Source organism: Muntiacus reevesi, chromosome 19, assembly GCF_963930625.1.
Source record: "Muntiacus reevesi chromosome 19, mMunRee1.1, whole genome shotgun sequence".
Lineage (NCBI taxonomy): Eukaryota > Metazoa > Chordata > Mammalia > Artiodactyla > Cervidae > Muntiacus > Muntiacus reevesi.
In genome coordinates this window covers 37617772-37730282 of record NC_089267.1, presented here as the reverse complement: position 1 = coordinate 37730282, position 112511 = coordinate 37617772, and the positions used below count along the sequence as shown (strand labels likewise).

Below are 112511 nucleotides of genomic sequence, written 5' to 3'. Positions count from 1 at the left end.
GAATCAGGAATAATCTATGCACAGTATTAGGGACATAGTAAGCTCTCAGTAAATAGCAGCTCTTGATTCTGCCTGTTTGTTTTCTGCATTTTGTTTATCTTGTTTTTGTGGTGGCCCTGGCCTCCAGGGTGAGGGCCAGAGGTGCTGCCCAGCATCCTACAATGCACACAATGGCCCTCCTTCCTTCCCCCAACAAAGAATTATCCAATCCAAATGGAAATAACACTCAGGTTAAAAAACCCTGGCCCACACAATAAGCATAATAATTCTAGAGGCAGGGAAACCATAGCAACAGTCAGAATATTCATCACAAATTTCAAACTATCTATGAAGGGAATGAAGGACAATCTTAGAAAAAAGCACAAAATAAGTACAAATAATTATTGAACAGGCTGCCTAAGTAGGTGGGTGTGGGTGCGTGTGTTTGTGATTTATTTTGAGTTTGTCTTTATTTTTTTCTCAACAGTACATCCATTCTTATGCTTCAGATATATATAGATAGATAGATAGATAGATATAGTGTGATGAACTCGATATTCTGTACCACCAATCTGGAATAAATCGTAACTTAAGCTGTACAAAGGGAGCTTTCAGTAATGTTCTTAATCTTCAAGACCATGAATCAGGAACCTTGGTGTGAGCATGAATACATCTAAAACCTAATCATACTAGACATTTAGAATTAGTATACTTCATGTGTTTAGTCACTTCAGTCAGGTCTGACTCTTCATGACCCCATGGACAGTAGCCTGCCAGGCTCCTCTGTACATAGGATTCTCCAGGCAAGAATACTGGAGTGGGTAGCCTTTCCCTTCTCCAGGGAATCTTCCCAAGCCAGGGATCAAACCTGGATCTCCTGCATTGCAGGTGGGTTTCTTTACCAGATGAGTCACCAGGGAAGCAGTATAACTCATACCTTGGTGTAGAAGAAGGGTTAAAAGGTTTAAATAAAAAAGATCTACTATGTTTAATGTATAAAATTTTTATTAAAAATGAAAGGTAATCTATGATGTAATCCAAACAGGATTAGGACTAAAGTTAACTTTGTTTTGGAGGCTATACCATGCAAACTAACAAGATAAAACACTTTAGAGTTTTATGGACTTTTTGTACTTTTGAAACACCTAGGGACATTGAAAGCAACTAAACTGCTAACTTATTCAAGCTGGCCCTGTCACATCAATAACTTTTGTTAATGTCCTGTAAGTTTTAATTTAAAAATTTATATATTTTTTTCAGTTTAATGTAGGTTTATTGTTTGTTTTTTTATTAGTTGGAGGCTAATTATTTTACAATATTGTAGTGTATTGACATGAATCAGCCATGGAGCTACATGTATTCCCCATCCCGATCCCCCCTCCCACCTCCCTCTCCACCCGATTCCTCTGGGTCTTCCCAGTGCACCAGGTCCAAGCACTTGTCTCATGCATCCAACCTGGGCTGGTGATCTGTTTCACCCTAGATAATATACATGTTTTGATGCTGTTCTCTCGAGACATCCCACCCTCGCCTTCTCCCACAGAGTCCAAAAGTCTGTTCTGTACATCTGTGTCTCTTTTTCTGTTTTGCATATAGGGTTATCATTACCATCTTTCTAAATTCCATATATATGTGTTAGTATGCTGTAAAGGGAACCCTCTTACACTGTTGGCGGGAGTGCAAACTAGTACAGCCGCTATGGAGAACCATGTGGAGATTCCTTAAAAAACTGGAAATAGAACTGCCATATGACCCAGCAATACCACTTCTGGGCATACACACCAAGGAAACCAGATCTGAAAGAGACACGTGCACCCCAATGTTCATCGCAGCACTGTTTATAATAGCTAGGACATGGAAGCAACCTAGATGCCCATCAGCAGACGAATGGATAAGGAAGCTGTGGTACATATACATCATGGAATATTACTCAGCCGTTAAAAAGAATTCATTTGAATCAGTTCTAATGAGATGGATGAAGTAAACCAGAAAGATAAAGAACATTACAGCATACTAACACATTTATATTTTTAAAAAATCATCACTACTAATTCAGAAAGTCTTATTCCCTTTTGAAGTCAAGTTAGTAAGATGATATAACTCTATTGTATTTGGCTTCTCACCTGAGGAATATTTTCAAACCACTGCAAAAAGCAAAAAAGCAAACCCAGGGAATGTTTAGAGTAGAAGGAGGTAAAACAATGGGGATAAGGAATTAAGGTCTAGTAATAATCAGTACTCTATTTTCTCCCAAAATTTCTTAAACAAACAGTGTATGTATTACTGTTTTCTTGAGATATAGAAAATGCCAAAAGATGTATTTAATATATCAAAGGTAATAATTTGATTTATTTTTACACTATTTAATTATTTGAAATAGGATTTTAGAAAATCATTTATAGAAGTAAATGTCTAATTCTTGTAGACAGAAAAGATGGAGATCATTTAAACTATTGAGAATATGCATTCCCTGCTTACTTTTAAAAAATATATAAAATATATACAGTGTGTTTGATATTACCACACTGTATCTATCCCAGGAAAAAAAGAGAAACTGGCCCTTAGGCCACAGGCTTACAATGAATGCCAGTTGGCAGAAAGGAAAATCTCATTTAATCTTGGAGATAATGTATTAAAAAAATAATAATAATGACACCATAGGCAAGTCCATAGTTGAAAAATCAGGTTGGAAGACACTCAAATTCTGTTTTGAGTTTAGTTTCATGGGAACAGAGGGGATTTAAGGCTGAACATAAAAAGAATCCTGAGTTGAAGAACATAATAGTCTAGTCTTTCTTACTCAGTTATAGAATTTGGTGTGTCTGCATTCCCAGAAACTAGAATCAGTGGTTCTTATAAAGTCACAGCATGGCTTCAGCAAAGGTTGAGGAGGAATGATTGAAATCTACAAGGCTGTAAAGAATGTTATTGACACAGTGAACAAGAAAATCCTTGAGCAAGGTGAGTGAATAGCAAATGAAAGGCTATTTTAAACAGCAGGCTACATATTTAAGGATCTCATCAACCCAGGAAAAATAGAAATGTTATATAATTTCTTTTTCATGGTGGTGAACTCATGGTTTATAGATACATAATTAATTTTAGGGAAAACTGAGATAAATGGGGGATTATCTTCCAAGTTAAGGTGAGGAAGGACAAGCATTTCCACTCTGTTTGAGGCAAAAGGCATAGAGCTTGGGTTTGGGCAGATGGAGGTTGACTCCTGTGTCTGTCCCCTCAACATGTATTAACTGTTCCCCTACCATATGCCAAGCCACATGTACTACAAAGCTAATAACACAACTTCTGCCTCAAGCAAGTCACAGGCTAGTGGGAGCCTAGACAAGTAAACCAATAACTAGAATCATGGACATGTTTCTTGCTGCAAATATTTCCTTGAGTTCTTGATGAGATCCTGTGTCCTATTTCCATCTTGTATTCACCCAACCCAGAGTATAACAGCTACTCGCATTGAAAATATCTTTTTTCAGGAAAAGCTGAGGTTTAGATAAGTCCTTGTAACTATGAAAAAGCCTGAAATCCTGTAGTTCTAACTCTTTAAGGAGGCTGTACCAGAACCGCACAACACTGCTGTCACTGCCACTGACCTCAAACCCGGGCCAGTGGAGATGGATCTCAAAGATGAGCTGTCCAATTTGTTCGAGGACATCTTCCAGAATAAGATTTTCCAAAACTTTCCATTCTGCGCTTTCCAGATCCGCTTTGAGAACATCAATCTGTAACAAAATGATGAAATGAGATTAGCAGAGTCAGTAAACATTGTTAAAAATACCATTGCTATCAGGAGCATCACTATATAGCTGCTTCCCAAAAGAGCAGAAATTTTCAAATTTTAGAGTTAGAAGTCTTTTTCAAATGGCTACTTATGACATGATTTTCTAACCTCACTCCACACACAAATAATGAAATACCAGCCAGAAATCATGATGGACCCTCTTACTCTCTGCCCAGTGGGCATGGATGTCCAGGAAGGAAATGCTGGAGCATGTATATCTCCATGTCCGCAGTTTCTCCCCAGCAACCAATATGCTGCTTAGGGGAACTCAGTCCTGGAAGAATGGTGGCCTATAAGGAAGGACTGGCAGAGGGCCACTGCCTATAGGAACCACCTCAAAAACCTTGACAACTCCTTTTCCCCTACCAGTTTCACCAGGATTGAAAGCTAGGGGAAGAGATCTCAGCTCTCTGAATACTAGGCTTGAAAAAAAAAAAAGTATTAACAGTATTCTGTGACTTTTTAAAAAAGTATTTATGCCAGTATAGCATTCTAAGAAAAAATTAATAAAACCATTCCCAGTTCATTTACTGAACACAAGTTCACATTCCAGGTGAGATAGGATACAGGATGAAAAGTAGGATGGGAGAGAGTTTGCCATCAAGTTATGAGAAGGATCTCCTTTCTGCTGGCTTTGCACAAAATCCATTAGAATAACAGAATACCAGACACCTCCAGAAAGCAATGAAAGCTAATTACTTAGCGAATGCTTATATATCCTGGCACTATGCTAAGTGCTTCACCTTGCAATATTCATTTACTCCTCTCAACAATTCTGCATGGGTGTATCCCTATTTAAAGTTGAGGAAACCAGACTCAGAGAGTAACTCATCCTTGGTCACACAGTTGGAGAGACAGTGGTGAAACATGAACTGAGTCTGTTTATATGGCCCATGTTCTTAATCATGACATGATATTGAATTCCCATAAACCACAAAAGGGAAAGTGGTAAATCAGAGTTCCTAAAAGGCTTTTGGTTTGGGAAATAAGGTGCTATTGGAGAGGGAGTAAGGATCACTGAGTCCAAGTATTGTTATCAGCATCACCATTTTACGTTGGAAAGCAGAGCACTGTCCATCTTAAAGAATCACTTTCCCACATACATTATCTCAGCAAAATAGCCCTCTAGGTAGGCAAGGATTTGGTAAAAAGGACTTTTCTGCTGCCAAGAAATGGGGGAAGGGGTGTATAGGGGATAATTTGACCACACAGAAGAAGGCTAGCACATTCAGACACAAACTGGAATAATTAAGATGGAGGGAATCACTGCAAAGCCCATAGTTCCAAGAGGTGACAACAAAACCCTACACAGCTCTTCAGGAAGCTGCCAACTGAAGTTACCAAAGTCCTGCCCATGAAAGTGACTTTTCAGAAGGATAGACAAGAACCAAGACCAGCCCTGCCCCGGCCTTTCCTTTCTCTCACTGCGTGTCTATTTGACGAGCTTCTCATTTGCAGCTGAGACATGAGGCTGCCAGTGGTAAAATTCCTTATGTGATCTCAGAGTTGACTGGAGAAGTTAACATGGAGTTTAGATACAATTGCTCTAAGAAAATGATCTTTGCCCGGCATCCTGAGACCCGTCAGGAAAGGCTTTCACTCTCTTGCCTTGAACAGTACCTCCTGGTCCACAGGGAAACAGTGATGATAACAACCCCAAGACTATCAAGAGGCCTTAGAAAAGGCTAGACATCCATAAACCAGCTTTTTTTTTTTTTAATTCAATGGTTCTAAAATCAAAGAGAAAAAGTTTAAAAAAACAAAAACAATCTTCTTTTCTAAAAGGAACTGAGCAAAGGCAGGTTCCATGTGAACATACACAAGGCTGAAATAATTCTCATGACTTGGATACAACAGAGCTAATTCATTCTTTTTTTCATTTCTGCTGCCCTGGTGCATCCTTGGCTTTGTTTAATCTGTGAAGTTTTAAGCAGAATATTCCTGAATTGGGATAATTAAGCTGCTGAAAGAAATATTAAATCAAAACTTCACAAAATTTTCTAATTTATACAGAAAATCTCCAAAACTCAAAGCCAACATTTGTTGGGTCAATTCACACAGTGAAGAATTTCTTAGGTTTCTTTATAGATTCATTTTTCACCATGACTTTCTCTGAGTTTGAATATATTGAATGTGATCTATAAATCAAAGTATTAAAGTGGCAGGATAAAGTTAATCAGCCTAAAATTGACCTAAAAACTATACTGGTGAATTGACTTAAAAACTATACTGGTGAACTAACATATTTTTTCTAAACATAGTTTTTAAATAAGCTATCAACATACCTAACATATTCTTTCCAAACATATTTTTAAAATAAGCCATTAATCAAAAGTTATAAGCAACTGGGAAAAATAATTAGGTTAGTCATAGCAAATATATGCTTTCTTTAGAAATTCAATTTTCATTTACAAAAAGTATTTCAAATATGACCACACTCCCCCGCCCCCTTCTGAATCCAGTGACAGAATTCTCTACTTCAATCAGAATGATATAGGTTGATCTCAATCATGCAACCCAGGGGGAACACAGAACTGAGGAGGACATAGCTCTTTCCTATCTTCCAGCCTCAGAGCACAGATAGCCAAAAGCTGTGAATAAAACATGATCTTCTCTTCCAGTGTGCTTTTTCTATTTCTTGCCTTTTAGAATGTTCTATTACCACAACAATTTTGCAAGTGTGATTTCCATTCTTACTGCATAATGCACCCAATATTATTGTTATTATAAGGTGCTAAACATCTCTGAATAAGATATGTCACTTTTAACATTTTAATATCAGCTTTCAACAATTATGGCACTAAAAATCATGCAAATTATTATATCGGAATAATCAAGTGCCAATCCTAATACAGTTAGGTTAAATCAGGTTTCTTGGAAAAAACAACTAAATGTTGGCTCTCTGTAAACTCTGGAATAACCAAAGACATATTCTCAAAAAAAGTAGATGAAGCAGCCTACTTAGCATAACTTCAGAGGTCCTATCAAAATTACCTCCTTTTCTTTGTGCCAGAAATATATAATAAATCACCTTTAATAGAACTTTTTGAGGAAATGAGAATTTTAATTTTAACTGGATTAAGATGTGAGGCTATCTGACAGCTCCCTTTTCATGGGCACACGTTTATCCCATGTTCATCCACCTAGAACTGCAAAGATGAGAGGAAAGGGGGTTGGTGGTAAAATTCATTGGCAATGACTATTAGCTTGCTAGATCTGCTATAAAAAAGTGCCACAGATTGTGTGACTTCAACAACAGAAATTTACTCTCTCAGAGTTCTGTAGGCTAGACGTCCAAAATCAAAGTGAACCAACAGTGCTGGTTCCTCTGAGAGCTATAGAGGATGCTCTGTTTCATGGCCGTCTCATAACTTCTGGTGGTTTGCTGGAAATCTTTGGCATTCCTTGGCCTCTGCATGGCTCTGATCTGTCTTCACAATGTTATTCCTGTTTCTGTGTCCAAATTTCCCCTTTATAAAGACACCAAACATACTGAATTAGGGCCCCACCCTACACCATTATGACTTCACTTAAACTAATTAACGTCTGTCTTGACCCTGACCCTATTTCCAGTTAAGATCACATTCTGAGGAACTAGGAGTTTCTACCTCAGCATATGCATGTGGCGGGGGATGGGGGAGTGGGGGCTGTGCTACTGCTATAGAGCTTTGGCAAGGTAGTATGAGTTCAGGAGCCCATTTTCCGAGGCCAGTGCCTAGGGAAAGTGTCTTGTACCATAGATCTAAGCGCTAGCAACTATCTGAGGGAACTGTGGGTGTTATCCTGTCCGTCCCTACCCCAGCCAACACTGAAAGTTCCAATCTTGCTAAGTGTCAAAGCCAAAGCAGATCAATAAGCCTCCAAAGCCAACTAAAACCATCATCATAAAACCCCTATGCTTCAATCCCTGGGTCTTTCTCAGACACACAACGAGGCCCAGCAGGTGCAGCTTGTCTTTGATACCTTTCTGTTCCCTAACTCATTCCTTTCCCTCCTCTAGAACTCCTTCAAGTAGTCAACTTCCTCATGCTACACTCCCCACCTGAGTCTTTTCCCCTTCAAAAGGGCCCTCCAGCAGGGTAGGCAAATTTTGTCACTTGCTTGTAGACTAGCCAGAGGGCAAAAGTAGAAGCTGCAACATCTTTAAAGGCCACCAGCATCATTTCTGCTGCATTCTGTTGGCCAAAGCAAACCACAAGGCTAACTCAGATTCAAGGAGAGATGAAACAGATGCCCCTTCTGAGAAGAGGAGCAGCATACACAGAAAGGGTGAGATGGTCATTGTTCGTGGCCCTGTCTGCCTATACTTGACCTCAATCATCGAAAAAAATATTATTTTATATACAAATCCATGAATGAACTACAGTATTACCACAGAAGTGAACCTTAACTGGACACAAGCAATACTCCAGGAAAACTGAATAAAAAAGCATTTATTCATCAGAATATTATTAAGGAAAGGACATTAGGGAATTCCCTGGCAATCCAGTGGTTAGGACTCCATGCTTTCACTGCCAAAGGCCTGAGTTCAAATCCCTGATTCGGGAATTAGGATCCCACAAGCCACTCAGTGTGGCCCCTCCTTCCTCTAAAAAGGGCAGGTTAATTAAAACATGGCATTTTCTATTAGATCTGGCTTTCTTTGGAATTTGACAGAGAATCTGGGATATCCAATGGATTAAGGATGACTAATAAAGAAAATTCTGAAAAGAACAAGTATATGTATAAGTCCTAGATATTATATCAGTCTACTAGGGCTACTATAACAAAATACCACAGACTGAGTGGCTTAACATCAAAAATTTGTTTTCTCACAGTTCTGGAGGCTGAAAGTCCAGGATCAAAGTGTAAACAGATTTGATTTCTCCAGAAGCCCCTCTCCGTGGTTTGCTGATGGCTACTTCCTCACTGTCCTCACATGACAATGAGGACATGGTCCTTTCCTCTGTGTGAGCACTCCTTGTATCTCTTCCTTTTCTTACAAGAACACCAGCCCATTCTAACTTCAATTAACCTTATTTAGCTCCTTAAAGGCTCTGTCACCAAACACAGTCATATTGAGGGTGAACGCTTCAATTTGTGAACTTTGGTGGGGAAACAATTCAGTCCATAACAGATATAAAACAGGTACTTTTGCTGTACATGATTTAGAGGCAACCAGTATCTCTTCAAAAAGAGTTTTAAAATCCACCCCTGTTATTGCTAACACAGGCTAGCTGCTGGAGAAAACCAGCAGTTCTTCCTACATCGTTGTTGTTGTTCAATCACGAAGTCATGTCTGACCCTTTGCGACCCCATGGACTACAGCACGCAGGGCTTCCCTGTCCTTCACCATCTCCCAGAGGTTGCTCAGACTTGCCTATTGAGTTGGTGATGCCATCCAACCATCTCATCCTCTGTCAATCCCTTCTCCTCCTGCCCTCAATCTTTCCCAGCATCAGGGTCTTTTCCAATGAGGTGGTTCTTTGCATCACGTGGCCAAAGTATTGGAGCTTCAGCATCAGCATCAGTCCTTCCAATGAATATTCAGGGTTGATTTCCTTTAGGATTGACTGATTCATTCTCCTTATAGTCCAAGGGACTCTCAAGAGTCTTCTTCAGCACCAGAGTTCGAAAGTATCCGTTCTTCAGCGCTCAGCCTCCTTTATGGTCCAACTCTCACATCTATACATGACTACTGGAAAAACCATAGCTTTGACTATATGGACCTTTGTTGGCAAAGTGATGTCTCTGCTTTTTAAGACACTGTCTAGGTTTGTCTTCCTCCATAACTAACAGCTAACTCCAGTGCTGGGTGGTAAAAATGTGAGCCACCTCACGTTAATTGAAGGCCAGTCATAGACACTGTGGCAGAGTTTATTTTCCAAAGATGGTCTCACCATTAAATCCCATCTCACATTCTTTTCTACAATATGGCCTTGACCTTCCTCCCACCAACAGATGAAGTTGATATTCCCTTCCCAGAGATGGCTTCTTGGGGTTGGCAACCGGCACAGTCATACCAGGCCCCACACTTAGAAGGGCTCAACATTTGGTTTCTTGCTCTGATGTTGCCAACTTGAATTCTTTAATATGTTTTGAACAAGAGACCCTACACTTTGTACTCAGCCCCACAATTATGTATCCTGTTCTGTGATCCTGCCCTTGAATATTGATGGACTCATGACCAGTGACTACTAAAGTATGGTAGAAGTGACTCTAGGTGATGATATCCAAGCACAGGCTTTGTTCACTGATACTCTTTCTCTTAAAAATTTCAGCCACAAGGCAAAGTGTCCAAGTGCCCTGAGGCCATCATGCCATGAGTCCAAACTAGCCCTTGCAGAGAGACCACACAAAAGAGACTCTGAATCAATATGCAGAGAGTGATGCCTGGCCAACCCCTGTTGCTCCAACCATCATCCAACTGCAACCTGAAGAGAGACCCTGAGCCAGAACCACCTAGAAAAGCCCTCCCCAAACACTGACCTCCAGAAACTGGGAGAGATCAATGATCAATTACTGTTGTTTTAAAAAGCTTAAGTTTTGCGGGTGACTCATAATGTAGCAGGAGATAACTAGAACAGAGACCAAGTACCATTTATGCAAATCTTCTTTTGAAACATTAATTGGACAGTGTCAAATACTATATATTCCAAAGCTGTGACTTCTAGATTTTAAGGTATATTTAACAAAAAATATTTTCTTATTATAAAAAAAGGAACAACAATACGGGACTTCCCTAGTGGTACAGTGGATAGGAATCCACTTGCCAATGTAAGGGACACAGGTTTGATCCCTGGTCTGGGAAGATCCCTTGGAGAAGGGAATGGCCACCCACTCCAGTATTCTTGCCTGGAGAATTTCATGGACAGAGGAGCCTGGTGAGCGAGATACAGTCATGGGGTTGGAAAGAACTGGACACTACAGAGCAACTAAGACTTTCACTTATTCACCGGAAGATCCCACATGTCCTGGAGCAACTAAAGCCCATGCAGCACAACTAATGAACCTGCGCTCTAGAGCCCTCAGGCTGCATCTACTGAAGCCCGTGTGCCTAGAGCCTGTGCTTCACAAGGAAGAGTAGCCCCGCTCAACACAACTAGAGAAAGCCTGAGCACATCAACGAAGACCCAGCACAACCAAAACTAAATAAAATTTCTAAAAAGGTACAAAGTCATTATATAAAAATTAAAGCTACAGATAAGCAAAAAGAAAAGGAATTAAGATACCTGTGATCTAGAGTTTAAAAACAGTTAACTTGAACACCTGGTATATTTCTTGCTAAACATTTTTCTTTGCCTTCAACACACACACACACATACACACATGCACAAAACACAGCCTACATGGGCATAATTCAGATACACATGCTGTTTATAAAATTAGAATTATACTGTTTTAAATTTGCTTTTCAATGTAACAGACCATGAATATTTTTTCAGGCCAACACATTTTCAACTAAAATGTTCTCTCAAACAGTGTCCCTGGGAGCTTTCATAAGAATGTGATGCAGGTGAGCGAGGCCCCTGCAGGACTGAGGCAGATGTGGGGGAGGAATAGACCCTCCACTTGGTTCAACAGGAGCAGCTCCCCTTTTCTCTCTTTTATATGCTTGGAATCCTTTGCAAATTTGTGCCTGAGAAAGAGATATCCTGTTCAAGAAAAAAAATATTTTTGGAAGCCTCCGTCTATAACTTGTGTTTTTAACAACTTTTATATTGGTTTAATTCACTTAATCAAATCCCTCTTCTGATGGCCATTTAGGTTCTTTCCAATTGGATGATGTTGTCAACTGAGGTGTTCAACCAACTTGCAACTAAATATTTAAGCATGTTCAATTCTTTCCTTAAGAATAGGAACACTTCCTATTGTTCCTTCTCCCTTGGAGAAGGGAATGGCCACCCACTCCAAGAGAGAACTGGCAGGTTCAAAATATAGGCACAGTTTACACTTTTAATAATTATACTAACCAGTAGCCCCTTCCAGTCCCTGCTCTCGAGAAACTGAGGACAATCCAGATTGTGCTAAGACTGGGAATCTGTGCAGACAGACACACCACTAAAAGCTCCTCCACTGTTATTAGTTCAGTCATCACTGGCTTGTTCATATTATCCTAAAGCTACATGATACTCTGGAGCATTCCTAAACAAACCTATGCTTTTATGTCCCAGTGATTCACTAGAGTAGATAAAAAACTGCACGCCATTTAAAGAAGAGAAAACAAGCAAATCAATTTTAACTAAGTATATGTTAAACTGTCTTTATATAAATTTTTATTTAAAACATTTTAATAAAAATGCTTTATCTATTGCTCTGTGTGTGTGCGCGTGCTAAGTCACTTCAGTCATGTTTGCCTCTTTGCAACCCTGTGGACTGGAGCACACCAGGCTCCTCTGTCCATGGGGATTCTCTAGGCAAGAATACTGGAGTGGGTTGCCCTCCTCCAGGGGTTCTTCCCAACCCAGGGATTGAAATCGGGTCTCCTGCATGGGCAGGCAGGTTTTTTACCACTAGCACCACCTGGGAAGCCCCCTATTGTTCCATATTAAACCTTTAAAAGGAGATAGATTCTTTTTTCCATGCATAAAATGTGAGTTAAAGCTTCAAACTGAAAACCACAATGAGGTACCATTACACGCCAGTCAGGATGGCTGCTATCCAAAAGTCTACAAGCAATAAATGCTGGAGAGGGTGTGGAGAAAAGGGAACCCTCTTGCACTGTTGGTGGGAATGCAAACTAGTACAGCCACTATGGAAAACAGTGTGGAGATTTCTTAAAAAACTGGAAATAGAACTACCATATGACCCAGCAATACCACTTCTGGGCATACACACTAAGGAAACCAGATCTGAAAGAGACACGTGCACCCCAATGTTCATCGCAGCACTGTTTATAATAGCCAGGACATGGAAGCAACCTAGATGCCCATCAGCAGACGAATGGATAAGGAAGCTGTGGTACATATACACCATGGAATATTACTCAGCTGTTAAAAAGAATTCATTTGAATCAGTTCTAATGAGATGGATGAAACTGGAGCCCATTATACAGAGTGAGGTGAGCCACTTTATCTTTATAAAGAACATTACAGTATACTAACAGATATATACGGAATTTAGAAAGATGGTAACGATGGCCCTATATGCAGGGCAGAAGAAGAGACGCAGAAGTACAGAACAGACTTTTGAACTCTGTGGGAGAAGGTGAGGGTGGGATGTTTCGAAAGAACAGCATGTATATTATCTATGGTGAAACAGACCACCAGCCCAGGTGGGAGGCATGAGTCAAGTGCTCGGGCCTGTTGGGCTGGGAAGATCCAGAGGAATCGGGTGGAGAGGGAGGTGGGATGGGAGACCGGGATGGGGAATTCGTGTAACTCTATGGCTGATTCACATCAATGTATAACAAAACCCACTGAAAAATTTAAAAAAAAAAAAAAAAAAAGCTTCAAACTGGTTATTGTTGTTCAGTTATTCAGTCATGTCTGACTCTTTGTGACCCCATGGTGCAGCATTCCAGGCTTCCCTGTCCTTCACTATCTCCCAGAGTTTGCTCAAACTCATGTTCATTAAGTCAATGATGTCATCAAACCGTCCAATCAACCTCATCCTCTGTCACCCCCTTCTCCTCCTGCCCTCAATCTTTCCCAGCATCAGGGTCTTTTCCAATGAATCAGCTCTCTACATCATGTGGCCATAGTATGAGAGCTTCAGCTTCAGCAGCAGTCCTTCCTGTGAATATCAGGGTTGATTTCCTTTAGGACTGACTGGTTTGATCGCCAGCGACTCTCAAGAGTCTTCTCCAGCACCACAATTTGAAAGTATCAGTTTTTCAGTGTTCAGCCTTCTTTATGGTCCAACTCTCACATTCATACATGACTACTGGAAAAACCATAGCTTCGACTATATGGACCTTTGTCAGCAAAGTGATGTCTTTGCTTTTTAAGACACTGTCCAGGTTTGTCATAGCTTTTCTTCCAAGGAGCAACTGTCTTACCATCCTTTATAATTAACATTCTAATTAATCATTATATTAATCAAAATCCTTGGCTAAAAGCCAAAACTACATAACACCAATAAAATGTCAATATTAACCATACAGCTTATCAAACAACTAACATAGAACAAGGGACTTCTTTCATTTGTGCCACAATTGACCTACAAACATAGCTGCTTGCTTTCAACATGGGCAGTTTGGCTTTGAAGCCAGAATCATACACTGTGTATATGGCATTTACAGATATATCTCACACTTTGTAAAAGACAGATTCCTGAAAAAGAGTGTAGAAACTGAGTTTTGGAATTAGGCTCTATTTTTAAAATTATTATTTATTTAACTACTCATTGAGTTATTCATAAATATTTTTTAATTAATTTATCAGCAATTACCTATCACCCTAACAATAAATGCTACATTCATTCTCCATACTCACTGTGGTCTAGGTCAATATTCAATCATAATTTCAAAATTATTTTATCAATACAACTTCTTTTAGTTTAATTATGAAAAGTTGCTATTTAATGATTAAAGCAAAGCAAATCCAGGCTTTTAAATAACATCTTCTTAAAGCAAGATATACCTCTGCACCTACAAAATTAAAACCTGAACAAACATATTAGAAAGAGGATCCTGTTTTGTAGAAAAATAGAAGAAATTAATCTATCTTAAATGAACAAGAGGATTAAAAGTGTCTTTAAGAGCCTTAGACTTTAAACACACTAAATCAGGCCCAGTTATCTGGGCCTGGCATTCTGGCTGGCAGAAATGTGGCATTATAGGATATCTGCTACCACTAAGAAATGGGAGATAAGATTGCCCTGAATAGCATGGGAAATATGAAGGATCACTCTAAGCTAATGTAGGACCATTTCTGAACTAATAATAAAAGAAAATAATTTTATGTAGTAATCAGCTCACAGAACTGACCTCTACAGGGAGCAATACTCTGTAAATGAATTTTAAAGGAATTAAGGAAAACATTTATAAACAAAGACTTACTTTGTCAAATATCTAGCCTACTTCACAGGGGCTAACCTGAAGCTGCTGGGCGAGAAACTTCTGGGCTGGGAGAGGTCATATAACATGTAACACCAGAAATATAGGTCAGGGACAGAAATGGGTGAGCCAGTGACACATCAAGAAGTCAGCAGGGATTCATGTTGATGTTTGACAGAAAACAACAAAATTCTATAAAGCAATTATCCTTCAATTAAAAAATAAATTTAAAAAAAAGTCAGCAGGGCTACTGGTGACATGCAACAGAAAGGAACCAAGAAGCACAAAGTTAGGCAGGATCGAAGTAGCAAAAAGGGACCCGGCCCAGAACAGAGTCAGATAGCAACAAGGACAGCACCAGGCAACTGCTTGAATTTCCATCATCATAAAAAGTTCTATTGGACAGTGCTGTTCAGAGTATCACATGCATCAGATATACCAAGTGATATTTGGAGCATCACATGAATCAGCCGGGGGGCTTGTGAACACATAAGCTCTGATTCAGTGGATCTGGAGTGGGGCCTGAGTGTTTGCATTTTCATCAGGAGCCCAGCTGTGGTGATGTCATTGATTGAAGGATGACACTTTGAGAACCATCAGACAAACACTTTGAGAATCACTGGACTTAGCTGATGACATTGGTTGAGTTTTTATGGTTTTCAAAGGACTTGACCTCAGCTCAACTAAAATCATGTTATCTGGTCCCATCACTTCATGGCAAATAGATGAAGAAGCAATGGAAACAGTGAGAGACTTTATTTTCTTGGGCTCCAAAATCACTGGAGATGGTGACTGTAGCCAGGTAGTTAAAAGATCCTTGCTCCTTGGAAGAAAAACTATGACAAACCTGGATACCATATTAAAAAGCAGAGACATTACTTTGCCAAAAAAGGTCTGTCTCATCAAAGCTATGGTTTTTCTGGTAGTCATGTATGGATGTGAGAGTTGGGCTATAAAGAAAGCTGAGCGCCTAAGAACTGATGCTTTTGAATTATGGTGTTGAAGACTCTTGAGAGTCCCTTGGACTGCAAGGAGATCCAACCAGTCCATCCTAAAGGAAAATCAGTCCTGAATATTCATTGGAAGGACTGATGCTAAAGCTGAAGCTCCAATCCTTTGGACTCCTGAATGGAAGAACTGACTCATTGGAAAAGACCCTGATGCTGGGAGAGATTGAAGGCAGGAGGAGAAGGGGACAACAGAGGACAAGATGGTTGGATGGCATCACTGACTCGATGGACGTGAGTTTGAGCAAGCTCTGGGAGTTGGTGAAGGACAGGGAAGCCTGGCATGCTGCAGTCCCTGGGGTCACAAAGAGTCAGACACGACTGAATGACTGAGCTGAACTGACCTCAGCACAGGCTGGGTTCTCCCTCCTCTCATGAACAGATGCAGAAAGTACCTATGCACTGGTAATCTTTGGCCTGGAAAGGTATATGTTGTTTTCCCAATACCAGATTTTTTCTTAATTAGCACACAGTTAGGTCAGGGATTCCTAAACATATCATCAAGGTGTTGGTGAGGCTTGTAACTCCTTGAAACTGTGTACAAAAAAAAATGTGTGTTTATGCCCATGAGCACTTTTCTAAGAAAATTGTAGTTCCTGGGACCTTGTCTCAGGACCTTATCCTTATCAGTTGCCTTATCACATGAATCAGAGGAAAGCAACAGGACTCCTACTACAGGGCTTTCTTGAGATTAAAGGAGAAATGTACATAACTCACCATGCACAGCACCTAACACAGAGTATGTGCTCCTTTGGTGTTAGATATTAATCTGATCAATTCTTAGTGTAGTCCATAATCCCTTCACACCCCTCCACTTAGTTAACATTATCATGTTTAAACTAACATTGAAATGGGGCTTGTCTGTACCATAGCAACCAGGTTTGGGGAGGTGACTCAGGGGTAGAATTAAAATTTAGTACAGGAAATATACAGAGGTATTTCAAACATGATCATCAAGAATCATCTCTATACAGCACATTGGCAGGTAAAGTTGAAAATAGTTTCAACTACATTTCCATCTGACAATGGGCAAAATAGGTATAATTCTTATGTCCTAGACTGGACACTAAGCTGCATGAAGCCATTAACTTATATTTTATAATCTGTAGTTTGTATAATTTTAAAATATTTATTTATTTGGTTGCACTGGGTCTCAGTTGTGGCATTGAGATCTTTGTTGCAACTTGTAGGATCTTTAGCTGTGGAATGCAAACTCTTAGTTGTAGCAATGTGAGATCTAGTTCCCTGACTAGAGATCGAACCTGGGTCTCCTGTACTGGCAGCACAGAGTCTTAGCCACTGGACCACCAGGGAACTTATTTATTTTTGAACCTCCAGCTTCTAGTACACTACCAGGCATTATCAAAAATAGATGATAGGTGGATGGCTGAACAAATGAAAACATAGACAGGTGGATGAATGGGCGAATGGACAAATGGTTAAAGGGACCTCCAAGGATCCAGGTTCTGAAAGATTAGAGCCAGTAGGTATATGTGAACATCTGGTCCAACTTTCTTGTTTTCTAGACAAGGAAAACTGAAGCCTAATGATTTGTCCAAGATCATAAATTAATTCATCAGTGACAGATATTCTACATCTCAAACATCACTCTCTGCTCTGCGTCTTAGATACACCTACACATTATACATACAAACACACACACACACACACACACACACACCCATGAACATTCATCAAACATTAATACAGCTTTGAGACAAGTCTACAACTCTTAAGCTTTATTTTCCTTGAGACTTAAGGACTAGTGAAGCGTTTTATTTAATGACTGCTACAATATTTGAGAAAGAAGCATGATTCCTTTCTTCTCTCAATCTCTCTCTCTGCCAAGAATCACTTTGTACCAGAAGTACCGGGAAAAGCACAATCTGGTGTTTTCTAAATTTGCTTCTGATCAATACCAGCTCACCACTAAGAACATTAATACAAATTCATATTCTATAAAATGCTTTCCTCTTAGTAGAGAAAAATAGCAACATACACTATTGTTTAATCTAAAGGGAACTATAGCATGGCAGAGATATTACTTGCCCACATAACTATTCATTCTTCTTTCTCAATAACAGAACCGTGATCTCTAGTTGATCACATTGCTGCCCAGATAAAAGACTATATTTCCTCATCTCTCTTTTGGCTGTGTGGCCATGTGACTAAAATCTTACCAACGAGATAAAAGTGTCATGTAGGATTTCCAGTAAGTTCCCTTTAAGGAAAAGGCTATACTTAGTGTTTCCTCTATCCATTTGCCTGGAGTGAGTATGTGATGGCTGGAGCTGCAGCAGCAATACTGGACCATGAGGAGAAGGATTACACCCTAAGAAGAAAGAAGAACTGAATGAAGTTTGGATCCCTGAGGACTATGGAGTCTCTATAACAAGACTTGTACTAGCTACCTCTAGAGTTCTCTTATGTGAGAGGAAGACAATTTTCCTACTGGTTAAGCCAACATAATTTTTTTCACATGTAAATTAACCTAATTTTAAATACATTCAACCGATTATGGTATTCTTAGCTGCTGTTGCCCCTGTTGGAAATTTTATTTAGAGTTGAAGTCTTCTGTGAAGAAGTAGTTAGTGGCAGTGAAACAGCCTAGCAACCCATGCCTGTTAGAAGTTAATTTATTCATCACTTACTGAGTTAGTAAGCAATTTTCTAATTCTGGAATCGCCACTCTTCCTGTAGATCCCCTACATATTTCCTTCTTGTTTCCTCCTCCTACACTCCAAAACCATGGCAATTCCTCTCCTTCCAGAATTCTGATGACCACTACACTGCAATCTCCCTTCCTCTCTCAGCCCAGAAATTTACAGTGCATTAACAAAATGGATCTGAAAAATCACAACTGGTCAGTTCCTTTAGCCTTAAAAACTCTAGGCTTGAGTCATCATGTTAATGAAGTTGGTACTCTTCTTTATCTATTCTATACATGTGAAATTCTAGTATATGCATAAGAAGCCAGATACTGACTTATTTTGACCATTCAATGAGTTCTACACATCTGTATATTTTTACTGAAAGAACAGATGATTTTCCTTGAAGAAGGAAAGCAAAACTTAGTCAGGCCTCAAGTGGGACAAGAAGATAAAGATTTGATGCTTTTGAACTGTGGTGTTGGAGAAGACTCTTGAGAGTCCCTTGGACTGCAAGGAGATCCAACCAGTCCATCCTAAAGGAGATCAGTCCTGGGTGTTCATTGGAAGGACTGATACTGAAGCTGAAGCTCCAATGTTTTGGCCACCTGATATGAAGAACTGATTCATTGGAAAAGACCCTGATGCTGGGAAAGACTGAAGGCAGGAGGAGGAGGGGACAACAGAGGATGAGACGGTTGGATGGCATCACCGACTCAATAGACAGGAGTTTGAACAAACTTGAGGAGATGGTGAAGAACAGGGAAACCTGGCATGCTGCAGTCCATGGGCTTACAAAGAGTCAGACATGACTGAGCGACTGAACAACAAGTGGAACAAGAAAATAAAGATCTTTCATCTTATAATGCTCCCATAATAACATTCACTCTAGGCAATTTTAAGTTGAATGTGTCAAATCTTTCATTTGCAAAACAAATGTAACATAATTAGGGTATATCAGCTTTTATGAAGCTTGAAGCTTGTTTTATTTGAGGACCCTCTTTAAGAAAAAGAATATGAAATTGTAAATACAGAATTAGGTAAAAATCATTTCTGCTTATAATCAAGGTATATGTACAGGTCTCAACTCAAGCAAAAGAGAGGATTAAGTGATAACAAACTATAAATACATGTATAGCAAAAAGCCAGAAAATAAGGCAAAAAATGAAAAGGGTTTTTAAAAACCTACAAGAAAAAAATTCAAGTAGTATCAGTTTTGAACTTCCTGATAAATTTATGTAGCAATTGTAATAAGGGGAGAAAAAAACTTTATACATAGAAATATCAGTGCCAACCATCACATATGGAAATTACCCCTAAAATACCCAAAGAAATCTGCTAGATATTCAGATATAGATTGCATCTGAAGCTTCATCTTAGGGAAAATGTTAAGACAACAATGTAGAATAACCATTCATTGGTTCTCACTGGATATGATTTAAAAGTCCATAACATTTGCCTTAGATGTGCCATCCCTCAAAACCAGCTTTCTATCTTATACCTATTGGTAACAAAAAAGTAACAGCCAACTTTAATTAAGCACTTACTATGTGCCCACCCAAGCACAAACTAAGAACTTTTCATGCAATGCCCCCAACTCATCCCCCACACAAATGAAATAAGCATTTGATTATCTTCACATTACAGATGGGAAAACTAAGACGTAGGTAGGTCACACAATTTGTAAGGGGTAAAGCCGAAACTAAATCCAAGCAGTTTCCATAGAAATTTGAGTTCCAAGACTCAGAGAAGTTAAACCTAAGGCACACAGCTAGTAAGTGGTGGAATCAGGAATCTAACTGGGTCTCTCATCAAAAACAGGCATTCTTAACACCAAATACTTATACCCTCACAATAGAGGTTAAAGAAACCAAGCACTAAATATGATACTGTGGAGAGAGCTTGATTGACACTTCCCTTTGCAAAAATGACCTGGAAACAGGCAAGTTTGGCCTTGGAGTACGGAATGAAGCAGAGCAAGGACTAACAGAGTTCTGCCAAGAGAACACACCGGTCAGAGCCAACACCCTCTTCCAACAACACAAGAGAAGACTCTCCACATGGACATCATCAGATGGTCAACACCAAAATCAAATTGATTATATTCTTTGCAGCCAAAGATGGAGAAGCTATATACAGTCAGCAAAAACAAGACCAGGAGCTGACTGTGGCTCAGATCATGAACTCCTTATTGCAAAATTCAAGCTTAAGTTGAAGAAAGTAGGGCAAACTACTAGACCATTCAGGTATGACATAAATCAAATCCCTTACAATTATACAGTGGAAGTGACAAACAGATTAAAGGGATTAGATATGATAGAGTGCCTGAAGAACTATGAACGGAGTTTCATGACATTGTACATGAGGCAGTGATCAAGACCATCCCCAAGGAAAAGAAATGCAAAAAGACAAAATAGTTGTCTTACAAACTATTGGAGGAGGTCTTACAAATAGCTGAGAAAAGAAGAGAAGCTAAAGGAAAAAGAGAAAAGGAAATATATCCATCTGAATGCAGAGTTCCAAAGAATAGCAGGGAGAGATAAGAAAGCCCTCCTCAGTGATCAGTGCAAAGAAATAGAGAAAAACAATAGAATGGGAAAGACTAGAGATCTCTTCAAGAAAATTAGAGATACCAAGGGAACATTTCATGCAAAGATGGTCACAATAAATGACAGAAACAGTATGGACCTAACAGAAGCAGAGGATATTAAGAAGAGGTGACAAGAATAACAGAAGATCTATACAAAAAAGATCTTAATGACCCAGATAATCATGATGGTGTGATCACTCACCTAGAATAAGATACCCTGGACTATGAAGTCGATTGGGCTTTAGGAAGCATCACTACAAACAAAGCTAGTGGAGGTGATACAATTCCAGCCAAGCTATTTCAAATCCTAAGAGATGATGCTGTGAAAGTGCTGCACTCAATATGCCAGCAAATTTGGAAAACTCAGCAGTGGCCACAGGACTGGAAAAGGTCAGTTTTCATTCCAATCCCAAAGAATGTTCAAACTACTGCACAACTGCATTCATCTCACATGCTAGCAAAGTAATGCTCAAAATTCTCCAAGCCAGGCTTCAACAGTACTTGAACCGAGAACTTCCAGATATACAAGCTGGATTTAGAAAAGGTAGAGGAACCAGAGATCAAATTGCCAACATTCACTGGATCATTGAAAAAGCAAGAAAATTCCAGAAATACATCTACTTCAACTTCATTGACTATGCCAAAGCCTTTGACTGTGTGGATCACAACAAACTGGAGAATTGTTAAAGAGATGGGAATACCAGACCACCTTACCTGCCTCCTGAGAAATCTGTATGCAGGTCAAGAAGCAACAGTTAGAACCAGACATGGAACAACAGATTAGTTCTAAATAGGGAAAGCAGTACGTCAAGGCTCTATATTGTCACCCTGTTTATTTAGCTTATCTGCAGAGTACATAGTGCAAAACGCCAGACCGGATGAAGCACAAGCTGGAAACAAGATTGCTGGGAGAAATATAAATAACTCCAGATATCCAGATGACACCACCCTTATGAAAGAAAGCAAGGAAGAACTAAAGAGCCTCTTGATGAAAGTGAAAGAGGAGAGTGAAAAAGCTGACTTAAAACTCAACATTCAAAAAATGAAGATCATGGTATCTGGTCCCATCACTTAATGGCAAATACATGGGGAAACAATGGAAACAGTGATAGACTTTATTTTCTTGGGCTCCAAAATCACTGCAGATGGTGATTGCAGCCATGAAATTAAAACATGCTTGCTCCTTGGAAGAAAAGCTATGACCAACCTAGACAGCATATTTAAAAGCAGAGACATTACTCTGCCAACAAAGATCCATCTAGTCAAAGCTATGGTGTTTCCAGTAGTCATGTATGGATGTGAGAGTTGGACCACAAAGAAAGCTGAGCTTTTGAAAGAATTGATGCTTTTGAACTGTGGTGTTGGAGAAGACTCTTGAGAGTCCGTTGGACGGCAAGGAGATCCAACCAGTCAATCCTAAAGGAAATCAGTCCTGAATATTCATTGGAAGGACTGATGCTGAAGCTGAAGCTCCAATCCTTTGGATACCTGAATGGAAGAACTGACTCACTGGAAAAGACCTTGATGCCGGGAAAGAATGAAGGCAGGAGGAGAAGGAGACAAGAGAGGACAAGATGGTTTGATGGCATCACCGACTTAATGGACATGAGTTTGAGCAAGTTCTGGGAGTTGATGAAGGACAAGGAAGCCTGGCATGCTGCAGTCCCTGGGGTCACAAAGAGTCAGACACATCCGAGTGACTGAACTGAACTTGCCAAAATGACAGGCAGGAGGAAACCACATATGGAGTGCTTATTCATCTAATCTGTCTTTGTTGAGCTCCCAGCAGGTGCATGGCCCCCCTGCTGCCATTCTTGGGGGTGAAGTGAAAGTGTTAGTTGCTCAGTCACATCTGACTCTCTGTGACCCCATGGACCGTAGCCCACCAGGCTCCTCTGTCCATGGAATTCTCCAGGGAAGAATACTGGAGTGGGTAGCTATTTCCTTCTCTGGGGGATCTTCCCAATCCAGGGATCAAACCCAGGTCTCCTACAATGTAGGTAGATTCTTTACCATCTGAGCCACCAAAGACAGTAATTAGGCCTGCCTTTATCCAAAGCACCCACATTCTAGTAGTTGCAGCTTATTTTATCATTAGAACTAGTACCCTCTCCCCTTTGTTCCATGTATTTTTCTAAAATAGTAACAATGTCATCGTATTCATTTCATAAGTTTTGCAAGACCAAAAGGCATAACTTAGGGCTAGGGCATTTTCTTTGCCACTTCATGTTTTATAATGTTCTATACAATTTAATATAAATACATAATAAGAAGAAAACCACCATTTGCATCTGTGGAGGCTCAAACAACAGCCACTAGACTGCTGAAGAGGGATTTCCTCCCATTAACTCTTCCCCTCCACACCAAAGATGGGTTGTGAATTCCCTTTAATTCCTAATTTCAGGTTCAGGTCCAATCAAAAGGGGCAGGTCTACAGCCAATACCATGTCACATGTCAAATGGTCCAAAAAAAATTAAATTATTTGAACCCTAATATGCCAAGAAATAAATATATGATATTCCATTTACCTCAAGCCTCTCCATTGCCCAGGGGACAATAATTTGGGATGCTGTTTGTGTTTATAAAAATAAGACATGCAATTGCTAAAAATTGGGAAGTACAGAAAGATATAAAGAAAGAAAAATTGTTCAAAAACCCAATCAGAGGTGGAGTTAACTATGTACTTTTTGGTTATATTTCTGAGAAAAGAATTGAGATTAAACAGTACATATAATTCTGAAATCTGTTTCTAATGGGGAGTTTTTGTTTTTGTTTTGCTTTAAAAGACCATCTGCTTAATCCTGATGTACGGAGTCCCTTTTTTTCAGGCAAAGGTCACTTCAACAGCTTGATTGGAACATTCTAGAGACATCTGCAAACAGCCCAAACTTTTCTTAGGCGTAATTCAGTGGGCTGTCCTGAGACTTTTTGCGCCATAGAAGTGAAGATGCACCCATTCAGTTTACCCTCCACAGAGTTATGTGATGAGAGCTGACCTTTCTGGAAAAAAAAGAACTGTCATTATCTTTTTGTGCTAATATGAGTTTAGTAAGAAATTTGTATTTTTTCATGTTTTACAAAGTCTACTCATTACATCAGGCAATCTGAATTACACAAACAGGAAAGATTGCGAATTCAAAAGAAAGGAAGGGACGCAGCACATATAGAGGAGTGGAGGAGTCATTTAAACTTTTATCAAGATAAAAGTGTGTAAGAGCCTCACTTATTTGAGAAGGAGGAGGTGAAAGAAGAGGATGTGAAGGAGAAGGAGGGGAGAGAGGAGACTCAGCTTAATCCTCCAACTTCCATGTGCCTTATAGAGGACTTCTACTTGATATTTCTCCTTTCTAACAGCCCTAAAATCTTTTTTTATTTCTCAGTCACACAAGAAAAACAGTAGAATGGCTGTCCAGTAGTTAAAGTGAAAAGATGCCTTTAGTACTCTGCTATCAATAGACATGTGGGACATTTGACAGATGATCATCTTTGAAAATCACCCAAATCTATAATACACTTCCAACTGAATCAGAGATCAATACATATAATACATTTTTTTAAGCCTGTGTGTTGACCCAGCATAGAGACAATGGAAGTAATCATGAAAGTTTTATGGGTTGTCAATGAGGGACTTCATCGTCTTGCCTGAATTTCAGTGGTGGCTGTTTTTATACTTTTCAAAAACGAAGTTCCTAGGATTCTCTATCCTCTTATTCATCTTTTTTCAGCCATGAGGCAATGCAGTTTTATTGGAGCTGGAGGAGCTTTCCAGATGGCATTTTTTCAATAGAAACAAGAAAAGATGCCATTTACCTAACGTGTGTACACCACTTGTAGAGGTTGGAGGCTGGTCTGTTATTAACCTGTAACCATGAACAACTTCCCTAAAATGGATTTCAGAGAGTGGGTGGTTTCAGGCAGACATATTTCAGGCATCAAGGATAGATCTGAATCACGTTAAGAGAATGACAGTGTACTGGCTACTTCTCTGAATAATGTAGTAATAACATATAAACTTGCTGGAAAACCAAAACTCTTACAAAAACATTTTACTTAGCACGTTCAAATTCCTTCAGTTACTAGTGATCCTCATACCAGCGTTTTCCATAAATGCTTAAGTGGAGACAAATGTAGTCTAATTGTCTCGTTTCTCATAAGGGAGGAAGAGCAGTACCATCTTGGTTTTTTTGAAGTGCATCACCAAATTCAGTTGAGTTCCTTAGTGACTGGCTGTTTAATAAATTCATGCTGAAAACAGCTTCTTAAAGTCTTTAGTTAAGAGCATATATCCTTAATTTGTTGTTTTAAAAAATTGAGAATGATGATCTATTAACATATCATTTGTGAGCTTCTTGATCTATGTGCTAGAAATTGTCAACCAGATATTTTTGAAATTGAAAAAAAAATTTACAGGGAAGGATCAAGAAAAGAGAGACCATAGTTTATTGTAAAAAAAAAAATCTATATAGCTTATATATTTTTTGAAGTCAGTTCTCAGTTATCTATGGCGTAATTTTAAAACTCACATTCAAAAGCAGTTATAAGTACACACTTCATAGCTAAATATCAAATATTTATTTTGAGTTATCTATAATCTGGTTTAGTCAGATCCCTGGAGGAAAATAATAAACTGTTGATAATGCAAAACCAGCTTTCATTATTTCTGGGTAATGTGACTTATTTCTCTTTTCTTCATAGACAAAAACCTAGTTCAAATTTGTTTATAGCAAGCCCCAGAGCAACTTTAAAATGTTTTAGTAATGAATATTTCTTTTAAAATCAATTATTAAATAGAGTTTCAAAATGTTTTGTGCTGTAGCTTTATTTTAGTGCAGTGGGATTTGACTTTTTAAAAAAAATTTTTGTTTTATTAGAATGGTTGTTAAAAATGCAGCTGGGACAGAAATGTATAAAACAAAAAGTAAAAGTTCCTTATTCCTGCCCACATTTTAAGTTTTGGTAGAGACTGATAGATGTGATAGCTAAAATGCCAAGGCTGACTGATGTCACCGTCACCAACACTGGCTCTTATTAATCTTTTTAATACTTGCTTGCCTAATATTTCTGATTAATTATGGTTGCTCTCAAGAGATCACAGCCTTGAACTGTCCACCTTCCACAATGTTTCCAGAATTATCTGCCTAACTTAAAACCTAATTATTTAAGTCCCCTGTTTCAGGGTCTCTGCTGGCTCCCTACACCTACAAAATGACATCCAGCCTTCTTTATAGGGCTCACTAGGTCCCTCACCAGAGAAGGCAATGGCATCCCACTCCAGTACTGTTGCCTGGAAAATCCCACAGACGGAGGAGCCTGGTGGGCTACAGTCCATAGGGTCACTAGGAGTTGGACACGACTGAGCGACTGCACTTTCACTTTTCACTTTCATGCATTGGAGAAGGAAATGGCAGCCCACTCCAGTGTTCTTGCCTGGAGAATCCCAGGGACAGGGGAGCCTGGTGGGCTGCCGTCTATGGGGTCTCACAGACTCACACACGACTGAAGCGACTTAGCAGCAGCAACAGCAGGCCTCTCACAGCCTGGACCTAACTTCCTTTTTATGCCTCACATCTTCCTTCTCTCCACAGATCATCTTTTGTGCCAGCCATGCTGAATTTTTTACCTTTTTGCAGTTCACGATTCTCTTTCTCGAGTCTCCACCCTTGCATATATTATTTCCCCTCCCTCCTACCTCTGACAACTTCCCATTCAACTTCCAAGGGCCAGCTAAAATATCATCTCTTCTGTGATCTTGCATGTGTGCGTGCTAAGTTACTTCAGTTGTGTCTGACTCTATGACCCTATGGACTCGTCTGCCAGGTTCCTCTACTCATGGGATTCTCCAGGCAAGAGTACTGGAGTGGGTTGCCATGCCCTCCTCCAAGGGATCTTCCTGACCCAGGAAACAAACCTGAGTCTCTTGTGGCTCCTGCATTGCAGGCAGATTCTTTACTGCTGAGCTACCAGGGAAGCCCTGTATTCCACATACCTGGAGCTGATATCTCCCTGACTCCCCAACAAAAAGGAGCTTCTCTCTTCTGCTTCTCTTGCATTAGCACTTAGCACATTTCTAGATAATTTTTTGCACAAATGTTCATCTCCCCCTAGAGACAATGAAGGGCAAGAACCCTCATCATTGCTGGCCTTCATTGGTTCATTTCCTGATTTACAGGAAAGCTTCAAAAAGGGTTTAGTGAATACCTAAAAAGTGTTCAATAGTATCCAACAAAAGTAAACTACAACAACAAAAATCCAGGCTTTCTTTGTCTGCGGCAAGGAACACGAAATATTTCAGCGTGCTTAGCACAGAGCAAGCATTAACAACATATGGCTGCCTTGCACAAGGAAAGCATGCTAAGAAATTGCTGGTGGGCACATCTACAGCCTCAATCAAAATGACAAAGAAGGAAATCTATACCTAAGTATTTCTCCTTCCTGCCCTCCTCCTGCTTTCATCTCTCACCTCCTGTAACTTCACACCCACAGCATTCACTCTCAAATGCCCTCAGGCTGGATAAAGCTCTTTATTACAGAACATTCACCAAATCAGAAACAAAAATTTCCTATTTTTCCGTCTGGGCCAACTTCCACTCCCTCAGTCAAGAATTATGAGACACCTATTTGAGAAACAAATAAGATTATGTGATTTAAGAATTTGATGTTTGGACAAGAATAGGCTCAGTCTTACAGAGATGCCTTTTTAAAAGATTAGCTAATTAACTCAAGTGAATCTAACTAGCATAATGTACTGAGGAGAGATTTTTTATTGGAAGGCATTCCTGAAGTCCCTTGGACCTTCTGGGTCACTAGACCCCACCAGCCCCAAGACGGAAGAGATAATGTCAGCAACCAGACCTCCCATTTCTAAAAGGTTGCCCACACCAGGCTCATTTGCAGGGATTTCACAGTGTACCTTCCTATAAGGGTCAGTGCTCAGAAGATCACAATCGCTCAGTATATACACTTTTGGTATGGTGAAAAGCAATCATTAAAAAACAAACTGAATTAGGGCAAGAGAGCAAGGAGGAAAAGGGTTGAGAGAAGAGTGACAGATGAGAAAGGATGTCAACATTGGGAGACTCATATAGAAGATAAAAAGCCCAAATAGACAGCACTGAGCACTCACACAAAAAACCTACTGAAAAAATCAGAAATGCACCCATCTCAACATTAAAATGCTTTCTTCCTAAAAAAGCTGAGCGTCCTATAACATATTAGCTTAAAAAAAAAAAAAAGCCATAAAAGATTGCCTGAATCAGAAAACCCCAGAGCACTTTTCTTCCTGAAATTATGAAAGCCTGCTGAATGGCTGGAAATGACTCTGCTCTACCCTCACTTCTCATGGTACGAGTTTCCATCCTCCAATTTGATCTGATTTCCAGGGTGGCCATTCCTCTTATAGCCACACATGCTGAGATCAAAGGATAGACAGGCTGTTATATACAAGCCTAATGTTACAGAGAGAAGAGTTGGAAAGTGCTCAAACTTCATTATATAAAAAAAAAATTTCAAGGCATAAAAGCCATTTTCAGAGGAAGCCAAAACCCAAAATAGTAGCAACTTTAAACTTCATTTCACGAGCATGAGGGATGTTATACCCCTCCATGTGGTTGCCTAGGGAACAGGATTCATTTATTCTTTGCTATTCAATAATTTCTTGGAAATTGCTACCTTATATTATACCTATGATTTTCAAATCCACTCTAAATGGAAAATTCCCTCAAAAAGCCGATTTTAAGTTACAGTTCAGGAATCTTTGTCAGGAAAATGTTATAGAAAACCAAAGTTCCTATAATATATCTTGCTGTTCTGATACATTAACATTCTTCTACTTGGATAGGAGATTTTCTTATCCATAATATCTTACTCTTCATTTTGATTACTGAATGTGGAGTCTTCTGATAAATAAGTGAATTTGTCTTAATTAAATACACTTATCTGAGCATGTCAAATGACATAAACTGGAATAATCTAGTTTGAAATAAACCATTCAAAATTATTCTGACATTCCCCTAAGCATTAATAAAAGGATATCCTTAATAATAATAATGTGTGAGAAGCAAAAAGAACAATATTTGGTTTCCTATACATGATAAATGGTTCTTCAACTTTTGTCTCTCATAGACCCAACCATGAGAGAGAAAAGTGTGGGTACACTGCCATGGGAAAGCTTATTAAAAGTGCTATCCATGACATGAGCACATGTTTGTTTTATGTAAAAATCACACTTCTGGCCAAATCCCTGCCCCTCCACTGCCTGTGACTCTATGAGCCCTAAGTAATTATTTCACTGAGTGTGCTGGGTCCTTCATTTCTGGTTCCCTGCCTGTTAAACGAACAAAGGACATTCTGAGAGCAGAACCTCCAGGGGGTAGAATATTGCTTCTGTTTGTGTCCCTTGCTCATGCGTTTGGCCTCTCCACATAGCAATTTTTACAAGAAAACTAGATGAGGTTAAACTTTATCTCCTTACTCCTTACTTTCCTCTTTGAAATAGCTTGCATTAAAACCCATATTACGGCTTTCCTGGTATGGTAAAGAATCCACGGGCAATGCAGGAGGCCAGGATTTGATCCCTGGGTTGGGAAGATCCTCTGGAGAAGGGAGTGACTACCCACTCCAGTATTTTGGCCTGGAGAACCCCATGGACAGAGGAACTTGGTAGGCTACAGTCCATGGGGTTGCAGAGAATTGGACACAACTTAGCGACAAATACTTTCACTTTCACTACAAAACCTAGATTAGGTAAGAAACTGAGGCCAATGGCTAGAGGAGGGGGTGACTGTGATTCAGAAACTTCAATTTTCTATGCAATTTTAAGATCCTTATTGTCCTGTACCTAAAACCAGAGAGTTTGTACCTCAAACACAGACCTTCTAGGACAACCATATCTGAAATGATAGCCATTAGCTGAATAGCAAAGTCTCAATTAACCAGAATCTAACCACAGGAAAAAAATTCCTACCTGTCAGAAAGTACTGTCTTGGGCACAGTGGGATTTAAAAATATGCCAAAATAATTTTTTTTCTGCAGATCAATTTTAAAGGATTTGGTTGATAAGAGAATAAATTCATATAAGAAATCTTGCTTTTAAAAAACAAAAACAATTTCCACGGAGGGTCCTAAGATAAGTGCATACCCAGTTCTATCTTTTAAAACTATTGAATAATTTCAGTGCCACAAGAGTGAAGTTCAGAAGGATTTTAGAGAATTGTAAAATACCTCACTATGCTCCCTCAATTTTTATTATTAATACTATGGCTTTATTAATAACTGTCTCAGGCTCCTGTGGAATGCTGGATGGGGATGTTTGAACACTGAAGTGCTAAAGTGGGTCAAAAAAGTTAATCAACACAATTTTATCAATTTTAAACTTTAAATTAGTAATGTGCATTTGTTGTTTTATTTGAGAATTTCAATTCTGCTACAGAAAATGAGAAATCAAATGGCTTAGGTGAATTTGTAATATGTGCTAAGTACACGTAAGTAACTTATGAGACATTGTGTGTGCGTAATCACTCAATAGTGTCCAACTCTGTCACTCTATGGACTGTAGTCTGACAGGTTCCACTGTCCGTGGAATTTTCCAGGGAAGAATACTGGCGAGGGTTACCATTTCCTTCTCCAGGAGATCTTCCTGACCCAGGGATCATTAGGCATAAATAAAATATACAGATGTGTTGAACATAGGAAGGGATAGAAATGCTGAGTAAACACTAAAATTGTCACTAAACATTAAATATACATGAGGTATTAAAACTGCCACTAAACATTAAATATACATGAGGTATTAAAATTGTCACTAAACATATACATGATGAAAACTAGTCACTCAATATTTATGAAGTTGTAAATTGGTCACCCATTGGTTATACCCATTCTAGCTCCACAGATACTCTGCCAAATAAAATCCATAACTGCTCATAAACTGGCAAATCAAATCCAACAACATATAAAAAGAATTATAAGGACTTCCCTGGTGGTCCAGTGGTTGAGACTACATACCAGCAATGAACAGTGGAATTTAAAATTTAAGACACAATACCACTTATGTTAGCATCTCCCAAAATGAAATACTTAAATACAAATCCAACAAAATATGCACAAGATCTAAATGAGGAAAGCCATCAAACTCTGGTGAACAAAATACAGTAAGAACTAAATAAATGGAAAGATATTCCATGTTCTTGGCTTGGAAGACTCAACAGTTTCAAGATGTCAGTTCTTCCCTATTTGATCTACAGATTCAGTGTAATCCAACCAAAATCCCAGCAATTTATTTTGTCAATAAATTGATCCTCAAGTTTAAGTGGAGAAAAAAAAAAAAATCCAGAATCACCAATGCAGTATTGACTGAGAAGAACAAAGTTGGATGATGAATACTAACTGACTTTAAGACTTACTACAAAGCGATGGAGGGGGGGGTTGCTTCCCACGTGGCCCTAGTGGTAAAGAACCCACATGCACAATGGAATATTACTCAACCATTAAAAAGAATTCATTTGAATCAGTTCTAATGAGATGGATGAAACTGGAGCCCATTATAGAGAGTGAAGTAAGCCAGAAAGATAAAGACCAATACAGTATACTAATGCATATATATGGAATTTAGAAAGATGGTAATGATAATCTTATATGCAAAACAGAAAAAGAGACACAGATGCACAGAACAGACTTTAAGACTCTGTGGGAGAAGGCGAGGGTGGGATGTTCAGAGAGAACAGCACTGAAACAAGTATACTATCAAGGGTGAAACAGATCACCAGCCCAGGTTGGATGCATGAGACAAGTGCTCAGGGCTGGTGCACTGGGAAGACCCAGAGGGATCGGGTGGAGAGGGAGGTGGGAGGGGGGATCGGGATGGGGAACATATGTAAATCCATGGCTGATTCATGTCAATGTATGGCAAAAACCACTACAATATTGTAAAGGAATTAGCCTCCAACTAATAAAATAAATGGGAAAAAAAAAAAAAAAGAACCCACCTGCCAATGCAGAGAGACGTTAGAGACGCGAGTTTGATCCCTGGGTCAGGAAGATCCCCTAGAGGAGAGTATGGCAACCCACTCCAGTACTCTTGCCTAGACAATCCCATGAACAGAAGAGCCCGGTGGGCCTCAGTCCATACGTTTGCACAGAATTGGACATGACTGCAGTGACTTGGCACAGCACAGCACATAAAGCTATGATAATCAAGACAGTGTGGTACTGACAAAAGTACAAACAAATAGATAAATGAAACAGAATAACGCGTCTAGAAATAGACCCCCATAAATATAGTCAACTAATCTTTAACAATGGAGCAAAGGATAGCATTGAGGAAAAATAGTTTTTCCACAAAAGGTGTGAGAACAATTTGACATCTCCTGCAAAAAAAAAAAAAAAAAAAAAACCTGAATCTAGACCTTATACCCTTGGCAAAAATTAATTCAAAATGGATGACAGACCTAAATGTAAAATACAAAACTATGAAACTCCTAGGAGGTAACATACAAGAACATCTAGATAACCTTGAATGTAAGAATGACTTCTTAGATAAAACACCAGAGGCATGATTCATGAAAGAAGTAACTGATAAGCTGCACTTCATTAAAACTAAAAACTTCTGTCCTGTGAAAGAAAATGTCAAGAGAAGAGCGATGAGTGACAGACTGGGAAAAATATCTGCAAAGGACACATCCAAAAATAAAGAACTCTTTGAATTCAACAATAGGAAAACAAACAACCAGATTAAAAATGAGACAAAGACCATAATACATACCTCACCAAAGATTCTCACCAAGATTCTCATATGGCAAATGAGCATATGAAAATATATTCCCCATCATATGTCACTTATCAGGGAAATGCGAATTAAAACAACAATCAGATACCACTATGCACCTATTAGAATGACCAAAATTTGGAACACTTTTGACACCATTAAATGATGTCGAGGGTGTGGAGCAATAGGAATTCTCATTCAGTGCTAGTAGGAATATATAATGGTATAGTACAGCCTCTTTATTCTGGCCTGGAGAATTTCGTGGACTATAGTCCATGCGGTTGAAAAGAGTCAGGCACGACTGAATGACCTTCACTTTCACAGCCCCTTTAGAAGAGAGTTTGCAGTTTCATACAATATTAAACATATTCTTTTTATAAGATCCAAAAGAGTTGAAAACTTGTCTCCACACAAAAGCCAGCAGATGGATACTTTTAGCAGCTGCACTTAAAATTGCCAAAACTTGGAAGCAATCAAGATATCCTTCAACAGGTGAATAGATAAACTGTGATACATGCAGATGGTGGGATATTATTCAACAACAAAAATGTGAGTTATCAAGGCATGAAAAGACATGAAGGAAACTTAAGTGCATATTACCAAGTGAAAGAAGTCAATCTGAAAAGACTACATACTGTATGATTCCAACTGTGTGACATCTTGGAAAAGGCAACACTATGGAGGCAACAAAAAAATCAGGGATTGCCAGAAGTTAGGAATGAGAGGGCAATGGGAGAGATGAATAGATGGAAACAGAGGATTTTTAGGGTAGTGAAAATACTATGTACGATACCATAATAACGATACATGTCATTATGGGTTTGCCCAACACCAAGACTGAATTACAAACTATGGACCACTCTGGTGGGGGATGTGGATAATTTGGGAGGTTATGCATGTATGGAGGCAGGGAGCATATTGGAAATCTCTGTACTCTATCCCCAATTTTATTATGAACCTAAAACTGCCCTAAAAAAATAAAGTCAATAATGAAAGAGCAGATTACAAAATAGCATACACAGTGTAATGCCATTTTTTTTCTCATTCATTTTTATATGCTTCATTGGAGGATAATTGCTTTACAGTGTTGCTAGTTTCTGCCGTTCAACACTGTGAATCAGCCATGAGCATACATATATTTCCTCCTCCCTCCCACCCGACCCCCTCCCACCCCTCTGGGTCATCACAGAGCACCAGGTTGAGTTGAGTTCCCTGTATTGTTCAGCAACTTCCCACTAGCTCTCTCTTTTACACATGGTAAAATGTGTATTTCAATGTTACTCTCTCAATTTGCCCCACTCTCTCCTTCCCCTGCTGGGCCAGAGGTTCACTGACAGATGAATGGATAAAGAAGTTGTGGTGTATAGACAATGGAATATTACTCAGCCATAAAAAGGAATGACTCTGGGTCACTTGAACTGAGGTGGACAAACCTATAGCCTGTTATACAAAGTAAGACAGAAAGAGAAAATAAAATATCATATATTAACACAGATATACGGAATCTAGAAAAATGGTACTGATGAATATATTTTCAAGGCAGGAATAGAGATGCAGACATATAGTCTGATGCCAGGCTAATTTTATTAAAATACATATACAATAGGGAGAATAATATGAAAAAATGACTAATGTATATATCTTTGAGGTAAAATGAAAGATGATTTTAATTTTCATTCTTTTACTTTCTGTACTCTCTGTAATCTAGATTTTCTACAATGAACATATGTCATCTCCATAATTAAAAAACACTAAAATAAATGGTTTTTAGAAAAGCTTTGGAAATGAGACAGCATTTGAAAGATGAGTGAAAATTTGATTTTTTCAGATATAGAGAAATTATCAGTGAAAGGAATTGTGACTGAAGCTACATGGGATGAGGAAGTTTTGGTAACTTGGAAGGGAAATTGACTACTTATATTTGAGCACAGAGTATCCATAGAAAAGTGGTGGAAAATGAAGAAGTTGAAAACTGAATTGAGACCTTGCACATCAGATGAAGTGTTTATACTTAATGCAGTATTAAGTATTACCCTGTGTTCCTAGTACAGTAGAAGAACAGACAGAGGTGGGAAACAGAACCTCTTTTATTTAGTTAGAAGATTTAATTATTAAGAATATTCCTTTGAACTTAGTTCACCCAACAAGGTGTTATACTTGATATGTCTCCAAAAAGGAGTCAAAGTTACCTAACAGGGTTTGACAGAGAGAAAGGTCAATTCAGAGGAATCTAAATGTCAAAAGGCAAATATAGTTGCAAGTATTAAAGAGTTATTGTTATATAAAATACATTGGAAGACAATACTCACCACCCAAATTATTCCACAACAGTATACTCAATAGTTTGTGGGGCTTATACCCAAGAGTTGGACATGGGGAAAATGACTGAATTACAAGATTTGTACCAATAGGCATGAAGCAGGTGAACTATTTGAAATGCACACCAATTATATTTATTGTTATCACCATAGAAAGATCAGTCCCAAGGACACTGAAGGGGTGTCTGGACATCAGATTTACACTGCTGCTGTTCTAAACACTGCCAAAATCCAATCCAGAATATTGACTCTCTAACAATTTCTGGAGTAAATGTTTGGCTTATTGGAAATACCTTCAACATCACTAAGAAAGCACATGAGCAATCAGCTCAGTTCAGTCACTTAGTTCTATCCAACTCTTTGCGATCCCACGGACTACAGCACACCAGGCTTCCCTGTCCATCACTGACTCCTAGAGTTTGCTCAAACTCATGTCCATTGAGTCAGTGATGCCACCCAACCATCTCATCCTCTGTCATCCCCTTCTCCTCCTGCCTTCAATCTTTCCCAGCATCAGGGTCTTTTCCAATGAGTCAGTTCTTCGCATCAGGTGGCCAAAGTATTGGAGTTTCAGCTTCAGCATCAGTCCTTCCAATGAATATTCAGAACTGATTTCCTTTAGGATTGACTGGTTGGATCTCCTTGCAGTCCAAGGGACTCTCAAGAGTCTTCTCCAACACCACAGTTCAAAAGCATCCATTCTTGGGCACTCAGCTTTCTTCATAGTCCAACTCTCACATCCATACATGACTACTGGAAAAATCATAGCCTTGACAGACCTTTGTCAGCAAACTAATGTCTCTGCTTTTTAATATGCTGTCTAGGTTGATCATAGCTTTTCTTCCAAGGATCAGCGTCTTTTAATTTCATGGCTGCAGTCACCATCTGCAGTGATTTTGGAGTCCAAGAAAATAAAGTCTCTCACTGTTTCCACTGTTTCTCCATCTATTTGCCATGAAGAGATGGGACCAAATGTCATGATCTTAGCTTTTTGAATGTTGAGTTTTAAACCAACTTTTTCACTCTCCTCTTTTGCTTTCATCTCTTTAGTCATTCTTCTCTTTCTGAAAATAGGTGTCATGTCATTTACATATCTGATGACATGATGATGTGTATTTCTCCCAGCAATCTTGATTCCAACTTGTGCTTCATCCAGCCCAGCATTTCACATGATGTACTCTGCATATAAGTTAAATAAGCTGGGTGACAATATACAGCCTTGATGTACTCCTTTCCCAATTTGGAACCAGTCTGTTGTTTCATGTCCAGTTCTAACTGTTTCTTCTTGATGGGCATACAGATTTCTCAGGAGGCAGGTTAGGTGGTCTGGTATTCCCATCACTTGAAGAATTTTCCGCAGTTTGTTGCGATCCACCCAGTCAAAGGCTTTGGCATAGTCAATAAAGCAGAAATAGATGTTTTTTCTGGAACTCTCTTGCTTTTTCAATGACCCAACAGATGTTGGCAATTTAATCTTTGGTTCGTCTGCCTTTTCTAAATCCAGTTTGAACATCTGGAATTTCATGGTTCACGTACTGTTGAAGCCTGGCTTGGAGAACTTTGAGCATTACTTTGCTAGTGCATGAAATGAGTGCAATTGTGTGGTAGTTTGAACATTCTTTGACATTGCCTTTCTTTGGGATTGGAATGAAAACTTATCTTTCCCAGTCCTGTGGCCACTGCTGAGTTTTCCAAATTTGCTGGCATATTGAGTGCAGCACTTTCACAGCATCATCTTTTACAAATTGAAATAGCTCAACTGGAATTACATCACTTCCACTAGCTTTGTTCATAATGATATTTTCTAAGGCCTGCTTGACTTTGCATTCCAGGATGTCTGGCTCTAGGTGAGTGATCACACCACCATGGTTATCTGGGTCATTAAGACCTTTCTTGTATAGTTCTTTTGTGTATTCTTGCCACCTCTTAATATCTTCTGCTTCTGTTAGGTTCATACCATTCCTGTCCTTTATTGAGCCCATCTTTGCATGAAATGTTCCCTTGGTATTTCTAAGTTTCTTGAAGAGATCTCTAGTCTTTCCCATTCTATTGTTTTCCTCTATTTCTTTGCATTGGTCACTGAGGAAGGATTTCTCATCTCTCCTTGCTATTCTTTGGAACTCTGCATTCAAATGGGTATATCTTTCCTTTTCTCCTTTGACTTTAGCTTCTCTTCTTTTCTCACCTATTTGTAAGACCTCCTCAGACAACCATTTAGTCTTTTTGCATTTCTTTTTCTTGGGGATGGTCTTGATCACTGCCTCATGTATAATATCATGAACCTCTGTCCATAGTTCTTCAGGCACTCTATCAGATCTAATCCCTTGAATCTGTTTATCACTTCCACTGTATAATCATAAAGGATTTGATTTAGGTCATACCTGAATGGTCTAGTGGTTTTCCCTACTTTCTTCAATTTAAGTCTGAATTTGGCAATAAGGAACTCATTATCTGAGCCACAGTCAGCTCCCAGTCTTGTTTTTCCTGACTGTATAGAGCTTCTCCCTCTTTGGCTGCAAGGAATATAATCAATCTGATTTCAGTATTGATCATCTGGTGATATCCATGTGTAGAGTCTTCTCTTGTGTTGTTGGAAGAGGGTGTTTGCTATGACCAGTGAGTTCTCTTGGCAAAACTCTGCTAGCCTTTGCTCTGCTTCATTTTGTACTCCAAGGCCAAATTTGCCTGTTATTCCAGGTACCTTTTAAATTCCTACTTTTGCATTCCAGTCCCCTATGATGAAAAGGGCATCTTTTTGGGTGTTAGTTCTAGAAGGTCTTGTTGGTCTTCATAGAACCGTTAAACATTAACTTCTTCAGCATTACTGATTAGGGCTTAGACTTGGATTACCGTGATATTGAATGGTTTGCCTTGGAAACGAAAAGAGATCATTCTGTCTTTTTTGAGATTGCACCCGAGTACTGCATTTCGGACTCTTGTTGACTATGATGCCTACTAAGGCATTGCCTACTAATCCAATGCCATTTCTTCTAAGGGATTCTTGCCCACAGTCATAGATATAATGATCATCTGAGTTAAATTTGCCCATTCTAGTCCATTTTAATTCACTGATTCCTAAAATGTTGATGTTCACTCTTGCCATCTCCTGTTTGGCCACTTCCAATTTACTTTGATTCATGGACCTAACATTCCAGGTTCCTATGCAATATTGCTCTTTACAGCATCAGACTTTACTTCCATCATCAGTCACATCCACAGCTGGGGGTTGTTTCTGCTTTGGCTCTGTCTCTTCATTCTTTCTGGAGTTGTTTCTCCACTCTTCTCCAGTAGCATATTGGGCCCCTACCAACCTGGGGAGTTCATCTTTCAGTGTCATATCTTTTTGCCTTTTCATACTGTTCATGGGGTTCTCAAGACGAGAATAGTGAAGTGGTTTGCCATTCCCTTCTCCAATGGACCACGTTTTCTCAGAATTTTCCACCATAACCTGTCCATCTTGGGTGGCCCTACACGGCATGGCTCATAGTTTCATTGAGTTAGACAAGGCTGTGTGGTCCATGTGGTCAGTTTGATTAGTTTTCTGTGATGGGCTTTTCATTCTGTCTGCTCTCTGATGGAGAAGGATAAGAGGCTTATGGAAGCTTCCTGATGGGAGAGACTGACTGTGGGGAAAACTGGGTCTTGTTCTAATGGGTGGGGCCATGCTCAGTAAATCTTTAATCCAATTTTCTCTTGATCGCAGGGCTGTGTTCCCTCCCTGTTGAATATACCAAATGATCTATGTCATAATCCTCCCTTCTAAGTATTTGGGGGAAAAAAAGTATTTGAATATTGGCCTAAAATAGTTCAAATCAATTCAACCCAATAACTATTTAATAAACAGCTTCTAAAAAAGTGTTAGCTGCTCAGTCATGTCTGACTCTTTGCAACCCTATGGACTGTAGCCAGCCATGCTCCTCTGCAGGCAAGAATACTGGAATGGATTGCCATTTCCTTCTCTTCTGGATTCAGGTATCAAACTCAGATCTCCTGCATTGCAGGCAGATTCTTTACAGTCTGAGCCACGAGGAAAGCAACTCCAATCAATTCAACCCAGTAACTATTTAATAAACAGCCCCTATCTGGGGATCAACTGCCCAGACACTGTGAGCCAGGTTCTTCATAGACTTTCTGTCATTAATGTTAGCAATCTCACATAAAAGGTGCTATCATCCTCGTTTTACAGAATAAAACATGGCTCAGAGGGCTTAATTTGCTTGTGCCTTTCACACAACCAACAGCAAAAAAGGTGGTATCAGGGTCTTTTGGGCTGAGGGCCAGTGACCCCTCCACAGGGCAACATGGCCCAAACTTCCACCTGCCCTCAGACAGCATTCAGAAAATATTATCGACATTGTTTTCCATGTAAATACCGTTATCAGAGCAACTGGTAGAAACCCCCTGGATACCTAATTGGATCTCTCTAGTACATCAGAATAATGCCATAGCAAACAATAAAACCAATACAAAGTTTCTAAGGAAAGAGCTGTGCCAAGGACTTTTTCTGGCCAGCTTCTTTCTCTTCCTCAATTGCTAGCAAAATTAAAAACTGGACAGAATATTAACCATGTTTTTCATTGGTTTAGGGATAAGATAAACAGATTCCTTCTGTAAAACCAAAAACCAGAAGTTTAAGTCTCCAAATATAAATGCCTATATATAATCTTAAAAATCTGAAATCCCCTTGAAAAATCTCAAGAATGAAATTTCAATTTAAAATATCTATAAATAGCACAAAATTGAGCAAAATATTAGTGGAATGAGAAAATGAGTGAGAGGCCCTTTTGCTATCTTTATAGAATAAAATTCTTTAGGGAATAGAGGCAGTGTTCTAAGAATAGAAAAAACATTTCTCCCTGAATACCTCATGACTCCCAAACACCACTACATTTTCATCTGACATCCTCAGGCAGCTTTCCTTTTCTCCCCCAAAGAAAAGGCAGGGACATATCTGGTGGCGACATCTCAACATCTCTGAATATTAGATGATGCACAGAATAAGAAAAAGAACATTACTGGGGAAATGTTTTCCATAATCTCACCAAAGAGCAGTAGAGGCAGCCAAGAAAAAGCCAGTAATCTGTTAACAAATGCTCTCACTGACCTCCATTCCCATTCCCAGAGAACAGAGGGCAGCTGAATAGCAGGAAGGAAGCAAGGGAAAAAGGCCTAATCGCCAGCGGTCTCCAGGGCCTACTTTCCCACCCACCAATCACTTATGGAGTTCCCACTATAGGCAATATGTGTGTGCACGCATGCACACTCACTAAGTCGCTTCAGTCATGTCTGACTCTGTGTGACCCTATGGGCTGTAGCCCACCAGGCTCCTCTGTCCATGGGATTCTCCAAGCCAGAATACTAGAATGGGTTGCCATGCCCTGCTCCAACTGTAGGCATCAGGAATACAAAAATAAATGGCATATTAGATTGGATTTCTCCATTAAACACTCCCCAGAGAACACTGTACTTCTTTGTAGCACTCATTACAGGATCACATTTCTATCTTTTTAGACATGTGTTAAATCTTAAGATACTTGCTTATGGAAATGTAAAATGGTGCAGCCACTATGAAAAACTGTATGGCAGTTTCTCAAAAAAAATTTAAAAATAGAATTACCACAGGATCCAGCAATTCCATTTCTGGGTCTATAGCCAAAAGAACTAGAGACACGATTTTGAAAAGATACTTGCACACTCACTGGGAGCACTCTCACAATAGGCAAGAGGTGAAATAAACCTAGTTGTCCACTGACAGATAAAGGGACAAATAAAATTGTGTATATACATACAAAGGATTATGCAGCTTTAAAAAGAAAGGATTATTCAGCTTTAAAAAGAAAGAAACATGCTACAACATGAATGACGCTTGAGGGCATTATGCTAAGTGAAATAAATCAGTCACAAAAAGAAAATTACTCTATGATTCCATTTATATGAGGCACCTAGCATAGCTACATTTATTGAAACAGGAAGTGGGATGGTGGTTGCCAAGGGCTGGGGGAAGAGGGAAATCCGTGTTTAATGAGTGTAAAGTTTCAGTTGAGCAAAATAAAAATGTTCTAGAGATTCACAACAATGTGAACATACTCAGCATTACTTAAAAATAGTTAAGATAGTAAATTTTCTATTGTTGTTGTTCAGTCGCGAAGTCATGTCTGACTCTTTGTGACCCCATAGACTGCAGCATGCCAGGCTTCCCTGTCCTTCACTGTTTCTCAGAGTTTGCCCAAGTTCATGTCCACTGAGTCAGTGATGTTATCTAGTCATCTCATCCTCTGCTGCCCACTTTTCTTTTTGCCTTCAATCTTTTCCAACATCAGGGTTTTTCCAATGAGCTGGTTCTTCGCATCAGGTGGCCAAAGTATTGGAACTTCTGCTTCAGCATCAGTCCTTCCAAAGAATAATCAGGGTTGACTTCCTTGGAATTGACTGGTTTGATCTCCTTGCAGTCCAAGGGACTCTCAAGAGTCTTCTCCAGCACCACAATTCGTAAACATCAGCTTTCTTTATGGTACAGCTCTCACATCCATACATGACTACTGGGAAAACCATAGCTTTGACTACACGGACTTCTGTCAGCAAAATGATGTCTCTGCTTTTTAACATGCTGTCAAGGTTTGTCAAAGATTTCTTTTCAAGAAGCAAGCGTCTTAATTTCACAGCTGCAGTCACTGTCCACAGTGCTTTTGGACCCCAAGAAAACAAGATCTGTCACTGCTTCCACTTTTCCCTCTTCTATTTGCCATGAAGTAGTGATGGGACCAGATGCCATGATCTTCATTTTTTGAATGTCGAGTTTCAAGCCAGCTTTTTCATTCTCCTCTTTCATCCTCATCAAAAGGCTCTTTAGTTCCTCTTCACTTCATGCCACTAGAATGGTATCATCTGCGTATCTGAGGTTACTGATATTTCTCCCTGCAATCTTGATTCTAGCTTGTGATTCATCCAGGCCCAGTGCTTCATATGAGGTACCCTGCGTATAAGTTAAATAAGCAGGGTGACAATATATAGCCTTGATGTACTCCTTTCCCATTTTGAACCAGTCTGTTGTTCCATGTTCAATTTTAACTGCTGCTTCTTCACCTGCATACAGGTTTCTCAGAAGACAGGTACAGCGGTCTGGTATTCTCATCTTGTTAAGAATTTTTCAGTTTTTTGTGATCCACACATTTAAAGGCTTTAGTGTAGTCAATGAAACAGATGTTTTTTCTGGAATTCCCTTGCTTTTTCTATGACCCAGTGAATGTTGACAATTTGATCTCTGGTTCTTCTGCCTTTTCTAAACCCCACTTGTATGTCTGGAAGTTCTCAGTTCACAGAAGGCTGAAATCTAGCTTGAAGAAATTTGAGCATAACTTTGCTAGCATGTGCAATGAGCACAATTGTATGGTGGTTTGAACAGTCTTTGGCATTGCCCTTCTTTAGGATTGAGATGCAAACTGACCTTTTCCAGTCCTATGGCTCCTGCTGAGTTTTCCAAATGTACTGACATAATGAGTGCAGCACCTTCACAGCCTCATCCCTTGCACTTCACTCAAATTTAAACAATTTTTAATTAACAAAAGACTTCTTTGTCCCTATATTTTTACTATTTAAGCACAAACCCTTGCATATAGAAGATGCTTAATAAATATTTACTAGACAGATAGATGGAGGAATGGATAAATGGATGGATGGACTGGACAGATGGGAATGTGAAGAGAAGTGTAAGATATAAACCAAAAATTACTATGCCATGTAAACATTGAGAAATGGGCCCTGGATATATGAAGTGGAGAGTCCTTGCTGTGGTTGGTTTTGACATAACATTTTTCACATAGAATTACTTTGTTTTATCAACCAACACCACAAAATAGATTCACTCCTATTCAGTTGATTAATTCTCATTTTTTTCTTTTACTTCTCTTCACTACAGTATAATCTGTCTTCTGACCTACATGATATTATAATAGAAAAATCCATTTTCTGTCACCTTTGCTTTTTATAGCTCCTCTCTTAATCCAAAAGGGTAATGTGAAATAAAGCTTACACTCAACACTGCAGAAGAGGAAAGCAGGTGATAAGTTGCTTGCCTCTAGGTTATTAATCAGCTGTCCTCTGGGGCATAGTGTTATGAAGCTGCGCCATGTAATAAACAAAGGCAAAAAGAATAATCTCCATTTTCTGACTCTGAAGTGCAGGCATGTGCTATAAAACTAAATTGACATCTGTTAGCAGGCTTGTCACATGAACGGTTTTTTCCTGCAGAATCTGGAATAAATTAGATCTTAAAATAAAACTTGGAACAGAGAGGCTGCTTTACATAATTCCTTCTAATGTTGTGCTGTGAACCTATCGCACTGATTTGAAAGAGAAGTTCTTATAAGAAACGTTTCATTATCATTTTAATTGCAAAAATGTTGAATGCCACTCCATGCTAGGAAATTTGTGTTTTTTGAAAGGTCCTTATGTTTTTAACTAAAAAGTGGCAAATGAAATCTTCCTTTTCTAATATTTCACAGCTGCAAAATAAATCAGCTTTTACCTCCAACTAAAACTGTGACCACCTTTCCCCAAGCACTTGGAGCCCGCTTCATGGGTGGTTAATTATGCATGGGCACCTCAGAGGCTGGCATGGCTGTGCTCCTGAGGCAGAAATCGCCGGCCTGGGTGTGAGTGACCTCACAGATTTGTTCAGGAATCTCTCCCTCAGAGGATTCATTAATATGATAGCAAGTTCTTGGGGCTCTTACTGTCAAAAGGCATTAAGCATTTTTTAACACACATAGAGTAAGTTGCCCAGCTGCCTGACCTAGTGAATCTGAGCCGCGCAGTGCCGTAGAGCCGAATGTAGTCACATTCCTCTGTCGACCTACTGTTAGGAAAGGAAGTCATGAAAAAGGCAACCTTTTGGGCACCTGGAGCTTAGAGCCTCCCTCGGCTCCCTCAGGATTCACTTAGCTCTCATTCCCGAAAGTTTGTCAAAATGGCAAGATTCTCAGACAAATGCGCCAACTTTGGTACACAGCAACGAAGAAAAACAAATGCCAGCTCTCTGGAGGCTAATTTCCTCCATATGTGAAATCTTCCTCTTTGGTAATAGTAACGGGTCCCTCGGAAAGTCCTGAAGGAGTGAGAGGCAGTCACAACGCTCTATGAAATAAAGTCCCAAACCTGGCTCCACGAATACCCTTCATTCATCTCTATCACCAGCATTAGTCTATTTTCTGAACAGTCTTCTCAAATGGCAGAGATCTGTACTGCTCACCCTACAAGAAGGAAAACTAAAGGCACAGGGGCCACAGAGGCTTAGTGAGGAGCCAGGGAGTGAGGCCCCCAAAGCTGACAGCCAGGCTCGGGACCCCCTTCCTGTCTAAAGCATTCTGTGCACAGCAGGGGATGAGCCATTTGCAAATGGAAGGCTGAGCTTCTGAAGTCCTCTCTATCCACAGAGGCTTCTCAAATGGTGATCTTCATACCACCTGGGGTAGAATGGGGTGGGGTTGGTTAAAAATACAGATTTCCTAAGCTCCATGCCAGACGAGCTAAATCAGAATCTCTGAGCTTGGTCCTGGGTCTGACCTCTGAGTCAAGGTCCCTTAAGAAGATTGGATTCTCTAGGGCATGTTGCTGTTATTTTTGGTTTGTTTTCTGGTGTTCTGAATTCTAACACTGAAATCTGAGAAACCTGCAGTTACACAGGTGGGAGTTGGTCTCTGGATTCCAGAGCACTGTTCACACACAATCTTTCCAGTCATGGCTTTTGGCCAAGGGAAACCAAGGGAGAACACATCTAAGGAAACAAAAACTGTAGCTCAATCCAGATTCACTGAGTGGTTTGAAAATCATTAAGAAGAGTCAAGACTTTTTGCTTCACAGCAAATCTCACCATTATAGATGAGTGAATATGGTAAAAAGCCAAAACTCATTTGCTCAATATTGAATGCACAAGTTCTCGACTCAAGTTCTCAAGACGACTTGTCCTTAGGGTCCACTGCAGATTGATAGAGGAAGAAAGATGTCTCTGCATTTCAAATCGCAATTCAGTACCACGAATGACTCATTACTCTTAAACTGCCACTGGCTTATTTCACAGAAACACAGCACCATCATGATTAAATATAATAGCAATTCTGCAAGATGAAGTTGCCTTCAAATACACAGAAAGATACACATCTCTCTTTGAAAAGAAAGGAATGTAAACAAGTCTAAGTAGAAGATTCCTTTGGGCCCTAAAAGAATCACCTGGAAAAAAAAAAAAAAAAAAGAATCACCTGGACTTCTACCTTTATCACAGCATATCTTATTTCCATGCAGTTTTCCACCCAAATGTTCTTTTGAAATATCAGTGACTAAAGCCTCTGGATGCTCATGCTGCTGCTCATTAACTCAATAGTAGGTTGTAGGAAAAGGTAAATTATTCAAACTTTGATATCCTGCACATTTTATTTAGAAAGGTACCAGGGAGAAAGTCAGGTGGACAAATATATATTTCCTGAGCACTTAACTAGGTAGTCAGGATGGGGGTGTGTGCAACGAAGGGTATCTTGGGTACACAGTTTAGATGGGAGCACACGTCTGAGAAGCAGAGGTCCAGCTGCAGGGTAAAGCCATTTGTCATCTAGGACTCAGGCATGTCTGGGCCTTGCACTGGTATGGCAGATGACCAGGTGACATTTTCATGAAGGAGAAGAAAAAATTCTCCTGAGAAAAAATTTGTCCCAGAAAAACAGCATGTCTAGTACAGAAAGCTGGGGCAATAGGCTGGCATAGCAAGAAAATGACCTGGAGCACAGCATAGCATCTGTGCCTCACTCCATCCTCGGTAAGGACTCAGGCTAGAGCGAGAGGCCATCAGGAGAGCAGAGTGGCTCAGGTCCCAGCAATGACCATTACTATTAATATCTTCTGCTCCTGTGTTCCTCAGATTGTGGTACAGACATTGCTACTCAATGCATGGTCCCTAATCAGCAGGATCAGCATTATCTGGGAGCTTCCTAGAAATGCAGAGTCTTGGGCCTCACCCCAAACCTCCTAAGTCAACATCTACTTTTTCATTAGATTCTCCAGGTGTTTCACATACATAATAATATACGAGAAATATTGGTATAGGATATGATTGGGGCAATATAAATAAGCATTTCAAAATCTTTTGTTTTATTAAGGCATTTTTAATGTATATAGGAAAAAAACTGGAACAGTTGACTATTGAGTCCATGGATACTATTTCTGCAGATGATTCTAAGGAAGAAAGGTGAATCAGTTAAAAAAAAAAAAAAAATGAAGGCAAGATGCACACCCTCCCCATTGTACCAAACACAAAGCAAAAAAGAGAATGATAAGGGAGGGAGGGGACAGAAAGATCAAAGTGGGCTCAAAATCAAGGTGAACATCTCCAGGGACCAGAACATAGAACAGTAAGCAGGACTGAAGCCAGGACGTGCTAGGCTCTGACATAGAGCAGGTAGCAGAGGTCCCGGGGTGCATCTCCTACAAAGAACAGGAACTAAAAGTGCTCCCATCACAAAGCAGCTGAGCCACATTTACTGATTAAAGCCAAGGGCTGAAGCAGAGTTCCCTGGACTCAGAAAGGAGCCCAAAATAAACTGCTGAAAACCACTAACTGGGGCTAAGGCTTAAAACCAGCCATTGATCTAGGGAGGTAAGAGAAGAGAGGCTCACTCTTGCAAACAGCAAATGAGCCAAATCCAGACAATTCAGTAACTGGATATTCCCATTATCACTGAAGAAACAAGCCCCCAGATGCTTATATAAGACCGGGCCCTGAAGGCTATTGTAAAATCACTAGGCAGAGAAAGGTGGAGCCAAAAAGGAAAGAAAAAAGCAAAACCAAACCAAAAACCTTCCACTGAAAATGAACTAACAAACTGAACTTGAAAATACACACAAAATCAAATGATGAAAAACAGCCAACCAAAACCATAACTGGAACATTACTTCATTGAGAGAGTAAATTAATTTTGTTAAACTGTCTGACTAAGTTTTAAGTATGTTTAGGGCAAAAGTAGGAAGTCAAGAGATACCTGGGAAACACGCAAGTTTCTCTTCAGAGTACAAAATAAAGCAGGGCAAAGTCTAACTGAGTTTTGTCAAGAGAATACACTGGTCATAGAAAACATCCTCTTCCAACAACACAAGAGACAACTCTACACATAAACATCACCAGATGGTCAATACCAAAATCAGATTGATTATATTCCTTGCAGCCAAAATTGAAGAAGCTCTATATAGTCAGCAAAAATGAGACCTGAAGCTGACTGTGGCTCAGATCATCACCTCCTTACTGCAAAATTCAGGCTTAAGTTGAAGAAAGTAGGCAAACCACTAGGCCATTCCATTATGACCAAATCAAATCCCTTATGATGATATAGTAGAAGTGACAAATTCAAAGGATTAGATCTGACAGAGTCCCTGAAGAACTGTGGATGGAGGTTCATAACACTGTATAGCAGACAATGACCAAAACCATCCAAAGGAAAAAAAAAATACAGGAAGGAAAAATGGTTGTCTGAGGAGGCCTTAAAAATAGTTGAGAAAAGAAGAGAAGTGAAAGGCAAAGGAGAAAGGGAAAGATATACCCAAATGAATGCAGAGTTCCAGAGAATAGTAAAGAGAGAAAAGAAAACCTTCTTAAGCAAACAATCCAAAGAAATAGAAGACAACAATAAAATGTGAAATACTAGAGATCTCTTCAAGAAAACTGGAGATATCAAGGGAAAATTTCATGCAAAGATGGGCATAATAAAAGACAGAAATGGCAAGGACCTAGAAGAAGCAGAAGAGATTAAGAAGAGGTGGCAAGAATACACAGTAGAACTATACAAAAAAGAACTTAACAACCCAGATAATCACGATGGTGTGGTCACTCACCTAGAGACAGACACCCTGGAGTGTGAAGTCAAGAGGGACTTAGGAAGCATTGCTACAAACAAAGCTAGTGGAGGTGATGGAATTCCAGCTGAGCTATTTTAAATCCTAAAGGATAATGCTATTAAAGTGCTGCACTAAATATGCCAGCAAATTTTGAAAACTCAGCAGTGACCAGAGGACTGGAAAAGGTCAGTTTTCATTCTAATCCCAAAGAAAAACAATGTCAAAGATGTTCAAACTACCATACAATTGTGTTCATTTAAATGCTAGCAAGGTTATGCTCAAAATCCTTCAAGCTAAGCTTCAACACTATGTGAACTGAGAACTTCCAGATGTACAAACTGGGTTTAGAAAAGGCAGAGGAACCAAAGATCAAATTGCCAACATCTGCTGGATCACAGAAGAAGAGAATTCCAGAAAAACATCTACTTCTGCTTCACTGACTATGCTAAAGCCTTTGACTGTGTGGATCACAACAAATTGTGGGAAATTCTTAAAGAGATGGAAATACCAGACCACCTTATCTGTCTCCTGAGAAACCTGTGTGTGGTTCAAAGAACAATAGTTAGAATCGGACATGGAACAACAGACTAGTTCAAAACTGGGAAAGGAGTATGACAAAGCTGTATATTGTCCCCCTGCTTGTTTTACTTACACACAGAGTGAAAGTGAAAGTTGTTCAGTCGTGTCCAACTCTTTGCAACCCCATGGACTATACAGTCCATGAAATTCTCCTGGCCAGAATGCTAGAGTGAGTAGCCATTCCCTTCTCCAGTGGATCTTCCCAACCCAGGGATCGAACCCAGGTCTCTTGCATTGCAGGCAGATTCTTTACCAGCTGAGCTACCACGGAATCCCAATATACAGAGTACATTACGTGAAGTGCTAGGATGGATGAATCACAAGTTGGAATCAAGATTGCCGAGACAAATAGCAACAACCTCAGATATGCAGATGATACCACTCTAATGGCAGAAAGTGAAGAGGAACTAAAGAGCTGATTGATGAGGGTGAAATAGAGTGAAAAAGATGACTTGAAACTCAATAGTCAAAAAACTAAGATCATGGCATCTGACTCCATCACTTTATGGCAAATAGAAGGGGGAAAAGTGGAAGCAGTGACAAATTTTATTTTCTTAGGGTCCAAAATCACTGTGGGCAATGACTCGGCCATGAAATTAAAAGATGTTCTTTGGAAGGAAAACTATGACAAACCTAGACAGCGTATTAAAAAACAGAGACATCACTCTGCCAACAAGGGTCCATAGAATCAAAACTATGATTTTTCCAGTAGTGAGGTGTGGATGTGAGAGCTGGATCATAAAGAAAGCTGAGCACCGAAGAACTGATGCTTTCAAATTATGGTGCTGGGGAAGACTCTTGGAGTCCCTTGGACAGCAAGGAGATCCAATCAGTCAATCCTAAAGGAAATCAGCCCTGAACATTCATTGGAAGGAGTGATGCTAAAGCTGAAGCTCCAATACTTTGGCCACCTGATGTGAAGAACTGACTCAATGGAAAAGACCCTGATGCTGGTTCTTTTGAGGGCAAGAGGAGAAGGTGACGGCAGAGGATGAGATGGTTAAACAGCATCACTGACTCAGTGTATATGAATTTGAGCAAACTCAGAGAGAGAGCGAAGGACAGGGAAGCCTGGCGTGCTGCAGTACAAGGGGTCACAAAGAGTCAGACACAACTTAGTGGCTGGAAAACAATAACAACAGGCTGTACATAAACTAAACTATATCTAAAAAATATGAAAATAAAGACCTCTATAATAGCATTTCATATAAAACTAACCCCCCTCCCCCAAAAAAGCTGGTATGGCAGAATCAACAGCAGACAAAACAGAACTTAAGGCAAAAGGAATTTCTAGAAATAAAAAAAAGACATAATATATACACATGGTGGAATGTTTTTCCAGAAAGTGTCTTATCATTTTCCATTTCCAACAGCAAAGCATGAACAGTATTCCCAACAAGCATTTCAGGGTAGGGGAGTATTGACATATTGCTTATATGTGCAAACTCGATAAGCAAGAAGTAAAGGGAATCTTTTTGTGGTTTAATTTCAAAGTTCGTATTCTCTTAAACACAGCACCAACCACACAACAGAACTGTTGTTTTGTAATTAATGGCAGGCTCTCTGCCCAGGGAAGCAGAAAGCGGCATTCCCTCCAGAGTCCAAGGCGACAGACAAGCTCGGGGGCAGAGTCTTGGGTAAGGGAGGACTTAACCTCCAGGGCTGAACAGGCAGGAAGTCCAGCTCCAGCTTCACCACCTGACTGGCATCCCCAGCCACAGGGTCTACATCTGCTCTGTATTACTTCTCAGCAGCTTCTTTCATTTGCATGCAGTCCAGTATTTACTTTCTATACAATGGCCAGCAAAGCTGTTTGGTGCCCTGAGTCAGTTAACAAGAATAGTCTAAGACCAAGTCTGAAGGACCAATTCCCTTCAATTTCAGACAAAGATTTCATTAAAAAAAAAAAAAAAAAAAAAACTCTTGACTAGCATTAGGTGCAGTTAGCAATTTCCAGAGAAATCAGTGATATATTTTTCCCTAGAACAAAAAAAGGTAAAAAAGCTTCTATAAAATTTGGTAAAAACTTACTGAAATTATTAGAGGGGTGGGATGGGGAGGGAGATGGGAGGGAGTTTCAAAAGGGAGGGGTTATATGTATACCTATGGCTGATTCATGTTGAGGTTTGACAGAAAACAACAAAATTCTGTAAAGCAATTATCCTTCAATAAAGAATAAATTAATAGAAAAACTTACTGAAATCTTTAATAAATAATTTCAATTTACAATCAAATGACAAATTCACTCCAGGCACTCTGCTGGAAGTTTTCACCCTGTGTTCTCTGCTCTAATCCTCAGAAACAATCCATTTAGGTAGTATCATTGTCCCCAGTTTATTGATAATCAAATTGAGGGCCAGAAAGGTTAAATGACTTGCCTGAGGACCCATGCCTCAAACCTAGAGTAATGAGCCTTACAAAGGTAAGCTCTAATGTAGTCCTGTTATTCATATTATTATCAGCATGATTATGACTGAAAATAATTTCTCATTAACCAGGCTGGATCATTTAGGGATACTCTGTGTAATAAAGTCTTATGATTAATATAAGCAGAAACCTCAGATTCGATATTTCTAATCACATTCTGGAAAAATTCAGATGCATAGTTACAGCAATAAGCACTCAGTCAAAAGAAGACAGTTAATCATTCCAAATAATGCTGAATCCAGGTGATATTATTCCCTAACAGACTGGGCTTCTCATGCACACACTTTTGCTGATGCAGCTGCTTCACTGGATGCTTTAGAAAGGCTTTTTGATTTACGGTTTGAAGTTAAAATTACCAGAGAGTTTTAAAAGCAGTATGAAAGCCATATGCATCTTACTGTCACTATCTTAAGACTGTGCCTTTCCTTTTTGCCTACATTTTTGCTTGAGTGACTGGAATCTAGGTATGGGTAAAGATAAGAAAAACAACCGCTTAAAATGGAAAACATCACAAAATTATATGAGATATTTTAAAGTCATGAAGTGAAAACAAAACAACAAAACCCCTTTGGTGTCTATAGTCACTTTCAGGAAAAATAAGTGAAGGAGGCAAGGCAAGCACATTGACATGTTTTAGTGTGTTTTTCCTATTTGTTTTCCCTGCCAGAGATACATCCTATTTATCAAGGTCTGTACACATGTTGAAAAATGAAAACAGACCCTGTCTGCTGCAGGCCAGAACCGAGGTTTCCTTTAATCTGGTACCATGTAGCTCCTAGAAGCATGTCCTAATGGAAGCAATCATTCACCAAAGGCTTTAGATTTTGTTGTTTTTGTTTTAAAGCATTCACCCAAAAAAAAATCTTTATGAAAGAGTATCAGTATCTTTTAAATTTTCAACAAGGGACTTTTTTTTAAAGGGGAAAATACATATGTAGCAATTCTGAGACAAATCACTTTCATTATTTACGGGGTTTTCTTTCCTCCATTTTTTTTTTATTGTGGTAAAATGCACATAACACAAAATTACCACCTTAATCATTTTTACATGTCATTATTAGTGTTTTCAATAAAAATAATGGCCCTAGGAATATTTTAAAAAGCCTCTAAAACATTTTTCTTTTTTAGGAATCTCTGAAAATATTTCTTCTGTGTGAGAAGCAGTGTTATAAGAGGCATGACATTTTATCTACAGCATAAAGGTTTGCCCACTGCAGCTCCCATGGAGTGAAACAATTCAGGTGTCTACCTGGTAGACATTTTTCATACAATATGTGGCGTAGATAAATTATACCCACAGATCACTTTTTGAAGTTTCATTTTATCCTCACATTTACCAAATCTTTGGCTAAAATATTATCCAAAAAAGCGAAATGGCTTTGTGTTTCACCTCTAGATACTCAGTCTTTTCTTTGAAGAATGGGAGTGGAGGACCAGGGTATAAAAAGCATGAAGGTGGAGCAGTAAGACTCCTAAATGAATGTAAAGAATGAGTAGTTAGCTGTTTGAATAATCTAGAGTTGACATGTCAAAGGGTCAAGGCAATAATCTTCAGCCACAAAAAAAAAAAAAGTCTATGAAAGTAACAAACAGGAAAAATAAAATAAAATTCTGAAAAATGCTCTCACTTCTTTGGGTTCTGTTCAAAGATTTTTATCCCCAAACTCCTATATGTGTTTCATTAAGGCTCCTAACTATCACATGCTAGTTACTCTCAATGGCAAATCAAAATACAAACAGAAAATTCAAAACACATGTTAAAAGAACACCAAATTCTTTGAAGTTATTCTTGAAGACGCTCCTGCTGTCCAATTAAAGAAAGTTTTGTTTTCTGTTTTTTGGATTTTTTTTTTAAAGAGGAAGCTGAAGAAGAGGGGGAAGGGAAGGAAAAAGAACAATGCAGAGGAAGTTTTTTTTTTATTAAAGATCAAGCTGCTAATTAAGGTTTAAAATTCAATTCTGTATACATACTGTGTCTCAGGAACACCCATTCTGGTATGTCCTAAATTACATGCCATCTCTGGGGATAATAAGCGAAGGGAGGCCAAGCCCAAGAAGGGTTGGCAATCAAATGCAAGACAACTACACTCAGAAGAATTTCTCTAGCATCTACCTACAGAATGCAGTTGGTCACATTTATACTAAAAACTTCTTTCAAAAAATACAGTTCAAAGATTAAGTTTCCTTTTGCTATCCATTCACAATAAAATATTTGTAGAGATTTGACATCTTTTGATAGAATTGTATCAGTTGCAATACACATAATGTCCATTCAATTTTACAAAGTACATTTTAATTAAAGCTACACATATTTTCTGACCTTTAAGAGCCTGGAGACCCAAACTCATTGTTTCAATAGTAAGAAACATGATATACAAGCAATCTCTTATCAAACATAAACCTAGTTCTGATTACTTTTTGTATTTGAACCTGATACAAGTAGTTTGCTCTGTCTGGAAATTTAAAATCAATTGCCAAATGGGAATGGTACTCTTGAGCCCACCATCAGAGTTAGTTTCTTATTATCCTTAGCGAGTCTTGGTCAAAACTTTAAGCACCACTCAACAGCAACTAAAACCTTGAAATTTAAATATTTAAATATCTCTATCCTTGCCAAAACTTTTTATCTACAGAGCTGACTCTATAAATAATGATGAGGTTAAAACTGAACCTTCAACTATCTAATCCTTGATTTGCACTAAAAAAAAAAGACAGCTTATGAGTTTGTTCACTTTAACTATGAAATCAAATGAAAAATCTGACCTTGTGATGCCCAAATTCATTCAAAATGGTTCCCAGTTTTCTGGTGTTGCTATACGGTTTTTGGGCAGCAACAGCTGGATGGGGGTCCCGCCAGTCGATGGACAAACGGTGATACCAAAGACGCTCACTTTCCAGAACATGAGCTGATTTAACACTAGGATCAAAACGATGCACTTCACATCCATTGTTGGCCATGCCAACCTCAAAATGGGTATCATCACTTCCGAGGCTGTAAAGAAAGAGGATAGAAATCAATAACAAAAAAATATAATGGAGAAAAAGTGTTAACTGACAAAAATGATAGTGCCAAGGCCAATTTTCTTAGCCATATCAAGGCTTCTCCTGTTTTAGGACATGGCTGGTTATACACATTCAGTAAACCTTCCTCCACAAAAAGCATTAAAGATAAAAGCTTCTGGATAAAAGAAGAGAAGAATTAGGTGCTAAATGCAGACTAGAGAATCACATGTTCAAACATGTAGGAGCATATCAAATTAATTTTTTATTGATATAAGCTATAGTATCAATGAAACAAAGACTATCTAGTCATCTCAGAAGATATTCTCAGAATATGCCAAAAATAAAAAGTCCAAGCATCAGTTGCCTTTAGGGAGAGGTGCATTCTGCTAACGAGGTAATTTGTCTTCCTTGTAATGACCACTGTGCTGTGCATGCAGTTTGACTTAAAACAACAGCTGCTTTCTTTAGAAATGGGGTGTATTTTAAATAACACAGTTAAAGAAAAAAGGCAGACGTATGTGGTTCTACTGAATCTGGTACTCAAGAAGCAAAAGAGGTATATCGCCTCAATTCACATAAGCAAGGGGAAGAAATTAGGAATTAGTTGTACTTAAGTACCCAGTTAGGTTACACTTTGTGGAATATTTATATATTTACAAATTTCTAATTTACTGAGAAATATTTCTTACGTAGTGATGTAAGATTCATAGCTTTGATTAAAGCATCATTTTGAATGAAAAACATTAAATTAACCAAGAGAGGATGATTTTTTTTTTAACAATGAGTATGACTTTTCTGCCCAAATACTATATTTAGATGTGATTAAAGATACCAACTGGACATGGACCAATAGCCTGGTTCCAAATCGGAAAAGGAGTACGTCAAGGCTGTATATTGTCACCCTGCTTATTTAACTTATATGCAGAGTACATCATGAGAAACGCTGGGCTGGAAGAACCACAAGCTGGAATCAAGACTGCTGGGAGAAATATCAATAATCTCAGATATGCAGATGACACCACCCTTACGGCAGAAAGTGAAGAGGAACTAAAAAGCCTCTTGATGAAAGTGAAAGAGGAGAGTGAAAAAGTTGGCTTAAAACTCAACATTCAGAAAACTAATATCATGGCATCTGGTCCCATCACTTCATGGGAAATAGATGGGGAAACAGTGGAAACAGTGGCTGACTTTATTTTTCTGGGCTCCAAAATCACTGCAGATGGTGATTGCAGCCATGAAAGTAAAAGACCCTTACTCCTTGGAAGGAAAGTTATCACCAACCTAGTTAACATATTAAAAAGCAGACACATTACTTTGCCAACAAAGGTCTGTCTGGTCAAGGCTATGGTTTTTCCAGTGGTCATGTATGGATGTGAGAGTTGGACTGTGAAGAAAGCTGAAGGCCGAAGAATTGATGCTTTTGAACTGTGGTGTTGGAGAAGACTCTTGAGAGTCCCTTGGACTGCAAGGAGATCCAACCAGTCCATCCTGAAGGAGATCAGTCCTGGGTGTTCATTGGAAGGACTGATGCTGAAGCTGAAACTCCAGTACTTTGGCCACCTCATGAGAAGAGTTGACTCATTGGAAAAGACCCTGATGCTGGGAGGGATTGGGGGCAGGAGGAGAAGGGGACGACAGAGGATGAGATGGCTGGATGGCATCACCGACTCGATGGACATGAGTTTGAGTAAACTCCGGGAGTTGGTGATGGACAGGGAGGCCTGGCGTGCTGCGATTCATGGGGTCGCAAAGAGTCAGACACGACTGAGCGACTGAACTGAACTAAAGCAATAATTAGTAATGGTTTTAAGCTACTGAGTTTTAGAGCAACTTGTTACACAGCAATAGCTAACTGACAAACCTGGCATTAAATGTAAATCCAAGAGTTGCAATAGTAAAAGTGAAAGTCACTCAGTCATGTCCAACTCTTTGACCCCATGGACTATACAGTCGATGAAATTCTCCAGGCCAGAATATTGGAGTGGGTAGCCTTTCCTTTCTCCAGAGGATCTTTCCAACCTGGGGATCAAACCCAGGTCTCCCACATTGCGGGCAGATTCTTTACCAGCTGAGCCACAAGAGAAGCTCAAGGATACTGGAGTGGGTAGCCTATCCCTTCTCCAGGGGATCTTCCCGACCCAGGAATTGAACTAGGGTCTCCTGCATTGCAGACAGATTCTTTACCAACTGAGATATTAGGGAAGCAATAGATACTGCAAAGCATTTTTTAGTAGTCAGATTTGTTTCTATATAGATCAGAATGTTATAGAAATCACCTGTCCCAAAAGATTTTTCATGTAATTGAATTTACCAAAATTTAGATGAGCAAACTTGTGCTTTCATGGAAATATGGAACTCATCAGAAAAATGGAAGTTTGGTAGCCCCACTAAGAGATCAAAACACTAGTCAAAAAAGTACTCATTAAATATGACTTGTATATAAATTTTCTAGAGTAAAGAAATGTGAATGATTTATTTCTCTTTGAATTTTCAGAACACCATTTCAAGAAAAGATCTTCTGTTGTAAAATATGTATATATTTTAATCAAGGCCTCAAAAAATTTTAAGAATTAACCATATACAGTTGTATAACTAATTTTTAGTAAGCATTATATTATACATTGATATGTTTTCAATTTAAACTCATTTCTTATAGTTAAAAAAATAGCAAATGCACTTTAAAAACTTCAAGTTGTGTATAAATATACAAAACAAAAAGTAAAAGTTTCCTACCACTAGAATTTTAGCCATTAATTTCCAGAGATAAAAACTTAGCAATTTTTTGTGTATCCTTCCAGAAATTTTCTACATATATACAAGGATTCTCTATTAGAAATATCATAAGTACCCATACACATATATAAGTTAATTATTAGATGATGAGGAACTATTTTGGGTGATATACTAAATAATATGAAACTACTGAAATTTGCAAATTTTTTGTCATGCTCTTTTTACTGAATAAAATCCACTTAATTTAAATATATAATATGCACTGTATTGGAAAGTAATAAACTACATTTATTTAATCAATGCCTGTAATTCTTATTTTCCTTTATTCAAAACAGTACTTCTTCACACTTAGTTTAAATTAGTCAAGTTTGTGGCAGGAGTAAAAAGCAAAAGGAAGAAAAAAATTTGATATACATAGGTGTTGCAAAAAGTGACCCAAAGAGGTAAAGTCAAGACTCAAACTCAATCCAGGCAGTTCCAAAGCATGCACTGTTTATACTCTACCTCACTGCAAATAAGTGCAGGACACAGAATTATGGAAGGAATATTTGTGAACTTGGGTATCTACAGAATTGTCAGCTACTAGACAATAAAGTTCCATAAAGTAAAGGATTGTGTCAATCTTGCTTACTTCTGAATGCTTAGTGCTGAGGGGATAGATGAATGATGACAGATAAACCTACAAAATGCTGCGCTAAATGAAAGAAAACTATTAGGTAGGGCCTGGAATTTCCAGAATATACAGTCCAATATCCAACATGACATGGGATGGGCTATATTTCACTGACAGATAAATTAACCTGGTGCTTGATCTGAAGAAACTCATAAGTAGTAAAGAAGAAATATTTTTGAACAAATATCTATAATAAACTAAAATAAAATGATTATTTATACCAAAAGTGTATTTAGTCTATAAGGAAACTATTTTCTGCTCTTATTTAACTGAAAAGAGAATTCACTGTGGAGAAATTTTACTTTATAGAAATTTTTAAAATATATATTTTATGTATATATTATAAATATAGATCATGATTGCATGGCTCCTACCTTAAGGTTTAAGATAGTTGTTCCAGTTCCTGCCATCATAACTGCATTCCACCCAACAGGAAAAGTAAAAGGAGAGGTGAAAGTCACATGCTTTCCTCTTCATGACGTGGCCTAGAAATTGCACCTATCACTTGCACTCATATCATATTGCTAAAAGCTAGTTACATGGCCCCTTGCAGCTGCAAGGAAGTCTAGAATACGCAATCTTTGGCAATGACTATGAGCCCTGCTAAACTCAGGAGTTCTGTTACCAAAGAAGAAGGAAAGAATGAATATTGGTGGACAACTAGAAATTCCTGCTACAAGCCATGTTTGAAACAGGTAAGCTGTCAATACACATATTCAAAGATATAAGCTTTCATGAACACTGTAACCTATCCCTCTATATGGAGGAGAGGATAAATTCTATAACTCATGCTTATATTAACAAATATTAATATTATTCCATATATGTTGATGTAAAAGTTTGAGATCACAACAAACTCTTCAGCACAGAAGGGTTGTCAAATCTGAGGGATTTGTTGAAGAAATAGGAAAGTAGGAAGGGGCAAATTATAGGGCGAAACACCCAAAGGTAACAGAATAACAGAGTAACATCTTGGCCCTCCTCTCCTGATGTCTCAGAGAGCAACAACCAGTATCCCTAAGTGTTCTTGTGTGGGTTGCACACTAAACAACTCGAAGGGGCACCACTCCTAGTCATCATAATGATTATCCAACAGATGGTAGTAAAAGTTCTTGAGGGAGGAGATGCCTTTTCCCACATGCGTAAAAGTATCCCTTGGACTAGCAATTGCTTGTACTGGCAATTGCATGCCCTTTGATGCTACTGAATGGTAGAAGGGATGTAAAATCCCTTAAAATCTTTGATTATTCTTTTAAAAATATTTCTATTAGGGTAACTATCCTTTATGTTCCCTAAGATGCAAAAACTCAGAGTGTAAACACATGAAGAGATATTCAATATCATTAACTAGTAGGGAGAAACAAAATAAAACTATAATGAGATGCCATTTCACAGCTACTAGGATGGCTATACACAAAAAGACCAATAATAGTAAGTGTTGATGACAATATGGAGAAATTGGAACCTTCATACACTGTTGGTGGGAACATAAAATGGTATATAACCAAGAGATATGAATACATATGTCCACACACAAAAATCCATACATGAACATTCATAGCAATATCATTCATAGTAGCCAAAAGGTGGAAAAAACCCAAATGTCTATCAGCTGATGAATGAATAAATAAAATATGGTATATCCATACAATGCAATATTATTTGGCAGTAAAAAGGAATGAAGTACAGATACATGTAATAACATGGATAAAACTTGAAAGTATCATGCTGAGTGAAAAAATCAGTCAAAACACCACATATTAAATGCTTCCATTTATATGAAATGTCCAGAGTAGGTGAAACTATAAAGACAGAAAGTAGATTAATGGTTGCCTAGAAGTGGGAGATGAAAAGAAGGAAGTGGGTATGAGGAAATTGGGAGTGACCACTACTGAGTACAGGCCTTTCTTTCTTGGGGTGATGATAATGTTCTAAAATTGACTGCAGTGACTAGAAACCATTGAATCGTACTCTGAACGGATGAATTTTGTGGTATGTGAATTATATCTCAATTCAAAGCTGTTTAAAAAACTAAAAAAATTAAAAAATCAGACCATATATAGGGAAAGTTTTTAACTCTCATCACTGAAGACAGAAAGGTTGGAAGAAGTAAGACAATTTGTATTTCCCCCAGGATTATCAGTCATCCTTTCCTCATTCCAGCAGAAACCAGAGAATCTGGACAAATAATCACCTAGATCTGTAAACTGCCAACTACTAGAAAGTAAGTGTGTGTGCTCAGTCACTAAGTCACGTCTGACTCTGCAATCCTATGGACAGTGGCATGCCAGGCTCTCCTGTCCATGGGTTTCTCTAGGCAAGAATACTGGACTGGGTTGCCATGTACTCCTCCAGGGGGTCTTCCCAACCCAGGGATCAAACCCACATCTCCTGCGTCTCCTGCATTGCAGGAGGATTCTTTTACCACTCTGAAAAGTAATAGGCTTTCCAAAGCATAAATGACAATGAATAGTGGATAAAAATATTTTATAATTATTCATTTTTATTAAATAACATTCCATAAAATGCCAAGATTTCATCTAAAACATATATTCTTAACTGGAATGATATCATCCCTAAGCAGGGGAGAAAATTGATTCTTTAAGTATATGTTTAGAGTATAGATAATATATAAGTTATGTAAATAGATATACAGTGTATAGTATTAAAATTTCATGGGGAGGATGATTAGGGGGAAAATTGTCTAAAAAGAGTCCTCGGGACCATGATTTTCTAATTCCTCATTCATATAAAAAATGAGCTCTTACTGTGTTAATTAAACTATTAAAAGATAAAAAATTTTGGCTCTGGAGCTCATTCATTTCTCTTGAAAGGCTCAGGGTAACCAGAAACTCCAGATTTTCTGCCTAAGATATTGGCTTTTGTTGCCTAAACCACATATCAAATTTTCTTGTCTTATGCTGAGAATTTATATCTTAAAACCAAATGGTACATCATGTCAGAAAACTAAACAAGAGGCAAAAAAGATTTATCTACATATTATCCCCTCAAGTTTTCTCCTCTACTCCCACTCCTACCCCTGAAATATAATCTTTGATATAAAGGATTAAAAGGTGATTTTTCCCAATTCACTTTAGCTACCATCTTCATTCCCACCCCATCTCCCTACCATCACCCCTCCACCTCAAATACAAGAAGACTTGCAGGGCAGACCCCATCTGAAGTCAAGCAAAAGACAATGTTATCACATGACCTCACAGCCTCTTCTCACTTAACTTCTCTTTCCCCTTCTCCATAACATAACCTTCTTTTTCAGTGCCTTCCCCTATCTTAATTGGTCTATTCTATTCCTTTTCAAAACTAAAATGGATCTGCTTTAAATTTTCAACTAAACTTGACTCAGACTACACTCCTAGAAAAACTCTTTTACATTAACTGCAGAATAAAAAGCTTTGATTCCCAGCAAAGAAATTTCAGATATCAGAGAGAATGTAGAGGTGATAACTTCTTCATTTCTTGGAGGTGGAAGAAAGGTAGGACACAGATCAGAGAAGGTTATTCAGCCTCTACCTTCTGATCAGTATGTCCTGAGATCCTTTCTTCCTCTCACTCCTAAAAGGTCATCTCCAGCTGCAGCTTCACTCATTACGCTCAGTTAGGAGAGGAATGGCGAAGCACAGCAGTGGCTTGGATGGTCTGCTGCTGCAGCCCTGGGGCTTAGAGCTTGGGCCTGAATGTAGGAGCACCATGACCCACTTGCCTCCTGCCCAGCCTATCTATCTCCCAACTCTCCCAACACTCCCAAATGTTTCTGCTTCATTTCAGAACCACCATTTGTGGCCTGGGTCTCTTTCTTCCCTCAGCATCAACTGAGACGTTGTCAGTTGGCTATTACCTTCCCCTAAAGCAAACAATTCACCTGAGAATATTCTCAATCCTGAGAAATAGTACAATGAACATAAACACCCATAATCCAAAGCATTCTTTTTTAGGGCATAAGAAAGATTTTCTTTAGTTTCCAGTTTTCAATTAAAGCATTGTTAGGTTTTGAATCAAATGTTGGCCCTTGAAACCAATCCATTTCTTTTCCCAGTAGAATTCAACTGTTCCTATCTGCTCTTTACAAAGTTGATTTTTGAATAGTGAACATTTAAATGAAAATAGGAAACTACCTTTTATATGTAATAATCTGAAATCTTACAGCAGAATGACTTTATCTAATGGCTTTGAAGTATAAGAAAAGCAAAAAGGAACTTGAAAAATTTCCCCCAAAACAGCTTTCCCAGTTTTGTTTTACTCAGTTATATTCTTTAAATGAAATTATTCCAGGGTGTAAAGTATTAAGCAAAACATAAAGGCAGTTTGGAGCAAGAAAATAGGACCAAGCTGAGATCTTTAATTTGCATGTAGAACTATGCAATTATTTTTATGACCTACTTTCATGCATTTTTAATATGATATAAAATAAACTCCACTGTCACAACGTCCCATTCTTTCTCCAATCTTGCAGCATAGCTGGTGGGCTCCAAGAAAAAAGGAGCTCTGCTCTAATCAACTGGCTAAGCAACTCATTCACTAATCTTCAGCCTCCTAGTTTAACTCATGGCAGAACCAGCTTCCCTCTGGAGTCTTCTTACCTCAGGCAATGTTTATGTAGCAAATATATATTGAGTGCCTACTGTGTACCACACTTCACTGATATACACTTCATTTAACCCATAAAAGAATGTTTCCATTATCCTGAGATTCTTATTTGAAACCTGTTTGCTTGCTTTTTAAATCCACAATGATTACAACTAAGAATTCTTGCTTGGTAAAGTTTGACAGCAATCGTGATCCTCTATGCAATTAGCACTTTGGGTGAGCCTCTGTATCACCCAAACGTTGGCCCTGAACCCTCATCATCTAGGAATCTGGTTGGCAGTTGTCACTCATGAGCCTGAATGTAAACTACAGAGGAGATGAAACCTATTGGTGAGTAACAAACATGACACTTGTGAGGATCCCCAGTATTTTATAAAGGACTCCAGGGATCTTGCCTGAGAAACTAACCACACAGCTTCTAGAGTCAACACAACAGGGTATTCCAAACAAAAGTAACCCTCTCCTGCCTTTTATTTTTTGTGAGATATATATAATTTGTAAATTTTCAGGACTGTTTATATGAATACTGATGCACTGAGTAAAATAGTCTCATTATTTTATAGGTATTCTTTTACAACAAGCCCTCCAAATCTATTTGAACATTTAGGTCATTTTCAGCCTGAATAACTGAATGTCAGTGTCTCCCACAGTTGTGACAAAACCTTGTTATTTTCACAGGCACTCCCTCTTTTTATTTATTTATTTTTTTAATCTAAAAGTATACACATATTTACCATTGGCATAAAACAAAAAAATTCAACAGAGGCCATTTGTCCTGGGTCACTCATCATCACTTCAGTCAGTCAATTCAGTCGCTCAGTCGTGTCCAACTCTTTGCGACCCCATGAATCGCAGCACGGCAGGCCTCCCTGTCCATCTCCAACTCCCGGAGTTTACTCAAACTCATGTCCATCGAGTCGGTGATGCCATCCAGCCATCTCATCCTCTGTCGTCCCCTTCTCCTCCTGTCCTCAATCTTTCCCAGCATCAGGGTCTTTTCCAATGAGTCAACTCTTCTCATGAGGTGGCCAAAGTATTGGAGTTTCAGCTTCAGATCAGTCCCAACACCCAGGACTGATCTCCTTCAGGATGGACTGGTTGGATCTCCTTGCAGTCCAAGGGACTCTCAAGAGTCTTCTCCAACACCACAGTTCAAAAGCATCAATTCTTCGGCCCTCAGCTTTCTTCACAGTCCAACTCTCACATCCATACATGACCACTGGAAAAACCATAGCCTTGACTAGACGGACCTTTGTTGGCAAAGTAATGTCTCTGCTTTTCAATATGTTAACTAGGTTGGTCATGACTTTCCTTCCCAAAGTAAGCGTCTTTTACTTTCATGGCTGCAATTGCCATCTGCAGTGATTTTGGAGCCCAGAAAAATAAAGTCTGACACTGTTTCCACTGTCTCCCCATCTATTTCCCATGAAATGATGGAACCGGATGCCATGATCTTAGTTTTCTGAATGTTGAGCTTTAAGCCAACTTTTTCACTCTCCTCTTTCACTTTCATCAAGAGTCTTTTTAGTTCCTCTTCACTTTCTGCCATAAGGGTGGTGTCATCTGCATATCTGAGGTTATTGATATTTCTCCTGGCAATCTTGATTCCAGCTTGTGGTTCTTCCAGCCCAGCGTTTCTCATGAGGTACTCTGCATACAAGTTAAATAAGCAGGGTGACAATATACAGCCTTGACATACTCCTTTTCCTATTTTCCAGTCTGTTGTTCCATGTCCAGTTCTAACTGTTGCTCCCTGACCTGCATACAGGTTTCTCAAGAGGCAGGTCAGGTTGTCTGGTATTCCCATCTCTTTGAGAATTTTCCAGAGTTTATTGTGATCCACACAGTCAAAGGCTTTGGCATAGTCAATAAAGCAGAAATAGATGTTTTTCTGGAACTCTTGCTTTTTTGATGATCCAGCGGATGTTGGAAATTTGATCTCTGTGTATGAAATTTCTAATATACTCACTGTTGCTTTTTTTTTTTCTAGGGGCATTCTTAATATTTTTTTGTTTCTAATAAGAATGCTCTAATAGTTGAGAATCACTGGCTTCACCAAGGAGATCATCATTAGGCTGAAAATGGAAGTTATCAATTTACTACCAACAGAATGGGAGAGAATGTGGCCCTGGCCATTGGAGCTCTGCAAGTGCCTAAGGTTACTTAACAGACAGCGGAGTCTGAAATGACGGCAGGAGAAGCAGCAGAGCACCTGTTAAACCCATTCATCATTTGTCTTGCTGAAAAAACCTTGTCTGCCTACAGGAGCGTTTTTTGTTTTCTGGCTGTAAAATGTACTTACCCTAACGAATAGAGGCGGCACTGCTTGACGCGGATTTGATGAACTAACCCAAACCTGTCATCGAGACAGACCGACCAGGGCTTTTTTGTAGGGTTGGAGGCAGTAGCCAGGCTGTCTGTGCTCATGTGATCACATGCAATCTGTAAGGATTGGAAATCAATGTGAATAATTTAAAGTACTGGATGATAGATGGCTGGTAGAGACTTACTGCTTTCCCGGTCACTGAAAACCATAATGGGAGAGTTATATCCTTCTCCACTGATAACCACGCGCACCACCACCCCCCCACCCAGGGAATCAGAGGATTGCTGTAAAATGTTTGGAGGAATCTCAAATACTAGATTATAGGTAATCTCGTGGAGATTAGAGGCAGGTTTGAAGGGAAATTAAGAACTGCTATAAAAAAAAAAACTATAGCCTTTTGCACGGATATACAGAGGACAACAAATCAGGAGCAAGGATGGCAGAGAGGAGAAGCCAGGAAAGGCTCTACAGAGGTGTGTTAGTTTTAGAGAAGGAACAGAAGTTGAATAAGAGGCTGAGACCAAGAAGGGCATTCCAGATGCGGAGAACAGTGCTCCCAAACCACAGAGGTCTGTTACTCACAGCATTCCTATTAGAAGTTGTGAGATATGGCTGAGGGCATAGATCTTAGAAGGACACAAGATTATTTACTCCTTATCTCAGGCAGACAAGGTTAGGCCAACATGCGCCAAAAAGGTAGCATGTGTTAATCAAGGTAAACAACTCATCAGAGGTCAAGTGAGAATAATACAAGCCCCGACTAACAAGATAGTACTGTCTGTGATACACTTCCAATAAGCTTCCTCCTGCGGGGATGGGCAAGAGACCCAGATGGGAAGGAGGCTCCTCTTGATCTAGCCAAAGCACCTCTCATAACTCATCCATCAAAATTAGATAAGAAAACCAAAGGGAACATGTATCTAAGTCAAGCAGAAGGAAGCCAGTTTCTAATTTCAAATGCACATTAAGTAAATATACTTAGCGAGGAATTCTGACTTGTGTTTGAGCCTGGCACAGTATGCATGGCTGAGGCTGTCGGAACCAAAGAAAACAAGTTCTGTGGCCAAGGTACTTATCTTACTGAGCAACAGTGTTTCCCTCTAATCCCTCAAAACTCTCATGGTCATCATGATGCCCCATGAATCATGCAGCAGCTCTTGCTGTCACATCGCAGACAACAGACCATACCAGAGGCTAAGGATGTTTTGAGTTTCATTGCTTTAATTCATTGGAAAATATAATAGTAAACGATTTCTTTCTTAAAAAGGTATTCTAGGCTTGCTCAATCCTTTCATTTATTTTCCAGAATGTTAATCTGAAAACAGCATATTATGTGGAGCCAGCGTCTCCATTACTTTTGCTGTAATCTAGGACTGACCTGGCAAAATCATCCTAGCACTATCTATCCATGACTGAGAGAGAGCTTTCTGCTAGAATTTGGACCTTTTATAGGAAAGCTTAAAAAGTGAAATCCTAATATTTATTTGTTCTTTCCTTTTGATGAAACAAAAATGCAAATTTTAAGGCAATAAAAATTTAAACATAAAATTTTATGATCCACCACTCGCCTTATATGTGCAGACATCTTTGGTGAACTTTATGTACAATGCCAACATATCATTTTCCTTAAAGAAGCAACTGGTGCAGAATAGACTGGGTCAAGTAACCTGGGGAGATTCTGGACCTCACTTAATGGAAGTTCTTAGCTTAAATACATATGTAGGACTTTATTGATGTTACTAGCTTTATTACTTGTATTCTATTTTACAAGATTATTATTTCTTATACTAATAAATATGTGACTGAGCCTCCAATAAAAGTAATGATCATTAGGCAACTTAAAACTATTGACAAAATATATAATCCTATAAGATCAAAGATTGTAATAGTGTAACTCTAGACAAAACAAGAAGTAAGCATTTCCTAGACCATAACAGACTAGTAAGACACACGGTCCAGGGGTGGATGGCCAAGTCCAGTAATAGCACATTGAGTAGGCTAACAAGGAAATCCTTGACTGACTTGGGAATAAGCATTCCTAGTGCCTTGGGACAAGCTTGCCATGAAATGCCTCCAAAACCTTGGTCAAAATTAAGACCAAAAGGGACGGGACTATAAAATAAAGGATGTAATTCATTATATAGTTCTACAGGAATCAAGTCATTTGCCACTGCAGTCACTGACCTACAAAACACCTTGAAAGGAATTCAGAGCAAAAATCAGAATGAGACATTCTGTGCTCTGGAAAAACTGGTAGACTAGGCCTTCAGATAGTTAGATATTTTCAGGGGAAAATGTTGAATCCAGTTTCCTGTATCTTCCCATACTATGAAAAGCACTATAACCATTAAGTAAAATATATGCTTTTCACTATTAATAGTAACTTTCTACCAAGATGTGTGCTTGCAACAGGCACATGCCCTGTTGTCAAAATCATATATCTACCAACCTCCCCACTCAGAACAGTCCTCAGAAGCTGAGAGACCATCTCCAAGCTTATAATTCTCAGTTTGGCTTATAAAATTTTCAATTTCTTTCTCAGACTGACTATTGATTAATTTTTGTCAACATCCTCAATCCATTTTTTTTTCTACTTCTCAATCTGCAATCACTGTTCAAAGGAAAAATAATAATAGAAAATGGAATTGAATCTTCTCCCAAGCAACTAGTAGAGAGCACATTTATTAACTGGATCTGTTAACATGTCAATTTGTAGAATTCATTTTCTACTATTCTCCCACAAATAAATGGAAAGTATGCCACTGCCTACCCACTTCGTGTCACCACCCACCCATCCAAAGGAGAGGGTGCTAATCTAATAGTCAAAACTCAGTGTTCATCAAGCTTGTTCTTACTAGTAGGTATGTTGTGATGCCTTAAAACTTCACTGGCACTCGGCTCCATGCCCTGCCTCCTGCAGTCAGTTAGTTAGACCCGGGGCAGTTTGGTCCCAAAGGCATGCCTGGAACTCCTAATCCTGAACCATTTATTCTAAGGTAGTCTCCTGGGGTATCTTTATTAAAGTGATATGATGATCCCATTTCCTGTTGTTTCTTTTTATGTACCCTCTCTGAGAACCTCCAAAAGACAGGGATGTTCACAGCTGCTTGTTCATCATATCCTCCCAACACCATTTAAACCTAACTCTAGCCTCTCTTAATCTTCTAGATTAAGAAGAGGTGGCAAGAATACACAGAAGAACTATACAAGAAAGGTCTTAATGACTCAGATAACCACAATGTTGCAGTCACTCACCTAGAGTCAGACACCCTAGAGTGTGAAGTCAAGTGGGCCTTAGGAAGCATTACTATGAACAAAGCTAGTAGAGGTGATGGAATTCCAGCTGAGCTATTTCAAATCTTAAAAGATAATGCTGTTAAAGTGCTGCATCCAATATGCCAGCAAATTTGGAAAACTCAGCAGTGGCCACAGGACTGGAAAAGGTCAGTTTTCATTTCAATCCCAAAGAAGGGCAATACCAAAGACTGTTCAAACTGCCACACAATTGCATTCATTTCACATGCTAGCAAGGTAATATTCAAAATCCCTCAAGCAAAGCTTCAGCAGTATGTGAACCAAGAACTTCCTGATATACAAACTGGGTTTCAATGAGGCAGAGGAACCAGAAATCAAATTGCCAAAATTTGTTGGATCATGGAGAAAGCATGGGAGTTTCAGAAAAACATCTACTTCTCTTTCATTGACTACACTAAAGCCTTAGGCTGTGTGGATCACAACAAACTGTGGAAGTCTTAAAGAGATGGGAATACTAGACTATCTTACCTGTCTCCAGAGAAACCTGTGTGCAGTTCAAGAAGCAACAATCAGAACTGGACACAGAACAACTGACTGGTTCAAAACTGGGAAAGGAGTAAGATAAGCCTATATATTGTCACTCTGCTTATTTAACTTATATGCAAAGGACATCATGCAAAATGCCAGCCTAGTTGAATCACAAGCTGGAATCAAGAATGCCAAGACAAATATCAACAACCTCAGATATGCAGATGATACCACTCTAATGACAGAAAGTGAAGAGGAACTAAAGAGCTTCTTGATGAGGGTGAAAGAGTAGAGTGAAAAAGCTGGCTTGAAATTCAACATTCAAAAAACTAAGATTATGGCATCTGGGCCCATCACTTCACGGCAAAATAGAAGGGGAAAAGTGAAAGACATGACAGATTTTATTTTCTTGGGCTCCAAAATCACTCCAGGTGATAACTGCACCCATGAGATTAAAAGACACGGCTCCTGAGAAGGAAAACTATTACAAACCTAGATAGTGTATTAAAAAACAGAGACATCACTTTGCCAGCAAAGGTCCAGATAGTCAAAGTCATCTTTTTTCCAGTAGTTAGGTAAAGAAGTGAGAGTTGAATCATAAAGAAGGCTGAGTGTCGAAGAATTGATGCTTATGAATTGTGGTGCTGGAGAAGACTCTTGACGATCCCTTGTACAGCAAGAAGAACAAACCAGTCAATGCTAAAAGAAATCAGTCCTGAATATTCATTGGAAGGACTAATGCTGAAGTTGAAGTTCCAATACCTTGGCCACCTGATGTGAAGCGCCTATTCATTGGAAAAGACCCTGATGCTGGGAAAGAGTGAAGGCAAAAGGAGAAGGGGGCAGCAGAGCATGAGATGATCAGATAGCATCACTGACTCAATGGACACAAATTTAAGTAAACTCTGGGAGACAGTGAAGGACAGAGGAGCCTGGCAGGCTGCAGGCCAAGAGGTCGAAAAGACTCGGACACAACTTAGCAACTGAACAATATCTAGCCTCTCCCACCATATTTCTCAAGGTGTGGCCACCTACATCCTGATAGATGAGTGAGTACTTAAAAATTTTTGAGTCCCACTCCATATTTATAAAATCAGAATCCTTGAGTCTTATGAATGTGAACATACACTTTAATAAACTCTCCCAGGTGATTCTTAAATAGGAGGTCCTGAGAGTTTCCTGGCAGCCTTTTGTAAAGCTCCACTGAAATGTTCCAGATTGGCCTCACCCATGCCTTAGCAAATTAAGGGAAGAGGCTATGCTTGAGCTAGAGCTTTCAACTGAAAACAGCAGCACCTCCAAAACCTCACCCCTAACAGAGGGCCAGAAAGGTGACACTACAGTTATCCAGAGGCCCCCCCAAGAGTCAGGTAAATATTAATGGTCAAAATTCAGGGCATTGAGGCTCAGCTGCTCCCCCCTTATGACCCTTAGGGAGTGGGATTTTATCCTATTAAAGTTAACACTTTCTTCTTCCACAGATTTCCTCTTGTTCAGCTATCTCTATTGGAAAAACATTCTTTTCCATTCAGTATCTGTTATTGTTCCACTTTTCTTTCCTAGTGCAAATATATAACACAGAAGTTTTTCCATTTTCAGTTCATTTCAGTCACTCAGTCATGTCCAACTCTTTGTGACCCCCTGGACCACAGCACGCCAGGCCTCCCTGTCCATCACCAACTCCCAGAGTTTACTCAAACTCATCTCCATTGAGTCGGTGATGTCATCCAACCATCTCATCCTGTCGTCCCCTTCTCCTCCTACCTTCAATTTTTCCCAGCATCAGGGTCTTTTCTAATGAATCAATTCTTTGCATCAGGCGGCCAAAGTACTGGAATTTCAGCTTCAGCATCAGTCCTTCCAATGAATATTCAGGACTGATTTCCTTTAGGATTGACTGGTTTGATCTCCTTGCAGTCCAATGGACTCTCAAGAGTCTTCTCCAACACCACAGTTCAAAAGCATCCATTCCTTGGCACTCAACTATCTTTACAGTCCAACTCTCACATTCATACATGACCACTGGAAAAACCATAGCTTTGACTAGACGAACCTTTGTTGACAAAGTAATGTCTCTGCTTTTTAATATGCTGCCCAGGTTGGTCATAGCTTTTCTTCCAAGGAGCAAGTGTCTTTTAATTTCATGGCTGCAGTCACTGTCTGCAGTGATTTTGGAGTCCAAAAAAATAAAGTCTGTCACTGTTTCCATGTTTCCCCATCTATTTGCCATGAAGTGATGAGACTGGATGTAAGCCAGCTTCCTCACTCTCCTCTTTCACTTTCATCAAGAAGCTCTTTAGTTCTTCTTCGCTTTTGGCCATAAGGGTGGTGTCATCTGCATATCTGAGGTTATTAATATTTCTCCCAGCACTCTTGATTCCAGCTTGTGCTTCATCCAGCCCAGCATTTCACATGATGTACTCTGCATAGAAGTTAAATAAGCTGGGTGACAATATACAGCCTTGATGTACTCCTTTCCCGATTTGGAACCAATCTGTTGTTCCATGACTGCTTCTAACTATTGCTTCTTGACCTGCATACAGGTTTCTCAGGAGGCAGGTAAGATGATCTAGTATTCCCATCTCTTGAAGAATTTTCCACAGTTTCTTGTGATCCACACAGTCAAAGGTTTTGGCATAGTTAATAAAGCAGAAGTATATGTTTTTCTGGAATTCTCTTGCTTTTTCAATGATCCAACAGATGTTGGCAATTTGATCTCTGGTTCCTCTGACTTTTGAAATCTAGCTTAAACATCTGGAATTTCATGGTTCACATACTGTTGAAGCCTAGCTTAGAGAATTTTGAGCATTACTTTGCTAGTGTATGAAATGAGTGCAATTGTGTGGCAGTTTGAACATTCTTTGTCATTGCCTTTCTTTGGGATTGGAATGAAAACTGACCTTTTCCAGTCCTGTGGCCACTGCTGAGTTTTCCAAAGTTGCTGGCATATTGAGTGCAGCACTTTCACAGCATCATCCTTTAGGATTTGAAATAGCTCAACTGGAATTCCATCACCTCCACTAGCTTTGTTCATAGTGATGCTTCCTAAGGCCTACTTGACTTTGCATTCCAGGATGTCTGGCTCTAGGTGAGTGATCACACCATCATGGTTATCTGGGTCATTAAAATATTTTTTTTTGTATAGTTCTTCTGTGTATTCTTGTCACCTCTTCTCAATATCTTAAGCTTCTGTTAGGTCCATACCATTTCTGACCTTTATTTGCTCATCTTTGCATGAAATGTTCCCTTGGTATCTCTAATTTTCTTGAAGAGATCTCTAGTCTTTCCCATTCTATTGTTTTCCTCTATTTCTTTGCATTGATCACTGAGGAAGGCTTTCTCATCTCTCCTTGCTATTCTTTGGAACTCTGCATTCAAATGAATATATCTTCCCTTTTCTCCTTTGCCTTTAGCTTCTCTTCTTTTCTCAGCTATTTGTAAGGGCTCCTCAGACAACCATTTTGCCTTTTTGCATTTCTTTTTCTTGGGGATGGTCTTGATCACTGCCTCCTGTACAATGTTATAAACCTCCATTTGTAGTTCTTCAGGCACTCTGTCTATCAGATCTAATCCCTTGAATCTGTTTATCACTTACACTGTATAATCATAAGGGATTTGATTTAGGTCATACCAGAATGTTCTAGTGATTTTCCCTACTTTCTTCAATTTAAGCCTGAATTTTGCAATAAAGACTTCATGATCTGAGCCACAGTCAGCTCCCGGTCTTGTTTTTGCTGATTGTATAGAGCTTCTACATCTTTGGCTGCAAAGAATGTAATCAATCTGATTTCAGTGTTGACCATCTGGTGATGTCCATGTGTAGAGTCTTCTCTTGTGTTGTTGGAAGAGGGTGTTTGCTATGACCAGTGCGTTCTCTTGGCAAAACTCTGTTAGCCTTTGCCCTGCTTCTTTTTATACTCCAAAGCCGAATTTGCCTATTACTCCATACCTCTTAACATCCTACTTTTACATTCCAGTCCCCTATAATGAAAAGGACATCTTTTTTGGGTGTAGTTCTAGAAGGTCTTGTAGGTCTTCATAGAACCATTCAACTTCAGCTTCTTCAGGATTACTGGTTGGGGCTTAGACTTGGATTACTATGATACTGAATGGTTTGTCTTGGAAACGAACAGAGATCATTCTGTATTTTTTGAGATTGCACCCAAGTACTGCATTTTGGACTCTTTTGTTGACTACGAGGGCTACTCCATTTCTTCTAAGGGATTCTTGCCCACAGTAGTAGAAATAATGGTCATCTGAATTAAATTTGCTCATTCCTGTCCATTTTAGTTCACTGATCCCTAAAATGTCGATGTTCACTCTTGCCATCTCCTGTTTGGCCACTTCTAATTTACCTTGATTCATGGACCTAACATTCCAGGTTCCTATGCACTATTGTTCTTTATAGCATCAGACTTTACTTCCATCACCAGTCACATCCACAACTGGGCGTTGTTTTTGCTTTCATTGTTTTTTTCCATTTTAACCATTTATTAATCATCTCATTTATAGACATTAGCTTTTGAAAACAACTAGGAGTACTCAGTAAAATTCAGCTCCTAAAAACTAATTAAATATTGATTTTTCAAACTTTCTTGTTGAGATTTATGGCCAGGGCTTCAGTGAAGTCGCTTGCAAGCAAAACCAATGAGGGCAGTAACTCCTAGCTAAGCTCTAATTTAGGTAAATATGGGGTTTTTTTTCTCCCTCCAATTCCCCTTGTAATTTTAGCCAAATAAAGAGAATTAAACCTGGAGAAAGGAAAACAGATTGCAAGAAAAAAAAAGTGTTTCTTGAAATGCCTTTTAGTTAATTTAAGTTGAAGAGATCTAATTTATTTTCGTTTCATTTTGTATCCCAAAAGCCTGAATAGCATTTCTGCCAACCCATAACCATAATCTGGCAAAAGGAGCCCTTAAATTTTGCGTACGTTGGCAAGAATCACTTCAATAATCAAATTGCATGTTAAAGTAATACATTATTTTGAAAGGTAAAATATCAAGGAAAGAGTTGTATTTTTGTTGCTCTTATCCTAATTTGCGTGAGTGTGAATGTGTGTGTATGTGTGTGCAGCAGTAAATACAATAGAAACCATTCTTTTATTAATAAATGTGCAAAATCTGAATGTCCAGAGCCGTAGGTTCTTATGTCATTCTCAGAAACAGTTAGATGAGTAGATGATTAGATAGATAGATAGGCTGACTTTAAAATGTATTTTTTCTTTTTAAAACAGCAACTGTTGCTTATATTAATTTTGTACTGCAAGCCATGCTTCCTGAAGGCATATGGTTTGGGGGTTGCCATAAAAAGCTGAATCTGGAGCTTTCCTTTAGAACAGAGCACTGGGTTTATGATTTAACCATTTCTTGTTAGCAGCAGATCATCTATGCCAGAACTCAGAGATACAATCACAGCCTTTCACACTAGAAAACAATAACTACTAAAACTGAACTTGATATTCTGCCCACTCGAACCAAATACCATATCCTTTGGTGTTTCATTAAAAAATGCAGGTCCCCTACCACACCTTTAAGGTCACCACAATCACAAGTCCACAGGCACCTTCCCCATCACAGTCTAATGTCACACTGTCCCATGCTCTGTGCTCCTGTTCCCAAGCTCCCTGGGCCTGGGGAAGCTTACCTACGTATCTGTTCACTCTGGTAAAGAACAACAGCCCTCTTGCTCCCTAGCTGTTTGCCAGTGTGTGGGGGTATTTAATTCAAGTTTGACATCCCAGCCAGTGCCTAACACCATATCTTCCTCAGAGCAAGTACTCAACAAATGTCTGCTGAATTGATGAATGAATAAATCAGTGATGAACATATCAAATGCTAGGTTTTGCTGTACAAGCCTGAATATGGATTTGAGGAAAATATATTATATATATATAAGCCAGCATAAGAGGATGGAAGTGGAATTTGCTCAAGTATCTACAGAGGTTTTTTTGATTTATTGGTTTATTTTTTTTTTGCTTGCCCATTATGACTCACTACTGGTAACTGTGAAAATTTTAGGTAATAGGGATTCTAATATTCTGCCAGTTTTGTAGGCTTTCATTGTCGAGATGAGTTCTAAAAGAGGCACAAGCTTCCAACACAGCTGAAAAGCTCTGCAGAACAGAGAAAAGGGGAGGGAGCACTGGTTAGTAGGATTCCAATTAAACCAGTTAGTGTCATCTCTGCTGAGCTCCCAGCTCCTGGGCTAGTGACTCAGAAGTACACAAAAGCGCAGGACTTTAGCTGGTAAAATGACCTCTGATTACAAAACCATTGTGAGGTCTGGAACTTTATCTAGTGCCTTCTAGAGGCTGCAAAACCTTCTAGTGAGCTTCAGCATCGAAATCTCTATTACTATATTCCTCAAGGTGAATAATAATTATATGTCCATTTATCTACCTTCCCAACTAGCTTGTTAGCCACTTGAAGGCAGAGACTATTCCCAAGGCCTACATTTCTGGCACAGAGTAGGTGCTCAGTAATACTTGGTTAATAATAATTCTATACCAGTCTTATGGTGAAAGCTCACGGAGCTGGGAGGGACCTTAGAATTTGATACAATCTTTTCCTTTCCAAGATCAGAAGAGTCAGACCAGACAAGCAAAATAAATTGCCCAGGATCACAACATCAGACCACATCACAGGATGCTTTTTTTTAAAGAATTTTTCCCTCTCAGACCATAACTCATGGGAAAACTTCAAGAGGGACTTGATGCTTTCACGCCTCAAGAGCTTCTTCTAAGTTAATATGCCTTTTATAAGTTACAGAACATTAACCTGAAATATATATAAAATGGAATTTCAAGGCTTTCATATGGTCAATTTTTGTGGGGAGGGGCAGGGGTTAAGCCCACCATTCTCAAATTCAACTCATACTTTTAACACCTTTCTCTGGGGCTTTTAAGGGCTTCTTCAAGTCACAGTTAAGAGGTCTAGTTTCTTATTCTTTATGTAAAACCAAACTATAAAATTAAAACTTCAGTACTTTAATTAAGTCAGTGTAAGTCCACCAAATTAATTTGCAGCAGCAAAATAAGATGAAATTATGTAAAGCGCAGGGACCAATTTATCATCCCATTACTCATGATGAATTCAACAAGCTTTTACTTCCATGTCTAGGTGACAAGTATTGAAATCTCTGGTTGTCTGACTGCATCATATGAGAAATGAAGTTTTTTTTTACCCCTAAATTAGCCTTCTAAAATTCCAGAAATATATGTTCCTCCATGGATGAAAAATAGGCCGCCAGTGAGATTGGGCAGAGAGAGGTGGGATGTCAAGAGCCAGTGGGCTGAAGGGAGATCAAAAGGCCCGGGGACCCCTCAGTACCATACCAGCTCTACAATGCAGCTTCTGGGGCTGCAGCTTCACAGGCGGTCTGAGTTCTTAATTTACTAGCACTCTCAGTCCAGGGTGAAGTTTCCCTCAGGCCTTGATTTCCTTTTCCATCTCTCTTTCCTCAGGATCAGGCTACTTGAGAATGGAACCTCCTGATTAATGTGTCAAGAGTCATAGACTCTCCTTAATGAAGGGTCTCTGCCCGCTCGGGGCGCCGGGCAGGAGCTGCCACAATGCGTTAAGTCACTAATGAAGGCGGTGCTCAGTAATGATTTAAAGGGCCCTAGGAACAGAGAGCCTTCGGATTCATTAGCTTCTCTACTGACTGCCTGCGAAGTCTCCTTGGCTCTCAGGCCTAACGCGTCTCTGTCTGCCAACCTTCTGTGGCAGAAAAGTACAAAGGCAGATTTCTCCAAATTGGGACTTGAATCTCCAGATGATGGCTTTGTGACACAGTGGACTGCCTACTCAAGGGCAAGAATCTGTCACTTCAAATGGTTTCCCAAAGCAATTTTCTAAAGTGGATCTTTAAAACACATCGCGATGAATCATTAAAACATCTCGGGGTGATGATACTCCTGGAAGGGATAAGATGCCAAAGCAGATGGAAGGCACCTATTATCTGCCTCTAGACGAGCAGATATATTTAAGCAGTAAGGCCTCAGAAACTGTCCCTATCAAGCATCTATCAGGAGGCACTAAGAAACTTCCCAGCCCCTTATTGCCAAATCCTTTAAAACGCGCAACTGGCAACTTTTAGTTTCCAAACGCACTTGTGTTTGAAACACAACCTGAATGGTGCTAATGTATCTCAGGAACCTCACGGCTTCTTCATCCAGGGAGCGAGCAGGGCCTGCCCAAGGCTGGAGGTCTATTTGCCATCGGGGACCCTGAGGGGAGAAAACACAGGTTAGCGTGAAAAGGATCAGGAGGCTGGGGTGGGGGGTGGGAGGGGTCGCAGAGTATCAGGGAGGTAAGACTGTCTGCCTCCTGCAAAACAAACACTGCTGCTCTTGAGCAGCAGGGAGGTGGTTTGGGGCTGCTATCACGAAGGCCACGTGAGTCACAGGGAGACAAATGAGGCCTGAGAAAGCCCAGCTACCAGCTTAAACAGGAGACTGCAAAAGCCAGATGGGATGTCTGTCTCGAGCTTCTGATCAAAGGCAAACTCCACTTGACCCCATCAGGCTCTCTCAACTGCAGCTTTGTATTACCCGGAGCTTCTCCCCATTGTGGAAAAAACCTCCACAGTCTATGGGTTACAGCTTCAGAAATAGGTGCCTCCTAAGGCTGTTTTGTTGTCATGACACCATAATGCCTGAATCCTCAGGGGGCTTGGGTACCCCCCGCTCCTAGCAGAGGGAAATGCAGGGGAGAAGCGGGACCACTGGTTATTCCAGACGTCAGTACCCCTGTCGTCTGCACCATGCACCTGCCAACAGACCTTGGAGCTTGCACCACCAGGGTTGGCAATGGTGACCTTCTAGCACTGCAAGACAACCTCTAGCTTTCAGCAGAAGACGCAAGGAACTCCCAGAGCAGAGTGATCAGAACCCTAAGCCTCCTTTTGTGGCAAGGGTAGAGATGAAGGGTTGGAGGAAAGTAGTGGTGATCTAGAAGAGTCAAAATTGGGGATACCTCCAGTCAAAAGGAAGCTCTAATCATGAAATCCTTTCTAGAGCTCAAGTTCCCCACCTGTAGTGGTCACCACCTGGAAACCTCCAGGAGACTCACTGTGATCCCAAGGCAGAGTACGGTGCAGGGTGTAGGATGGGGAAGGGCAGGAGCCTGGGCAAGGAGAAGCCCCAGCAGTTGGCAGGGTGAACATCTCGTGTGAGGAAAGACTTTGGGAGTCTTGGCACAGAGCTTCCTGCAAAGTGGTTCGGATGGGCTCCCAAACCCCATTTTATGGTGAGGAAGGGGGCAGCGGAGGGTTCTGGGGATCATTCATGTACACAACCCTCCCCTGCCCCCTTCCTTACCATAAAGTGTGGTTCAGGAGCCCATTTTAACAGCTTTACAGGAAGGATTCTGGAGACAAAACAAGGATCATGTACACACACTGTTCTCCAGTCAGATATTACAATGGTCTGAACATGTGTCCCTGCCCCCAAAATTCCTATGTTGAAATCCTAATGCCCAATATGATGATATTAGGAGGTGGGACTTTGGGAGGTGCTTATATCATGAGGGTGGGGCCTTCATGAATAGGATTAGTGCTCTAGATTCTGGGGCCCTACCAGCCTGTGAGGACACAGCAAGAAGGCAGCCATCTCCAGCCCAGAAGAGGACCTTCACCAGGATCCAACCATGCTGGCACACTAATCCTGAACATCCAGCCTCCAGAACTGTGAGCAATAAATTTCTGTTGCTTATAAGCCACCTAGTCTGTAGTATTTTGTGACTGCAGCCAGAGGAGACTAAGACAGGTATTATGACAAGAACCGTCTCTGTCACCCAAAAAGAAACATCTAAACAGACTAGTACTAGGGCACTTTCTGTTCAGTTCAGTTCAGCGGCTCAGTCATGTCTGACTCTTTGCGACCCCATGGACTGCAGCACACCAGGCTTCCCTGTCCATCACCAACTCCCAGAGCTTGCTCAAACAAACTCATGTCCATTGTGTCGGTGATGCCATCCAACCATGTCATACTCTGTTGCCCCCTTCTCCTCCTGCCTTCAGTTTTCCCCAGAATCAGGGTCTTTTCCAATGAGTCAGTCCTTCCCATCAGGTGGCCAAAGTATTGGAGTTTCATCTTTAGCATCAGTCTTTCCAGTGAATATTCAGGACTGAGTTCCTTTAGGATGGACTGGTTGGATCTCCTTGCAGTCCAAGGGACTCTCAAGAGTCTTCTCCAACACCGCAGTTCAAAAGCATCAATTCTTCAGTGCTCAGTTTTCTTTATAGTCCAACTCTCACATCCATACATGACTACTGGAAAAACCATAGCTTTGACTAGGCGGACCTTTGTTGGTAAAGAAATGTTTCTGATTTTCAATATGCCTAGGTTGGTCATAGCTTTCCTTCCAAGGAGCAATTGTCTTTTAATTTCATGGTTGCAGTCACCATCTGCACTGATTTTGGAGCCCAAAAAAATAAAGTCTGACACTGTTTCCATTGTTTCCCCATCTACCTTCCATGAAATGATGGGACCGAATGCCATGATCTTAGTTTTCTGAGTGTTGAGTTTTAAGCCAACTTTTTCACTCTCCTCTTGCACTTTCATCAAGAGACTCTTCAGTTCTTCTTTGCTTTCTGCCATAAGGGTGGTGTCATCTGCATATCTGAGGTTATTGATATTTCTCCCAGTAATCTTGATTCCAGCTTGTGCTTCATCCAGCCCAGCATTTCACATGATGTACTCTGCATAGAAGTTAAATAAGCAGGGTGACAATATACAGCCTTGATGTACTCCTTTCCCGATTTGGAACCAGAGATTCCATGTCCAGTTCTAACTGTTGCTTCTTGACCTGCATACAGATTTCTCAGGAGGCAGGTCAGGTGGTCTGGTATTCCCACTACTTGAAGAATTTTCCATAGTTTGTTGTGATCCACACAGTCAAAGGCTTTGGCATAGTCAATAAAGCAGAAATAGATGTTTTTCTGGAATTTTCTTGCCTTTTCAATGATCCAGCGGACATTGGCAATTTGATCTCTGGTTCCTCTGTCTTTTCTGAATCCAGCTTGAACCTCTGGAAGTTCACAGTTCATGTACTGTTGAAGCCTGGCTTGGAGAATTTTGAGCGCTACTTTGCTAGCGTGTGAGATGAGTGCAATTGTGCAGTAGTTTGTACATTCTTTGGCATTGCCTTGATAACGGGGCACTTTAGTACATATATATATTTTTGACCTTAAATGGGGTGGCCTAGGTGACTTGGGGTTAAATAGAAAGCAAGAAGAATGAAGGGCAAGCTGGTTAGTCAATGTCAAGCCAAGTGTGTGGGCTGGGGGAAGCACAGTACACTCTGGCATGTGGGTCTGAGATAAATGCAGACACTATGTAAGTGATAAAGCATTATTCCAGGTTAGTCATTACAAGACTCATATCACTGTACCATGTCCCGAGAGTCCACAGTCTCGGCAGCCAGACAGACAGTGGCGGAGCACCCTGCAGTCCTCCAGGCTGAAAGAAGCAGAGCAACACAAGGCTGCCTGCAAGTTTGTCCAGGCCTGGGGTTTCAAACTCCCCACATCAGTCTCATGGGATCCTGACAAGAACCCCAGTGCCTGACCCAGGAGCCTTTTGATGAAAACAACAAAGTTTTCATGCTATGGTTTTCCTCTAAATCAGGGATCTGTAAATTTTTTCTATAAGAGGTCAAACAGCAAATATTTTAGTCTTTGCAGGCCATACAGTTTCTGCTGCAATTCCTCACCGCCTGTTGTAGCTCAAAAGCAGCCAAAGACAGTAAATAAACAAATGGTCAGGACTGTGCTCTAATAAAACTCCATTTACAAAAACAGATGGCAGGCTGGATTTGGCCTGCAAGGCTGGAGCTTGCTGACCCCTGCTCTATCTGACTCTGATTTGGTTGTAGGCCATCCTAGAAGAGAGTGTTTACTTGAAATAATGCAAGAGACACAGATTATGATATCTAGGTTACAAAGAACTTTGTCATCTGGGTGAGTTGGGATATGTCGGTCAGGTCCCAGCAGGATACGATGGGAAGAACTGAGTAGAGAGACTATTTATAAAGGTGCAGGCAGAGTTTCAGTTCAGTTCAGTTTAGTCGCTCAGTTGTGTCCAACTCTTTGTGACCGCATGGACTGCAGCACGCCAGGCCTCCCTGTCCATCACCAACTCCTGGAGTTTACTCAAACTCACGTCCATTGAGTCAATGATGCCATCCAACCATCTCATCCTCTGTCGTCCCCTTCTCCTCCTGCCTTCAATCTTTCCCAGCATCAGGGTCTTTTCAAATGAGTCAGCTCTTTGCATCAGGTGGCCAAAGTATTGGAGTTTCAGCTTCAACATCAGCCCTTCCAATGAATATTCAGGGCTGATTTTCTTTAGTATGGACTGGTTGGATCTCTTTGCAGTCCATGCGGCTCTCAAAAGTCTTCTCCAACACCACAGTTCAAAAGCATCAATTCTTTGGTGCTCAGCTTTCTTTATAGTCCAACTCTCACATCCATACATGACTACTGGAAAAATCATAGCCTTGACTAAATGGACCTTTGTTGGCAAAGTAATGTCTCTGCTTTTTAATATGCTATCTAGGTTGGTCATAACTTTTCTTTCAAGGAGTGTCTTTTTATTTCAAGGCTGCAGTCACAATCTGCAGTGATTTTGGAGCCCCCAAAAATAAAGTCTGTCACTGTTTCCACTGTTTCTCCACCTATTTGCCATGAAGTAATGGGACTGGATGCCATGATCTTTGTTTTCTGAATGTTGAGCTTTAAGCCAACTTTCCCACTCTCCACTTTCACTTTCATCAAGAGGCTCTTTAGTTCTTCTTCACTTTCTGCCATAAGGGTGGTGTCATCTGCATATCTGAGGTTATTGATATTGTGCCCAGCAATCTTGATTCCACCTTGTGCTTCATCCAGCCCAGTATTTCTCATGAAGGCAGAGTTTAGGAAACCAATAAGGAGTAATGCAATAACTGTGGCTGGTAGCACCAGGGAGCCCTTCCAAATCCTGAGCAGGAAGGAGCAGGGAGAGGGGGGGAATTTGTGGAACCCAAAGAGGGAAACTGCATGGAGAAGGTGTTTAATAGAAATACAGCCAACCCGATCACATACAGTCCTATTAAAGTACACACTCACCCTAACTGTCAAATGGAAGGAGAAGCTAAAGAAGCGGGAGGCTGTGGTTGGTCCATAGGTCAGCCTACTGGGGTGAGGAGTAGGGGATCAAGACGGAGAGTGGACCTGGAGAGGCAAGTGAAAGGTCTCCCACACATCATCCTTTGGAAAGAGGCATTGAGACTTAACCAGGGAAACATTCACTCATTCAGTGGTCATTTGTGCCTTGTGCCAGGATCTGGGTTACAATTTAATATAGGACACAGCTGTGTAAACCAATAAATGCAACAAAGTTCTGCAAGAGCTTTGACTGAAATCTCTATAGGCACAATGGTGTTACAAGAGAGATGAAGGATCCAAGTGCCAATCAAAAAAAATGCCAGAAAATACAAATATAGATTATGGGAAGCAGTCTCCAATGTGAGAAGCCCAAAATTCTCATTAAAGAGACACTTTAAACATAGTAAAAGCACATAACCTGGGCTAACACACAAAGGTAACATTCTGGATCAATAATAGTGGATCTATAGGGGGAGGTGACTCAATATGATAAAACTATACAATTATCTTAAGAATCCACAAGCTATATCCATCTTGCTATCTGATATTTCTCAGTTCCACTGAGTCCACCATGACAAAGCTAAACACAACAGCTGGAACAGTGAATAAGTTGAGGGTTCTCAGGTGGGGATATAATAGAAATATACAGCAGAGAGATGCTCTCAAAAGTGCTCTGGCTTAATGCTTTGGTTGAGCTATTTAAAAAACATTTCACATAAAGTAATGTTCTCATTGGAATCAGCCTGACAGCAGTTTGTGATTATTTCCCCAAGGAAACCACTAGCTTTTATCATCTCTTTCAATTATCATTTGTCTTAATTCTCTAGTGCACACATCAATATTTATCCTTCAGAAATCCCACAAACAAAGAAAACAACAACAACAACAACAAAGAAATCCCACAGAATTCCCGGAGCACCTTAAAACACTGAAGGCTGGTGTTTACTACAACAGGGCAAAAAAAAAAAAAAACCAACAACTTTTTCTTTTAAAAAGAAACAATTCCCCAAACAACTCCCTAAATGCCAAAGTACACTATTATCCATGTGCTCCAAATATCAAGTGACCAGACAAGGTTACCCCCATCACTCCCAGGGGGTGGGAAGGTAGATTCCTGGTCCCATCTGTTGCCTCCACTTTCTCCTCAGATCAGTAAAGGAGCAGCTTAAGCAGAAGGTGGTGGAGGTATTGTCACTGGGGGTTGGGGCAGATCCATCTGTCCCCAACAGGCTTGAGCCGAAGTGTCAAATGGAGCCTACACAATGTGTTGCCACAGAGAAGTGGTCAGGCTCCTGAGCCCTTGCAGGGGTGGGGCCAGGGGTTGCTCAATTCCTTTGCAATCTGTGGTCCTGCCCCATACATAAACCACGAGGCCACTCAGACATAGGAGCACCTCTTCCAACAGAGATAAGCATCCCAGGAAAGGCAGGGACCCAGATCTCTGAGGAAAGGAAGCAGCCCCCACCCACTTTTGTCTGTGAAGGATTTATCTGGCTCTTCCTCCAGAACACATGCATTGCAAAGTGAACTGGCTTCTTCTAAAGAGGGGAAATGGTTTGATTATATAGAAAAAATTTCCAAAAAATTAACATTAAGCAAAGGATTCTATACACAGCTAACTCATGTTGTTTGGGGGCTATTTTGCAGACATCTGAGAATCTCTTCCCAAAGGGTAAAAAGCGATCGCTGAGTCAGCCCAACTTGGTGCACAGAGATAATGTATCTGGCTCTAAAAACTGCAACAAGCACAACCGTGAGGCTTTCACATATTTTTATAATTTATGACTTCAGCACCAAATTTGTTTCTGGAAAAAGGAAAATGATTCTTTCAAGCCAAAGAAACTGAATTCCAAGGTTTCACTATTACAAGATAATGCAAAAAATAAAGCAATCTTTTAAAATACTCTTTTGCCTACCAGCCTACACATATGCACATAATAGAAATATATTATTTCAAGACCATGAGCCCCAAGCAAAAGTGGTTGCATTAAAATGTATATATACATATAAAAGCAGACCCACCCATGACCTGAAAAGAGAATCATTGATTCTGTCTTGTGCAAAAGCTTTCTTTGCCTTGAAATTTGGCATAACAGCTTTCTTCTTCACAAGTCATTTCTCCCACACCCATGAATGACCTCACGTAGGCCACACAGAAAGTGTCAAACTAGCAACAGTGCCACCACCAGTTGTACAAGCAAGTTTTAGACAAGCATACATATATATTTTTTACTTTCTTTTGAAATAAAAACCAAAGAAAGAGTCTAAGGGTTCATTCCTCTGTGTTTCAATGCTACAGCTCTTTGGGGATGAAACTATATGATCAGTGATTTAAATGATCAGTTTCTTTATTGTGACTGATAATTGGTAGAGTGTCTGGGGTATTTTTACCAAGTTTCGGTATTCTCAGATTCACATTCCCACAGCTAATAAGCTCTTGAAAGGTTTTAGAAACAGCAATTTTCTGTTGTGAGAGATAGCTAACAATTGATTTTCTGCGTTATGGTTGTGCCTGTGGAAAAGAACAAGGTTGTGAGTCCTTGACTCAAACTAAACAATACGCTGAGCGCATGCAATGAGTTAATGTTGGAAAGCCTAAGCTTTCTGGAAAAAAACAAACTCAAAACAAGCAAAATCTATTTATTTAGCAATTTTGCTGCAATTTTGTGCTAATTAACAGCATCTGTTAGCGGGCAGGAAACAAAGATTGAAGGAAATTGTTCTTTTTTAGAAGGAGAAGGGGAGTTGGGGGAGTTGTTGGCGGAGGGGGAGGCACAGAATGGGACCTGGGCAGAGCAGTCATCCAGACACAACAGGGAGCGTGTGAGCACCAGCCACTGCCTTTCTGGGATGCCCTGGGATAATCAGAGTTTCTAGGACTTCACTCAAGTGTGATTCTCAGAGTCTCTGGGGTAGCAGCCCACACGTCCCTCCCCCAGCTTCATGTAACTGATCTTTCTCTCAGAATGGGCCCTGCTTCAGAAAGAGTAAGGGTCAGTTACACACATTTAAAATTCAGGTCCCCATGCAAAAATTCTGTTTAAAAAAAAAAAAAATCTCAGTTTCAGTTCTGGATAACATGGGTAAGCACACCACCACCCTGTGTCTGGCAGTGAATACAGCAATAAAACCTGGACATAACGCACTAAAGCAGCTATTTGAGAAATCTGAAAAGTAAACACTGGCAGGCAGGCTGGGAAAGACCAGAATTCAAAGTACCAGGAAGCAGCAGTGAGGGCATCACTGTTTTTCTTCTGGCATCCCCCTCGTGCCCCCAGTCAAGGTGGTCTCGCACTGGAGGTAGACATCTGCACAGACCCAGAGCTCCAGAGAAGCCCTCTAGCTCAGGCTCAAGGGGGGAAGGGTCTCCTAATGCTCAGAGAAAGTAGGAGGATTCCCTATTTCCCCCTCGTCTTGTATTTCCGTTCCTCCATTCTAGCAGCCCAACTCCCAGGCCATTCCACTGTAGTGGAAGCCAGAGCAGGAGTCTGCAAGAACCTAAAACTCTTAGGAAAGGGAAATTTATTCTCTGATCTCTGAGGCTGTGACCCCAAGAGGGCAGGGGAAAACCCAGTTGAGTATTTTCTCTCTTCTCAAACAGCTTGGCTTTGGACTTGCACATAGTCACAGGAAGGGTGTTGTAACTAAAGTCTAACCTTTCTAGCCAGAGGTTCAGAAACACAGGGAACTAGATAATACAGTCAGCCCTTAATATCTGTGGGGATTCCCTGATAGCTCAGTTGGTAAAGAATCTACCTGCAATGCAGGAGGCCCCGTCTGATTCCTGGATTGGGAAGATCTGCTGGAGAAGGTACGCTACCCACTATAGAATTCTTGGGTTTCCCTTGTGGCTCAGCTGGTAAAGAACCTGCCTGCAATGTGGGAGACCTGGGTTCAAACCCTGGGTTGGGAAGAGTCTCTGGAGAAGGGAAAGGCTACCCACTCCAGTATTCTGGCCTGGAGAATTCCATGGACTATAGTCACAAAGAGTTGGACACCACTGAGATATTTTCACTTTCACTTCAATATCTGTGGATGCAGAATCCTGGGGGTACCGGGGGCCAACAGTAGTACATCACTCTATGACACTTGAGAATCCACAGATTTTGATTTATCTGCAGGTGTGCGAGAACCAATTCCCCTACCCCCATCCCCGTACACCTAGATATGTGCATGCGCATGTGCATCTGTTAGCGTATCAAAGACTTGGAGAACCAGGCTAACAGACAGACCTCCACCAGGTCTGAGTCTGGCCACTGGGTGTCATGCATGTGGGACAGATCTGAAGACCACTGCAAAAATTTTAAAACAGAACTGACAACTGATAGTGAAATCACAATCCATAAAAGGCTGGCTGGAACTTGAGACCTGAACCCAACCAGCTCAACTACCTGGAAAAACAAATATTGATATATGGACATTATCTATAGCATTTAAACACAACTCAGAGACTCAGGAGAAGGGGACAGCAGAGGACAAGATGGTTGGATGACATCAACAACTCAATGGACATGAGTTTGAGCAAACTCTGGAAGATGATAAAAGACAGGGAAACCTGGCAGACTGTAGTCCATGGGGTTGCAAAGAGTTGGACATGACTGAGCAACTGTACAACAACAGAGCCTCCATGATATTATACACACGGAAGGATATAACTCAAAACTACTCAGTATATGAAGAATCAGGAAAATCCCAATTGGTGTGGAGAAAAGACAGTCGACAAATGCCAATGACATGACACAGATCCTGAAGTTATTTGACAAAAACTTAAAAGCAACTATTACAGAAACACTCCAAGAAGTAAGAGTGTACACTCTTGAAACCAATGGAAAGATAGAAAGTCTCAGCAAAGAAACAGGATATATAAAGAGCCTAAAGGACATTTGAGACCTGAAAAATACAATAACCAAAATAAAAATCTCAGGGGATGGGCTCAACAGCAGAATGAATATATCACAAGAAAGAGTCAGTGAACTTGAACACAGATAAATAGAGAGTATCCAATCTGAACAACAAAGAGAAAAATGATTTGAAAAAGACATGAAAAGAACCTCAGGGACCAGTGGGGCAATATCAAGAGGTCTAACACTCAGTTATTGGGATCCCAGAGGAGGAAGAGAAAGAATGCAGTGCAGAAACAAAAATTTAAAGGTACAATGGCTAAAAGATTCCAAAATTTGACAACAGACATAAACCTAAAGATTCAAGCAGCTCAGCAAACCCCTACCAGAAAGGCACAAGAAAATCCACACCCATACCCATCATAATCAAACTGTTGAAAATGAAAGACAATGACAACAAAAAGCTGAGTCTCTTTAACCTTGTGATAGACTTCATAGTGGGCCAGGGTCTAAATAGCTAAATGGAAAAGACAGAGCCAGCCCAGCTCATAAAGGGCTTCTTACCCTGAGGCCCCCTCCCCGGTCAGGCCCAGTCCCACCTCCCCAAGTCCATCTGCTAAATGTCTCTGGCAGCAGACAGCACACATACTGAAACCCAAATCCAGAGCACATTCTGAATCCTCTCCCCATCAATCTGCTGCCTCTGCAACATTACACAGAGTGTAGGCTGGGAAGCAAGAGAACCAGAAATGAAATCAACTCTGACAAGAAAAAAATGCACTATCACTCAAGCAGGCCCTGATAACTTTTAGGAAGAAATTTTTCTAAATAAAATAAAAGGACAAGGAGGAATAAATTCTCAGCTCTAGATTTATTCTCTAAGTTATCCTGGTAAGTTGGAAAGAAATGCCAAACAAATTTGAGTTGGGTTTTGTTCTTAAACTGACACCTTAAAATTCACTATGTTTTCTGTGTGTAGCAAAATAGCTCAAGTCTGGGTAAGACTGATACACAGGAAGGGGTAGAGAAGAGAAGAAAACATATAATGTATTTTAGGAGCCTTTAGGACAATAGACAATTTAGGACAATAGAAAGAAAAGCCAAACTTCTGGAGTAGACTCAGTGAAATGCAGAGGGTTTTATTTGTTTTCATGATGGAGAAATTATATAACATCTGCATACCCAGTAGGCACTCAAACATCAATCATGGATCTTACCAGGGTTACGTATCAACCATGTAAAGAAGGAAGAGTTTCATTTGTCTTAGAAAGGTAAAAGTATAGAAGACTATTTGCCTAAGAAAGCAAATAGGAATGTAGAAACAGCATTTATCACATTTTTAAGAATTCTCCCTCCTTTGTACGTGTGCGTGCACACGCACACACACACTTATACACACTGTATTAAAAACATAAGTTACCGAAACCTCTTGAGATTCGAAGTCCTATAAGCTTAACATCATCTGAATCAACATCAACCTGTGATGAGGTCATGGATTTACTTTTGTTTGAAAACTCCAGCCAGTTCATATCCCCCAAATATTTACCAGTTTCAAAAACATGAGCATCTCAGGATGGAAGGCCTGCAAGACCCCTATAAACCCATTTCAAGGATCCTTGGATCCTGAGTAGCTGCCAAAGCCAAAGGAGATATGGAGTTAGCAGAGGGTGGGGAGAAGAACGGAGAAGAGAAGCTAGAAAAGGGGGGCATGAGAGGGAAAAGTGTTCTCCCCTCACACCTGCACAGCGATCTCCATACTCCCCACATTTACCTAGGTCCCAGCGTTGTCCATAAAGTGGTACCCAGGACTCTTCAGCGGCTCTCAGCACACATGAGTCCTCAACCTCGTGCCAAACCACAAGTCTCCCCACAGGTTCCCTCAGTCTGATCCTGCCGCTGACAGTCACGGACAAGCAGATGCCCCCTAGCCTCTCAGCCTTGGAGCCTCTTACAAGGTTCTGGGCCACAATGTTGAGCAGAGAGCCTGTCAGTGGTAAAACTCAGTGCTGCTGAGCAGTTTCACAGGGAAAGTGTTTCAGTTCCAGAGCCTGAACAAGACATGATTCTTATTACCACAAAGAATGAAAATGCGTCACCAGCATCACCAAGGGCAGTGGGATGGGATGCATGGCGAAAAGAATGCATTCCAGAGGCCTCATCTGAGGCGCAGAGCTGCAGCATCCGTTAGCCACCCTGCAGGCTGATGCGGGGAAGAGCAGCTGCACGTGGCACAACACACGGATGGGACACAAAGCCGTCCCGGAAAGCCAAACAGGGACACTGGATGATGCTTGGGTGTCATCCAGTCTTCTTTGGAAAAGGATGGAGCCAGCAAGACAAGGTGCTCTGCCATGAGTAGGACAGCCAGGGTGAATGCGAGGGAAAAAGAAAGTGGGTTCAGCACACTAGAAAAATCACACACCATGGTCCAAGGGTATCATCAGTTTCCTGATGAGGCTGTCACACCCCATTGTATATAACCCATCGGTTGCACACAACATGTGTATGTGTGTTTGTATGTGTGTTATGTATACATATATGCATTTCTCAGTTTTAAGTGTTCGTTCATTCATTAACTAACTTGTCATCTTCATATTGTCTGTGTTGCATATTGTCCACATTGCCATTCTCTGGCCTTGGTCTTTTTGATTATGATATAGTATCTGGTAGCCTGAGAGAATCCTGCTGGCAATTAGAGATAAGACGCTGGTTCTAGGACATTCCTCACATGATTCTATATTTATAGAACATTTTTCTGTCTGAGTGCACTGTAAGTTATAGTGCCTGACAAGTAGACCCAGCCCAATAAATGTTTCTTTTTCATCTGTGGAAGGCTGCCAGCATAAAACAAGGCAGAGAAGGAGCTGGCTGGACAACTCTGGAACCAAAAGCACTTTAAGCTTCAAACCGAAATGGAAGGAAAGATCTACAGTCTTAATCATTAAGTGGCCCTTTTCGGGAACATGAAGAATTGCTGAAGGAAGCAGACCTCTTCAGAGGTCAATTATTGCAGGGTCTGTGACTCTGAACTGAGAATTCTTTGGCGAACAAGACTGGGACTCTCCAAGATTAGAAGCGAAGCTGCCAAAGTGTTATCTGATCTCGGCCCTGTCCCCTTCCCCCATATCAGACTGAATAACAAGACTAAAGGGGACAAATTGTGCAAATAAATACAGCTGATCTAAGCTGATGAGAAATTCTGACTATATTTCTCAAATGTAAGAGCAAGGAGGACTAACACCTCCTTGCATCAAAGAACAAACTTCCACCAACAAGGAGGAGTTTTAAAAAACAAACAGGTTATAGACTTCAGAGGGCAGAAACTATCTCTAGCCTTAAATTTTATTTGTTTCATACTAGCAGAGGATCATTGCATTCAAAGAGAACTTAAGGGTGATCTAGACCAACTCCTTTATATTAAAAAGTAAAGAAAATGAAGCTCAGAGAACTGGAGCGACACATAAGCCACACAGGTAGGAGGGGGCAGGGCCCTGAGCTGCTAGTTCCATCCTTGCTCTGCTAGACGATGCTGCCTCCATCCCAGGTTCAAGTGTTTCATCTTCGCCATGTCTAGTTTCCCTATTAAGATAGACATTGGATGCCCAAGAGCAATTTAGAAGGGATGCCCAGGTAAAAACCACAATGGGTGTCTTGCACTAGCACACTCACTGATGCAATGGGCAACAAACTCCGGAAATTCTTTATCCATAAGATGTGGAATACATTAAAAAAATTCTCCAGTGGCTCTGCAAATGTCATACATGACAAATATTCAGTGAGTTAAGCAGAAGGATTAGAAAAGATTTAGGCCTTTCTGATGAATGGCAATGGTATGTCTAAGTTGAGACAAGGGCAGCCTGAGTCTCTGAATGATAGCAAGAAGATGAGATCTTGCCTCTCATCCCCACCAACCCACACTGAAAACACTGCATGAGTGATCAATATTTTTTTCTTTTAACCTACCAAAATTTTGAGGATGTTCGTTACTGCATAACCTAGTCTATCCTAACTGATACAGGTCCCTAAAAGGCACTGGGTAAAAGATGGCTATCATAATTCTAAGTGTATCCCCACACCCTTTCCAGTGCCATGGCATCAGGGATTGGATGATAGGCTAGAATAGACCATTGGTCTTAAGGAGATTCTCCCATAAGGAAAGAAAAGAAGTGTAACCAAAGACAATCCATTGCCAGGACAAGATTCAAGGAAGTCAGGAAATGCTCAGATAAAGACCAGGGACACAAACAGATCCTACTCTTTAGTCTGTTTCCTGAGAACATCTTGTCCCTAAAGTGTCAGGCCAGGCCTCCTTCCTCCTAACCAGAATTCTCTCTGTTATTCCCTCATCAGTTCAAATTCCACTTACTCTCAGGATGCAGTTTTAGTCCCACATACTTCTCCCAAATTTCTTAATCACTCAAGCCTCTACTATACACGAAATAAACTCTGCAAAGCAGGTGCTTCAGCAACCTGGTTTGGTTATACTTCTCATTTTATAACTAATCAGATGTTTGTTTGTCATAGGTCTGTCTGTGACAAACCTAGACAGCGTATTAAAAAGCAGAGACATCATTTTGCCAACAAAGGTCCACATAGTCAAAGCGGTGGCTTTTCATGTAGTCTTGTATGGATGTAAGAGCTGGACCATAAAGAAGGCTGAGCACCGAAGAATTGATGCTTTCAAACTGTGGTGCTGGAGAACACTCTTGAGAGTCCCTTGTACAGCAAGGAGATCAAACGAAATCAACCTTGAATATTCACTGGAAGGACTGATGCTGAAACTCCAATACTTTAGCTATCTGACGTGAAAAGCACCAACCCACTGGAAAAGCCCCTAATGCTAGGAAAGACTGAAGGTAGGAGAAGAGGGGGGTGATAAAGGATGAGATAGTTGGATGGCGTCACTGTCAATGGACACAAGTTTGAGCAAACTCTGGGAGATAGTGAAGGACAGGGAAGGCTGACATGCTGCAGTTCATGGGGTTGCAAAGAGTCTGACCTGACTTAGCAACTGAATAACAACAACAGATATTTGTTATAATTTGTTTTGAACGTGTCGATCTTGTTTCTAGAACCAGATTACAGGCCTTGTGAGGACACAATGTGTTTTACTTCTTTTGCAGTCCCCCACAGAAGTGATTCCAAGAGACATTTTTACATTGATTTAAATAACAGCAAGGAAAGAATATAATAGAATTCTTAGGATTAAGGATTTTTTTTTTTTTACTACTTTGGAAGAAAGTAGGGAAATTTACTAGCAGGGATTTATAGTAATATCTTAATCTAGCTAAATATAACTGCTATTTATTTATTTCGGTGGAAATAAATTGTTATCAAACTTAAACGGTCTTTGATTCAAATTAAAGTAAAAGAGATGACAAGTAGCTTAGTAGGAATTCTGAGAGAAACTTTAAGAAACATTGGGGAGTTTTTTGTTTTTGTTATTTTTTTATTGTTGCTGTGGGTTTGTTTGTTATTTGGCCACACCACTGGGCATGCAGGATCTTAGTTCCCCGACCAACTATTGAACTCATGCCCCCTGAATTGGGAGCACAGACTCTTAACCACTGGACCGCTGGGAAGTTTCCAAGAAAGCATTTTGAAAGAAAGAAAACAAGCATTGTTGAGAATTTAAGATATTTCATTCAAAATTAACATTTGTTTTGCTACTTATATACAATGAAATATTACTTAGCCATTAAGAAAATGAAATAATGCCATCTGTAGCAACATGGATGGACCTAGAGATTATCATAGCTCAGTGAAGTAAGTCAGAGAAAGACAAATATATAATATCACTTATATGTGGAATCTAAAAAAAAAAGATAACAATGAACTTATTTACAAAACAGAAAAAGAGACACAGATGTAAAAAAAAAACATGGTTACCAAGGGAAAAAGTGGGGAAGAGATAAATTGGGAGATTGGGATTGACATATACATACTATTATATATAGAGTAAATAACTAATAAGGACCTACTGTAAAGCCCAGGAAACTCTACTCGATACCCAGTGTAATGACCCATATGGGAAAAGAATAAAAAAGAGTGGAAATACATATATATATATAACTGATTCACTTTGCTATACAGCAGAAATTAATACAACATTGTAAATCAACTATATTCCAGTAAAAATATTTAGAGATTATGAAGGTAAAAAAAAAATCAGCATCTGTTTTAATATATTAAAAGGCTAATAAATATCTACATATTGGTTATAAAATTTAAGTTAAATCTGCACATATTCTATATCTTGAAATTATAAAGTCAGGTTTTATCCAAATCTATTGGTTAAAAAGAGCAGAGTTTTTCTATAAAATGGAAAGTTTGTTTTCATAATTCTAAAGATTGTTGACATGCAGCCTTGAAACTATAAATATTTGTTACATAAATTTTGTTAAATGTAGAAAAATTAATGCTTTGGTAAAAGTGAAAACAGGTTTCCCTGGTGATTCAGACAGTAAAGAATCTACCTTCAATGCAGGAGACCTGGGTGCGCTCCCTGGGTTGGGAAGATCCCCTGGAGGAGGGCATGGCAACCCACTCCAGTATTCTTGCCTGGAGAATCCCCATGGACAGAGGAGCCTGGCGGGCCACAGTCCACGGGGTTGCAGAGTCAGACACCACTCGGCAACTAACGAAGCACAGCACAAAGGTGAAAACTATGTTTGCCACGGGGTTTGATCCCACAAAGCCTTGCAGAGACTGACCTTCTGCTCATAACTGACCTGATCTGGTTCTACTCATTCAGTCTACACAGCAATGCTGTGTAGATCCTCTTAAAAGTAAGCGGATTCCTCATCGTAGGAATTCACTTTATAAATAAACTCCAAAATACTTTAGAACACAGTGCACAGTTTTCGTTTTCTTCAACATACATTACAGCAGAAGCACTCTTAATCTGTCTATATAACACCAGCTTGTCAGATGATTTTCTCTACCTGTGCACTCCTGATGCTACCACTTTAGTCATATTTTTACCAGGAGTCATTTGATTTGTTCCCGAACCAGTTTATGTCAGTTGTACAAGCCACTGAAATTACATACTTTCATTAAAATTTAGGCAAAATGATGGAATCTGTACACAGAAAGAAAATGGGTTCTCTTTTTCTATAGAAACCAAGTCAAGAAAAAGCTAGGTGCTATTTTTAAGTACTGTTGCGTTAAGCATGGGTGAAGCAACTGTAAAAAAGAATAACAGAATCACTAAAGTCTAGAGGTGTTGTGCACTCAGATTGCTTCAGAAGTGTCAAATTCTTGCTCTACTTAAGAAACCAAAGCTGGAAATGGTTGGTGATACAGTTCAAATGGGGTTTTGCAAGAATTCCAGCAAGAGGACATACTCACAGCAAAAGATTGGCCAACAAATGCACTAGCATATGTTTTAAGTTCAAACGGGCTGTGTGTATACTATTTGTGATTCTCTATTTTAACCACCTTCTATATAACTGACCGATTACTGTGAATTAATGACTATGTATATGGGTCCACCTGCTAATTACATGGTTGTAGAGATTCCATAAGTGCGTAGTTAGAGAGTGAAACATTACCAATTAACTTAGATGCTGGACTAATGTTGGTGCATAGCTGAGGAAATGTAAACATAAAGCAGGGCTGTAGACAAGGCAGGAGACTGGAAGAGATGACCTTCAACATAATAAATATAGCTTCTCAATAAGTTATGAATTCTTTTTCTAAATGCTAAAATTTTTTAGCATTTAGCATAGAACAAGCACTTTACAAATGAAATGACATAAAAATCAATAACAGGGAGGAACCATTGGCTACAATTCTGAAAACAAACCATGAGGCTCTTCTTTAAGATATAGCTTGAGACCCAGGAGAGCTGAATAGGCCATCAGTAGGGTTGCACCTCTTAGCACATATCTCAACACCGGGCCAGGCCTGGGCTGGTCCCAACTCCACAGGCTGTTAACCAGGACTCTGAGCTCCACCTCCTGAGGACTCAGCCCAGTTGAGATGATTACAGCAGACAAAAGCCCATCACACAGGCACATCTCTCAGTTAGAGACCAACACTAGTTATTAAAATACCTACTCCCAACTTCAGGAATCAACCATTCAAATCATAACTGAACCTGTCCTAACCCAGCACTCACGCCTCCCAAGGGAGGGAGTGGTCCTTCACAAGAGGCCTGAGGGGGCCAGAGGCGGGGTTTGAGGCATCCATATTCTGAAAACCCCTATGAGTGATTCTGATCCACTCTCAAATTAAGAATTTTTCTGAGGTCTGTGAACCCCCTGAAATCAACTGTAAACAAATGTGTATGCAAACAGATGTTCAGTATTCTGGAACACTTATCCATAGCTTTCATCTAATTGTTTTAATCAAATTTTCATAATTCAAAGAATGTGAAGATTCATTGTTCTGAACTCAGTTCAAGTCTTCACTAATCTGGATGTCTACATTAACCAGAGGAATTTGAGAAGCTGAACACAAGCATTCCCTGTACAGAGACTTCCTGTTATATTTCTCTTTTTTGCTTTAGTTTTTTCCCCTCCAAACTCCAATCTGTTCCTATTTCTTCACTTCTATTTTTAAACTGAAATTTTTTGGTTTCAAAATAACTATAATCTAAAAACTCCTCTGATAAAAGACAGGGAAAATTAAGTTTCCAATTTCCCTTACAACACTTCTCCCCTTCCTATATGACTTGGTTATTAAAAAAATTTTTTTAAACCTTACAAGCACTTTTGCTCTGCTTTTCATATTAGGCTAATAACTTGACCAAACATATGTATCTTTATTTTAATTAACAGCATCCTGGCTTGCCTATATTTTTAAAATAACAAATTATACATAGAGATAGTACTTTTTTTCTCCTGTTCCTTGTCTTGACACATCACTATAACAAGGAATGATACTATATCGTATGTGTTAAATAGGCTCCAATCTGTGCTGGTGGTTTGGTTTTATAAATAAGAACATTTTTTGTCCAAGAGGAAGGCCTAGGCACTCAGATTTTCCAAAACAATTCTCTGTATCCAGGGTACCCAAATAAATTCAACCACTTCAGTATCAAAACTGATGTAGCTGTCTGCTCCTGATTGAGATTATGTCCTCTAAGTGCACATTAGTTTAAGAAGCCATTTTTTACTATTTCTGTGCAAAATGAATATTCACTATTCAAAAGAACATTCCCTATCATAATTATATAATCAGTTCAAATTTGTTCTTAAGTAATGCAAGGCATGCTTGAAATTCCAACCTGACAAAATTGTTAAAAGTAAGCTTTAAAATATATTATTTGACTTGGGAAATATCTAAGAAGACTTTGTATCAAACTTAGCATCTACAGTAGTCAACGGATTTTCCTGAGATACAGATTTCAGCATGGAGGTAGTCACAGCATATAGTAGACACTATACTAAATATGACCTCAGTCAACCTGGGTTATAATCTCTATTTACCTGAAACCAATTATTTAAGCAGATTTCTTCTTGATGCAATGGAAATAACACCCACCTCACTCATAAAGATACTATGAGAACTAGTAGGATAACATCAGAGCAAGCCTGTGGAAGCTGGGGAGAGTTATGAAAGTAAGATATTAGCATAACTGCTGCTCTCTTTAACACAAATGCCCTCCAAAACGTATAGGATGCGTCCTGCACACAAGTCATCATGAATGAGGTGACAAGGGTCCTACGGGTGAAAACGAAGGCAAGAAAAAGAAAGAGTTAAGGGAGCTAAAGTCCTTATGCAGAAGCACTTACTCATAGAAGAAGTGCAGTGGGTAGACCAGTGCCTGACCATTTCTTCTGACAAACACCTGGTGGTCTGAGTCAGAGCTCTATGCAAAAAACAGATGCACTAAGAGGCCAGCAAGCTCACAGTGATGGCAGCGGAGGCATCCCCTTTATCGGGCAAACAGCCAGGTCCCGCGTTCCTACTGTAGGGCTGTACGTGCCTGATACCACAAGGCATCTTCCAGGCTTGGGGCACTGATGAGAGAGTGAGAACCACCCAGTTCACCAGTCACCAAGTAACCACACCGAGACACCAAGCCAGGTGCTTCCTAGCAAAGCAGGCGTGTGGACTCCACCATTCTATTGAGCGTGCCATGCCCAGGAGTGAGCACATCAGACTGGGCTCCCAGGGCTCTTGCAAAGTTAGTTTATCTTTATCTGGACAGAGCAAAGCATGTGGTTTCACATAGCCATTCATTCCATGGGCTTCTGAGAATATTTTTTAACTGACATATAATTAACACACCATAAAATTTACCATTTTTAGAGTGAACTATTAAGTGGTGATTGATATATACACAGATTAGGCAACCATCACCACTAAAGTCCAGAATATTTTCATCACCTTGGAAAAAAAAAAACAAACATTTCCAGTAGCAGCCATTCCCCGTTCCCCTCTTTCCCTCCCCTCTCTCCAGGCCCTAGCAACCACTAATCCATTCCCTGCATATTCTGGTTATTTCATTAAAATGGAGTGATGCAATGTGTGGCCTTCTGGGACTCTTTTCTCTCACTTATCACAATATTTTCAAGGTTCATCCACACTGCAGCATGGATCAGGACATGCACAAGTTTTGTACAAACATGTTTTCAATTCTCTTGGGTATATACCTAGCTGGGTAATTTCTAGGCGCTCTTGAACCCTAAAGTTCATGTTAGCACTCTCTGTGTAAACTATCTTCCATGGCAGACAGAAGGAAATACAGTTCACCAGGGTTCCCAAAACCCAAAGGAAGTAATGAAGATGCATAAGAAGAGAAAAGGAGGATATGCATGAAGCAATATATTACTGTTCCCAAAATGTCACTAGTAATATATTTCCCCTATATCACAAAACAGCAGTAGCCATAGCCAGGATGAGAGGAATAGCCCTGGACCTACGTGGGCATAGTCAACATGTAATGAGTGCTAACTATGTACATCCAAGGCATTATATGGCTTGTCTAATCATAGACAGCATGTTGGAAACTTGACTTTTGAAAATAAACACTGATTGCAACCAATTCTGCCTTCCTGCCAGAGTGGCTTAATTCATCCCGATGCTGGGCCTGGATGCAGAAGAGAAAACTAAATTGCCTAAGTAAGAAAATGACATACATTTAGGATTTATTTGCTGTAAGCTCAAGAGAATTGGATGGGGAGTGATGCTTTGAAGGCTTGAAAAGTGGAAGAAAGGGACTGATGTGTAAATAAGAGAAGGCAAGATCAATGGTATAGGCGCCTAAGAAGAAAAGACAGCATAAGAAATCCCCAATGGGCAAGAAATCCTTAATCAATTTTATGTTGATTTTTGTTTTGAACTTCACTGACAACCCCCTCTCTTACCCTGAGACTATCAGTAATGCCTAGATCATTCTAGGGGATAAAAGAAGTGGGCAGTGCAAAACAGAGAGGAGATGGCAGTGGCCAGAGGTGAAATAGTTAGCTAGGAGAACGATCAGAAAATTTAAATGCTAGATATTACCAGAAAATTGAGTGGAGGAAAGGTACTGGATCTCTCACAGCACACAGCTCAAACCATTTTAAGTATTAAACAACGAGTGAACTCAGAGCTGGAAAAAAATAGGTTCATCTGACTGTCATGATAAAATCTAAACAATTCTATATGTGTGTTAGAAAAGGTGGGTAACAGGAAAACACTAGGGTTTAAATCATTTTAACATTCACTGCCTGGAAATGGCCTCAAAACAGAGACCTTGGATGACATGATGACATTCCCATGAGTAATTAGAGAGGACTAAAACATGTCTTCAGTATCCCTGTGGAAAGCCTAGGCCCATTCTTCTCATGCTGCAGACGGCCAAACTCTAGCAAAGGGTCTCAAGGGCTAGATTGGGGCCACTGTAGGTCACTGGTCTCCCCCACAGTCACAGTCATGGTTAGGTGGCCCTGAGGCTACTCCCAGAACAGGGGTAGGCAAATGTCTTCTGTAAAGAGTCAGATAGTAAATATTTTAGACTTTGTGAGCCAAGAGGTAAAATCAAGGCTATTAAGTAGATTCTTACATAATAAGGAGACAAATTTCTACATTTCTATTGATGAAATTCAAAATATAATAAAAACTGTACAATTTTTTTGTAACATAGATATATTATATTTAGATAGCATTTTGCCTCATTGGGGTTCAAAGTTAGGGTCTCCTAACATCATATCAATTGCAAATATTCATCTATGAAAATCATTCTTCACTCATGTGCCATTACAAAACAGGTACAGGCTGGATATTGCTCCAAATCTCTGTAGCATAGTCACCATTGTTTGAAGCAGTCAATGCTGGGAGCTCTCTTCCAAGAGTCTGGGTGAAAAGCCCTGATCCAGAAATTGGAGATCTGGAGGGGGTTTTGGAATAGCTCTTGAAGAATCCAAATGTTCCTCAAACACATTGGTCTAGTACCCCAGTGATTGAAATAACCATTATTTAGCCCTATTTACTAAGCACCTGCTTTGTGCTGGTTCTATCATAGTCTCTGGGGATAGAGTGGTGACCAGGACACATGAGGCCCCCACCTTTATAGGGGATGCGACTGCAAACAAGAATTAGAGAAAGAAAAAATGTCAGAGAGTGGGAATGCCATAGAGAATATAAGAGGAGGTAGCAGAAGGGCAACTGGGATAGGGAGCTACTTTGGATAAAGTAGTTTAGTAAGGAGTTCCTTTTCCTCAATCTTCTTCATTCTTCATTTTATCAGACATTGTATACTGTTTCCAATATGACTTGAGGGAGAGTAAAATATAATCCCATTGTGCTTTAATTTGCTTCCTCTGCTTATTGGTAGGATTTATCATCTCTCTGTACTCACCTCTCTCTTTCCATATTATAACTGTATTATATTATCTAGTAATTATATATGTGTACATGTAATCTACATAATATATATATTTATATATTAGTCTTTCAGATTTCCTCTTCTATTAATTCCTGGTCAAGGCTGTTTGTTTTTCTGTTCAGTTGTTTATCTTTTTTTCTTATTGTTTTGTTTTTTAAAAAACTTTAGGGTATTAACCCTTTATTCGTGGTGATGTGTGTGCAGTCGCTCAGTCATGTCTGACACTCTGCAACTCTTTGGACTGTAGCCCGCCAGGCTTCTTTGTCCATGGGATTCTCCAGGCAAGAATACTGGAGTGGGTTGCCATGCTCATCTCCAGGGGATCTTCCCAACCCAGGAATCAACTCCCTTCCGCATCTCCTGTGTTTCCTGCATTGCAGGCGGATTCTTTACCCACTGAGCCATTGGGGAAGCCGTTATTCATAATATGCATTGCAAATACTCTCTCCCAGTCTATGATTTGCCTTTTAACTTTGTGTCTTTTGTTTAAAAGAAGATTTTAATTTTCAGGTGGTAAATGATCCATCTTACATGAGATTTGGTTGTCTGCTGTCCTTTTCAGTGGGTAAATGGAGGGTCATGGATATTGAGTTTACACCTTCATCTTATCGCTTTTAGCTATGTCTTACCCACATTTATTAATGTCTCTGAGCCTCAGCTTCCTCATCTGAAAAATGAGGACAATTCCTACCTCACAAATTTTTTGTGAAAATTAAATGAAAGGATACTAGCACAGTGGCCATTTTGAAGTCCTTATAGCATGCAAAATACTATGTGCAGGGTCAGCACCTAGATTTAGTTTATCATGTTGGTTGAATTTGCTTTTAAATGAATATAAAGTGCCAAGTATAATAATATGCACTTAATTATTAGACCAAAATGTGGAAAATGGAACCAGAAAATAGAGCAATTATTAGCTCCTTAACCCACAGTTACTCCAGTGGACTCCCCTAAACTAAAGTAGCAGCAGAGTTATAGTAAGTGGCAGTATTAAATAGGCGATTTGTAAGCATCCTTTTAAGTGAAAATTGTATTCCAAAAGCTTGGAAACACATTTCATACCGTCAACCCTAACACAGGCCAAAATTATTTAACAGAAATACTGTAAGTGATATTTATAATTGGTTTTGAGGGAAAAAAAATCACAAACTGATATGAACAGGTAAGCCCTAGCAATTTTATAATAAATGAGTTACATGAGGAATAAGCTTATAATTAAAATGCTAACAAAAAGTTAATATTTACTTCCAGCTTTTACTTATGATTTTTAAAAAAATTTTAGCACTGGAAATATTGACAGTTGAGCATATTATATATGCCATAAATTTCAAGAATAAAAAGAGGAATATTAAAAATTTCAATGAATATTGTGCTTCATACTACCCAGTCAGATGGGCCTACATGTGTTTGATGTTCAGGAGCCAGCATGACAGCAATACAAGGTTGAACAGAGACAACTTAATTTACAGAACTATTTCCACAGGCCAGGCATTTTCACCTACACACTCTCCTTTAGTCTTCATGAGTTAAGCACTACTAATTTTTTACAGAGGAGGAAACTAAAGTTCAGACAGGGTATGTCACTTGTCCACATTCAATAAGTAGGGGAGCAGAATTTAAACTTCTGACATCAAGTGTAAAATTATGAGCCCATCTTATAAGTGAGGATGCATCATAATAAAAAGTTTTCATGACATTTGCAAATCCATGTAAATAAGTCCCCTAGGATCTCAGGTGTTACTTGCCTTCTCCATATTCTTCCCCCCAAAATTGCTGAAAGAAGAGGCCTCCTTTCATACGTAACTAAATCATCCTGCACTCAACCGGTATGTGTTTTTGCTAATTAGGATTTTTAATTGATTTGTTATGCTCTACTGTGGTGCTAAAGAAGACTTGAGAGTCCCTTGGACTGCAAGGAGATAAAACCAATCAATCCTAAAGGAAATCAACTCTGAATATTCATTGGAAGGACTGTTGCTGAAGCTGAAGCTCCAATACTTTAACCACCTGATTCGAAGAGCCAATTCATTGGAAAAGACCCTGATGCTGTGAAAGACTGAAGGCAAAAGGAGAAGGGGATGACAGAGGATGAGATGGTTAGATAGCATCACTGACTCAATGGACAGGAACTTGAGCAAACTCCAGGAGATAGTGAAGGACAGGGGAGCCTGGCATGCTACAGTCCATGGGGTCGAATAGTCAGACATGACTTAGCAACTGAACAGCAATAACAGCAACTCAAAGTAGATGAACAATAAACTAAAAATACTTGTTGTCTTATTGTGTGCAATAACAAACATTATACAACATGAAAACTGTCTCTGATTTGTGGTCAGATTCTGAAAACATGCTTGGAAGTCTTTTGGCTTGCTCTGACTAAAAATAAGTAAATGATTGCCATGAAGATGCATTTTAAACATGAAGTTTGATTCACCTCACCAGAGGCCTTTGTTTGATTTGCACTTATGGTTTTATTTATTCAAATAACTTGCCTTTTTTCCCCCAGGAGAAAAGACCTACAGATCATCACCCCATCACTGCTCTACACAAACAATAAACAACGTCAACGACAATCACTGTACGTAACAAACTCCAGGACACGCTACAGCACTGTTTATAAGATGTAAATCGCGTCTTGTTTTATTTCACTGTTCTGCTAAATTCAGACGTCTGCTTCATTTTAGATCTATGTCCCCTGAAAAGCGCCTTCCATGCTTTATTCAATGCTGCCAAACGTGCAAATTCAGTGAGGCACTGCAAACAGCGAGCATGAGACATGACCTAGACGATGTCCACTTAGATAGGGATGATTGAAGGGTTACCATAGTGTGGTGGCCATAAGTGCTACTCACCAAACAGTTCCTGCTCTCTGACTTCTGAGCACACAACAGACCTCTGGCCCCCTGCATGAGTAGGGCCCAGCATCCAGCTCTAGTCATTGGAATGTGAGCAAAAGTGCTAAGTCTGGCTTCTGGCCAGGACCATCAATAATGCCACACAAGAGCCTCCAGAGCAGTTATCCCTCTGCCGAGGTGACAGGCAATGAATGGTCCAGTCTGGGGTCTAGAGAGAGGATGAAGACAGGACAGAGCAGCACCCCACCCCTGCCAACCCGCAACGGATACGCAGCATAAGCAAGAAGCAAACCTTTGTCAGTAAGAGCCCTGAGATTCAAGGGTTGTTTGTGATCACAGCATAAACTGGCCTCTCCTGCCAGATACCCCAGACAAAGAATGCCGTGAAAAAGAACTTGGTGTCTCGAGTGACAAGTTAGCAGATTTGTATGATTTAGTATCTGGCACTAAATGCTATTATCTTGTCAGGGAAAGGTCCATTAGCCCACAGTTATTCGGACCCCAATCATCATGTTCCAAAATCTGAATTAAATAGAGCAAGCAAAATTGGAGAGGGAAAGCTACAGTTGTAACCTTCCAAACTGCCAACTCTAATTTATTGATCTGCCAGGGTTCTTGGTTGTAAACAATAGAAACCACTCTGACTAGTTAAGTAGAAAAGGAATTGACTACAGATTTATTAGCTTACAGAATCTCAAGGGCAGGAGGAATACCACCAAGGGCACCAGTGTAGCCTGCGCCGCCCCACCACCGCTGTTCATTTCTCCACCCTCGGCACTGGATGTGTCCACTAGAACCAGAGGCTCTGTGATCCTTGGGCTGAAACTTGCTTCTTCAAGTCTCTAAAGTCTCCAGACTCTCATGAAGGTGTATGTGAATGGTGAAGCATAGGTCACAAGAAGGCCCCTTAGAGCCAAGGAAATGTATTCTTTACCTTTTTTCTTAGAAAGGTAGAGAATTCCTTAAACACAGGAAGGGAATTCACAGGTATGGCCTAGAAGAATGATAAATGCCCATTGGTTGTGGTGGTTTAGTCACTAAGTCATGCCCAACTCTTGCAATCCCATGGACTGTAGTCTGCCAGGTTTCTCCATCCCTGGGATTCTCTAGGCAAGAATACTGGGGTGAGTTGCCATTTCCTTCTCCAGGGAATCTTCCCAACCCAGGAATCAAACCCAGGTCTCCTGCTTTGCAGGAAGATTCTTTACCGACTGAGCTATGAGGGAAGCCATATACTCATTATATATTTGACAATAGGTAATATCTGGAGAGAAGGGAATGGCAACCCACTCCAGTATTCTTGCCTAGAGAATTCCATGTACAGAGGACCCTGGCGGGCTACAGTTCATGGTGTCACAAGAGTCAGACAAGACTTAGCAACTAAACCACCACCACAAATGGGTAACATGGATAACCAACGTCCTCAATACTCATTTTAGTCCATAATCAAGTTCTGAGAGCTCTTCTGGTTTTTGTAGGTCTTTCTTCAACTCTACCCAAGTGCCCTTCCAGTGAATCCCTGTTTTTACTAGCTTCAGTTGGGTTCAGTCATTTGTAATCTGTATCAGAGTCTTGATACAGAAATAATCATATGTTGAAGAATCCCAAACGAATTGCAAAGAGGACTGTAAATATTCAGATGCTCTGAAGAATTTTTCAGATCTTTTTTTGCAAAGTAACTCTCTGAACTGACAGACAAAAGAATCAAACAAAGAACATAAAACCCTAACTTTGGTTTGAGAACCCTAGTGGGGATCATGAGTTGAATACTGATTATATTTATCTTCTCCACAAAAGTCCTCACAAATAACGTCTTACTTAAAAAGAAAAGAAAAAGAAAAATATTGCATAGATATAGATCTTGTGTATATATGCCAAACTGAATAAAAAATCAGAAGTATGCACAAGTTACCAACTTATTGATGAGTGCTACCTGGAAATAAGTTTATTTCTAACAGTTCTAAATAGAGAAACTGTTAACCAATAAAGAAATACACAAAGGGAAAGGCACAGAGGTTAAGCTCTGAGATTATTATATGTAAAAAAAGACCTATGCTCTATTTCTAGGTACTCAGAAAATTTCCACTTTCTCCAAGAATGGATCCCTGGATGGAGGAGGAGGAGGTGCAGTTTGGATACTGGGCTAGGTTTGTGGTCTGTGGCTAGTACTGGCTGACCCAGGGTGAGTAATGGTCCCAGCCCAGGAGTCGAGGGAGGTGAGTCTCACTATGGTGGCACCAGAGGGAGAAGGCCAAGGAAAGCTGAGATTTCCAGAGTAACCTTATTCCTTCTCTCCTCAACATCATGATCATTTACCTCTTCCTACAATTCAGTGATAAATTCCCAAATTTTCTCAATAAATTTAATTTTTTTTTTTTTGCTTAAGCTAAGCCAAAGTCTTTTTTTTTTTTTTAATAACCAAAAGAATATTGTATTAACTAAGTACACTCCCCTAAACCTTACTCTCCCCAGTAGCCAACTCCAGCCTTAGGTTACTGAACTCTCTTGACTAGGAATGACATAAAAGGATCCTTAGCTTCTGTGTATTCAGTATTTATGTACCCAGCGGCCCTTGAGCTTAGCAGCATTAACCTGGTTTGTCACTTTTTAGGAAAAGTAATTGCAAATTCTGACAACTGGCTCAGGGGTTGAAACTTCAAATGCCTTTAAAGATCAGACAGATAATATAAAGGCAGACAGTGCTGAACTGGACTCCACTGGACACTATATGCTGCATCTGAAGATGTTTATGTTTAGTTACTTGAAACACTGTGTGGCTCAAACAAAATTCTTCACAGGCCTCCTAGTCATAAACTAACAGGCCACTTTGCTATTAGTTTAAATTACATATGGTCATAGACTAGAAAGCTCATAAAAGTCAATTTTGTTTCAATCATTTAAGCAGGATAATAATGCCCCTTGAACAGCAAACTTTCCCACCCTGTTTTAGTAGAAAATTCTACAGGCCATTAATACGATTGATGTGAGGTATCTAAAAGAACTCAAGGGCTGCTTTTAAGAGAAACTTATCAACGCTGGTAGATAATATGCCTTAGTGTGAGTCTCATGGTAATGAAGTAGGCACCTGTTACTGCCAACGAATCACAGAATAAAGAGCCAAACTACTTATAAGCACAAGGACTCCGAAGGTGTCATAACACAGATGGAAAAAAACCAAATGTCTACCATTCTTAACAGTCTCCAGTTGAACTACACAGCTCTGATTCTTTTTACAGACCAAAAATGAAATCCAATTCGAGAAAACTGATAAGGCTTCCTGTTTCTTGGAGAGAATGTACTGGACGAATTGCACATAGAAAACCTAAAATCTCCACCACCAATTGTTGAAAAACAGTGGGGCCTCCATTCACAGTACTTTTGCCCACAGAATGCTCTCAGAGGAGCTGTGAGGTTTGGAAGGAGTGCAGAAGCCTACTCTCCATCAAAGTTTTCATCAGAATCTGCTTTTCTTTTTTTTTTTTGGCGAAACTAAGCAACTGCTATCTCACACCCACATATTGCTGGAATCCATTCAATTACCCTCAACGACTGTTTAAAATGAAAATGCTGTGCCTCCTGAGGACAATGTGAGAGGATTAATGAATGTTGTTCCTGAGGGGCAGACATGTAGGGAAACAGCAGAAACCTAAAGAAGCTGGAAACTACTGCTGGGCCTTCTTTTACAAGCAATGCAAACCTACCTTCAAGTATTTTGCCAAAAATAATAATGTTGAAGGCAGTTGGATAGATCAAGGGGCCTACTATGCCATTTTTCCTCATTCCTCTTGATGATAATCATGAAATGAGAAAACTAAGAGGACGACAAGAAGTGATGAAGAAAAGACAGAATTTTGCCATATGGTTTTTCAGGAGAAGAGGAAACAGCATTTTCTCCCCTGACACACTGTTCCAAAGGATCTGTAACTAACGAACCAAGCCAGCACTTTGCTGGGTTCTGTAGCTCTGTGACTCAGAAGTCACTTTTCTATCCAGCATATTAAATGTCAAGCAAAATACCTCCAATAAGAGAGAAGAAATTTCTTCAGGAAGCTTTGCTCCTGTATGAGTTCTGATGAAACAAAATTCATATTTTAAGGCAAGACAAGAAAATTTAAATAAACTTTTTTCTCTGCCTGTCTGGACCTCCTTCCTCCCTTCTAGTCTGCATTGTGCACCTGCATTATGCATTAACCAGACCACCCCAATGGCAAAAATATCAGCTTAACCATAAAGATCAATTTTTTTTCTTCTGGAGCCAGCCACGTAATTTCTTAGAAGGCAACCTTCCTATCTCAATCCTGTAAAATGCCACGATGACCCACCACTCATCTTATACACACAGACTTTTTGGTAACTTTATGTACAATGCCAACGTAGTACTTCCCTAAAGTTGGCTTAAAGCTCAACATTCAGAAAACTAAGATCATGGCATCTGGTCCCATCACTTCATGGCAAATAGATGGGGAAACAGTGGCTGACTTTATTTTTGGGGGCTCCAAAATCACTGCAGATGGTGATTGCAGCCATGAAATTAAAAGACACTTACTCTTTGGAAGGGAAGTTATGACCAATCTAGATAGCATATTAAAAAGTAGAGATGTTACTTTGTCCACAAAGGTCCATCTAGTCAAGGCTATGGTTTTTCCATTAGTCATGTATGGATGTGAGAGTTGGACTATAAAGAAAGTTGAGTGCCAAAGAATTGATGCTTTTGAACTGTGGTGTTGGAGAAGACTTGAGAGTCCCTTGGACTGCAAGGAGATCCAACCAGTCCATCCTAAAGGAGATCAGTCCTGGGTGTTCATTGGAAGGACTGATGTTGAAGCTGAAACTCCAATACTTTGGCTACCTGATGCAAAGAGCTGACTCATTTGAAAAGACCCTGATGCTGGGAAAGATTGAGTGCAGGAGAAGGGGATGACAGAAGTTGAGATGGTTGGATGGCATCACTGACTCAATGGACGTGAGTTTGAGTTTGGGTAGACTCCGGGAGCTGGTGATGGACAGGGAGGCCTGGCGTGCTGTGGTTCATGGGATTGCAAAGTGTTGGACACGACTGAGTGACTGAACTGAACTAAACTGAAAGGAGAGCAACTGCCACAGAACAGACTGTGTCAGGTGACCTGGGGAGATACTGGGCCTCACTTAATGGAAATTCTTACCTTAAATACTCAGGACTTTATTAATGTCACTAGCTATATTATTTGTATTCTACCTATTTCACAAGATTATTATTTCTTGTACTACCAAATGTGTGATGGAGCCTCCAGTAAAATTAATGATGATTAGGCAAGCTTAAACAATTGACCAAATATATTGTACTATAAGATCAAAGATTATAACAGTGCAACTTTAGATATAAGAAGACGCAACAAGAGACATCTCCTAGACCATAACTGACTAATAAAACAGATGGTCCAGAGGCTTTTGACTATTGTTAACAGGGCCAAGTCCAGTAATAGGTCACTGAGCAGCTTATCAATGAAATCCTTGACTTACCTGGGAATGAGCATTCCTAGGGCCTTGGGACAAGTTGGTCATGAAATGCCTCTCAAATCTTGGTCAAAATTAAGTCCAAAAGGGAGGGGATTGTAAAACAGAGACTGTTGCCTACTATGTAGTTCTTTGAGAATCAAGTCATTAGCCACTTGACTACAATACCCTGGAATTCAGGACAAAATCAGGACAAGGCATTCTGTGCTCTGAGAAAAGACAGGTCTTCAGATAGTTAGATATTTTCAGGAGAAAATTCATAAACCCATACTTAGAAAAGCACTAAAACCTGTAAAGATACCTGTTACTTATGAATAACAGTAACTCTTCATCAAGCTGTGTGCTTGATTGCACTACCCTGTCTAGAGAATCACTTATACTGGCCTCCCCCTTTACCTCTTTAGAGCAGTTCTCAAAGTTCTCTGAGAGATTGTCTACTGGGTTATACTACTCAGTTTGGTTCAAGTAAAATTTTCCATTTCTTTCTTAGATTGACTACTGATTAACTTTTTTGTCAAAAGTACTTCTCCTGGGCATATGAGCCATATATTTTGCTGCTTTTAGGTAGATTGCCAACTTGTAAAAGAAACATCTACCCAAGATTGTAGAAAAAAGTATAATCAAGGACACCATCATTAGTCCTCTATTTATGTCCCCCAGAAGAACTTTAGCCATGTAATCATAGTAAATGTCTAAGAAAGAAAAACCGGAAAGAAACACAGACAGAAAACAAAGAGAAAGTAAAAGAATAAAAAAGAATTACAGTGATATTTGTATGCTTAAAGTTTCTGTAATATACAAAAATGTATGGATTCTAGGGGAGTCCTAATCCCACAGGGCAGTGTTTATCTACCATGTATCATTTGCCCTCATTTCATAATGCTATAAGATTAGAACCTCTGATGGGAAAGAGGATTTAATATTTAGAGCTATTTCTTGTATAGCTTGTTGAAAGAAGAGGATAAGAAAAGAGGAAAAAAATTACATGAGGACTACACATCATTTCTCTTTTTTATAACAGATTATTTGCTTTAAGAGAAGCATAAGCTATGATTAAAGTGGCAATATAATTGCTGAATTTTTGTCCTCTAACACCTGCAAAGGAAGCACATTGACAAGAAACACTTGGCAACCCAATTATTTCATGCAGGTTTTCATCCACCCAGAAAGCCATCCTCAAAATAGAATGGAACTTTTTCTCCTTCACCAATCTGGTAGGTGCCGACGGCAAAGTATCCAAGAACCTAAATAATATTGTTTATCATTATCCTCAACAAACAAAATTTAAATAAAATAGAATCCAAGGAATTTAACACATTACTTCCAAACTTATTACATTAATTAACTGCACATTCAGTTTATATTTCACCTTGTCTCGATGGGAGGCTAAAAAGGAACAAGACTTATCCCTGGAGAGATACAGGACATTGCACTCTGTTCCCTAAACTGGGAGAACAGACTGGATAGCTGCTCTTTCCAGTTCGGAGGAACATTTTAATTTGACTGTGAAATAATGGAAAAATTAAACAAATTCAAGATTCCCACTATCTAGGAATTTGAGAAAGTCAGACTGTAAACCCTGAAAATAAAAAAATAACTAGCTAGCTAGGGGGAAGAAAATCCAGGGAAATTTTTTTAAGAGGCTAAAACCTAAAACAATACTTTAAAAATAGTTATTTCAATTGCTAAGTTCACTCAATTATTTCTTATATATTTTTAACCAAAGACATTTACAGTTACACATAATGGGTTGAAATAATAAGATTCTTATTTTTTACTTATTGGTGTCTTAGGAATAAACATTTACTGAGGGTCACTGGGAAATGTGATTCTTTCCATCATGAACAACTGTGCAGACAAAACATTCAATCTAAAATAGATTATTAGGTCACAACATGTACAAGGCAACTCACAAATCAGGATGCATTTCTGTTGTCTCCCAAACTGGTGAAAGATTAGCAAGGAAGTAGGAATGATGAAAAAAGGTTTCTGGGCCACAATTCTTGACCTGAATGTTCAATGATGGAAGGGGCATGAATCATAGGATGGGGGCAAAAGAATCAGCATAAACCAAAGGAGTGGAAAGAAGTTATAACAAATGATATTTAGGGAATGGCTGAGGCTAAAGACTTGGGAAAGATTAGTGATAATTAAAGCGACCATTATTGAGCCATGCTTACAATATGCAAGGTTCTACGCAAATATTTCCTTTTTAAAAATTTACTTTTAAAACTGAGTCCCAGGGTTCAGACTTGCATCTTTGTCTTTGTTAGCAATCTCACTGCCCAGATGATCTCCTGTAGTCTCACAGATTTAAAAGAGTCACTTGTACACGGAGGAGTCCCACATCTCTATCTTCAGCCTGGACATTTCCTCCAGTTTTAGACTCCTATGTCCAACTGCTTATGTGACATTTCCGAATCCTAGCCACTAGCCCACCAGGGAGCTCTATGTGACATTTCCAAATGGATGTCCAAAGGATAACTCAAATTCAAGATGTTTAAAACAAAACTCCTGATTTCCATCCACTCCCCCGAAAACACAAAATTAAACAACAAAAACTACTCCTTTCTCATCTTCCTGCAAACTATATCCAATGTTGGACCACTTCTCATACCTCCACTTAAACCACTCTAAGTCACCACTGTCTCCAGCAGGAATCACTACAGCAGGCTCCTAAAGAAAGCAGATGTGAACTTGCCCTTCAGGGGCCCTTTGAGTCTATGCATTCCTAACCTTTCCATTCGCAGGCTCCAGTCATCACTTCTGTTGTCTGAAGTGGAGGCTAAGATTTAAGAATGATTCTTCAACAGGTAAAAGAGAAACAATGCAGCTGAGAGCAGATGTGAAAAGGCAAGTGCAAGGTTTCCTTAGGGGTGCCCAGGATGGAACATTGGAGAACACCCAGAGGGACAAAAGAACCTGAACGCCTAAGCAATATCAAGTCCTGAGTCGAATGTCCCCTCCAAGTTAGCCTTTCTTGACTCCTCAAGCAGAGTTCAAGACCTTGAACTCTGTGCCTCTCCTACTCTGTGCCTCTGTGCCTCTCCTACTAAACTCTGAGCTCTGTGCCTCTCCTACTAAACTCTGAGCTGATGTTGTGCCGGGCCCCAGCACGTGATGCAGCATGGTCATCAGGACTGTCGTGGGAAGCCCTTGGCAAAAGGGTGTTTAAAAGCCTTTGGCAAAACATGGTATCATGGGAAGTGCATTAGAAGAATGAAGGAAGTGACTACATTCTTCAGGAAGAGCAAATTAATACTTAACAGAGGAAATGAGGTTTCAGATATAGATGTCTGAATTTATCCACGAAGATAACACTGATGGATTAGACCGGGACAGCAGCGGTGAGGAAAGACAGAGGTCAAAGCTTGAAGAGGAAGTGAGAGAAAGGAAAACAGTAGAAGAAATTGGCAGACATGCCATTGAACAGTAGCTTAGAAGTTAAGTAAGCCGCAGAATCCAAGGAAGAGGTTTTCTCTCTCCCCAAGAGGTGGGGATGTTTAAAATAAAAGAGGAAAAGCAAGGCAACAGAAAGAAGCTGCCCCAAAGGATGTGGTTAGGGTTGATGGGTATAAAGACCAGGCAAGCTCAGACCTTCAGTTCTTAATCTTTTCATTCCCAAATACCAAGTAAATTACTGAGCTCCAAGAGGTGGATAGGAGGCCAGAGGCTTAAAACTCAGAGGTCAAAATTGAATAAAATAACTACTCAATGCGTGAGCCAAAAAGTTAATGAGGTAGGGAGACCAACACTGTTTGTGTTGTAAGACAAATCCGGGTTATTACTTCAGTCCTCCAGGTCCAATTAATTTTCCATTAAGCGGTGCTGGGGGCTGGACTTCTCACCCTGAGTTCACCACCCTGCCGACGACGTCTGCGGTGGAGTTCAAGGAAAATTCGACTGAGTGGATCTTCATCACTGCCATGAAGGTAGAGTGGAAAAGCAATTCACAGTGGCTACCCACTCAGCTTTGTGCAGGCCTCACGGAGAAAACCAGGAGGAGCACAAAATACAAACAAAACCACAACTCCTTTCTTTCCCTCGCCTTGTCCACTGCTCACGCGCTTCCCCCTCCTCCCCCCAAAAAGTAAGCTCCTTGAGAGCAGGGCTTGGTGCTTCGCTGCTGGAAGCCCGCCTAACAGTGGTCCTGGCACCCAGTGAACGCTCAGCAAATACTGGTTGATTATTGAATGAACCCAGCTCCCACTTAATCGTATCTGGGCATTGAAGGATGCCACCAATGGTGCTGATTTAGAGAGCGCAGAGATAAGAGAGGAAGCAGATTTTTTTTTTTTTTTTTTTTTTTTTTGGAAGGTCGCAGTTTGGGCAGTCGGCGGAGGCCTGGAGTTGAGGGCTCTGTAGCGAGGCCGGGAGGGGGACCCGGGTCTAAAGACCAAGATTGCATCTTTTGCAACTGACCTTCCGGCGGGGACGCCCGCGCAGGGCGCAGCAGCCAGGCTCCGGCGTCCCACTCCTGCCGCCCCGCGCCGGCGCTCGGCGCCCGCTGCGCACGTAGGTCACCTGCCTCCGGCTGGCGCCGCGCCGCTGGCCGGGCGCGGGCTGCAGGTGCGACCCGGGCGGTCGCGGGGCCTGGCCTGGCGGGGAGCTGAGGGCTGGGGGCTGGGGCCCCGCGCGCTGCAGCTCCGCGCAGAGCCGCAGGCCGAGCAGCAGAGCGGCGGCGAGCAGACAGCGGCGCAGGGCACAGCAGCCCCTCCCGGGCAGCCGCTCCCGCGCCATGGCGGGCTGGGCCCGGCCCGGCGCTCCGCTCCGCCGCCCGCACGCGCCCACCGCAGCAGGGATGTGGCCCCGCGGGCCCGAGCTGCCAGCTGTGGGAACTCCCCCGCGGGCCGGGGCGCGGGCTCGGACCCGCCTCTCTTCCTCTGTTCAAGGAAGCCTCGGCGTAACCTTATCCAGCCCGGCTGGCAAGGGCGCGCGGGACGGCGGGCCAGGCGGGGTCCCAGGGACGCAGGCGGCTCAGCTGAGCCAGACTCCCGGCCCAGCCTCACCTCGAGGGTCCCCGAGGAGGCGCCCTCCAGCCCAGGCTCCGGAGCCTGCAAACTACAGGGCCAGAAAAAGCACAATCCTCAGGGGATCCTGGGCCATAACTTCATTTTCTAGTACTAGTGTTGTTGAAAAGAAACACAGGAGGAGGATAGGTGAGCTGCCAGGTTTTGCTGCAAGGAACAAATTCCGATTGTCAAGCAGCTTGTGCCGTGAAGCACATTGTAAAAATACATCACACCTTTATGCTCAGGTTTACAACTTCTCTCCCT

General features: G+C 40.1%; 1 protein-coding gene across 3 annotated transcripts; it reads right to left on the bottom strand.

Annotated features, from left to right (window-relative positions):
* Positions 1-1005: 1005 nt before the first annotated feature.
* METTL24 (methyltransferase like 24) lies at positions 1006-112101 on the bottom strand. Of its 3 annotated transcripts, XM_065911445.1 has the most exons (6): positions 111658-112101; positions 76209-76307; positions 64274-64413; positions 53721-53949; positions 17941-18092; positions 3683-3716 (listed from the first exon to the last, which is right to left on the bottom strand). In XM_065911445.1, coding segments are annotated over exons 1-6 (939 nt in total). In that variant the 5' UTR covers positions 111976-112101; the 3' UTR covers positions 3683-3715. The 3 variants fall into 3 exon arrangements, with proteins under 3 accessions (XP_065767515.1, XP_065767516.1, XP_065767517.1); XM_065911443.1 differs by lacking the exon at positions 17941-18092 and having other exon boundaries at positions 1006-3716; XM_065911444.1 differs by lacking the exons at positions 17941-18092; positions 76209-76307 and having other exon boundaries at positions 1006-3716.
* Positions 112102-112511: the final 410 nt, after the last annotated feature.

Bases quoted from the DNA above. Each gene is read 5' to 3' on its own strand.
- METTL24 (XM_065911443.1), bottom strand. From the start codon at position 111,975: ATGGCGCGGGAGCGGCTGCCCGGGAGGGGCTGCTGTGCCCTGCGCCGC. The intron at 53,950-64,273 runs GTAAGTACATTT...CTTTCTTTACAG, and splicing joins TGCCGCCTCTATTCGTTAGG to CCTCGGAAGTGATGATACCC. The intron at 3,717-53,720 runs GTCAGATTTTTC...ATTTTGTTACAG, and splicing joins ATGAATTTGGGCATCACAAG to ATTGATGTTCTCAAAGCGGA.